The 144,179-nt window shown below is 33.0% G+C and overlaps 1 protein-coding gene across 2 annotated transcripts; it reads left to right on the top strand.

The window, feature by feature from the left end:
* The first annotated feature begins 20,833 nt into the window (after nt 1–20,833).
* LOC140449896 (uncharacterized) lies at nt 20,834–118,486 on the top strand. 2 transcript variants are annotated; one of them, XM_072543312.1, is made up of 5 exons: nt 20,834–21,323; nt 22,821–23,156; nt 35,565–35,810; nt 43,940–44,139; nt 118,351–118,486. In XM_072543312.1, the coding sequence occupies exons 1-5, from the start codon at nt 20,894–20,896 to the stop codon at nt 118,429–118,431; spliced, it is 1,293 nt and encodes a 430-aa protein (XP_072399413.1). In that variant the 5' UTR covers nt 20,834–20,893; the 3' UTR covers nt 118,432–118,486. The 2 variants fall into 2 exon arrangements, with proteins under 2 accessions (XP_072399413.1, XP_072399412.1); XM_072543311.1 differs by lacking the exon at nt 118,351–118,486 and adding an exon at nt 66,513–66,706.
* The last annotated feature ends 25,693 nt before the right edge of the window (nt 118,487–144,179 follow it).

The raw sequence follows: 144,179 nt of genomic DNA on the forward strand, positions 1-144,179 counted from the left end.
AGAGAAATAAAAGTGTTTCAAAGGGAATTCCGAAATTAAAAATAGACTAATGTGAGCCTTTTAAGAAAACAAACAAAAATTGACAACCAAGGTTAAAAAGAAAAGTTCTAAGAAAGAGGAAGCTTTTAGTTCATCTGAAGAAGATGAAGAATTCATTTTAGATGATTATTCTGACATGGAGTGTGACATTGGGGAAAAAGAAGCAGAATGTATGTTTTGTACTTGACTATTCTCTGAAGATACCTCTGGCGAACAATGGATTCGGTGCTCAAAGTGTTTTAAGTGGGCTCACACCGACTGCACCAATGTAGACAAAAAAGACACATACAGAGTGAGTCATGAGGAACTTTACATACTTCTACCATATGTAGACTCCCTCAGGGAGCATATCATGTGGCCACTAAAAAATGTCAACTCCTCTTCTTTATTAATTAACAGGGTGATTTGTGTAATTGACCATTTATTTCATTTTACTGTAGTGTTTATACAGCTCATTTGATTTTTTTAATTTTTGCATGATACAGTACACTACTATCAAGCATTCGACTGGTATTAGCTAAACTAAAAAATTCCAGGACTGGCTTTGGAAAAATTAATTTAGGGATTCGTATTAAATATTACACCCTGTATATATTTTTTTTAAAATGCAATAAGTGATTTTTAAACTACATAAATAGCCAATAAAAACGATATATGCGACAATGTTGTCGCACTTTTATTAAATTTTTAGTGAACGATCAAATCTTACCAAAAATAGAACAACCATAATGAAGTATCAAATTATAAGGTAATTAATTTTAACAAATGTTATAAATTTCAATCATTTTAATTGAAATGATAAACTGAGTCACTGCACAACAAAAAACAGTAACTACTAACAATAACGAAGAACAATTTAAAAAAAAAACTAAAAATATATACATAGTTATGATAAACCCATAAATTAGAACTGGAAAAGATACAATAATGGTAACAAAATAAAAATAATTCGAAATAGATTTTCGAAATGGAACCCTGCAGCCTGTACACATTTTTGTTGCCGAATTGTTAATTGACGTATTGAATTACGGATACTCTGGGGATCGTTTCTAATAGTATTACAACAATGTATAATTCTATCAATTGTTGTCGGTTATTAATATTCACTGCGTAAACTAGTTGCTTCAATCGTCCCCAAATATGGTAATCAACGGGATTGAAATCAGGGGATCTTGAAGGCCACGAAATAGGACCTGCACGTCCTATCCACCTATTGCCATAAACATTATTGAGATGTTGTCTCACTGCCAGTAAACAGTGTGGGGTGCCCCATCATGCTGAAAATACATCCCTCGGACAGCATCGTTCGCGTTGGCAAGCAAATTCGGCAAAATATTTTGTAGAAAGTTCAAATAGACCTGCCCTGTTAAAGGACCATCAAAAAAGTGAGGACCTACTAATTGGTTAATTATGACACCAATCCACACGTTAACCGAAAACCTTAACTGAGAACGACGTTCTCGAATAGCATGGGGATTTTCTTCTGCCCACACATGTGAATTTCGTGAATTATTTATCCCGTCTCTGGTAAATTGGGCTTCATCTGTAAATAGTGTCCTGTATAGCGTTGGTCGATTATTGTTAATCCATCTACAAAATTCCAACCTATCGATCTCATCTCCAGCATGTAGTCGCTGAACCATTTGAATGTGATATGGGTATAGATTATTTTTTTGTAAGACTCTACTTACTTTTGATTGAGTAACATTGAGTTCTCGACTTACTTGTCTAGTGCTTATTGTAGGGTTCATAGTAACGGCGTCCATAATGTCATCTTCCTGCGCTTCATCTACATGTCGCTCTGTTGTTCCACTAGAAAAACTGCCATTTTCTCGCAAATAATTAAAAACTGACCCAAATGTTGGGTGACTGGGAGTTCGACAATTGGGAAATCTCCTGCGATATTCTCTACTAGCAGCCCTACCATTCCCATTACAGAATCCATAAACAAATATTATGTCTGCATATTCTGTGGTCGAAAACTGATGTGGCATTTTGAACGAAAGTAACAAAAGCTCTACCAAAACTAACACAATGTACTTAACGTAGATATGACAGAAGAAATATGTATTCTTGTACACATAAATAACAATTGATAATGACAATGGGTATAAAATATCAAGAAACGTCAAACGGTCAACGCCAACCTTCATTTTAAACTTTTTTAGATTTATTTTTATTTAGTACAGTTGATGCAATGTATTATTATTTGACATAAAATTATAATCATTTACAATCAACAAAAAAATCGGTTGCCTGTAAAGTCGGTTTTACGGGCGAAGATTTTACGTGACAACGTCTTTTTCTCGGTAGAATATGTATTGATATGAATATTATTAAATTGCACAATAGGAACAAGGAATTGAATGAAAATAAGAATTGCACAAATTTTAACTATAGAAATATATTTTGTTTACTAAAACATGTAAACTTAAACTTAACTAATTTCTATTTGAGTGATTTTGTTGAGGATAGGACGATGATAGGAGAAATAGCATCGCACCAGCGGACCGATCACGGCCTCTCTCTCGTTCGGTGACTCATCGTAACAGACGTGAGCCGGCGTTACACTTTTTCATGAGTGACTCCGAGCCACAACCTAATTTAAGACGTTGTCACGTCAAAACTAACACATACAAGAGGTTTGACTTTTTAATCAATTTAATTTATTATTTATTGAAAATAATGCCCCAATACGATCTATGAGTAAAAATTTAAAATTGAAAAACAATTGATTTTATCGTAGAGATAATACAAAGTGACAGTAAAGGTGTTAATTTTCTACATATTAGATTATGTTGTAGGAACTCATTTTAATTAAAATGTTTGAAATTTATAACATTTGTTTAAATTAATACCTTATAATTTGATACTTCATTATGGTTGTTCTGTTTTTGGTAAGATTTGATCGTTCACTAAAAATTTAATAAAAGTGCGACAACATTGTCGCATATGTCGTTTTCATTGGCTATTTATGTAGTTTGAAAATCACTTATTGCATTTTAAAAAAAATTTATACAGGGTGTAATATTTTATACGAATCCCTAAATTAATTTTTCCAAAGCCAGTCCTGGAATTTTTTAGTTTAGCTAATACCAGTCGAATGCTTGATAGTAGTGTACTGTATCATGCAAAAACTAAAAAAATCAAATGAGCCGTATAAACACTACAGTAAAATGAAATAAATGGTCAATTACACAAATCACCCTGTTAATTAATAAAGAAGAGGAGTTGACATTTTTTAGTGGCCACATGATATGCTCCCTGAGGGACTCTACATATGGTAGAAGTATGTAAAGTTCCTCATGACTCACCCTGTATATTTGTGATTTCTGCCTCGATGATTAATTTTATCCCTTTATCCTAATATCCGGTATTAGGAACATTTTTTTTTTGTCAGTCTAAATTTACCGTTTTTTATAAAAATTTTAATTTTATTTTTTACTTCGTAGAAATGATTCATTTTCGTTCCATAAATGATTCTATATAGTCTATTATTTTGTTTGCTCTAAAATATTCATAAATTAATTGACATATTAAAACTAATATTATGGTTCAAAAAAAATATCCGATATTAGGGCACTTTACTCTACTACTACAAGGAGAAGAAGAAGAATTGAGATAAGAATTTAAGAATTGAACGCCGAGTATTCATGGAATAAAAATAGTTAAATGAAAGATAAAGTTAATACATGAATAACAAACTAGTGATTTTTATAACGTTACACAATTTTCTAGTCTGGTTTGCCCAACGCTAGTATACAAATCTCCTACTCATGCTTCATTTGGGCATAGTGAGGCAACACTTTTATATTTCTAGAACAATTCTACACATCTAAAGCTACAATTAATCATATTTTTTAGAATTTTTTAGTTTTAAAAACTATGTGATACCAAGATTATTACATAATACTAACAAGTTATACCGCTTAGTTCTATTACTTCTTGGTATTATGAGTATCACGAGAAGCGTAAATTCATTAAGGATAACAAATGAAATACACAATTTGTATAACAATTGAAAACCCATTCCCTACAAACAAAGAGAAAGTTCACATTGAATATCATTTTCGGAATAATGTCTGATATCTAGACAGACAATTAAAGACGTTTCAATTTGAATTTGCGTGTTTGTAGATAGTAATTCAAAAAGTGTACGTCACGAAACCCTACGTTAAATGGGTTAACATTTCATGTCCGGTTATGTCCGGTTTTGTCATTTCGTTTATAACCGCCGATATTAAGGGTGTATCATGCAAATTTCCTTTTCTGATGGATCCTACAAGGTTTTCCAAGAACGGACCTAAATCAATTACGGTGAATTAGGTTTATCTCGAGTGAGGATGAGTTGATAAAGGAAGCTCCATTTGTTGCGATCAAAAGAAGCTGACAAAATTTGCTAGTTTGAACAATTATTCAGTATTTCGAACTTCGTCTATAGCGATAGTAGAGTAGGTTTAAAAATTTTTATTTTAATTATTCAGATCTTTAAAATAAATCTAAAAAGCAATGTTAAATAGTAATAAAGTTAATAGTAAAATGGGAGAAAATGGTAGTGCGACAATGGGAATTACTGGCACAGGACCGACAAACATGGAAGGCAATAGTAAACGCGGCAAAGACTCAAGAAGTGTTGTAGCGCCATTGATGATGATGATGATGAAATAGTAATAAATATAAGTAGTAAATAACGGAAAAATTATCATTTAAATCAACTTAATACGTGTTATCAATGATACCAAAGTATTACTCTAGTTTTTTTATTAATTTGACTTCAACCACTTAGGATTATTAATTAGCATAAGAAAAATACAAAAAGTGATAAAGACATACATAGGCATATACAAAATATCAATCACATAATAAGGTATACAACATATATTTTAATTATTGATGTATTCTGTTAAAGTTTATTAAAAAAATAATTTATAGATTTTAAGAGTTCTATCAAGTCAGCTATGTATTTAGATTCTCCTAGAAGTTCTTTTAATATTTTTGGAATGTGGTGATATAGTCTTTCAACTGAGTATATTGGACATTCAATCAAAATATGCTTTACTGTCACTTTACATTCACAAACAAAACACACGGGTTCCTCTTCTCTCTTCAACAAGTATTTATGTATTGTAGAAATGTGTCCTAATCTGAGACGTGTTATTAGGACTTGATGTTGTCGCTTTGAAGGCCAGAAGTTCCATGGAAAGACAGAAGATTTTATTTCTATCAATTTAGTGGTGCTTCTATTTCATTGGTTGTGCCAAATATCGTGCAATTTTGCTTTTAAGTAAGGTTTTAAATCTAAATTCACCGTTAGATTTTCCACTGATGCGGCTGTACTGGTTACTGCGGACCTAGCGAGACTATCTGCTTTTTCGTTACCATCTACTCCAACCTGTGACGGTACCCAGAGGAACTCTACTGTCAAATTGTTTTGGTATATACGGTATAAAATTAACTTAATCTGCTGTGATGTTGGATGAGAGGTACTAGTTTCTTGTTTCCTAAAAACTAATGATCATAAAATAGAGTGCTGGTTTATTACTTTTTAAACTTAAATTTATTTTGAGTGGCCATAAACGTATTTGGAATAAAATAAAAATATTGAAACATAATGTTAGGGAATATTGATTGATATCAAAGCCGTCGAAAGGGAATATCGGACGATCTTTTGATCAAGATCGCCAACAGACGATAAACCAATTTCCGATCAGAAGGAACCGCTACTCGTCAGCAATGCTGTAACAGAAGCGGAAATCCTCGGGGCCTTACAAACCATGAAATCTCAAGCAGCCGGTCCTGATTTCATTAAGATCCGGGAGCTGCGTAAGGTACCCATTCAGAAATTGGTCCTAGTCCATAATACCATGCTTCATTTTGGTGTCACTCAAGAGGTATAAAGGGATTGCAGGACCACCTTGATACCAAAGGGTGGCGATCCAATGGAGGTAGGTAACTGGCGTCCGATAACCATTTCGTCTGCTTGGGAAAAGAACGAAGAAGAGGCCTTCGTCCATACAACATAATTTCCATCGATCTTCGAAAAGCTTTCGACACGGTGTCGCAATGATCTATTGAACGGACTATGACTCGCTTCGGGTTGGATGCAACATTTAAGCGGTATGTGGCGGACTCGTACCTGAATTGTCGTACGAGGGTCGCAGCCGGGAGCAAGTCAACGAAGTACATCAAGATGTGTAGACTCGTCAAACAGGGAGATCCCTTGTAGCCCTACCTCTTCACCATGGTGGTCGATGAGCTGATATGCAAGCTCGGCGCCTTCCAATTGCAGACGGCAGGAAGATCTCGGTGTTGGGCTACGCTACGATGATTTAACTCTGCTGTCCGAATCGGCCAAGGATGGTACCAAACAGCTCCGGATAGCCGTCGAATTCTTCAAGAAGAGGGTGATGTCGATAAACGCTGGTAAGAGTGCAGCTATTACGGTTAACGTCAACCGTGGTAATAAGCACTCTTACTGCGTGACGCGCTCTCTCGTCTCTGTCGGTAACGACAGGATTCGGCAGTTGCAACCGAGTTAGCTGGTTGAATACCTAGGCAGAAGGTATATTGCATTAGGACAGACCAGGGTGGCCTTCAGCGAGCTGCAGACATAGCTCGATCGCATTCATCGAGCGGGGCTAAAACCAGCACAAAAACTGCTGGTACTTAAAACATACTTGCTCCCGAAGTATATCGACAAGTTGCAGAGTCCAACCATCACGATAAAGACGTTGAAAGGCAGGTCCGTGCGTATAGCCGTTCGGAGGTTTCTGTCCCTCAACCGCACGTGCGTCGATGCTTTCATCCACGCTCCCACCAAAGAGGGTAATCTGGGCGTCATGGCCGTGGCCATGCACGTTCCGGTTATTATAAGAAGGAAATAGACTAAATTATGAAGCTCAGCTACTGATTCGTCGTATTTAGCCCTCAGTTTACCATATATGTCACGTCTCTGGGAGAAGATCCTTAAATGGACTAGAACATCCGCAGGCAATTCAGCATCGATCGCGCGTGAGTTGAGTCAGAAGCTTGAGGACGGCTATAGTGGAAACGGACTTCGCCAGGGCTCTTCAAACTCAGAAAGCTCAGCCTGGATAAACAATCCACCGCCTTATTGGTCGGAGAGAGATTTTGTCAAGGCAATTTAGCTGCGAGGAAATCTTCTACCAACTAGAGGTATCCCTTCAAATCCACCACATGAACGGAGGTGCCGAAAGGGATGCGAACGTCGTATCTAGAATGATACGTCGGATAAGATGCGCCGACGAATAGCTATAATCAAAATTTCCGCACTGCAATTCCTTTACTTTTACATTTCGAGGCAAGTCCTTCCTATTCTTACGAATTGTACCACATGCTAATGTATTTTCTAGTTTTAGTCTTTTGAGTAATTTTACGCTCGTAAAGAAATTATCAAAAAAAATAATTCTTTCTTGATTCCAGTACATCTTGGTTAATGACAGGACTACTATTTCTCCTAAACCATAGTTCTCGAATTTTTCGTTTATGCCTTGAAATAAGTCAAACTGTAAAATATTTTGGTCTGCAGTAGACCATATTTTCTATTCCCTTTTGATGGGCTTTTTCGGTTTATATTGTTTCAAGCTACCTCATCCTTTAAAAATGATCATAGTTTCATCCACACTAAGTTTTCTTGTACCCTGATAACATGTAGTAAATTGTTTGTTTAGAGTATCTATCATCGGTTGAATTTTAAGTGCCCTATCTTTATTGTTGTTGCCAATAGATTTGTCGTTGTCGTAGATTTGCCAATATTATCTCGAGACGATTCCTTGACATGGTTTTCGAAACAAGTGGCACATGTAAGTCTTCTGAAGTATTCCAGTACTTCACCTTGCTTCATATTCAGTATCTTATTATTCTGTACTGCATACAAATTACTTTGATAGATAATCTTCTCCATAATATCTCCGAGTGATCTAACAAAAACATATGTAGGTGTTGTGCATCCTGCGAACACTGGACTCACTGTTCCTTCTCTAAGTAGTAACTTTGAACAATTTCGATGACATCTTTTTTATACCATTTCCGGTTAGTTTCAAGAGGTTCAAATCTTTCATTTAGTTCGTCTTCAACCACAGCTTCTCCTAGTCCTGATTATTCAATCTCACCTACATCATTTTTAACTAATTCACTTTCTTCAGCTGCCGATGGACCAACATCTCTTATTTCACTATCGTCAGAATCGCTGGCTTCATTATTCACTAATTTCGACATCATCTGGTAGGTCCAGAATTTGTATTGCCAGTTCTTCTAATTCCTTTTCTGATAAAGGCCTTTTAATTTTCAGAAAATCCTTCTATTTACTTGCAATTCTAAAATAAAGTAATATAAAATAAAAACATGTTATGAATCCTGACGGGATGTGAGAGTCCCGAGGCATTGGATAGTAATATGAGATTTAATTATCATCATAACAAAATAAATGTTTTATTGGTGCTTACCCTGAAGTGTATTGCGTCTGATTCACAAATAAAATTCAGCAGAAACAATATAAATAATAATGATAAACACGTATAAATGTGCTTGCATTGAACCAACGTCCACCGGCAACAGTTACTGTTACAATAAATTCGATTACCGACAATTGTCAGCGAATACACCAGGTGAAATATTTTCTTATGTTAGACAAACGTTGTACAAAATTTGCCGTAATAAGAAAATCATAACGATTTAAAATTTTTGGACTTCAGAGTCCCGTCGGACAAAAAGGAGATATACTTCTTATCCTAATAGTGTCGCGCAGTGTATATATGTAGTCTATTTTTTAGTTAATCCTTTACGTTTATTTTAATCCCAGTAATATTTGTCTCCCGCAGTTTACGTCATCTTCAAATTTTACGAATATCGTAAACCGTAAACATTGAAATCCTTATTTGTCGACGAGTCGCCATCCCAAAATTAATCCAGTAAATTTTTGAGCGTCTTTCAATAATATTTTTATTTACTTTAGATCTAAATATGAACTAAGTTTTTAGAATAAACAGTCGGGGCTATCAAGTTGAACAGAGATGATTGAAAAATGAACCCGACGCTTTTGAAGTTAATATTTTCATTTTAATTTTGTGTCAATACTATTAGTTCTAACGAATTTTATTTTTGTCGCGTACAAAAAAATTATACTGGGCGTTTGTATATTTGTTAGCGGTATGTTTTACTTTGCCCAACAGGCCATACTAAGTTTTAATTATATTTTATTCGTTGTCGCAGTCGATACTCTATACAGTAAAAGGTCGTTAAGTTGAACTGAAATTTTACTATATCGCTGTTGGACGTGAAAAAGGGGACAAGTCAATTTTTGATGAAAACGAGATTAACTCAAATATAGGTTAAAAAAATATGTTTTAATTGTGAGTAAACGTACATTTGTATGTTAAGTTAATTGTTCCAAAAGAGGCACTTACAAAATAGTACATAACATTTAGTGTAAAAAGGGATATGTTAACATATTTCTTTTGGCACTGCCTATATCAGTATTTCTCTTAGTGAATAATGAGACAACTTGACTTGTTCCCTTAGTCACGGTTAAATTTTAATGTAACGAGCAACCAACTTACACGCATAACCTATAAATTAGTATTCAGCACATAATTGCTAAATCAAAACGACTTCTAAAAACAATAAAGAAGCAAAAGTTTATGGAATATTGTGGGAGTATTAATAGAAACGTAGACATCAGCTCTATTTGGCAAACTATAAGAAAATTTAAAAATGCATTCTCTCAACCTTCAAACAATAAACTTCCCAATGAAAAAATAAGTTATGAAATATTAACTAACCTTTCAGTAACTAATATTGAACCGGATTTTGAATTACAGACCATTGATCACTTGTCTAGTGAATTCAATCTCACGGAATTAAAAAATAGTCTATTTTTAAAGAAAAACACATCACCAGGCCTTGATAATATTACCTTTAATATGTTAAAACATTTACCTGAAATAGGACTAATATGGCTACTAAATTTATACAACAAGGTTAAAGAAGGTGAACTGATTCCCAATGAGTGGAAAACTCAGATTATTATAAGTATTCCTAAGAACAACAAAATTCAAAATTATAATTTAAGAGCAGAAAATTATAGAGCTCTGGGACTTTCATCATGTGTAGTAAAACTACTGGAATCAATGATTAAAAATAGGCTGGATTGGATCGTGGAAAATCAAAAAACATTTAGCCAATTTCAAGTAGGATTTAGAAAAGGTATGGGAGTTCACGATAATTTAAATTATTTAAATACTTATGTTCAATTGGCTTTCTCAAAAAACCAATATGTAAATGCTACTTTCTTAGATATTAAAGCAGCTTTCGATTATGTGAATATTTACATACTATACAGACTTCTTAATAATCTTCATATTCCAGTAGACATCAATAACCTTATATTTCAATTCTTAAACAATAGGACTCTATATGTTAAAAATCATTATCACGAAATGGTTGGACCATCGCATACTATACAAGGTCTAATACAAGGCTCACCTTTAAGCCCAATATTATTCAATATTTATCTTAAAAATATATACACAATAATGCCTGAAAATTGTGTACTTCTGTCATATGCAGATGATCTAATTATCTTAACAAAAGGTAGTAATTTTAACCATATAGCAAATCAGGTAAACTTTATCCTATATGAATTATCCAAATGGTTTGATACACATAATCTTAAACTATCCTCATCAAAATGCGAGACTTTGTGGTTTAAAATGAACCGTCCTATTAGTAATCCACCAGATATAAAAATTAATGACTATATAATCCCTAATGTTCTGACGAAAAAATATTTAGGTATAATATTTATGCACAATCTAAATTGGTCAGACCAAATAGATAACATGATTAATAAAGCCCAAAAGGGCATTAATATAATACGTGCTCTTTGTAGAGTATGGTGGGGATCAGACCCAAGAACACTAAAATTAATATATAATGGCTTGATACAATCACAATTAGATTATGGCGCTAGTATAATTAATAACTTCTCTCAACAAAATTTTATGAAATTAAACCGAATACAATTCCAAGCTTTGAGAACAACACATGGGATGATGAAATCTACTCCCACTAATGTCATTTTAGCAGAAAGTGCAACTATCGATCTACACCATAGATTTAAATGGATTGCCACGAAATACATAGCAAAGATTAGCACAACTCCAAATCACTCATTATTAAATATGCTTCTAGACTTAAAAAAATATCATGGTTATCAACAAGGATATTGGAAGGGAAAAAATCCAACATATTAGATTGACGCTCTAACAGAAGTTAAAAAGTTTTTACCATCAATGAACACAAGTGACATACCAGCCTGCTACTCAAATGAATATGATATCTACACTTATAATGTACCAATTATAAAAACATTAAAAAAAAAATAGTTCACATAACCTTTGGGAATATTACAATTTTGTAAATTCGTATTACTATAATTACATACAAATATTTACAGATGCTTCAAAAAAACAAAAAAATCAAAACCTTGAGGAAGCCAAAACGGGCATAGGAATACACATACCTAGTATAAATTATTCCTTTTCTGAAAAAATTCCTTCACGTATTAATATCTGTACAGCAGAAATAATAGCTATTCAAAAGGGTCTAATGATTTGTGAGGAAAAAGGTTTTGATAAAGCTATAATATTTACGGACTCAAAGAGCGCTATAGACAACATTAATAACAATATGATAACTGCAACAAAAGATTACAGAGTCTTGCAAGTTAAAAAGAAACTATACTATTTAAATAAATATGGAAAAGATATTAGATTATGTTGGATTCCTGGACATAATGATATCAAGGGAAATGAAATAGCTGACAAACTGGCAAAGATTGGGGCTGAATTAAATATTCCTGCTAAAATTCGATTAAGTAACTTGGATATCATGCCATTATTAAAAAATAAAATATGTTCTATGCATCAAAATAATTGGTTAAATTCTTTTCAATATAAAGGCAAGTGGTATAACAACATACAACATTTTTTTCCTAATAAACCATGGTTTGACACAATCCCATACATAGATAGGCGGCATATTACTACCATTATTAGAATGAGGAGTGGTCATTGCCTGACAGGAGTACATTTATATAAAATCAACATTCGCGATAACCCATACTGTGAATGTGGGCAAATGGATACACTAGAACACATATTTTGGGAATGCCCAATAAACAAAATAAAAGATTATGATATCAGGAGCTGATCAAAATTAATATTAAAACCCCAATTAACATACCAATGCTTCTATGCGAGATTAACCCTAAAATTATCAAAATTCTTATCAGATTCCTACAGATCAACCATATAAAATTATAACCTTAATAATAACCTATCCAATATTAACATTTAAACTAACGATAAGAAAATAGAAAACATAAATAAAATGTAGATTTGTAGAAAAAATGTCTATATGTCAATGATAATTGATAATAGGGCATGAGATATTCTCAGACTCACGACAGTGGCCCAAAAATTAACAAAACAAATGTACTGGCTGATTATTCAGAAGAATAAAAGTCAAAAAGAAGAAGAAGAATTCAGCACTTGTCATAGTTGTGACTATTATTGCAAAATAAAAATGTTTGTTTAAATTTAGTAATAACAATATAATAAGTGAGAATGAAAAATGTCTAGAGGAAAACAAATTCTGATTATGCTTAAATATCTGAATAATGCCGATGGTAATTTTCTATAAGTAGTTGTATAATGGATGTGACAATGGTTTACAAATGCACCAGAGAATATTCGTATGTATTCTTCAATTAAGGAAACTGTATTAGAAAATTAGAATTGGACACTTGGAAGGGATTATACCAATGCAGAAAAACTTTCGTTATGGTAAGTAATAAATAATTATACTGAAAGTAGGTACAAGTAGTATAAAGTATGAAAGAAATTATATGAACAAAAACAAAATGTGTATCCAGTGTCAGTTTTTTTTTGCTTGCTAATAACAATTTTATTTTTGTTTCATTGTAAAGCACCATGCCAGAGATGAGTCTCAGATGTGCTACGCTAGTGCTGCATCACTTCCAGATCAAATTAGGGATCTATTAGATTTCTTATCAGATGATAGTATTGCAGATCCAAATTTTGTCCTTGCGCAGTATGAAAAATATGATAGCTTTGCCAAGGACAGCGATATACTAGAAAAAAAAAAGAGAAGAGCCTTATCAGAAGGAGATATAAATAATACTTCAGTAGACCAATATAACTTAGATGGGAAAGTCCGCGAGAAAGTTAAAAAACGCACTAACATGTGCTGATGCTTCTATTTTCTATAGAAGCAAGAGTGTCTTTTTGGTTGTCACCAAAAGGAAACCAAATAAAGCCGTCACTAAAATTTAAACTCATTGTACAATTAGATCAATGGACTTTATTGCTTTCTAGTTAGTTGTGTTTTTTATTAAGATATTTGCTCTGTATGTTAAATACCTTTACAGTTTCTATAACATCCGAAAGACTACAAGTTGTTTTGTAAGTATAGTAATCTAATATTGTTTACTTATGAACTCTTTCATTATATTTGTGGTAAACTGAAGAAGCTTTTGAAATTGAAAAAAAAAAAAAAATAAAATCGTATTCATTACAATTAAACCAATAAAGTAGATGACGTCTCTTTTCTTTTGCCAACATAAATGACCGATTCAGAGCCTTTGCATTCACTTGTTGAGATACATGAAAGCCCGGTGTAGTGATAATCGACGCAGTTCAACTCAGAAGACTGATGAGTTTAATATTATTGTTTATAATAATACTAATCTTAGTTTTAGCTTAAATTATCCTAACCGCGGAAACCTATCAGAATATTATCAGATAACGTCCACCAAAAAACTAAAAACTATCTTTAAGAGACGAGTACCAGATTTACTACTGGTTTTGCCCACTCTTAACATTTTAAAATTTTTACACCTTTATGACTTCCCTTTATTTAAAAGATAAGAATTATGACCGTAACTTCTGAGAATATAAAACATCAGATTGTTTTTTCTTCCACTGCCTTCATTTATTTCACTAACTAAACCCCTTTTTGAACACATTAGTTATTAGTGAGTATAATTGCTGCTGGGACTAATTCGTCATTCAGTTTTTCAAATTTTCAGCTTCAGAATTAAGCTAAGGATTAAGTTTTATTCGTTCTTGACAACTATTACAATCAAATCTATGATTTCTTTTTTTATTTTTAAATCCATAATCTTTCTAATATAATAGTATTTAAATTTACATAAACAAAAAAGCAAACTTTGTTCTAAACAATTTAGAGCGTTTACTTTACTACTAGAAATCCATCGAATTTATGCTTGCCCGTTTTTCCTTTAAATACACATGCCCCTCCATCATCCATTAAATAGAATGACGTGGTAGCTTTGAAACTTTATAGAAGGGTTGGCTAATTGAATTTGTGTCACACCACGATTTAATTACAAAATAAAAAACCTAACCTTATTACAGACAATTTTCCTATATTCACCCTTAGTAATTTTTTTTATAATACTTCTGGTACCACAATAAATAAAATAAAAAATATTATTTTATTTATTTCTTAAAATTTGATAAATTGAAACCAAACAGTAAAAATTTATTTTCTTAATATGATTCTAAAATTATGTACTATTTATGTTAAATTATGTACTATTTTGAATGAGAAATAGCCATAATTTTGTCGAAAATACTTTATTTTATTCTTTCGATTTCCACTTCGGATTCTGAGAACAATTTTCGCGTTGAAAATCTAAGCGTCAAAATAAAAGTCGTTCATTATCGTTCTCTTTGCCTTTATCCCTATTTAATTTAATAACAAATAATTCAATTTATTAATATATATATATATATATATATATATATATATATATATATATATATATATATATATTTACTAAATACTATTTTCTTTCGATTGCTTATGTTATAATTTACATTTTTAATTTCCCGCTTAATTTTAAGTTGGTAATACAGTTGGCAGTACTAAAAATTCACTAACAGTATTCTGTTAGACGTTATTTTCAAAGTTGTTTTTTGTATTTTCTCCAAAGTATTTAAACAATAATTATCCACTCACTTTCTCTTTCTGCTCGTGAAATGTGACTGAAATCAAGCCTGCAACGACGACTATTTTAACATGTCGTCCTTCTTTTTGTTTTTAACTTTTAACGTTTTTAGTAATTTTTAAGTGTTTTTTAACAGTAACATTTTTAAGTTTAGTTGCAACCTCAGTTTTATCATGTTATTTAACGTTGTTGTTTATGCTACGAATCTTACATTCGGGTAAGTTTTTTATAGTTTTTTACAGCCTTTTTGGCACCATTCAGTTTGTTACAACATAGTAATTTTCTTTGTAGACCTTGATAAAGGTGGCAAAAAACCACCGAAAGCTTGGATTCAGAATAAATAGTACGCCTTAGCAAAGCTCTATTTTTTATTGACTACCACACCCAAAAAGAAAAAAGTATTTACATATATATATATATATATATATATATATATATATGTATAATATGCTACTCTAATATTGTTAATATAAATAACTTTTTGCTAAATCTTAAAACATTGTATCTAACAATCAGAACATCTATTATCATTCACTACCTTTTATACCATCATTAATACCTAAATTAATACAAACACTAAAGGTTATTGACAATATAAAAATAGCAACAAAGAACATCAAAACTATTTCATCTTTATATTCCAAAACTAAATATCCTATAGACAAATTTGAAAAAACGAATTTAGTATACAGCATTAGTTGTACTCAGTGTGAGGCTGAATATGTTGGTGAGACCGGAAGAAATATTTCAAATCGCATTATTTCTCACAAAAGTGATTGCAGAATTAAAAAACCATCTTGTGCTTTGGCAGAGCATGTAATCGATAAAGACCATATTATGGATTTTGATAACATTAAAATTTTATGTAGTGAAAGTAATAAATTCAAAAGGACTTTTTTGGGAATGGTTTGTATTAGCAAAAGTGATAATAATTTAAACAAAAGATCAGAAATTCAAAATCTAAGCAAAATTTTGATTTAATTTTCCATATATCTGTTACATTTTTTCAGACATCTGTCAATGGTGAATAAATCTTCTCCTTTTTTGTTACTAAACAAAAAAGAATTTACAAAATTTTATTTTTGGCAATATAATTGTCAAAAATAAAAAATTTAAGTTGGCATTTATGACATTGAGGCTTATTTGTAATTGATTACTATTTTAACTTATTTATAAATTCAATTGTTTTTGTATTTTAAATATTTCAAAATTATACTAAAAATTTCAGAGAAGCATTTATTAGATTAGGACATTTTTATATTAATTATTTTTAAGATGTATTAGCAGCAATTTTTATTTACTAAACTAATTTTATTTGGTGAGTTAACAAAAATTGTTTTTTCTTTCTAGTTCAAGTTTGTAAGATATTTTGTCTTTTTTAGCAGCTCTTGATAATAATTGTAAACACAATTGAAAGCTCGAGATAAAAAATAGTTAACCAATAGCCCTTTTATTGACTCCAACCCATCCAAAACAGTTATATATATATATATATATATATATATATATATATATATATATATATGTATATATATATATATATATATATATATATATATATATATATATATATATATATATATATATACAAAATCCCAGATTTGGTAGATTTTGCTGTAACAAAAGGGATAGCTGACATCCATAGTGCAATAGAGTCAAACTTCGATGTAACATTAGATCACAGCACAATAATAATAACTTTAAGTACACTCATAATATGGAGAAAACCACCACCCAAACTCACAACTAAAGAAACAAACTGTAATGTTTTCCAAAATTCTGTAAATACAAAGATTAGACTAGATATTAGGAATAAAGATACCCAAGATATAGAGAAAGCAGTAGACTATATAACAACAGTGTTACAAACAACAGGATGGGAAGCAACCCACAGTGCCAAAGAAGTTTGCAAGAAAACCATAATATCCCCCTACATATAAGAGAACTTCTAGCAGAAAAAAGAAGAGCTCGACACATCTAACAAAACTACGAGAAATCCACTAAATAAAACGTACCTTAACAGGAAAAAGTCATAGACTAAATATTAATGAAAATTACATGAAGAAAAAACGAATCTTTCCAGTTGTATGTTTTGAACCTCTCACATGAAGACCACTCTATATGGAAAGCTAAAAAAAATTTAAACGACAGACAATAACAAATTCACCTTTAAGAAAAACAGATATCACCTGAGCCCTCACAAATGCAGAAAAAACAACAGTATTTGCAGAGCATCTTGCAACTGTATTCTCAGCACTAGATACTTATAACCATGAAGATGATGATATAAGAATGTAGCTCAAAACTCCATGTCAACTATATCTTCCTCTGACAACATCTACTCCAACAGAGATTCGACAACAAACAAAAATGCTAAATCCTAAAAAAGCTCCTGGATATGATTTGAATCACTTATTTCGAAAAGGGCATCAGTCCCGTTTTTTCAATATGGCGTTTATGATGATAATGGGTTCTTACTATGTAGACGCATGTACTGTATGAGACAGACATCAGTCCAGCTAATATTGTAGACGTCAGAGAGTATTGAAGTATTTGCTTAGTATGAAAAGGTTGTCAGTCCGTGACTTTTGTCCTTTTCAAAACGAACTGTCAGTAATTTTTAAAACAGCTGGCTTTTTTATTTTACTTCTTGATTGTTTCTGTTACTGGGTATGGTTATTTGCAGTTTTGGTGTTAACGTTGATTGTTACAGACGTATTCAAACATTAAAATGAGTGGTAGTGACACCAATTCCAATATTATCGATAATAAAAAACGTAAAGGGGTGAAACATCCTGAAAAATACAAACATAACATTATTAAAAAAGCCAGACTTTCTGGGTCATCATATGTGAGTTTTAAAGGAACAATAATTGCTGAAACACAGACTGGAGACAACTATAGGTAAGTTTAGTGAATTCATTTTGTTTAATATTGTTCTGAAACTATTTCCTTGTGGCATCTTATGTAATTTACTATTTTATTTAAAAGAGGAAATCAATAGAAATAAACTAGCGACGTATAGTTTAAAATGTTTTAAAATGTATAATGTATGTCTGAGTTTTCAATATGAACGAATTAGATTAAATTAAAATAGAAGATTTTTTTACCAAGCAACAAAATCAAAATTTATTTTATTTATTAATGTTTTGTATTTTGATAGCGATTTCAGAAGTGGAAGTCGAAACTTCAAAAATAAATTAATTTCACAAATTGTGGCTTTATTTCCAAATAAAATAGTAAATTTAATTTTTAATATGAAATTTTTAATATAAAAGTATAACAAAATGGGCTGTTCATTAATGGGATGCAGTATGTACCAATAGTGATGAAATTTGGCTTGTTGCACTTAGCTGGACTTTCAAAACCTCTCATGTAAATTTGGACGATTTTTTGGCTACAAATGTAACAGCTCCTAAATGCTTTCGGACAGTTATGTCAAAGAACCGATTCTATATACTCCTTCGTGCACTACGCTTTGACGATATCCAGTCCAGAGTAGAACGACGAAAGCATGACAAACTTGCACCCATTAGAAAAGTTTTCGACGAGTTTTTGGAAAAGTGCATGGCTTGCTATACAGTTGGAATGTATTGCTGCATTGACGAGATGCTTAAAGATTTTCGGAGAAAATGTCGCTTTCGTCAATATATACCCAGCAAGTCGGCAAAAGATGGAATAAAAATGTTCGCACTTGTTGATTCACGAACTTTTTATACAGCAAAGTTGAAAATATATGCTGGAAAATAACCAGAAGGCCCCTTTAGGATATATAATAGTCCTAGCAGTGTGGTTAAACGTATGATAGAACCAATTGCTCATACTGGACGAAACATTACTTACGATAACTAGTTTACGTCCATTCCACTGGCTACTGACTTGCTACATAATTACAGGATAACTCTAGTAGGAACCCTGAGAAAGAATAAACCACAAATTCCTTCTCTTTTTGTAGCTACAAAAGGAAGACCACTAAACAGCAGCATTTTCGGTTATATTAAAGACTCTCCTTTACTATCAGACGTTCCCAAAAACAACAAAAATGTTCTGATGTTATCTACGTTTCATAATGATGACCCAGATGATGAAAAAACGGGTGAAAATTATAACATCTGGACCAGATGAAATGTAATTACTCCGTTTCTCGAATAAGATGCCGATGGTCACTTACAGTCTTTTTTTCATCGATAAATATTGCAGGAATAAATCGTCAGGTAATTTATTATAGCAATACTAATACTACTTAAATTAGACGCCATATATATCTAAGTGAATTTAGTACAGATCTCATCAGACCCCACCTGATAAGTCGTGCATCAATAAAAACATTGCCTATATTATTACGAATTCAAATAAGACGCCGTGCAGGTCTTCCTTATGAAGAAAAATTCTTCCTTATTTGTGGTAAAAATTGAAATATGTCAAATATGCCACAATAAATGTTATGAGAGTGAATAAAGGGTTTACATTTATTTTATGTTGTACAATTTTTCTATAGCATTTTTCATATAAAAATGCTTGCACGTCATTCAAGCTTTACGACGTCAGAACCCCACAGCGTTGCCAAAACATCAGAATAGTTAGTAAGTGAGGAATTTTAAAATGTCAACCTTTTGTCAAACTATTATATTAACAGTAAATACACTTAGTTTTAAGACTACTGCAACACACTAAAATACATAAAAAACATTTTAATACTAAATTATATAATCTACATTTTATACTTACCTCTTTTAGGGCTTTAATAGTAAAAACGTCCCGCCATTATTTCTTGTTCAAAATAATATATCTTATATGAAAGCTTTTCAGCTTTCTACATACTATTTATTTGGTTTTGCATAGCACAATCACAATACACAACAATAATTAGTTTTTAAAGCTATTAATCTAAATTTAATATGTATTTATAAATACAACTTATTAATATATATTATATTTTGATCAAATTGTGTAAGAAATCAAAACATAAACAAAATTCTTACTCTAAAAAAGTGGCAACACTTTATACACTTTTGCCACACACTGAACTGTCAATAAAATTTGAAGTATTGCCATATCAGTTGCGTACAATTGTCTTATATATTTAATTAAAATTATTATTTTGTAGAATATTAGACTTAAAGAGTTATTTCATAAAATTTATATTATTAATAATAACAAATGTTGTTGGTTATTTAATCAATATAATTCTAAAATTTCCAATATAATGATGATTACATTTTTCTGATTATTACACCATGTTGACGCCTATGAAAGATCGGGCAGTTCCGTATGGGTTTCGTATTATTAGCTGTGTTAGGAAAATTTGAACTCTAAGGTTGATGTTCTGGAAATTTTAAATACAAGTGACGTCACTTGTATAAATCGTGACGTGCAAGTGTTTTACTTTGAAAAATGGTATATATTATGTATTATTTCATTAATAAAAAGTACATACATTCATGTTATTTATCACTAATAAAATTAAAGAACCAGCAACCGACTAAGTTTTGTTAATTATTGAATATCCTAATAAAATATAATTAAATGAGAAGAAAATGGCGACTGGCAACAATCGCTTCATTTCCTGATACGCGAACAATCACGGGTTAATCCAAATCTTAATAAAATACCAATAAAAACTCAACAAGTGAAAAATGTAGATATACTTCAAACATGTGAAACATAAATAAAACGTCAACATTGAAGTTATAAGTATATTTCATTGGTATTGTCATTTCTAATGCATTTAAAAATTATATTTATTATTTCTAAAAATGTTTGTATCTATCATAAACGATGATATTCTTCAAGGTGGTTAAAGTTCTTACATTAATTACTTTCTTTTGTGATGTTTACTCCCAAAATATCTATTGCAGAGAACGCGAGAGACTCGTCTCGACAAATGCGGCTGATTTATTTCAATTAGTAGACGCAACTCTTGGATCAAATGTAACGTTAAAATGTGCATTTTGTGACGAAGTTGACGATGGACAAGCAAAAAATTGGTTCAAATCTGATAAAGTAGGAACAAAAGCTAAAGAGCTCACTCCAGGAATGGAAAACGAAAGAGAACTAAATAGAGTTGCAGTAAATACAGATCATAGTTTAAATATATTCAATGTTTCTTTACTTGATAGAGGAGTATATTATTGCCGAAACTTAGAAATGAAGGAAATTAATATGGGGACTAATTATTATATCGATATTATAGATACATTCACTGGAGGTAAATTTTTGATGTATTTTATTATAGATAACACAGTCCAACAAAAAAATTGTCTTGCTGCCGAAAACAAATCAACTCTGTTCAATCAATCAATTCATCTGTGCCGATTCCAAAAATACAAACCTTTTCTTTGTATGAGCTCTAGCTTTCGAGATATAACATAATCATCAAATACTTAAATATTCTTACATTTCTAATATTTTAACACTATAATTGCAATATGTTTATAACTAAACTTAACAAATTCTTAGACAAATGCATACTAATGACTTCTAATTAAAGTGTACTTATTGGAAATGCCCATAACTTGAAATTAACGCTAATTACTTCGTAACTATTTTCTGATAAGTAAATAGTATTTTCTCTGAAATGGCCTTAATAAATTCATATAAAGTCCACTGCATTCCATTGTAAAATTTAGTTTGAACTTGAGTTTGTTGCAATAGTTTGTTTTCGACAACTGAAAACCATGACTTCGACAAGTAGGCGTTGTTGTGTGAATAACCCGGACGTTTTTTGCTACATATGTGACGAGTACATTGTAAAGGAAATTATAAAACCAGTTTGTGATTTTGATCCAGATCAAGATAAATCCTGGGCTCCACATATAACATGTAAAACTTGTCTTGAAGTCTTGCGACAGTAGACGAAAGGATATCGAAAATTTGTGTTCCAATGATACGGAGTGAATCAAAAAATCATTTTGACGATTGCTATTTCTGTTTTGTAAATATAAAGGGCATTAATCCTAACAATCGACATCCTTGGATAAATCCTAACCTGGATTCAGCAATAATACCAATTCCACATTAGCTTGAGCAGACACCCATTCCAATATATCCATACGCCTTTCGTAAAGTGTTTTCCATTATCCCAACAATAATGATATCATCAGCATAGGCAAAGATTTGCACTGATTTATGATATATTGAACCAGTGTTTGTGATTTGTGACATACGTATTACTTTTTCCAGAACCAGATTGAACAGTATATAGGAGAAAGGTTCTCCCTGGCGCACCCCTTTATTTGTTTTAAAAGGTTTAGACAGTTCCCCCTAAATTCGTACTCTATATTCAACCTTATCAAGGGTTAGTTTTGTTAAATTTACCAACTGATTTGGTATTCCGAGCTCTTTCATTGCTTTGAACATCTCTCTTCTATTCACAGAGTCGTAGGCTACTTTGTAGTCTATAAATATGTGATCAGTATTAATGTCATATTTCAATGTTTTTTCTAAAATTTGTTTTAGGGTTGCGATATTTAAATTGGTGCCTAGATATGTATATTGCTCGACTCTTTCGATATTCTGTTGGTTGATTGTAAGTTGAGCGTTTAGTATTGGTTTTTTACTAATTGTCATAAATTTGGTTTTCTTTATGTTGAGAGCTAGTCCGTATCTGTTGCTGACTTCTGTTATGCGATTTGTTAATATCTGTAAGTCATTCAGATTATCGGCAAAATATCCGATTGAATATACAAATATCTATCTGTTTCAGAAATAGAAACAGGCAACCTGTCTGATTGGAAAATATATTATGAAGAATTCGTATCACCTATCAATAAACTTTTGTTAGAATCTGAAGGATACGATTTTGTCCACGCCAGACAAAACTTACAGCTCTCTATGGAGCTGTATACTTATTGGGAACCTTTTAGTAAATGTTTGTGTGATCGACCTGGTGGTAGAAGACAAAAGAAAAAGCGAGGATTATGTAGAATTAAGTTAAGACACAATGGAACGTATAATAATGTTAACGATCCTGATATATCCTATCTTTTAAAAGGTCATGAAATATCTTGTAGATCGCTTAGATTTGAACAAATCTTTCCAGGTGAGGAATTATATATATATATATATATATATATATATATATATATATATGTATATATATTTATATATATATATATATATATATATATATATATATATATATTTATATATATATATATATATATATATATATATATAAACAATAACGTGATATATTTCACTTAATGCCATTTGTTTATTTAATAGTAGGAAAGCTGTTAATGTTAATTGTAGAAACATGGTTGTAGCATGAATTTTTTCCTTTGAATATTTAAATATACACAACGCAAAAGTCTAGGGATATTTTTATAAATAGACGTATTTTGTTTATCTGTAATCAACTTAAAAAAAGTAATACAAAGTTTGTAATTTAAAGTGTTGTTTAATATGTCAAAAACCATAAATTGCAAAAAAAACAGGAAATTGGAGCAAAAAAAAAATATATTGCAAATCACCCATGTTTTACATACCACCATAAAATGTCAAAAATACGAAATATAAACTTAAAATAACGAATGGCCACCACGTTGGTTTATCACAGCTCTACACCTACTGTTCATGCTCCGAATCACATTGTTAATGTCTGCTTGAGGTAGTTGTGTCCATTGATCTCTCAGAAGCTGTTTTAATTGAAACTCATTGTAGATATTGCCCATATGTGGAGTAATTTTTCGTTGGAGCATGTCCCATACATGCTCAATGGGATTCAAGTCCAGTGATTGTGCTGGCCACGGCAATACATCAATACCCTCGTTATCCAACCAGTTTGTTACAATATAGGCAAAATGTGGTCGAGCGTTATCATGCATAAAGTAAACATTTTCTCCAACAGCAGCAGCAAACAGGCGCATAACAGGTTCAAGAATAGTGTCCAAATATTGCTGACTTTTTCCCCATTTCCGGGTCGTCTCCAAACTCTTGTCCGACGAGAATCTGGTTGAAATCTATATCTAGACTCATCACTAAACAAAACTGTGGCCCAGTCATTGACAGTTCAATTCTGAAACTCTTGACACCAGGTTAATCTTGCAGCGCGATTGCCTCTAGATAGGGGTGGACATCTCAGTGGTCGCCGACTAAAAAGATTGGCTTCAGGGAGACGATTCCTCACAATACTGCTGCTAATTTTTACATTATATGCAAGCTGTAATTCATTAACCAGCTCGGGTGGTGTGATTGTTGACTGCCTTCTGGCATTTAAAATTAAATATCAGTCTTGAGCGACGGTCTTAGAGCGACCACGTCCTGGATGTTGCTCGGCTGGACTCCCAGTGTCTCTAAACCGACGCCACAAACGACTTACGACGCTTTGGGAGACACCCAGCTGGTCAGCAACTTGAGTTTGTCGCATACCAGCTTGAAGGAGGCCCACGGCTCTATTCATCTCGTTCAACGTTAAATGTTGTCGTTGCATGGTAAAAGGACAATATCTTTAACTCACCTATTAATCAAGAATGGTATAAAGTGACTAAAATTAAAAATAAACAAAACATAAAAATATCGATTTTTTTGGACCTTATAAAAAACATTTAAAACACGTATTGCTATCAGTTTTACAATTGTTTTTTTGATAAGAGGTGAGTGTCTGTATCAACAATTATAGTACAAGCAAATTTATATGGCCATGAAATTTCTGTCATTGGTATTGGCAAATTATTAAAATATCCTTAGACTTTTGCGTTGTGTGTATATTTATTTGATACGACCCTGGTTTCAGAACCACAATAAGTAATAGTGAATGACAGTTCCATAACAAACGTGTTACAAATATTATAAAATGTTAATTACCAAATGTTAAGTTCAATTAATTTTCACTGGCTCAACTAATCAGTTGCCTGACTTCAATCATTTGGAGAACATCCATTTTCGAGCGGGGATCTGGATGTTCCCTTAAAAACGAAATCCTTTTACAGGTTCTGAAACCTTTAGTCCTTTTTGTATAATTTAAGAAAAGTTCCAACAAATTTCAAGAAAGTTGAAAAAGCTAATCACTCTCTAATACGACTAATCTAACTCTCTCCTAACAAATATTGGAACAGTTTGGTGCAGTTTGAAACAAGGAGCTAAGTTAACAATTAACTTAAATGACCCAGCAGAACTAATCAACAACTTGAGGATGAAGTAGACAAATTAATTACAAACATACAACAAGCAGCATTTAACAATACGAAATATATTTTAAGAAAAACAATAGGTTAAAACTACTTTCGGGAGAAATAGTTTCTAAGTAATTCGAGAGAGTTAGTGTACAGATACAGATAAACCAGGAAAATATTGCAAAAATCTAAAACGGCAAAAATAGGAACTCTTTAAACAACCTCACTGAACAGTTAAGATCAGAAATAGATAATATTAAAAATGAATCAATAAATCAATACTTAAACGATCTGACAGATAACCAAAACACTGCCTGCTAGCTATGGAAGTGTACAAAAAGAATAAGCAGACCAATTTAACAGATCTTGTCAATTCTAAAAGAAGGTATAACATGGGCACATAACGAAAAACAAAAAGCAAATCTATTATCTTACCAACAAATCAAAAGTCTAGAAAAAGAAGGGACGTTAGTAACTGATTTACAGGATACAGTAAATGAACTAGTTGATACCTATCAAAAATACTCATCCAGCTAAAATTACAGTAACAAGTTCGTAACTTACAAACAACAGAAGGAGGCAGTACCTATTACAATTTCCGACGAATTTAACCCTATCAATACACCTCTTAGTTATAAGGGGAGTTTCAAGAAGCAATTAATAACATGAAAGATACTTCCCCAGGTCCAAACGATAGGTTAATACAATTTATTAAGAAAATTTCCATAGAAGCAAAAGAGCTTCTACTCCAAATTTTTATTAATATTTGGTCACAAAAATCATTTCCAAAAATCCGGAAAAATGCCATTGTGATTTTTATTATTAAACCAAATAAAGATAAATTACAACCAGAATCATATCTTCCTATTAGTGTTGCCCAAATGCAAGAACAAGACGAGACTTAGGCAGTCTTGGTCTTGGTCTTGCGCCAATACACCTGGTCTTGGTCTTGGTCTTGGTATTGCACTCCTGGTCTTGGTCTTGGTCTTGGTCTTGCAGCAAGAGTCTTGCAAGTCTTGCAGTTACCCATTAGCCTATTGCTATTTATTAAACGTTACTTTAGATCTTAGAACAACGTAACGGAGTAAGTACATTTTAAGCTTGAATTAACATAGCCATAATAAAGACCAACCAAATTAATAAATGTCTAAACAACTGACATGCCCCACAGAAGTCAATCTGTTTCTTAATAAACGTTTGCATTTACTAAGCTTAAATGTGCTAAAACATGGTTAAAACACAAAAAAAAACAAATTAATGACATAAGCATGCCTGTATTTTAAAGAACATTATCTGCCTAGAAAGAGATTGATGGACATGATGGGCAAAAAATCCACATACATGTATCAAGGGCACAGATTTTTTAGGTGATAAAATAACAAACTATAATCCGCTTATTAAAGCAAAATAAATGTTTTTAGAAATCTTATCTCTACTTTTATATAAAAAACTAACTTGAAAAAATAAAGAATAGGTAAAAAAGCAATGACAATCAAAAGAAGTTCTTTTAAATTAAGGAGATACCTACTTAATAAATACATTAATTTACCAAAATAAAGTAGTAGGTATATGATATATGTAGTTGGTAATAAGTATATTTTTTTACATGTCCACTTTTACCAGCGGTTATTAAAATGCTTGTGATATCTCTACCGAATTTTGGTTTTTCAGGAAGAAATATTTGTAATTCCTTTTTGTGAAAAGATATTAGATGCTTCCTTAAACCTGACGTGTTTCTGTTGTTCATTTTTATTTCAACCTTTCTATGTAGGCACAATTTACACAAACCAATTAGCGATACATGAATTATTTCGAAAAACTCATCAAATTTGCTTTTAGGTCTTTTAGATCTATAACTCCAACGCTCACTATTCCGACTAGAATTATTTGAATCTTTGTCCCTCATGTCAAATTGTAAATTTGCCACTCCGGGAACAAAAAGGATTAGATGAAAAACAATTATTACATTAAACTCAAAGGAAAGCTCAATTGGGAATGAAGTCAAGTAATGTCGAAAAAGTAACTACGATACTACTAGTTACTTTATGTTCGTTACTATCCAATACCTTAATTATCTAATAACAAACCGAGAATTATATATCGTTTCTTTATTCTAAATACTTCGGTATTTTGTTACGGTAGGCGGCATTATAATTATGTTATTAATTTGTCTCGTTACTTTCGCGCTCTTTCAGCAAATTTTGTTTAACCGAATGATCTCATCGCACACTCAGCAGAAACAATAATTTATAGTCTTGCCGATAAGATTTGTTTATTTAGATTCCTTCTGACTAAATTATAATGGGAATATGATATTACTGTCGGCGTCGCAATGTTAGAAGATTATTTTTATGATTCAAAATATGAACAATTAATTTCAGAGCGAAGAAGTCGTGTGCTGGAAAAGAATGTACAAAATATTTAATTTTGTAATCTCGACCTCTGAGCACGTAGCACGTGTCAAATGTGTTTTTTTAATGAATATTTTGATTCGGTATGTATGTTTATGGTATTGTTTGTAATACGCATTAGTTCAGTTTTTCAAATTTTTATTACATTTTTTTGCGTCTCATTGAGTCTTTAAGCCTATACCCGAACTACTATACTTGCTAAAACCACATTCAGTCCTAACTGCAAGACGCAAGAGTCTCGCAGGCTTAGTCTTGTTCTTGCTTAAATCTTGCACGGTCAGTCTTGGTCTTGGTCTTGCTAAAATTAGGCGGTCTTGGTCTTGGTCTTGGTCTTGCAAAAACGCAAGAACAAGACCAAGACTGCAAGACCAAGACCGATTTTGGGCAACACTACTTCCTATATCATTAACATGTTCTTCATGTAAATTCATGGAAAAAATAGTCAACAAAAGATTAATGTGGAACCTAGAACATAATAATCAACTTACCATCAAACAAGCTGGCTTTAGACCAGGCAGATCTACAAACAACAACATTATAGATCTTCTTCTTCTTCAAGTTCCGCTCCAATCGGAGATTGGAAATCATTCTGGCAATTATAATTTTGTTGGTTACGCGCCTGAATAGTTCAATTGAACTGCATCCAAACCATTCACGGAGATTGCGTAGCCACGAGATTTTACGTCTTCCTACGCTTCTTCTGCCTTTGATTTTTCCCTGCATTATATTCCTTAGTAGTTCGTGTTTTTCACCTCTCATGATGTGCCCCAAGTATTCCAATTTCCTGATTTTTATAGAATTTAAAACTTCGCATTGTTTTCCTAGTTGTTCGAGAACTTGTTTGTTTCTTTTGCGATCCATCCATGATATTTTCAAAATACGTCGGTAACACCACATTTCGAATGCTTCTAGGTTTTTAATGTTGGATTTTTTAAGTGTCCAAGCTTCAACCCCATACAAAAGGGTAGAGAAAATATAACATCGAAGCATTTTTATTCGGAGCGATATATTGATATCGCGATTACAAAAAAGTTTTCTCATTCTATTAAAAGTTGACCGTGCAATTTCAATGCGGCATCTTATTTCTTTTGTCTGATCAGTATCTTCTGTGATCCATGCTCCAAGGTATTTGTACGAAGATATTTGTTCAATTTCTGTATTATTTACTACTAGCTTAATTTTGATGTTTTGTGCTTTTGTAAATACCATGAACTTGGTTTTCTTCAAATTTATTTTTAGTCCATAATCGTTGCAATATATATTTAGTTGTTCAGCAAGGTGTTGCAGTTCTTCTAGTGTTCCTGCCAGAAGGACGCTGTCGTCAGCATATCTTATGTTATTAAGTGGCTCACCGTTTATTATAAGGCCCTCACTGACCTCGGAAGCGCTAATTCTGAGATGGCTTCACTGTATAAATTGAATAACAAGGGTGATAAAATACACCGTTGGCGGACCCCACGGCGAATCTGGATATCCTCGGTCAGTTCATTTTCAACTTTCACTTTTGCTGTTTGGTTCCAATAGAGGTTACATATGATTCTAATGTCTCTACTGTCTATGTTTTTATTTAATAAAATTTCTTTAAGCCGATTATGCTGCACTCTGTCAAATGCCTTCTCAAAATCAATGAAACAGGCATATACTTCCTGATTTATATCTAAACATCTCTGCGAAAGAACACTTACTGCAAACAGGGCATCTCGTGTTCCCAGTCCTTTCCTAAATCCCATTTGTGTATTACTTATGCCTTCATCTAATTTCTTATGTATTATATTGTGAATTACTTTTAAAAACAATTTCAAGACATGACTCATTAAGGCTATGGTGCGATGTTTATTGCACTCCTTTGCATTGGCTTTTTTGCCAAGATTATAGATATAGAAAACGCTATTCACGAAGCTTTTAAAATAATCAAAAATGTATGGCAATTTACTTTGACATAACTAAAGCATTTGATACTGTATGGAAACACCGTTTATTGAATATTCTAAAAAATGGGATATCAAAGAAATATTTTGGCCTACAATCTCACTGCTTCCAAAGTAGAATGATTTTTTTTAAATCCAAATTGTATATGTGACATTTTATTGTTTTTTCTAACCATCTTTGGAGAAGTTTTATTATTCTTTCGAGTGTTTTTGTTATGCAGGAGCTTAATGAAATACCTCTATAAGATTTTGCCAAATCAGGATATTGATTTGTTTTAACCCTATCGCTCATGGCGTCTACAATTGTACACACAATTTTCAAGTATCTGGTCTACCCACAATTGGTTTCGTTTTACAGTTATGTGATATCTTACACATCCACAGACATTCTGTAATAACTATTGCCTAGTTTAAAGTGATTTCTACCATAAGGAAGCATCAATTGATAAGAGCTGTTTATATGGTGGTTACTGCATTACACGTTCTATCCAGGTAAGCTCTCGTATTTCCATAAATATATCAAAAATTATTCATCATCCAGTCAATTTTATATTTTTATTTGAAGTACAAATATTATATTATTAGATGTATATAAATATGTTCGTCATATATTTCTTGGAGTGACTATAGGTCTCTAAAGTATGGTGTCTTCAATTGTAGACAATTGTATAAAAGGAAAGTTTTATTTTTTTTTTAATATTTTATTAGTTTTAGCAAATTATGTCTAAGAGGACATTTTTAATGGAAAATAAGCTTCTTGAAGAGCTAGAAGAGGGCCTTTCTCATATAGAAGGCCATGAGTGTAGCGATGAAGAAGAAGATATTATAATGAAAAGAGGAATTGGAGTTCCTTTGCCTGATAATATGGAGGATATATTTAAACAAGCAGACGAGTTTCGTGATGTTATCGAGGAAAGCATTATGGATGATGAACATGCGACTCCAAATTCTGTAGAGTTTAAAGATATTTATCGAAATATGGATATATCCCAAAGAAACGAGATCATATGGATGCAAGACGTCAAATTCCAAACCAGAAGTTCGTTTTTGGAGGAACAATCAGTTCATAACCTTTCGCTTGAGAATGAAATATATCCAATAGACTATTTCATGAAATATTTTATAGAAAACATAATTATTGGTTGAAGTTTCCACGTCTAAGTATGAACTAGAGTAAATCATTGAAGGTGACAATATTTCACGAAAAAGTATCCATAAATAGAATCTACAAACTTCGAACCAATCTACATTGTGTTATCAATTTGGAGGATCTAAATAAGAACGACAAGCTGTGTAAAGTGAGACCAGTCTTCAATTCAGTACTAAATAGATGCAAGAAGCTAGAAGTAGAGAACTATGCTTGCGTGGATGAACAAATGGTTCCTTTCAATGGCCAATTAAATATAAAACAGTATATAAAAAATTAACCGCATCCATGGGGCTTAAATTATTACTACTTTGTAAACTATCAAAGAAAAACAATGAAAATAATTCCTATAACAGCTGAAAAATTTGGCCAAGGAGCCGCAGTAGTGTTACGTCTTACCGAAAATTGAGCGCCACGAAGACACACATTATTTTGTGATAATTATTTCGCTTCTTACAATTTAATCGAGGTCCTGAATCAAAAATCTATTTATATAACGGGCATTATCAGACTAAACAGACTTTTTAAACCTGTTACCAACGAATATGAATTCCGAAAGAAGCAGCGGGGATTTTCTGAGGAAGTAATATCAAATACTGGAGTTGTTTTGGTAAACTGGCTGGATAATAAGCCAGTAGCATTGGTTTTAAACTATGTAGGAATAGGAGACCAAGACAAAGTAAAACGTTGGGATAAAACTGCAAAATAACGAATTGAAGTGAACCGACCTCACGACCTCATAAAGTGAAGGAATACAATACTAAAATGGGCGGAGTCGACAAAGCTGACGTCCTATATCATTATACCGAACAAAAATTTTCTCCAAAAAATGGACACTGAGAATAATATTTCATGAGGTGGATATGGCAATTGTAAATTCTTGGTTATAGTACAGAAAATATTTGTGACGGGTAGCTCTTTATTTGTCGGCATGTTATTAATTTTCGGGTCTTTTAGCACTTCCTCAATTTTGCTCGGGCGCCAGTTTGTCTTCTAAAGCTTCGTATTCTTGGGCTAAATCTTGTAATTCGGTTAAGTTTTCGAAATCCCGGCGGCGAGCATAAAGCTTATATTCTGGTAACAAATTTTTGTATATCCTTTCGAGTTCTTGGTTTCTGGAAAAAGATCCTTCTCGTCTGATGTTTGAATCTCCGTGATATATCTATCCACTGGTTCGTTGTGTCTCTGTTTTTTGTTTCGGATTTGCTCCTCTAGTTGTAGCAAATATCTTCTGGGATAGAAAGCTTTTTTCTATCTTCCAATTTTTGTTATTGTTTCGGTACCATAACAATGCGTGGTCTCCTAACAATTCTGGTAATGCTCTTAGTAGATCTTGTTTAACGATCTCGTAGGCCCAGCTTAATTCGTCTATCCTCTCTAAGAATTCTATTGCATCCGAATGTTTCTTGTCGAAGTGTATGTTCCACTTTTGTACTTGATTTAGCAATTCTGATTGCCCCATTTGTTTCGGTATTGTTAATTCCTATAATTGTCTTCAGATGACCGAAATTTCCTGGGTCAGTGTGTCGGATTCTGCTCCCTGGAAGTTTTTTCTTTTGGGATTGTTCCTGTCGCTTCCTCGCGATCTTTAAAATAGGTTCTGAGTCGTAGTCTCAATTCGTCGACGGTTCCCTTGGGATCTAAGCCGCATTTTTCGGCTTCGCGCTGCAATTCCTATTTGCAAAGGCGATTTGTCCACGTACCTGTTTGACGTACCTGTTACTGAGCCTGTGTCTTTATCTGATAGTTTGTTGACTTTTATAAAGTAAATGCAAAATCTGTACGAGTTATCCTTTTTCCTAACTAGTACAATCGGTGAACTCCAGCCACTTGTGGAGGGTTCGATTGTTCCTTCTTTTAACATCTTGTCCACTTCTTGATTGATGATCTGTAGCATTGCATGATTGTGCCGGCTATAAGGCTGTCTGACTGGATCGCACCTTTTCTTCAACTTTATTTCGTGTTTTATCAAGTTGGTGGGTCCTGTTATGTTCTCAAACTCCCTTAGTTCTTTTATTAGGAATCTGTCTAACTCCGTATTTTGAGTGGAGTCTTTTAAAGTGTTACATGTCTCTTCTTGATGTTGTATGTATTGTTTGGTCGTATCGAATATAAGTTCGATAGAATGGTTCCTGAGGAATTCCACTCCTAGTAAGGCGTCTTCCGTCAAGCGTCTTCCGTCAACCCTGGCATTACTATGAATGTTTGTCGGGTTTGTAACTTATCGATCTCCCAACAAAAAAATAACTAGACTTATAACACTTCAGAATGGAGAGAAGGGATGTGCTCATCAAGCAGGGCAATAATATTTCTAGGAAGAAAGTGGGAAGGCCTTCAAAAGATGACGTCCCTGTTCAACTGAGTCGAAACAGAATTGAAATAAAGCCTCTTGAAGCGGTACAATTAGACAACATAAACCATATGCCTGAGTAGACTGGGGTGTCCCTGCCTGGACGCTGCAATAATGTAGGCTGCAAAGGCAAGTCTAGATCTTCTTCTTCTTCAAGTGTCATCTCTGCGGTGGATGTCAGCAATCATCATAGCTATTCGGACTTTTGAGACGGCTGCTCTGACAAGTTCATTTGATGTACATCCGTACCACTCTCTCAGGTTGCGCAGCCATGACATTCTACGCCTCCTTATGCTTCTCTTTCCTTGGATCTTTCCCTGCATAATCAGTTGGAGCAAGCTGTATTTCTCTCTACGTGTAATATGTCCGAGATATTCCAATTTTCTTGTTTTAATTGTATTTAAAATTTCTATTTCTTCATTCATCCTTCTCAGAACCTCTTTGTTTGTGACGTGTTCTGTCCACGATATTTTCAGAATTCTTCTATACACCTACAGCTCGAATGATTCCAGTTTTTCCATTGATGTCGCATTCAAGGTCCAAGGTTCTATTCCATAAAACAAAGTCGAAAAATATCCTCTTAGTATATCCTCTTAAATATCCTCCTCGCCAACCTAACTCTTAGTTCCAATTTCAAGTCCCTTGTACATAGTACTCTTCTCATTTTGTTGAAATTTGCTCTAGCGTTTTCTATTCTGATTTTGATCTCCTGAATGTAATCATTTGTGGAGTTAATCATTATTCCCAGATATTCATATTTGTCCACTTGTTCGACGTTGGTTCCGTTTATTAGAAGATTCTCGTTATTTCTTTGAGTTTTCGATATTCTCATAAATTTCGTCTTCTTGACGTTCATTGTTAGACCGTACTCTTTTCCATACTCCGCTATTCTGGTCACCAGTCTCAGAAGATCTTCAATATTTTCGGCTAAGATCACAGTGTCGTCCGCATATCTAATGTTGTTAATGAGAACTCCATTTACCTTTATTCCAGTTGTTTCACTCTTAATAGCGTTTTTCAGGATCTCTTTGGAGTAGGCATTAAAAAGAATTGGCGACAATATGTATCCCTGTCTCACTCCACGTCTAATTTCAATTTCTTCTGACAGCTTTTCGTTAACACGTACTTTTGCTCGCTGTTTATAGTATAAATTTGATATGATCCTAAGGTCGTTGTAGTCAATCTTCTTTGATTTTGGGGTATTCATTAATTGTTTATGTCGTACTTTATCGAATGCTTTATTAGAGTCAATAAAACATGCGTATATATCTTGATTGACGTCCAGGCATCTTTGTATCAGTATATTAAGTGAAAAAAGAGCTTCACGCATTTCTTGGCCTTTGCGAAAACCAAATTGTGTATCATTAACGCCTATGTCTAGTTTGTGATATATTCGGTTATGGATGACTTTTAGTAGTAACTTTAGCACATGAGACATCAAGCTAATGGTGCGGTATCGCTGCATTCTGCGTTTTTCTTTTTGGGGAAACAAATAAAAATCGACGTTAACCACTCTTTGGGTAATACGCCTGAACTATAAATTTGGTTCAAGAATGTCACTAAAACATCAATGTGCTTCTCATCTAGAATTTTTAGGATTTCTATAGGAAGCAGGTCAGGTCCAGGGCTTTTCCCACTCTTCATTGTTTTTAATGCGTGTAATGCGTGTAATGTAAGTCTAGATGTACTTGCACTAAATGTAGGGTGCATTTGTGCCTTCAAAAAGATTGCAATTGTTTGTAAATTTCCATGAAAAATATATACTTTTATTGTATTTTACATACTTAAATTTTGTTTAAATTTTTAATGTATTTTAATTTTTCAATAAATAGTATAATTTATTTCATTGTGTACCAATGTCTACAATTGTAGACATTATTTTTTTCATATACCTAAGGAAGCAAATTTTGAAAAAACCATGCGAGTGTGTTACTTATGATAATTTTATTTTAAAAATTATTTTTAAAATTATTGTGTAAAGAAAAACTCGTGAGTGAAATGGTTAAGTAAAGGAATCACGCGATACTCTGTTCTATCTAACTATCTGGAATATATTCTGATTGCCATATTTGATTTAAAAAATGAACACTTATATCCATTCATTATTCAGAAATTTCAGTGTCTATTGGGATATCATCTAGTTAAAATGATTTTTAAATTTTTAGTTAAATTCACAGTCATCTATCGTATCTTGTAAATGTGAAGTGGATATCGTTAAATAATGGCATAGTTGTTTATTCTTTCATTTAATTAAATACTACCATAATTTATTTTGTTTTTGTAAATCATAATTTTCCGAACGCCATATTTCATTCATTGCTTGTCAAATATTCCTTCGGCTACTTAATTGATCTTGATCCGTGACCTAAATAATTTTCGTATCGCCCCCTTAACATCCAATAAACAGAAAAAACGAGATACCTAACGCCTCTTAAGATATACTTCTGGGAGATAAACCACCCCACGTCATTGATTAAATTCTCCATTTTGGCTTTCAGACATAAGTAATCGAACGAGAGTTATACCCGATTTTATTCAAGTGGAAATGTGCGTGGAAACATGCACTCTTGATGATAATGGAGAGAATAAGGGGTGGAAAGTAGGTAAAACGAAGGGATTTAAATACAGGAAAACATTTGTCTTGATGGAAAAATCACATTTGACTTTGGTTTGTCCCGAATCAACTCTGGATAATATTGTGGTGTGGAAGAAACGCGGGAAGTCTTTAAAGCCAGGAGATGCAAGTGAGTATAGTGTTAAAACTTTATTCACTAAATTACTTTAAATAAAATCGCCATTACAAGAAAGTAGATAATAGCTTGTCTGATTGATAAAATTTGTCTGTACCGAGATTAATAATTGTAAAGTTATTATGCAGATAAAGAATATTTTACTAAGACGTCTTTTGATTCAAATGAAAAATAATAATACTGCTTATTAGTATGAGATCCCGCTGCAAAATCGCTACGTTTATAACGTAGTGAATGAAACTCACATTTTTACATACATTTAAGAATAGGAGAATACACTAATAACAGGTTGCCAGTAAAAAAGTGGCTGCAAATAGTTTTAGTTCAATTAATAGCAATTAATTTTTGTACAAAAATTTCGTTCATTTATTTTTTAAATGAAATATGTTACTCATGTTTTTTAAATCAAGTTGTAACGATTTATTTTGCCTACCACACGGGGTAGAAAATTGGGGGAAGAAACTACTGGGGGTAGAGAAGGGCAAGCAAAATAAACGCTACTTGTGCGAACGGCACTCAGGGGGTTGCTGGAGAGCTGGGTTCGTGGATAAGTAAAAGACAGGGTATAGGATTGGGGTAACTACCAGAAAAATGAAATAAAGGGTCATAAATCTCTTGGGACAAACAGAATGAAAATAAACCGGAAACACCTCAAGAAATTTAATATAAGGCGCCACTTGAGGTGACTAATTATACCTATTACAACCAGCTAGTTGTAACTGGAGATATAATTATCAAACATAAAAAACCATATCTTTTCCAAATGGAAACTCAAAAAAAAGGGTTTGTTAAAAACGAATAAACAAAATGTTAAGAAACAAAATTTAACATTTATTTTTGTGTCACCACAAACAGTTGCAAAATATAGAGAACACAAGAATGCTCAAAAAAGACAATACAAAATTACAATGACAATAGCTGCAAAATACAAAAATACAAAAAAAAACTTACATGTGTCATCTGTTTACAATTTCCAGGAGTTGGAGATACTACAAAAACTTACTGATGATACTCACGTATAAACTGTGGTAAATATAAAAATTTTTACAAATAAAAAAAATTTTCTTTTTAATCAATGAAAGCAATTATTAATTTATCAAAAAAAATGTCTGTCTTTACTATAGAAATTAAACACAAAATGTTACCTTTAATTCACATAAAATTTTGGACTGAAACTTCTGAGGATTAAACGGGATACTGGACATTACTAATATTTCTGGGAACTATCTGGACACGATTGAAGAAAAACTGGATCTATTTGAGGTTAAAAGTTGAAACTGGCATATTCAAATACAAAACTGCTCCAGGAACAGAACAGGAACAAAACGAGGTTGAAGTGGGGCACTTATACACATCTTGTAAACGGGAACCATCTTATTTACTTTTCAGATGTTCACACAAATCTTCATAACATCGAAACAAGTGGTTACTCTTCTAAATCTGACATATTACGTAAGAGTAAAATTCCACTTACTTTAAACAAATTGACTGACCTCTGTAACTACACATTGAACTGCTACATACTAAAAAACTTCACTAATTCCGATAAAAAAACAATAAGGAAAAACCATTACGAACTAGATGAAAATTCGGACCAACACCGAAACCACTGCCTCTAACAGCGGCTCCACTGAGAGTGACGAAATTATCTTAAAAAATTGATGGCATAAACTAGAATAAGCAAAATGCTAAAATAAACAAAACACAACGAAAATTAAGACGTTAGATTAATTTGAAAACGCAATATCGGGCGGTTTGAACAAAGAAATATCGAAGAATTTGCGCCTGTGACATAAATAAACAACAAAATGATTTATTATCGACGGCGGCGACCTATAAAGAACGAAAGATTATAAATTGAAGGATACGAACTAAGAAATATTGAAAAAAATTCTTCGTTATTATAATGCATATATAAGGGGATTTCAATTAACACATATACGAGGGGATTCCAATAAATTTCAAATGCTACAAAGTTGGTGCTACTTTTTTTTAATATGATGGTATAAGGTTACCTGAGAAAAAATGGTATCAAATTAGGGTTGTCAGCTGTTAAAAACGCGAGGTATCAAAGATAAAGAATAGATCTAGCGCACGACGCTACTGTTTTGACAAAGATTACAAAATAAAAAAATCAAAAAATCAGTTATTTGAATTTTTCGTACAAATTTTGAGGCTATGTAAAAAAATGTTAATACCATAGATATATAATACAAATATACTGAGCGTTACAACACAAGTGCGACAGAAAAAATGAACGCAAAGCAGTCCCTACATATCTTTCTAATAGACCGGGTTTATCGACCACGTGACCTTCCCATTGGTCATTTAGCTGACGTGGTCGATAAACTCGACCATTAGAAAGAGATTCAGGGACTAATTTTCTTCGCTGCACTGGGAGAACGGTCCTGTAATGCAGCACTCATGCCCCGGATTACACGAGGCTAGTTTGTCAAGCTAGGATAGCAAGCTGGCGCTTTTAAACTAGCAAGCTAGTATTACTAGCTTCATGTATACACAACTAGCTTCGCGTGTAGGCTAGTAAGCTAATAAGAAAGACAGAAAGTCAGTGACAAAGAAGAGGTTTTTAGTTGGACGCCGACCATCTCGGAGTGGCGACAGGACAAAGTGCCAAAGATGTTACTCCCTCGGGAATCTCGTCCTATCACAACTTCGTTATGGTATTAGGAACTCAACACTACCTATGTGAGTCACAGGTGTCTGTATGCAGATGTTCTTTCTTCTCGTTAAAAATGTAAAAAAATCTCTTAAGCTAGGATAGTTTAATAGCATAGAGTTCTATTTTGCTAAGCTACTTGCGTCCCCTTCTATTGGTTTTACTATCCTGGTTTGTGTACCACCCTCATCTGGCCGGCAAAGCTAGTGTTTTCGAACGGCATATGCGTAGTGGCGACCTGTTTTATTATTTCAAAAAGATAACCACGTGCTTCTAAAACTAATATGCCAAAATTAAGTGCCGAGATTAATTTAAAGTTGGTGCAAATGTATCGTGAGAAAGAATGTCTGTGAAACGCCACTATTCCATCTTATAAAGAGTCTATTCTTGATTCAGCACTACAAAAAATAATTGGCAAATTGTTTGAACTCGGCATAGAAATGCCTATCAAAGACATAAAAATGACAGGAACTGTCAAAAATTGAAAAATCAACCTGTCTTGAGCAGGTTCTAAGGACGAATATAAGCCAAAATTAAACTGGTTCGATGAAATGCACAGTTTTATTAAATTTGTACCAATGAAAAGGAAAACAATGGTAAGTAAGGTTGGATTATTTATTTATTTATAGTAAAGAAAATGAGTGTCAACACAAAGGGAAATTTTGAAAAGCAGCGTATTGTTTCTGGAGCGCGCATATAAACAGTCAAGAAATATTAAAGTAAAAAATAAACAGTAATTATTCGAAGAATAATTACTCCCTTGTTGACATAAGCCCTCAAGCTCTGCAGTTTCTGTTCTCCAAGAGCCATGAAAGGTGTTTCCTGCATCAATGTCTTCCCGGACATCACTGCTGATTAAATAATTTCGTTTTTTTTCCTCAACTATTTATGTAAAGCGCATGCTGCCAATACAATTTTGTTGACTGTTTCTACATTGGTTGCAATTGGTTTTTGGAATACACGAAATCAGCTTACCAATATACCAAATGCTTTTCCACTATTTGTCTCGCTCTAGATAGTCGGTAGTTGTAAACTTTTTGTTCCAATGTTAAATTGTCACCAGGGTAAGGTTTCATAATATAGGTTTTTAATGGAAATGCACCATCCGCAACAATTACTCCACTCTCTGGTAAAAGATTATTCTCCAGTTTATTATATATGGAGCAATTTTTAAATACACTTCCATCTGATTATATTCCACAAGCCCCAACATCAACATAACGAAAGCAGTAGTCATCATTTACTAACGCCATAAGAACAATACTAAACACTTTTTTATAATTGAAGTACGTACTTCCACTATTATCATGAATATGTTTTCCATCAATGGCACCATAGCATAAAGAAAAGTTCCATCTCTTTCTAAATCCATTTTCTATTTCCGCCCATTCTTTGGCATTATTTGATATCTAAAAAAAATAATATACTTATTTATTAAAATTATTACTAAAGTGTTTCTTTTTTTTGTTGTTTTATGACAGTCAAGAATCAGCAATAGATGAAGAGCAAGATAACAGCCGAGTGAGCCAAGCCAACATTGAAAATAGCAAAGGAAATCATATTTCAAATTCTGAAAATTGTTCATTACGACCATCTACATCTGCGACAGATAATAAACCACAATGCAAGGAGTCTGTCGCCAAGGTAACCAATCACGACAAAGATTATTACTTTGGCCGGCCAACCACAGAGCATGTTATTAACTGCGCTGTCATTGGCCTCTCGACGGAAGATTGCTGCAAATGCTCAAACACGATGTGTATAAAAGAGCAACACATCTTCCGATCGGGATCCAGTCGTCTTACACTACTAGTCCCGTTAGACCTTGTTGGCTCGGTGTGCTACCACGCTACTTTGAGTTTTATTATTTAACCAATATCCTGCTATCGTCGAAACCCAAGAATAGTTATCACAATTTAGAAGTTAAATTATCAAGAGTACGAGATAGATAGACATTGGTCTCAGAACTATTTCAAATTGTGTCGAACTGACCACAGCGTTATTTGGGCCTGTCACGGTAAAGAGCAAATAAAAGCCCCGACGGGGACTTGTGATTGCTTTTCCGATCAGGTCAAGCTCCAATAACACTTCGTCTCCAGAAACCTTATGCAAATAGTAACTACAGGAATTACTGTTAGCGAAAGGTAGCAACACGAAGCGACTGGCAGCAGGAAGACTCGACATTGCCGGCATTCTTGTGACTCTCTCGAGGAGAGGGAACGCGACTACACGAAGGGAGAAGGCCGACATCTCTGTGGAATTTGAGGTATACACTACGAATCAGAATTCTAACACAAATTAAGTCATTGTAAGAAATATTGTCTGTAAGAAAGCTCGAACTGTTAGAGAATTCTGATTGCCGGTGGCCCCTCACCTACCACAAAGGCTCGGCGGAACTTCTCGCCCGTAGAGGCCGGTGTCCAAATTTAACTCCTTGAAACGAAGATGGACTCTTGAAACTTGAGATCCTTCGAGAACGGCGGTCGTAGATCGTCCAGAAACCCCTGAAAACCAGGAAGACGCTACGGCCGTACGACAAGTCTGCGACGCCAACTGCGAGAGTTACTGGTAAATCAAACGATAAAATGTCAGCTCCAACACCGAAGAAGAGATAAATTTCAGAAGTGGCATCTTTAATTAGGAAAATAAAGTCGATTAAGAATGCTTTAAATAAAACATCTACGGGTGAGCATTCTACATTACAAGAAAATGATTACGATATTTTTGGAACTTTTGTGAATATCCAACTCAAAAAATGTTATCTACTGCATTATGGCTATATGGGACAAAATCAATGCCATATTATCTCAGTCTCGCATGGAAGATCTGAAATTAAGCTAATAGTTATCAAGGACAAAATCCAATCGACGAGATTAATTTAGATTTTTTACGCCAGGACAATGAGAATCCTATTGCTATCCTACAATGCATAATTTTTTATTATCTTATTTGTAATTTTGTGATTAATACAAATATAAAGTTATTAGTAGTACTAAGCTTTATATTTTCTTTCAATGCCTTAAAGATTTCTTCACATACCTCTGGTATGACATTAGATATGGAACACCTTGAAAGGTGTTCCATATCTAAATATGCCTCTCTGTTTTTGGATGAATTAACAGAAGCTTTATTGGAAAAACGCGTTAACAAAACGTTTGGCAAACAAACGAAAATTAAGTACAGGGAAACATTTTCCAAAACGATTGCAAATTACTTCTATAGTGTAGAAATAGATACGGAGGTGGATCAGCTTATAAAGAAAAGACGTTATTGAACTATTTGAAACTGTAGCATTTCTAATTACCTTGTATATGTTAAAACACCGAAAAATATTCTCAATATTTTTGCGTCGCTGAGTTTGATAATATAAACATTTTTAGTCTTGTTTACAAAACACAGATTGGTATTTCGCACTTAATCTTGATTCCGCTTAATATTGAGCGTGAAATAAATATACACTTGTTGGTGAGAAAGTAGTTAGATTAAACAATCTGAGATTTGCCGACGACACCGTTCTGATCGCAGAAACACTTGAAGAGCTACAGACATTGGTGAATAAGATAGCAGACTGCAGCGAAGAATATGGACTATCTTTGAACATAAAGAAAACTAAATTTATGGTAATATCGAAATCAACACAAAATGTTCAAAATTTATATTTACACAATGAAATTATCGATCGAGTTAGCAAATACAAATATTTAGGCACTTTTATAAATGAAGACAACGATAGCTCAGCAGAAATCAAAATAAGAATAGAAAAAGCCAGATCCATATTCACTAAAATGAAGAGAGTGTTCTGCGGAAGAGATTTGAGCCTTGAAATGAAACTTCGCCTGATGAGATGTTACGTACTTTCTGTGCTGTTCTACGGAATGGAGTCATGGACGTTGAAAAAGATTGATACCAAAAAATTAGAGGCATTTGAACTGTGGATGTATCGCAGAATCCTGAGAATATCATGGACCGAGAGAGTCACAAATGTCGAGGTCTTGAGAAGAATGAATAAAGAAAAGGAAGTCATATTTACGATCAAAAAACGAAAACTGCAATACTTGGGACACATTACAAGAGGCGAAAGATATGAACTGCTTCGAATAATTATGCAAGGGAAAATAGTTATTCACCGATTTGTTCTGCTGTGTCCTATGTGAGAAGTTTGTAAAGTAGCGTTACAACAATTTGAGAGGACCGCATGGTTTTAAACAAGAATTGAGCGGCCGAGTTTTGAAAAGTGCAATTTGTTGTCATACAGGATAATCCGAAGCCCAAATCAGTGTCCTACATCCCCAGGACTTGTCCATTTTGTGTTCCGTGGTCGTTCCAGACCATTTGCAGTTTGTGTGGGACCGTGTTTTGATTTAATTCCAATCCCAAAAGAGAAAGAAAAGCCTTTCTTTCTATCCAGCAAGAGGATTCTTTTAAACGGCGTCCAATTCAAATAGTTTAGAAATCTTCTTGTGTTTTGTTGCCCAGGAAATCTCTGTAAGTATTTTTTGATGTCTTACTTTGTAGTTTTCCTTTCCAGTCCCTTAAATAAAGATACTTACCTACGACCCCAGCTCTCCAATCAAAACAAGAGTGGCCATTCACAAACATTTCGGTTTGTTTGCTTACCCTATCTCTATCCCAGTAATTTACCAGTCCCTCTTTCAACCCCCTATACCGAAACAATTATACATTGTTACAAGTGGTACCCATTGTGGTAGGCAAATTAAATCGTTACAAAATGAATCAAATACCTCAGAAAGAATGGATCGATTATCTCACTAAACTAAACAAGGTAGAAGCCACGAAGGAATTGTTGAACACACTAGAAATAATAATAAATGAGATCATCGAAATCAAACTACAGGACATACAATCTTTTTTCTAAAAATTTAATGACAAACTAGCACCATCATACTCAGATTTAAGAAGAGAGATAAGCAATTATAGAAGAATAAACTTCTGCGTGAATTTCAGGTGAATTTTTGAATAAATTGTAGGTTCATTTTGTTATTATTATGTTACTTTTTTATGCTTTGGCATCTTTTCTGTAAAATGCAAAGTGTATACATACTCACAATTACCTAAGTCATTTTCCATGCTGGAAAAACTTTTCTGTCAATGTTTAACAAGTTTTTCTAACACTGATTATTCCAAAATGATTAGAATGACGATAAAACTACCGAATACATGTGAAATAACGATCCGTTCATACTATACCCGTATAGAAAATATTTTCCTTATATATTATCAACGACCTTTGTTTTCTTGCTGTTAAAGGTATTTTTTGAACAAAATTTAACATATTTTATGACTGATGGCGCGGCGTCAATATTCCAATTTCGCTAAATAATAACGGCCCATTTTTCACCTGTACCCTTCCTCCTACGATCAGAGAGCAAGCCAATCATTTCGTAGAAGCTTTTGGTAATAACATTAATACAAAGTTATATTTCAGGTTATTCCCATATGTATGTGGATTCTTTCAATATACTTTATCTAGTAAATGTGACAAATGAAGAAGAAGGAAACTATACTTGCCAAGTAGATGATATACAAATGCAAAGGATTATTGTTTTTATTGTAGGAAAATCCAAATTTCTTTCAGGAGAACTCACGAGACATATGGGGTATTTGGGATTTATTCTTCTATTGACAGTAAGTAATAGGTTAAAATATAATTCAATCTTTTCAGTGGTTATCGTTAGTGGGAAAATAGCTTCCCAGATGAAGGAGGTAAGAAATGATTTCTTATGGCCAAAGTTGTGTTTTTTATCGAGTTATTTGCATTTTATTACGTCAAGAAAATGCTCTAAATATGAAACATGTGCTTGATATTACTACGCTTGTTAACAGCATTTGTTTGCGAGCACTCAATCATAGACAATTTCGAGAGTTTTTCACTTATTAATAATTGAAAAGGGCTGATATGTTTTTGTATACACTTACGACAAATGAAAGAATGAAAAAGAAAAATATTTTTGAAGCGTGTAAAAAGTTTGTTAAGTGGTTAAAATTCCTAGCTGAACGCTTTCGGGGGCTAAAAATCCATTCTGAGCTGTCCTACAATTAACACACATTAAAATATTTGTCTATGGCAAGGGTGTGAGAATTCAACCTTTTGGATGGAGTTGAAGCGACAGACAGAATGAATATAATCCAATGAATGATTTTTCAAAAACTGACACTTGACATGTGTCATGCATAGAAAATTAAGATTATTATTAATTAAAATGAGAAATGTATCAATTTCTCTAAACTGTTTTTATACTGTCTAAAATTAAGTTACGTAAATCTTGGTTTAAATAGCATCGTAAGAATTATCATCATCAGTGGTACTACAGCCCTAGTTGAACCTCGACCTTCCACAGTCTATTTTGCCGGGTGGTTTCGGTTCATCCAGCAGTTGTCAGTTTGTTGCACCGATCTTCCTCGTGTCCTTGTCCACACCATCCCTCCATCTCAGTCTTCGTCTACCACTACTCCAATTTCCTACTGGTGCCGTTAACAGGGTTCGTACATATTTCGGGCCCATATTTCAGCACTGGTAGGATGAGTATTCTATATACAGGGGTCAGCATAAATCAGGCAAATAATTTGCAATAATAGCAAAAATGCAGCGTCAAAATGAATTTATTCAAAGAAATTACAAAAGGGATTAAAAAAAAGGTTACTGTAAGTGTTCAAATTGATGCCCATATTAATCAATATATTCACTGCAACATTTCGCAATGGAGAGGCAAGTCTGGCGAAGTACGTCAAACTTTTCAAATTATTCTTCAATTTCACTTTGGAAGTCGGGAAGGAAGCGTGTTCCTCTTGTAAAAACGCGGGCCTTGAGAAGTCTCCACAACAATAAATCACAAGGAGTCAGGTCACACGACCGTGCGGGTCACTTAACGATTCCTTGTCTAGCTATCCATTCTCCAAAATAGATATTAAGGTACTCCCGCACACATGCCGCATAGTGCGGCGAAGCTCGATTCTGCATGAAATAACGGATTTTCTCGAGTTTTGGATCGTTGTCCATTTGCCGTAATCATCGTAATTTGCACGAAAATCGTCGAGCATTTCCAGATAATTTTGGTCCGTCACGTTACTCTCAAAAAATACGGACCCACGAGACCTCCCGCATGGATACCTGACCACACACACACACCCCAGGCAGGTTTTATTCCTTTTCAATGAAGTCGTGAGAATTCACCACAGCTTGAAGGTTGCTTCATCCGACCACAAAACGCTGGAACGCTGAAACTACGGATCATGCTGACTGCGAGGTACCACTCGCAAAATTATAATCTGCGATCAAAATTATCCTCGTGAAATGCGTAGAGGAGGCGCGAACGGTGGAAAGTAAACTCGATAGTGCATGGGTTTCAGCATTCGTCGTAAAGAACGATCAGATATTTGATAGCTGCACCACAGTTTAATGCTCATTATACTGTGGTCGCACTGCAGATTTATTTGTGCTTGGTTTTTTCCCTTTTTAATTGGTAAGATAAACTCTGTTACTTGTTTAATAAGTGAAAACAAAACAGTTCTATCTATTATGCCAAAATGTGCGATGAAGGTTTGCATAAGCATAGGCAGTTCTTTTGTCAAACTAACCTAAAATGTATATAAAAAAAAAGAAGATGCATGGGCACCATAGTGATAAGTTTAGATTGAAAGAAAAAAGAAAAGCAAATTCATAAAATGTCGTCAAATGTTAAGTAATTCTATTAATTTTATCGTAGCATGCTCCCAAGGGTAAGACTGTTAAGATACAACTTCATTGTATAATGTATCTAGTTTTTTTTTTCATTTTTAGTATGTTTTGATACAGAGTTAAATAAACTAAGGTTAAGAAACCTTAACAAACCTTAAAGAGTTTCAGTTAATGGCCAGTATTTGACAACAAACACAAAATATCCATATGTATAAATCACCACAGGGGATCGTGGTGGCCACTCTATTACTCCTCATCTACCAATCGATCTGCCAGGAAATCTATCATTTAACCACTGTCTAACTGGAATAAATTAATATGGTGGAACTCCATCTTGTTGAAAGTGAATTAGATCTTCTTACCAGCCGCATTAATTTGATTTTCCAAAGTAGTTGTTATTAACGGGTCTATTATAACTATACTATAGTTATAATATATATATATATATATATATATATATATATATATATATATATATATATATATATATATATATATATATATATATTATAACTATAGTATTTTTCATATAAAAATGCGTGCACGTCATTCAAGATTTACGACGTCAGAACCCCACAGCGTTGCCAAAACATCAGAATAGTTAGTAAGTGAGGAATTTTTAAAATGTCAGCTATTTGTCAAACTATTATATGTATAACAGTAAATACACTTAATTTTAAGACTAATGCAACACAATAAAATACATAAGAAAACATTTTAATACAAAATTATATATTCCAAATTTTAAACTTACCTCTATTTAGAGCATTAATAGTAAACGTCCCGCCATTATTTCTTGTTCAAAATAATCTATCTCAGAGTTTCCCAAACTTATCTAAACCGCGACCCGTTTTTGCTAAAAAATTTGTTCGCGACCCCTCAATTTCCCCCCACTCATTTATTCAATATTAATTGACAGAAATAGCGTGCTTAATTTACAATTATCTGATGGTTTCTCAAATTTAATTTTACTTTACTGTTTAAGTTTAAATCAAAAACAATTATTTTATTTTAATACAATTATTTTAACGATTGCGATCTGTCCCACTAGTAATTAGTAGTAGGTACTTCTGCCAGAATAGCATTTACAATAAAAATAAATAATAAGAAGTCGACTGCACATTGTACACCGCGACATATTAGGTTGTGTCTACATCGCAAAACTCTTCCATGATAATCGCGAAAGATGGCACTCTGGAACGTTCTCGTAGCCTCGTTTTGGCTATATACAGGGTGGTCCTTAAGTAATTGTACAAAAAGAAACAGTAGATTCTACACTTTAAAATATTACGATATAAGCTAAATTGCTTTAATAAAATGTTGATATTAAGAAAGATACAGGGTGTTAAAGTGCAAATTAAAAATTTTATTTTTGGCTATAACTTTCATGTTTGTAAACATTTATGCATAAAAATTTACAACTGGGTACTTTTAAATATGAGAAATTATAATTTGATGCACACTTTGATGTAGCGGATAGAGGGCGCCACATATGCCACATATGTGGCATAAATTTGCACTTAACTTTTTTGCTCTTTGAGTGAACTGTATTTGTGATACAAAATATTAAAGATACATTATTTCAACAAAAAAAAGGTATACCTGTTAATAACTTTTAAACTCAATAGTTTTCGAGATAATCGCATTTTACAAATCAGCTGCATATTTCTGAGTTAAGGCAATTACCCCAGGCAACGAAGGAAAAATAGACAAAAACATTAATAAATCTAAATTTTGGTATAAAATACCAATAACTAAAGTTAATAGTTAACGAAATATTAAATAAAATAAATATATCAGCAGGATAATTAATAATAGGATATGACAAAAAACAGAATAATAGGATTTTACATCAAACATTTTATATTTTATGTTAAATTAAAGTCGTAATCAAAACATTTTGTTTACAAACCAAATTAAGAAATAGTTAAACTAAATTACTAAACTTTTTGTTAAAGTAAGTGTTCGATATGTCTACCATTTTCATTAATTCATTTGTCAATATATTCCATAAAAATCATCTCATATTAAATAGCATCATTGGTTCTAAAGAAACTGTTGCAGTATTTATTTCTTCCCATATTTGGTTGCAAATGTTTATGGCATTCTTATAGACACGTTGTTTTAATACGCCCCATACACCAAAATCAAGCGGATTAAATTCTGGGCTACGTGGTGGCTATAATGTATAATGGACGAATCTATATCCAAATCTTATAGTATATTATGTCGCAAAGGTTAAATAATGTATTAAACTGTGATGTATCTCATTCATTGGTTACTTATATACACTCATATAAGCTTACGAGTAACTATAATTACATATCGAACAAATGGACTATTATGATAATGATGATAATATTATGAACTAACGAACTAATATTATGCTGAACTAAATTGCCTGTTTGTTTACTATATTTATAACAATATCGGTTATTAGGCCAACGATGATGTTTTTGTAAAAATGCTGAGTCTTTAAGGTAAGATTTGTAGCAAAAGTATTATGAAACAAGACACGTGTGTTATTTCATACCTGTGCTTTAGTTTCCATTTGTCATAATAAAAATGGGTAAACAACAATTTACGTAATGAATAATAAGTATTATTTTGTGTTTTTTTATAAATTAAATAATTATATCAATATCTCACCACATTGCCAAGGAATATGACTGCCACGTCCAATCCAACGTTCAGAAAATGTATATTTAACTATGTTCTCAGCGCCTTCTCTCTAGAATGTGGTGGTGTACCATCTTACATAAACCATATATTTTGGTTTTTCAGCATTTTACAATAGGGAAAAAGTAATACAACGCCAGTAGGTATAGAAATTTAAGAAGCGATAGAAAAGGGAAATTGTATACATGATGACGGCCAGCGTCTGAATACGGACACGGCACCTAAAGAAGAAGATGAAGAATATTTTCTCCAATAAGACATTTAGCAGCCATAACAAAAATTTTGTAATGTTACATTATCATCTTTGAGTTGTTTTAATAAGAATAAACTATGAATTATGCTCATCTACAGGTATTGAGTGCTTTACCGCACAAATATCACAACTAAGAATTATGAGGCAGCTGACTTATAAAATGCGATTATCTCGAAAACGGTTAAATTTTGAGGTTACTAACAAGTATACCTTTTCTTTGTAAAAATAATGTATGTTTAATATTTTTTAACACAAATAGAGGTAACTTTAAGAGCAAAAAAGTTAAGCGCAAGTCTATGCCACACCTATGGCATATGTGGCGCCATCTATCAGTAACATTAATTTATGTATAAAATTATAATTTATCCTACTTAAAAGCGTCCAATTATAAATTTTTGTCCAAAAATATTTACAAACGTAAAATTTATAGCGAAAAATAGAATTTTAAATTTCCACTTTAACACCCTGTATCTTTCTTAATATCAACATTTTATTAAAGCAAGTTGGCTTAAATCGTAATATTTTAAAGTGCATCTATGGTTTCTGTTTGTACAATTACTTTAGGACCACCCTGTATAAGCGCCGATGCGCAACGAAACCTCAGTTCGAATCCAAACAGCCTATGGTGGCGAACGCGGTGTTGAGTAATGAGTAAATATTTTACGACTTACGTATTCATGTTTACGTATTTACGTCTACGATAAATTATAAATTATGGATAAGTTTTTAAAAAGAAGTGCAGAACCATCTACGTCTGAAAGTGGCAGTAGCAGCAATAAAAAGAAAAATAGATTCTACATTGATGAATATCTTAAATATGGTTTTACCGTTATTTGCAATAAACCACAATGTGTTATTTGTGGACAAGTCTTGTCAAAAGAAAGCATAAAGCCATCAAAGTTACTTCGACATTTAAATAGCAAACATCCAGATAAAAAAGACAAGCCCGTAGAATGCTTTGAAAGAAAGCTGAACGTCCTTCACAAACAGCAAGACAGTTTTCCCTTGGCAACCACTACTAATGAAAAAGCATTATTAGCTAGTTATAAAGTTGCTTATCGTGTTGCCAAAACTAGTAATCCGCACACAATTGCTGAAAATCTGATTTTTTCAGCAGCTGTTGAAATGGTACATATAATGTGTGGGGAAAGAGAGGCTGCAAAATTAAATACAATACCTCTGTCAAATAATACTATCCAAAGAAGAATTAGTGATATGGCAGAAGATATTCAAGCGCAAGTTGTGGAAAATCTTAATAAATGCACGTACTTCTCTCTTCAAATGGACGAATCTACAGATATATCTAACTGTACCCAATTCATTACGTTTGTAAGATATGATACAAATAATGGCATTCAAGAAGATATTTTATTTTGTTCCCCATTGGAGACCAATACCACTGGAAAATGTTTACTTGACACTTTTGTGAAACGTACAAGTAAATATGATATTGACTGGGGTAAATGTATTGCTATATGCACAGATGGCGCTAAAGCTATGACAGGACATAAATCTGGTCTTATCGTCAAATTACAAGAAATAATGCCTAATGCTAAATGGAGACATTGTTTTTTACATCGAGAAGCTCTTGCGTCCAAAGCTTTACCTCCTGAAATGGACTGTGTTATGAAAACCATCATTAAAGTTGTAAATTCCATTAAAGGAAAAGCTTTGCAGACCCGTATTTTTAGAAAAATTTGCGAAGACATGGGTGCTTTATTTGAAAATCTTCTCTATCACATCGAAGTAAGGTGGCTTTCAAGGGGCAACGCCTTAAAAAGAGTATTTCACTTAAGAGCAGAGCTTTTAATGTATTTGAAAGATGAGAAGTCCCCATATGAAAATCAATTTTCCGATCCTATTTGGCTTCTGAAACTAGGTTTCCTTGCTGATGTTTTCGAGCAATAAAATATTTTGAACAGTAATTTACAAGGTCGCGACATTAATATAATTACAGCCACAGATAAAATTAAGGCGTTTCTAAGAAAAATCGATTTATGGTCGACCTCACTTGGCAAAAAACAACTCGATTCATTCCAGTGCCTTCGGGAAATTATGGAAAATGTATCCAATTACAGTGCTACAAATTTTGAACAAGTTTTTGCTGACATGCATGTTACTTTGCTCAATTTAAAACAACAGCTCTGTGATTATTTCCCCGAAGAAATTCAAAACAGTTACGACAGTTGCAGATGGATACTAAATCCGTTTTTAGCCGATTCCTTTCAGCATGTTGAAATACCAATAAACATAAAAGAAAAACTTATTGAAATATCAAGTGATGGAATGTTGAAGCTCCAATTTTTTTCCCAGAACTCGGACCAATTTTGGACCGAAAAGATGCAGGAATACCCCCGGTTGGCGAGTGAAGCTGTAAAATGTTTGGTTCCATTTGTAAAATCATATTTGTGTGAGTTAAGTTTCTCGTCTATGACTGCCATTAAAACAAGAGTTAGAAATCGTCTCGTACTTGAAAATGATATAATTGTGTGTGTCTCAAATACACAGCCTAGATTTGAAAGATTAGTTTCACAGAAACAGGCGCATAGCTCTCATTAAGATTATAATATTTGACTTTGTTTTAATCTTTTATTTTTACGGACTTTAATATTTAGTTTTATATTTCGTCTGATAATTAATTGTTAATTTCTATTTACGGCGTTGTTAAAATAAAAATACATGATCTAACAAAGTGGTGCTTTTGTCTTATTTTGGAAATGTTCGGCGACCCCTCTAGTACCTCATGGCGACCCCCCATCATGTGAAACACTGATCTATCTTATATGAAAGCTTATCAGCTTTCTACAGACTATTTAGTTGTTTTGGCATAGCACAATCACAATACACAACAATAATTAGTTTTTAAAGCTATTAATCTAAATTTAATATGTATTTATAAATACAATTTATTAATATATAATATATTATGATCAAATTGTGTAAGAAATCAAAACATAAACAAAATTCTTACTCGAAAAAAGCGGCAATACTTTAAATAATTTTGCCACACTCTTAACTGTCAAAAAATTATTCCCATATCAGTTGCGTACAATTGTCTAATATATTTAATTAAAATAATTATTTTGTGGAATATTAGACTTATGGGTTATTTCATAAAATTTATATTATTAATAATAACAAATGTTTTTGGTTATTTAATTAATAAAATTCTAAAATTCCCAATATAATGATGATTACATTTTTCTGATTATTATACCATGTTGACGCCTATGAAAGATCGAGCAGTTCCGTATGGGTTTCGTATTATTAGCTGTGTTAGGAAAATTTAAACTCTAAGGTTGACGTTCTGGAAATTTTAAATATAAGTGACGTCAATTTATATCAGTTGTGACGTGCACGCATTTTTATATGAAAAATACTAAAGATATAATGAATTGTCGAAAAGTATCCTTAACTTAAATTCTGCTGCTACTTTGTTTTCCACTAGCAAACTTATAAATATTTAAACGACAGGCGATATAAATCACTTTACCCGTATTTTACGAACCAATCCTTTTAGAAAACTGATTGAAATAAAGGGAATCTTGGGAAAGTAAACATTTCTTACAAATACTGACATCAGCGTGATCCCAGGGGACTTGAATAAATTACTGCTAAAGAATACTTATGTACATAAACGATTTAAGATTAAAACTTTAAAATTTAGTATATGTATAGGTACATAACTATATATATATATATATATATATATATATATATATATATATATATATATATATATATATATATATATATATATATATATATATATATATATATATATGAAAAAATCTAGGGACATTCTTAGAAATCATTTATTATAATTTATTATAACAATTTATTAAAAAAAATAAGGTTAAAAAATATGGCCGTAATAAAAAAAATAAAATTAATACAAATTATGGCGTCCACCCTGGTTTATTAAGGCTCTACATCTGTCGTTCATAGACAAAATAAGATTGTCGATATCCTGTTGTGGTACGTTTGTCCAATCTTCTATCCGACGCTCTCGAAAACAAAATGGCGTGTATATGTTACCCATATGTGGAGTAATTCTTCGTTAAAGTATGTTACATATATGCTCGACGGGATTCAGTTCGGGGATTCTGCTGGCCAAGGCAACACATCAATACCTTCGTTAGCAAGCCAGTCAGTCACTAGGCGTGCAACGTGTCGAAGAGGACCACCTATAGCGGTACCACCTATGTATGTGTTAAACTTGCTGGACATGTCTTAATCGTTCTACATTTCCAGATCGTCTCCACACTCTTACTCGACGAGAATCTGGATAAAATCCAAAACTAGATTCGTCGGAGAATAAAACTGTAGCCCAATCATTTGCATCCCAATTTTGATATTCTTGACACCACTTTAACCTTGCAGCGAGATTGTCTCTGAAGAAAGGTGGACATCTAAATAATCTTTAACTGTGGCTTCATGAAGACGATTTCGTAGAGTATCACTGCCTTTGCTCACCTGGTGTGCTCACTGCAAGTTGCTAACTAATTCAGGTACTGTAATTGTTGGTTGGCCTCTAGTGGTTAACACTAAAAATCGGTCTTGAGCTGCAGTTGTAGAGCGCTCTTGGATGGCGTTTGGCTGGTCCAATATCACAAAACGTCGTTACAATCGACTTGTAACACTTAGGGAGACTCTCATGTGCTCAGCTACATTAGTTTGCCACCTGCCACTTTGAAGAAGGTCCACAGCCGTATTCATCTCATCCAAAGTTGAGTGAAGTCGTTTTATGATAAAAAACAATATTTTCAATCCACTAAAATAAGAACTTTATTATAGCACGGACAAAATCGAAACTACTCGAATATTTACGGCAGTATAAAAACTATAGTGTTTTCCTCCCCTGTTAAAAATTTTGTCAAATATTCGTTATTACTTTTGCCGGTTCATATATATATATATATATATATATATATATATATATATATATATATATATATATATATATATATATATATATATATATATATACGAAGTAACAAGAAGTCCAGAGACCTCTCTCTGATAGTAAATTAGATGAACCGCAAATTCAAAGCCTCTTACTAGAGACTTTTAAAGACGCTAGAAGTCCTTTTACTTCAAAATGCATCTACGATTCACCTTTGAAAATTACTATCTTTTTCGCTCTTTACGTACGTAGAGAAAGACGTTTAAATGAAAGTAAAAGATTGCATTTCATTTCAATCGGAACTCCACCATTGCTCTACACGTGTTTCGAGTTATTCAACTCATCATCAGGAGCACTTGTGGAAGTTCAACTGAAATGAAATGCAGTCTAGTATTTGGTTATTATAACCAAAATAACAGCCAGGTACGCTAGCAGCGACATCTATACGAAGTAACAAGAAGTCCAGAGACCTCTCTCTGATAGTAAATTATAATATATAAATATATATTTATATATATATATATATATATATATATATATATATATATATATAATATATATATATATATAAAATATATATATATATATATATATAATATATATATATATATAAAATATATATATATATATATATATATATATATATACAGGGTGTCCCTGAAAATAATGCGTTCCTTAACGATATGTGCAGATTGCAGCATTTAAAACAAAATGTCTTATAACATTTTTTTATGAAGTTAACCGTTTTCAAAAAAAAAATTAATTTTAATCCATTTGATTATTGTTCGCAGAAAAGGAAATACAGCCGGCAACGTTGCGTTCCTTGTTATTCTTCGTTAATTACTGTAAATCAGCTATCATGAATCATCGACCGTTAGGCATAATATGTATTGATACTGATAACAGTGATAGAGAAAAAGCATGTATTTGTTTTTATTAAATATTTAATAATTAAAGTTTGAATACTGTTTTTACCTACATGGAAAATTATTATTACAATAAATGTTCGAAATGGCCACCATTTGCACAGATACACGCGTTTATTCGACGAATCCAATTATTCTTAATATTATAAGTATGTAAATTATGTCTGATTATTTCAGCAAAATCAAAAATTCGTTGTCGCAATTGAGCTTCTGTTTTAATTTCATCCTGGTTGTCGTATACTAATGATTTTAGATGTCCCCAAAAATAAAAGTCCATAACATTGCATTCTGGTGTTCTGGGTGGCCACAGAACGTGTTCATTTCTACCAATCCAACGACGAGGAAAAGTGATGTCGAGGAAATCTTTAATATGTCTCGTAAAATGTGCTAGAGCCCCGTCATGAAGAAATCACATTTCAGAGCGTATTTGTAACGGAACGTCTTCAAGAAGTATCGGTAGAACATGCTGCAAAAAATTTAAATAGGATTCTCCATTCAATCTTCTGGGAAGTTCATACGGTCCAATCAGACGATTACCAATAATCCCAGCCCATAAATTTATACTAAATTGTTTTTGAAAATTTGTCCTACGTATAGCATGCTGGTTTTCATCACTCCACACGTGACAATTGTGAAAATTAAACACACCATTTCTCGTAAAACAAGCTTCATTTGCACACAACACTTTGCACGGAAATTCGGGTTCTCTGGCGATTTTGTTTTGAAACCATCTACAAAATCTTAATCTTCGAGATAAATCGCCTTGGTGTAAATCTTGCACTCGTTGGTAATGGTAAGGATGTCCAGTTGTTCCGTAAATGTCTTGTGAACAATGTTTTTTGAAATGCCAACCATTCTAGCCACAGATCGAGTACCTACTCTTGGATTATTACTGACTATATCCAAAATCACATCTTCTGCATTTAGTCTACGGTTACTTCGTGTTCTACCGCTAGTTTTTTTAGGTATCACACAACCCGTCTCTAATAACCTTTGGGACACGTTCACAAAACTTCGGGCATTAGGATGTCGTCGTTCGGGATAGCGTTCAACGTAAAGTCTAACAGCCCTATTACTGTCACAGTGGGCTTCACCGTACTTAATTAACATATCGTGATACTCGCGAATCGAAAACATGACAATACTATTTATTCTTGAGCTACGGGTAATTACAACTGTTTACAAATAATGTACCTTTTCTGTATCAAAATAAATTAAACTATCGCATTCTGCCCATACCTTTTGGAGCGCAACGTTGCCGGATGTATTTGCTTTTCTGTGGACACTAATCAAATTTATTAAATTTAATATATATTTTTTTTAAAACGATTGACTTTATAAAAAAATGTTATAAGACTTTTTTGTTTTATATGCTACACTCAGCCCATACCTTTAAGAAACGCACTATTTTCCGGGACACCCTGTATATAAATGTATATGTAACAAGAATGGATAAGAGAAGTAATGACGAAATAAAGCAAAGAACATCAATAGAAACAGACATACTAACATATATAGAACAAAAAAGACTAAAGTGGTATGGACATGTAAGAAGAACTCGCGACAGCAGATGGATAAAGAGTATAACCGAATGGAGCCCCATAGGAAGGAGGAAAAAAGGACGACCCCAAAAATCCTGGAGGAACGAAGTTTAAGGTCGCCATGAGTAAGAGAGGCCTAAACGATGGAGAATGGGACAACAGAGTGAGATGGAAACGGTTGAGCGAGGGAAGGCAGTGAATACTGTAGAATCCCTGAATATATATATATATATATATATATATATATATATATATATATATATATATATATATATATATATATAAGAATAAGATACAAAGATGGAAACATCACTACGAATAGAACTGAAATCCACGAGGTTGTAGAAACCTTTTCAGACGCTATAACACTTCGCTAAAATAGAATTGGGTAGAGCACTTCTCCAGATTATCTGACAACCGATGGACAAAACATGTTGTCCAGTGAAGGTCAAGGCAATAAGCACTACGGAGCAGAGACCGCCCACTAACCAGATGAACTGACTACCTGAAGCTTTATAATAAAATAGTAGTAATTAATTCATCTGGATGCATAATTGGTTACGTTGGAGAGGTTGATTAATTCATTCCAATTACACAATGTGAAACGTAAAAATATGACTAACATTATTTAAGAATTTTAATATATTAGGAATAACATATGTATGATACTCAGTCAAGTGACAATCATATTATTCATGTTGGTAACAAGATGGCATGACAGGAGGTGACAGGGGACAGATTATTAGATTAGACAAGGTTGTTAGGTTAGGTTACTGGCATTTAAAGTTAATATACTTGTTGCTTACACAATTACTCAATATAGTATTTGTTTTATTTATTACACCTTCCATCAGGCTTATACATGGTGTCATCTGTGATAATCCTTCCGTGGTGAAAACATTTCTTGTTGGGATATGTACACAACTGTAACCTTGTAACACGTGAGTATCATTTTTTGGTATCATCATGGAATCCACGTTTAAGCCACCTGAATCTCTAGTATTAGATGGGAATATATCTGAAAACTGGCGCAAATTTAGCCAAAAGTTTGATCTATTTATGATAGCTACGAACCTAATCTCCAAACCAGAAAGTATAAAGATGGCAGTTTTCTTAAGTCTAGTGGGCGACAAGGCATTAGACCTGTAAAACGCCTTCACATTTGACGAAAATGAAGACAGAACAGTAACTTGCGTAAAATTTGACTCGTTTGTTACATAACTACGGAAAGCCAATAAAACAACAGAGTCTAGCCAACAAGACCAGATGATCAGAGATAGAATAATAATGGGCATACACAACAAAACAACACAAGAAAAACTGCTCAGAGAATCAGAGTTAACGTTAATGAAAGCAGTTGACATATGTCGAGCGATAGAAATAAGTAAAGACCAGTCTAAAATGTTACAAAATGAGTTATTAATAAATGCAGTTCAAAGAAGACAACCAAGATGTGATCGTCTGTGTACTAGATGTGGATATAATCATTTGAGAGACAATCGATGACCTGCTTGGGGTAAAACATATGCTAAGTGTCAAGGTCATAACCATTTTGCAAAAGTTTGTAGAGAAGACCATAAACCTAGTGGGAGCAATGTGAGAAGGAAACCGGAAATTCCAAGAAAGGCGATGAAAGAGCAGAAGAAGAAAGTGCATCAAGTAACAGAAGCTAGTGTAAGTGATGTGCACAGTTCAGAAAGTGAGAGTGAAAGTAGTGAGTATCAGTATTTTGTCAGGTCAGTAAACTCTAAATGTAAACACGAGGTTGGACAAGATATGTGGTTGATATTTATGTTAACAATAAGCCTGTGTCTTTTAAATTAGATACTGGAGCTGAGGTAAGCACATTGCCTTTAAGTATTCTCAAAGAAATAGCCCCAACAGCACATATCCGTAAATCTAATATATCATTAGTATCGTATGGGGATTCAAAGTTCAAAATTAAAACTGTAGGTAGAGTTACATTAACTTGTGTTATCAAAAATGATAAAAAAGATATATCTTTTTTAGTTGTAGATAAGTACAAAACATCAGGTTCCTTTGCTGGGATTTAAGGAATGTCTAGAATTAAATTTAGTCAAACGGGTAGATTCATTAGTAAGTTCTAAATTTAACAATTTAAATGATCTAGTAACAAAATATTCACATGTGTTTGAAAGTCTAGGAAAATTTCCAACAAAACACCATATAACCTTGAGAGAAGGTACTAAACCTCGAATAAGCACCATAAGACGGGTTCCACGTGCTTTACGAAAACATTTAAAAAATAAACTGCGTGATCTTGAAGCGCAAGGAGTCATAACAAAGGTAGATAAACCAACAGAATGTCTTGATCCAAAAGAACTTAATGGGGCCATCAAGAAAGAACACTTTCAAATTCCTTCTGTTGATGAAATTGTAACTCTACTTGGTAGATGACAGTTTTTCACCGTTTTAGACATGAAGGATGGTTATTGTCAAGTGGAGCTGGATGATGAAAGTGCAGATTTAATGATTTTCGGCACACCATTTAGTAGGTATCAATTTAATAGACTGGCTTTCGGTATCTGCTCAGCCTCAGAAGTATTCCAGAAAAAGAATTTTGAAATATTTGGAGATCTTGAAGGCGTAGGCCTTTACTTTAATGATTTAATTGTCACTGCTGCCTCAGAAGCAGAACATGACAGGAACTTAAAAAGGGATCTTGACTGTACTATCAAATACAACATAAAGTTCAATAAGTCCAAGGTACAGTTCCAACAAAGCAATGTTAAATACATGGGTCAGATATTTTCAAAGGATGGTGTGAAAACAAGTGATAAATATATCAAAGCAATCTTAGACATGCCCACACCAGAGTGCAAACAAGATGTTGCAAGATTTTTAGAAATGGTAAAATATGTAGCCAAGTTTGTATCAAGCCTATCAAAAATATCTGCCTCGTTAAGAAACTTAACAAGATTGGATGTATATTGGCAGTGGTCAAGTGAGCATCAAGATTCACTGGATCAACTAAAGCATCTGTTGACTAACTCGCCAATATTGGCAGTATTTGACCCAAAGAAACCAACAGAAATTGGAACAGATGCATCAAAAGATGGATTGGGGACATGTGTGTTGCAAGAAGGCAGACCTGTGGCCTTTGCACCAAGGAGCCTTACAAAAACTGAGCAGCAGTATGCTGAAATTAAAAAAGAAACTCTAGCTATTTTATTTGCTGTAAAGAGGTTTCACTACGTTGTCTATGGAGCTTGTGTAAAAGTCCACAGTGATCACAAACCACTGGAATCAATTTTTAAAAAAGATTTACAGTCGATTTCACTAAGAATCCTGAGAATGAGATTTAAATTATTAGATTATGATTTATTTGTGTCGTACAAACCAGAAAAAAGCATGTACATATCTGGCATACTATCAAGGGCATTTCTAAAAAATAACAAAAGATCTGTTGATACGGGGATAGAGTTTGCCGTTCATTCAATTGTCAATGATTTACCGCTATCTGCGGAACAAAAAAATCAGTTTCGACAAGAGATAATAGCAGACCCCCAACTACAAGTGGTTTTTGACTTTATCATCAGTGGCTGGCCAGAGCAAAAATATAAATTTCCAGAAAATGACACTTTGCCAAACTAAAGGGGAATCTATTTATAACTAATGACCTTTTTCTAGACAATAAATTAGTTCTTCCTTTTTCATTAAGAAAAGAAGTTCTAAGATTACTTCATGAGGGACATTTAGGCATAGAAAAAACAAAAGCACTAGCACGCCAAATTTATTATTGGCCTGGTATGGCGATGGATATTGAAACATACATAAGGGCATGTAAAAGTTGTGAAAAATTTGCTAAAAAAAAACCAAAACAAACTCTATTATCATATCCACTACCTAAAAGGCCATGGGAGAGGGTTGGGTCCGACATTTTCACATATGCTGGAAAAAGTTACGTAGTTTTATTTGACTCATATTCTAACTGGTTAGAGGTCAAAAGTGCTGATTCAGTAATTGCTGAAATTAAGACAGTTTTTGCACGATTTGGATCACCTGATTTTTTTGTAACTGACAATGTACCATATAATTGCATACAATTGCAAAAAACATGTTAAGGAAAACCATAGATGAAAGAAAGTATGCAGACCTTCAGTCAGCATTAATAAATTATAGAAATTATCCATTAAAAGGTATGGGATACTCCCCACCACAAAGTCTTCAGAGCAGAAGATGTAAAACAAAAGTTCCAATTTCAGTTGATTTGTTGCATCCATGTTTGTGTGAAAATGTTGAAATGAAAATGAAAACTAAAAAAGAATTAAATAAGACAACTTTTAATAAAAATGCAACAATATTGAAGCCATTGAACAGGGACATGGATGTAACAGTCCTTGATCACCGTAATAACACCTGGAAGTCTGCAAAAACCTTGAATCAACACGAATCGCCTAGATCATACATCCTGCAAGATGACAGTGGAAACATTATCAGAAGAAACAGATCTCACATAAGATCATCAGTAAATAAACATGTTGTAGACTGTGGTGATGATCATCATCTGGGTGGCGATGGTAGTTTATTTCATGAATTGTCAGACAGTGAAGGTATTGAAACACATCAGGAACATCAAACAACAGAAGTTTTAATCCCTGATAATAATCATATACTCGAAACATCAAATCATAATAATACTTACTGTACAAGGTCAGGGAGACAAATTAAAAAACCTTGTAAGCTAAACTTATAAGGAAAAAGAAAAGGGGATATATGATACCCAGTCAAGTGACAATCATATTATTCATGTTGGTAACAAGATTGTATGACAGGATGTTACAGGGGACAGATTATTAGATTAGACAAGGTTGTTAGGTTAGGTTACTGGCATATGAAGTTAATATACTTGTTGCTTATACAATTACTCAAGATAGTATTTGTTTTATTTATTACACCTTCCATCAGGCTTATACAACATAAAGCGTGTTAGCAGTAACGAAATGTAAGCTGCACAAGACAGAAACAGATAGAAAGAGCTGAGGGAGACCTATGTTCAGCAATGGACGAGTAAAGGTTAATAATGATAATCCCGAGTAGAAACCAGTTACTCTCGATGTTAATTTGTTCTGTTAGTATTCCTGCAAACTCCAGTTAGGCGTTTTAACCGCAAAAAATAATTCTATCAGAAGTACGTACTTTCCCTAAGGTATTTCTTGAGAAACAAAATCATCCTTTAAATAAGGTAGAAACGAATACGAATAAAGTGAAAATTGTAAAACAAATAACATATTATTATTCCAGTATTAATGTTCGAAATAATTAATGAAACCCTTTTGTAATTAAAACGTAATTATACTTCTTAATTGAATTAGTATCTGCCCTGTAGAGAGTCAAATACACAATTTAAAATCAACCCTATCACTCAAGTTTGAGTCAGGGAGACGGTCTGAATAATGACTAAAATTTAGAACAGATCGAAAGCAGTTTAAAGCTGGAAATAATTCCTTCATGAATCTAATCTTGAATATACACTTATTTGTTTATCTCCGGAGCCAGAAATTTACTAGGAATTTGCAAACGTGCTGTACACAAGAAACTCATTCCTAAAACTAATGTTGACTGACAAACAAATTGTTCGCTTCACTAAAGTATTTATGTGGAACATGGTATTTTAACTGGTAGAGGAAAGGATGCAAATATGGGCTACCTATTTTGTATTTCTTTATGAAAAAAAAAATAAAAATTATATTTCAATTGCAGAGGTACGTAAGAATACCTATATTTAGTTACTTATAACCTGCCCAAAGTCCAAATTGATTAAAAAGTATATAACTGTTTTAAATGTACAAATGATGAAAAATTGTACTTTTGCGTCGTTTGAATAATGATCCTAAATATGGGCTACCCCGAAAAATGTCTCTCAAATTTGTGTGAAATGAAATAAATGCGTGACAAATATATTTTCTCTTCAAACGTCAAATAATGATGATATTACTTATCTAACTTGATCCTGTCAAAGTTTGATGTCTCCGCCGGCAGCAGTTTTTTTTTCCCATTTCTTTACGGCGGAGGGAAAAATGTTGTCATGGCAACAATATGAAACATGTCACAAAGCAACAATACAAATGTCATTAACAACAATTAAACATCATTTTTATTTATAGTAATATTAAAAGTACAATTAGTTAATGAGGCATTTTCAAAATTGAAACCGTGCAAAAATGTTCCCGACTCTTGATACGCATTGGTAATTGTTGATGATACTGATGGTCGAGAACAACTTTCAGCAATCATTCCCGATGTTGGCGAATCATGAGGGTTTAAAATTTTTGGAGCATTATCGTTCTTATCGGACTTGGGCCCCAAACGTGCTACTGCATCATTAGCCGCGGACTCAATTTCGTTTAGGTTTTCCATTTTCGCACTAAATTTGCGCTTGCGGTTGCAACAACAATAAGCTGTCTTTAATAATTGCAAACAACTGTCAAACAACTGTAACCAGGGAGACGCAAATCCCACCGACGACTTAATTATTTTAATTTCTAACATCTAGATGACTTTGATAGTTGTCACAGTTAATTTCGAGTAAAAATAGCGTATGAATTGTACTATTTATGGTTGAAAATTGCTACGTTTGAAGAAAAAATAGTATACTTTATTCGGCAAAGAAGCGAATTTTCTTGACTTGCCCTCTATTACGCGCCTCACTTCGTTCGGCGCGTCAAGAAAAGTCATGCTTCTCCGCCTCATAAAGTAATATACTATTAATATCTAAAATACAAACAATATATCAAATAACTCATAGGCAATGACGTATGTGTTTGATTTTCTCAAGTTTTCTTTTTTTTTTTATTTTATTTTTACGCACAACAGGCCGTTAAGGCCTAGGGCATTTTTTTAAAACATAATCCTAATATTAACTAATTACAATTATTTTAAACAAAACTTTAACTTAAATATGTATATACAATATTCTTAGCTACTCTGAAGGACCTGGTGTACAGGTTATATTTCTCCATTCGCTTCTATTTTGTGCTTTTCTTTTCCAGTCCCTCACCTTCACGTGTTTAAGGTCTTCCTCCACTTTACTAATCCACCTCGCTCTGGGTCTACCTCTTCTTTTGGGGCCGATTAATTTTCTGGTTATTACTAGTTTAGGCATTCTGTTTGTTGCCATTCTTTCCACATGTCCCAACCATCTGATTCTTTGTACCTTGACGAACTTAGTAATGGTAGGTTCTTTATATAAAGCCATTAATTCATTGTTGGTTCTTCTCTCCCAACCATCTTCTGTCTTCCGTCCTCCGAATATGCGTCTTAATATTTTCCTTTCCCATCTTTCCAGAGTATCTCCTTGCTTCTTATTTAATGTCCATGTCTCACCGGCATATGTTACTGTGGGTCGAATTACTGTTTTATATATTCTAAGTTTACCTTATCTAGAAACGTATTTTGAGTTCAGTAGGCCTCTTAAACTACCTAATTTTTTATTCTCTTTTTTATTCTCATTTCTCTTTTCGATTTTCATTGAAAACTACACCCAGGTATTCAAATTTGTCCACCCTTTTAAAACTATAGCTTTTACCACTTACAGACCTCACACTAAAGTCTTCTTTTTTCCCTTCTATCCCTCCCATGATCATATATTTGGTTTTGTCTTCATTTAGTTCCAATCCGAATTTCTGTGCTTCTTCGATGATTTTCTTCACAACTCTTTTTAATTCTTTCTCGGTTTTTACTAGAATCGTTAGATCGTCAGCAAATGCCAAGCACTGGTGCTCATTTTTCATGATCGTTTCTTTCACCTTCATGCTGCATTTTCTGATTACAGTTTCTAACACTAAGTTGAATAATGTAGTGGATAAAGGATCTCCCTGTCTCAAGCCTTTTGCAACCGTAAATTGATCTGATATGTGACTCTGCCAAGCAATTTCACACGTAGAGTTATTTAGTGTCATTTTAACTAGCCGGATCAGTTTCTTTGGTATACCCAAATATTCCATTGCTCGATACATTTTGACTCTACCGACTCTATCATATGCTTGTCTAAAATCCACAAACAAAACATGCAGGGGAACTTTACCTTCATAACAAGTCGTTTGTATCTCCTTTAATGAGAAGATTTGGTCTACAGTAGATCTGTTCTTTCTAAAGCCGACCTGATACTTATGTAGGATTCTTTCCGTGTAGCAATTTAGTTTATTTCTCAATATTCTTGGCATTATTTCCTTTTCCCATACTTGCACTAGAAGCTGATATATTTTTCTTTGTAGCTGTTCTCCACCAAACTTGATCATTTCTATGCATATGTCATTATTACCAGAACTTCTGTTATTTTTCATTTCTTGTATTGCTGTCACCACCTCCTCCTCTGTAGGCTGCCTTTTAACTATCGCATCTTCTCCAACCGTCCAGTTGTCTACGGCTTCGTGGTCCACCTCACTATTTAATAATTCTTCAAAATTTTTTTCCATTCCGTCATTATTTCTGCCGGACCGCTAATTAAATTTCCGTCTTTACCTTTCATATAACTACAGTGGCTTTGGTAACCTTTTCCCATGTTTTTAACTTCTTGATAGAACGACCTCACCTCTTTGTTTTTAAACTTCTCTTCTATCTTTTTTAATTTCAACTCATTGTGGTATCTCTTTTTCCTTTTACACAGAGCTTTCAATCTTCCTCGTATTATTCTATATTCTTGTTTTTTCTTTTTTTTACTAGGGGAAAAACTATTTGCAAAAGTCACACACATATTCTTCTTTTTCAGACCCAGCGCACTCGTTATGTGCCCACAAATGGCACATGAAGCACTTGATCCATATTTTACCAAGATAATCCTCTGAAAAAAGTGCTTCGCAAAACATACACGTTAAGTCAGCTGCGTCTTGTGAAGGCTGTGTAGAAGAAAACTCATTATAATGGCTCTCATCGTCTGCAGGCACATATTCCTCCTCATCCTCGCTACTAGAACCCGATTTCTTTTTTTGCTTCTTTCCCTTTTCTTTTTTCTTTGCCTTTTCCTACTTCATTTTGCTCCCCTTGTCTTTGTTAAGAGATTGAATCAAATTATTTTTGTAAGCTGAAGAGGTTATCACTAAAAACTTACTTGGCTTACGCCCACGATTGGATTTTTTTTTCTTTAATAATGGCTCACGAGAAAGATCATATGGTGTTAGCAGAGATGTTCTTGAAGACCAAGATGTGGAAGGAATTGATGGATTGGGCTTATTCTCAAATAATTTTCTTTTTACACCAAGCTCTGCACAACGTCTTCTGGAAGGCGTAGCAGACTTTGTGTAAAAGCTTGTTGTAGGAATAGCGACAAGCTGTGAACTAGTTGAAGAAATAGCATCAAGCTGTGTATTAGTTTTAGGAATAGTTTCAAGCTGTTTATTAGACCCAGATGAAAGAGTGGAAGAATAGGATAATAATTAAAATTACAGGCTTTTATATTTGTGGAAGCGATACATAAAATACCAAAAATCATTATGGCTTTAGTTGCCAGTTCTTATCGATGATTAAAAAAATTATATCACCAATAATTCATTTTTTGTCTCACTGTGTATCACCTTCCCCTAAATTCGACTAAATAAATCTAATAATATCTAATAATGAATAAAATCAGAATACTATCACTTAAAAGACAACTGTTTTGAAAATATTTGAATTAAACCGATGTTATGGCGTCATTTTTACAAAGCTCTACAACCTTTAGAAAGCACTTTTGTATAATGGGATTTAAGTCAAATCGAAATTTCAAAATTAGTAGTATTTTTTATTGAAGAGCGTGTGTGGACCCTTGTATACTGACCTTTAAGTAGTATGTCAATATTTCTTGATACTACATCGATGGCTAAAGTAATTTTGTAAATAAAAAATATTGGATTTTTATTGTCGGTATTGAAGCGTGTCTTATAAACTAGAGTGTTAAAGGATCAATCTGACAAATGGCAAACATTTTCCAGAGCACAAAGAAATGTGCAGAATCGCCGAAATGAGTTCCTATTTGTTTCTTTTTGTGTCGTGTGGCATTTTCATTTGTTTTCCTTTATAGGTGCCGTGTTATTTCGCAGGACTAGTGGTGACATGGTGGCGCAGACATACTTTCGAAACCTATGAGGATTATATGAAAGGCAAAGGGAAAATCCCCTATGAAGAAGACGACGAAATGGAAACTCTGTTGTAAATTAAATATTATATTAATCTTATTTGATAAGTATAGTTATCATTAATGTTAAAAATATAAACTTTTATAATATAGGTACCTACTTACTGGAAATTTGCGAAAAAAATATATTTGTAATAAGACCGAATGTCTTAGATGGCTTAATAATTTTGAATCGTGGTGATAGTACACTTAAGAATTAATTTCATAATTGCTGTAAACAAAGTCTTGTACGATCGAATGTTGTACTAAAACATGTACTTGATGTACATAAATTACAGCACAAATCCATATTGATATGTCTGCTTATATAGTTTTAAATCGCTAATAAGAGTGTACTTTACAATTTCCTGAACGTATCTATAGTGAAATTCACGCTGAGAATGCAGTAGGACTAAGATATGGTAATGATTTTCTTATGCAGACTAAACGCATAGGGTTGTCCGCTTCACCAGCTGTTGATTAGCTTATGAAAAGTTGGAATAGGAATGAGCAAACTGTTTCACTCTAAATCAAACCGTTTGGATGTCACAACTGTAAAAAATCTGAAAATGGCCACTTTTCAAACCTCAATAACCAAAAATAAATTGAACTTATACATAAAATATGAAGCATGAAATCTATTACCTATCAAAATGTTACCAACCATAGTTTTTCCATAATCAATCGATACAGTTCTCGGAGGTCCCACCCTGTATAGATATCAAAAAATTATTTATCGCTATAGTCTTTTTATTAAAATCCATGGCTCTTATTTGGCTACTTGAAGACAATTATTTGTAAATATATGTATTTTATAATAAATACCTATTATCTCTTTATTTTTTTCCAATTTAAAATCAAAAAAAAGGTAGTTATACTCGTAATATAGCCCTGCGGTAAAGATCTTTGGACGATTCTGTATGTGACCACTACTTTGAGCTGTGAAAGCAAATGGCGTGAAATTTAAAGCGAGCACAATCCAGTTGTAGTGGACCTTAGACTAAAAAGCTTTCGAAAAGAGAAAAAGGGACAAGAAAAGTACACAGCGCTTAACTAAAAATCTTTAAAGAAAGAAAAAGATAAGTCTTAAGATCGAGAAAGAAATATAAACGATAGCCAACTTTGACAGTACAAAAAACTTTGAAAGATGTGGAGTGATTTAAAAACAAAAAGAGGACATTGTATTCACAAAAAATTACAGGAAGAAATAATAGATAATGCAAGAAATCGTAGACCTCGTGAATGAGCACTGAAAGCACAAAACGAATTCAACTGAATACAAGAGGTTCAGTAAAGTAATTAGAAAACTTCAGAGAAGCTACAGAACTGTATGTGAACAAAATGTTAAGAAATCGAACAACTTCAGAAAAGATATTAAAAAGATACTTAACGAAAATTATTTCTACGTTGTTCAGACAAGCCCATCTAACTGCCAGTACTATGAATCAAATGACTAGTTGCAATGATTAAGCAACATCGGCGCTCCCGAGAGTAGGCCCCAGCTATATTTCCGGTATGCAATCATCCGGAGAAGATCTACCGATAATTTTAACTATTTACTATTGTTCCTGGTCGGCAGTGACACTGACTTCTGTTTCACTGCGCGGTAGCATCTACTGCCCTCCTTATCACACGTGGTGAAGGTTTGAGTAAACACATTATTTGTTGTAAACTTACATTGTTGCTATTAAGTACGTTCACTTGTAAGACACACACACATATAAATATACTACTACTACTACTTGTCGGTTCATAACGTTCTCCGCCGTTTTCCGACTTCCAATCGCCACTTAGACCGGTTGTTCCATAGATCTTCTTCTATGGCCCTCTCTCTCAGTTCTTTATTTATTCCTTCGCTCCAACTTTTTCTCGGTCTACCTCGTTTTCTCTTTCCTTCTGGTTGCCACTTTAGTATTTCTTTTGGCATTCGTTGTTCGTCCATTCTTTGTAAGTGTCCGAACCAGATAAGTTGTTTTGTTGTTAGGTCATCTGTGATTGTTCGTTTGATTCCCATTATTTCTCTAATGCGTTCGTTGGTAATCCTTTCTCTTCTAGATCTTCCTGCGGCTCTTCTCCAAAAATCCATTTCCGTCGCTTTCAGCGTTGACAGTGTTCTTTCTTTCAGTGGCCATACCTCACAGCTGTATAAAGTGTTTCTTTTTACTATAGTCTCATATATCCTCTTTTTATTTTCTTTGCTGATGGATTGGTCCCATAAAATGGTGTTTAATATTGTGATGGCTTTTCTCCCTGACGTATTTCTCTCTCTTATGGCTTTGTCTAATGTTCCATCTTGTGAAATAGTGATACCTAGGTATTTGTAGTCACAGCAGTGCTTTATCGTAGTGTTATCGTCTAATATGAGATCTTTTTGTTCTGCTCCAATGCACAGGTATTCGGTTTTCTTTTTATTTACTTCTAGACCCCATATATCATACTCTTCAATTAATTTTCGTGCCATATAGTTTAAATCGTCATAATCTTGAGCCATTATTACTTGATCGTCTGCAAAGTTAAGCGTATATACCATAGTATTGGTGAGCGGTATCCCCATTGTCCTGCATTTTTGTTTCCATCTTTTTAAAGCACTTTCGAGGTATATTTTAAATAAAGTGGGAGACAAGCAACATCCTTGCTTTAATCCTTTTGATGTTATAAATCCTGTTGTTATTTGTGTCCCCGCTTTTATCTTTATTATTGGTTGGTTGTATAGCACTTTGACGGCTTTTATTAATTCTATATTAATATTCGTGCTTTCCATTGATTGCCACAGCTTCTTCAGTGGAACGCTGTCGTAGGCTTTCCGTAGGTCGACGAACAACATATGAATCTCTTGATTCCTTGCCATCTTTTTTTCTATTATCTGGGTTAAGGAGAAAATGTGGTCAATAGTGGATCGACCCGTACGAAATCCTGCTTGTTCTTCTGCTTCATAATACAAGTATTCTCTCTCGATTCGGTTCTTTAACACCTTTCCATATATTCGACTCATAGATCCGGTTACAGCTATTCCTCGGTAATTTTCACAATTATTTTTATCACCCTTTTTATATATAGTGCTAAGGTGTGATATCTTCCATTCCGTAGGGATTTCGCTTGTGTTTATGCATTCTTGAAAAAGTTGTCGAAGACATTCGTACAATTTGTTCGTTCCGTACTTAAACAATTCTCCGGGTATATCTCCTGGTCCGGGTGCTTTGTTCCTCTTCAGCTGTTTACATACATTTTTAATTTCCTCTGTTGTTAATCTTATTGGCGAGCCAACTATTGAAATTCTATCTTGGTTTTGATTTCTACGTTCCTGAAATTCGACTCTATTCTCTACCAAAAGTCCTTTGAAATACTCTTCCCAGTCTTCAGGTTTTATGCTCTGTATTACTTCTTTATTCTTTTCTTTTCTCAATTTTTTTATCAGTTTCCAGCTTTCTGTGCTTCTGGTTCCTCCTAGATAAGTATTTATTCGTTGGCAGTTTCTTTCCCAAGACTCGTTCTTCTTCTTAGAGATTTTCCTTCGTACTTCTGCTTGTTTTTCCTTATATTTTATTTTGTCTTGTAATGATTTAGAACTTAAATATTGTTGGTATAGTTGTCTTTTACATTTTATTTCTTCCTCTATTTCGTTATCCCACCAGTATGGTTTGTTTACCTTGGGTTTTATGTAGTATCCCATTGCTTCAAATGCTGCTTCGTGTAAACAGTTTTTTATATGTTTATATAGCTGGTCGATATTCTTGGGGGCGGGAATTTGTAGCTTCTTATCCAATCTATTTTTAAATAAGTCTTGGGTACTTTCTTCAATTAGGCTTCTGATGTTGTATCTTCGTTCCTGTATCTTTTCTGTTGTGTTTATGTCTATGCGTGTTTCTCTCTGTGGTCTTCGGATTGGGAAGTGTATTTTTGAACGTAATAAATAGTGATCGCTACCGCATGTTGAGCTTCTCTGAACTCTTACATCTTGTACTCTTAGTCGGGTTTTTTGTTTTGTTACAATATAATCGATTATTGATTTTATGTTTCGTGTTTCCTGAGTCCATGTATAGCTGTGTATCAGTTTATGTGGAAAGTACCCATTTAATATTCTGAGTTGATTCTGGTTGCATAAATCTATGAATCTTTCACCATTGTTGTTCATGGTGTTGTCTCCGTATTTTCCTACTATTTCATCCGCATCTTTTCTTCCTACTCTACTGTTAATATCCCCTATTAATATTACTTCCCGCGATTGACTTATTTTCGATATTTCTTCGTGAAGCTGTTCAAAAAATGCGTCTTTTACGTTGGCTAGTGCGTCGTTATTTATTGCGTATACGCCCATGATTGTTAGTTTATTTCGAAGCTTATGTCGTCTTTGTTGTGCCGTCCTATTCCGAGGCGTGTGATTGGGTTTTTTAACATTTTTATGTTTTTTACAAGTACTGGGGAGTTAGCCCAATGCCTTAACCCCCAACCTGGAGGACCAGGGGTTTGGGTTCAGAGTCTCCCTCTCCTAGACGAATTGCGGGATCTACCGCTAACGGGTTTCGTCCACCCTTTTTAATTTTATACGAACCCTAAAATCGGGGGTCGCCACTTCCGCCATACACACCGTACTGAAGATGTTCTTCTCCGCCGTGGATACCGTTGTGGTCTTCATCCGTGACCCTGGATAAGGGACCCTAATCAGGTACTAGTTTCCCGGGTCAGGAAACTCCTGGAATCTGCGGAGGGCAGGGATTGATTCATTTTCCCTGGTAGGACTGTCCAAAGGAGTTCCTACCCGCTACCCGCATATAAATATATATATATATATATATATATATATATATATATATATATATATATATATAGTAAACTCTTAAATATTGGGGAAATCTGCAAGAAATACTCTAATGTGTATCAATTGTTTCGCCGAACGTTTTCGCCAAAGAGAATTAATTTGGCTTCTTCAGGGCTGAAAGAGAATAAATTATAATTAGCTACCATATATTATCTATTAAAACATTATTGATCTTACCGTAACTTAGAATTGTAGAGTTAGTATATTAAAAAACTTTGCTAGTAACATAGTGGTGTTTTTTGTTACTATGTGCAAAAAAAGTTTTTTATAAGAATTGAAATGTATGGTAGCTTCGAACTTGACACGTAAAGGCTTACCCAAGGTTAATCGAAAAACCCAATGCAACTACATTTAAAAGGAGGTAATTCTTTGAAATGTCGGCAATAACTAAATTTTTGATTTTAAATAGTTAAAAGTGAGGTTCTGTTTAAGCCAGAACGCAAGCGCTGACAACTTCATTATAATTGGTATGAATCTTTATGTCGTTAAGGTTCATTGGTAAAAACGAATGAATTTAAATCCCAGTAAGGGAAATATTATTTTGATTTTCTTTATTTAATTATATTATATTGTTCATGTATTATTGAATCTTATTGAGACGTATCTAAGAAAAGCAAGGGAATGTTATATATTTTTTGTTAATGAAAATTAATTATAAAGGTATGTTAGTTGTTAATGGATATATCAGTCAAGTTAGTAATCTGTGATATAGTATTGTTCTTGGTATCTGATTTAAGTAACAGGTGGTATATATCGCTTAGATTCTTGATGTCACTCTTAACATTAATGGAGAAATCGTTAAGAAAAATATAAGACATTTCAATGAACTCTCTTTTAGATTTATTGTTCTCACGGTGGAGAATTGTGGTGTTGGTATAGTCCATGAGATGACCAGTGGAATGGACATGTTTGGCTAATGCACAACGGTCAGGGTGAAGTCGAGAATCACTTTTGTGTAGTGTAATACGTGATTTTAATAATTGAGATGTTTGACCGATGTAGGAATTGTTGCAAGAGAGACATGGAATGTTGTAGACAATATTACTAAGCCTATCTATGGGAGTCTTATCTTTTATCTTAGAATAAAGATTATTAATTGTTAGGGCTGATCTACAAGCTACATTAAGTTTAATGTTGTTATTATTATTGCCAAAGCTATTTTCAACACTTTTCAGAATCCTTGTTAACCCCGGAGTGATATCTCTGAAATATGGTAATGAAAAATATTTGTTTATAGGAGTATCAGAGACTGGGTTCCCACTTAAGACATCAGGATCAGCATTGTTAGTCGCGAAGGAAGGTGAAATATCTTCGTCATGGATAGTATTAAACAAAATCTTATTAACTAATGGTGTTGGATAAGCGTTTGAAATAAAAAGTTTCTGTAGGATTTGTAGGTTTTTTGTATGAAATGAAGGATCTGACAGTTTTGTTACTCTATTTTTCATCTGTTTGATTAAGTTGACTTTGGTAGAATTATTATGGTATGAGTTGTAGTTAAGGTATCTACCAGAATGGGTCGGTTTTTGATACCAATCTATTTTGATGTTGTTGGTTTCCCTGATCATCCTTATGTCGAGAAAGGGGACGGACCAATTACCATCTTCCCTCTCTATAGTGAACTGGATGTAGGGGTCATAACCATTAAAACGTTCTGGCGTAAACAGAACCTCACTTTTAACTATTTAAAATCAAAAATTTAGTTATTGCCGACATTTCAAAGAATTACCTCCTTTTAAATGTAGTTGCATTGGGTTTTTCGATTAACCTTGGGTAAGCCTTTACGTGTCAAGTTCGAAGCTACCATACATTTCAATTCTTATAAAAAACTTTTTTTGCACATAGTAACAAAAAACACCACTATGTTACTAGCAAAGTTTTTTAATATACTAACTCTACAATTCTAAGTTACGGTAAGATCAATAATGTTTTAATAGATAATATATGGTAGCTAATTATAATTTATTCTCTTTCAGCCCTGAAGAAGCCAAATTAATTCTCTTTGGCGAAAACGTTCGGCGAAACAATTGATACACATTAGAGTATTTCTTGCAGATTTCCCCAATATTTAAGAGTTTACTATTTAACTAATCTGCAAAGATTAAATTTCTTTTCTATATATATATATATATATATATATATATATATATATATATATATATATTTATATATATATATATATATATATATATATATATATATATATATATATATATATATATATACTGGCAAAATTACCGGAACACCTTAAAAATGGGACATGTTAGATGTCTCGAATTTCCTAAACCTGTTGTCAGATTTTAGTGATTTTTTTAGTATGTTATAGTTATATTATTTAAGAATATCGATGTAATAATATTGTTGCTAGACAGGTCAATGTCATTTTATACCGGGTGTAACAATCATACTGTGTTTTTTCCTTAAAGTTCGGTTGACCCCTTTTTTGATTCATTTGCTTGAGTTTGATAATAAAAAAGTTAGGTACGTTAACAACTAGTCATGTTTTTCATTAATAAATCCTCATTTTCTGCTTAGTTTAATAAACAAGCCTAAAGTAATTTAATACACACACCGGCAAATTTAAAGGAACAAGTTATTAATGCAATATTTCTTTATATTTGTATTTTATAGACTATATCTACATAGCTTTGAATGCTCCTTGTCATAAGAAAGTCTTAAATGTCAAAATGTTAAATTAATTTGTTTATTTGTATTGTGTTTTACATTTTACAGTCGGTTTGTCTGTTGATAACGAGTACAAACTTGTATTTAATTGATAAGTTAATTTGTTTGAGTTTGTTGGATGTGATTTTTCTTTTGATTTGTTCTAATCAGTGGTGTTCTTATTGCAAAGAGTAAGTAAAAATGGGTGATTTAATACCGACTGATATTGCTAGGGCCGTAACAATGATCGAAAATGGTCGAAGGTACAGGGAAGTTGCTGGAATATTTGGTAAATCACCATCAACCATCCATCGTTGTGTAAGTCGTTGGAGACAAACCGGGGAGTATGTAAGAAGAAGGGGACAAGGTAGAAAACGTTTAACCACGGTTCTTGAGATATTTACAAGTTTTAATTTGTAATTTAACATGCCTATCGAGGCTTGTTAGTCTCGTGCAAATTTCCGATTCACTCAGGTGCAAATTTTTAAAGTCGAACGCGCGTATAGAAGTATAACTTCAAAAACCAACAACTCGGATTATGTTGTAAATTTTCATTTTAATTTAAAATTTAGCATTTTTGCGTATATTACATATATTTAATAAAATTAACGTGGGGTTTTTAAATATTTCAAAAATAAAAAGGAAATTCATATTGGGATTCGAACTCACATACACCAGCGTATGAACCAAACACGTAAAATATTTGCCAATTAGACATGACACAAACGTATTTCAAAATTGACAGTTCTCGGTCATACAGTGATTTATTGAGATTATTATTTTGAAATACAAAAGACTAAAATAATTATGAACATTTAATAAATAATACAAAACATATCACATAAATAATAATATTAATTAATATTATATTATATATATTTATATATATATATATATATATATATATATATATATAATATATATAATATATATAATATATATAATATATATAATATATATAATATTAAATATATATACAAAAGGAACATTTTTATTCTCGAGAGAGGAAGAGAAAAAATATATCTTCTGTCTCTCTCTTACTCATTATCTTGCATATGTAATGATTTCACCGATTCACTCCCGTACAAATTTCCAACGTGGAGCGCGCGTATAGAAGTATAACTTCAATTACAAGCGGTAAACAAGGTATATTGGTTACAACGTACTGCATTATAAGTTCAACAGGTTTGTAAATTTTACCGAAGTATGGCTTGCTACAATACTTAGCTTATTCCCTAATGTTTTAGGAACTGCACTACCCCCTGTCATGATCTTCACAAGAGTTAATTTTAAGCATCACATGTTAAACGGAGCACTTGCTACTACATGTTATGTGACATTTTATACAACACTTGAACAGTCCCAAAAGAAATCTAACATTACCGATCTTGTATAATCAAGAAAGCCACTTCTCCATTGACACTAAATCTAGCAAAAGACAACGGAGTTGAGATGCTCACTTTACACATGGTTCCAACAAATTATAGACATTAGATATGGCTGTTTATGCTCCATTTAAAACATACTGTACAGTGCTATAACATAAAAGGAGTAAATTGCTCTCTCTAAAAGCTCCAAGGGAAAATTAACAAAGAGTACTTCAGCTGTTGCACTATCATTATACAAAAAAGGGTGTACATATGTGAAATTATAAATATAATTTCAGTGTATGAGGACTGTATTAACAGGGCTGGTTCAGAATAATTAGGATAGGTAATAAAGGGTTATACAGGTAATAGCAAATCAAGTTTATACAAAGTCTTACCAATATTTTTGCCCCACACACTAGCGGTATTTACAGGCTTACACTCGAGGTTGTTTTTCATACGCGGAATCTGTTTTTGTACCGGTTTCTGAACACGTGTTTCGCGGTACTAACACCGAGATCACGAGATATAGCACATTTGCGTCTATACACGATTTAAAACAGTATTTGCGGCATTTTTCACGTAACTATAAGCGGGATAGAGAGAATTAGTTAGCGGCAGTCAACACTAGAGAGAACACCCCTGTGCCAACGACAGTCAACAGGGAAGAGAGAGCGTCCGTTCTCAGCGCTAGACAACAGGCAAGAGAGGTACGTCTGTACCAAGCTATAGGTAACAGGCAAGAGAGTGACTCTTCTTCTCGATAAGCAAAAGGTAAGAGAGAGTATACATCTGCCTAGGTTGCCTACGTCAACAATCAAGTCTTTCTTGTTGCTATTTTAAAACTGTCTGCTGAAAAAATTGAACAATCATTATCGAGTGACACCGGCTCTAATTCATTTGTGCCTGATCTCTCAGATGCCGAATCATTCACAGATTTTAAGTTTGGTCTTTATCAGGATTTCCTGAGGTCAATTCTTATGTGCTGGTGGAATTTCGTAATAAAAAATCAGTTTTTTATGTAGTGAAAATTATTGACGTAAACGACAACGATTCAAAGTCACATTTTTGCATCATAGTGCTAAAAGTAAAAACACATTTTTGTGTCCCACTATTGAGGAGATATCGCATATTAATAAAAGTGACGTCAAATGTGTGTTGCCACCAATTCTTAATTGCGAAGGTACAAAACGTCAGAAGTCCTTTATTTCATTTGGCGTCAAGTTCGATAATATAGACATTCGTTGAGAATTTTGACTTTAACCCGTTTTGTTGAAGTATGTATACATGTTATATGTCATTTGATATTTTGACATATACAGGGTGTTTCAAAAAAAGGTAACCCCGTCTCTAGGGTAGGTAAAAAACTTAATATACAATATAACTTTTTTAAGAGTATAATTAATAATCAAAATTTCAAGTAAACTTAAACATCATTCAATTTTACATGAAAAAGGTACTCTTGGTAAAACTCGATACTGTGTACCGTTTTCGGAATATTTTGATTTGAAAATTATGAAGTAATAATTGATGCTGGTATAAAATAGTTAGTAATTAAACAAAACTCACAAAAGAAAAGAACATAAAATAAAATTCAATTACAGTAAGTTTTCAAAATGCCCTCCGTTTTCGCGAATACACAAGTCTATTCTTTTTTCTAAAGATTCCATTAACCTTCTAAACGGTAGGGGATCAGCTATGATGTCATTAAATTGACGTTGAATTCTTTCTTCCAATTCTTGGCGTGAAGTTACCTCTGTAGCATAGACTTTTTCCTTAATATACGACCAAACTGCGTAGTCCAAAAGGTTAAAATCGCATGACCGAGGAGGCCAATGAATCGGAGCTTCTGCACCTCTACCAATCCATCGATTCGGAAAATGATTACTCAACCAATTACGACACCTTCTATAAAAGTGTGGTGGGGCTCCATCGTGCATAAAAAATAAAGATCTTCGATGGTTTAGCGTTAAATCTTCTAATATCTCGAATAAGGAATTGTTTAAAAAATCAAGATATATATCACCATTTAAATTTCCAGGTAGAATATGATAACTTATTAATTTGTTACCTAAAGTTGCTGCCCAAACATTAACTTTAAATGAGTGTTAGTAATGTGATATCCTTTTGACTCGTGGATTCTCATTACACCAGTAGTGTCCATTATGGGAGTTAAACATACCTTTTCGCTTAAAGGTGGTCTCGTCCGTAAAAAGAATGCATTTTAAAAAATTTAGATTGTGGGCTGTCCTTTGTTGCAATGTTTCACAAAAATCCACTCTAACCGGTAGATCATCTGGCAAGAGCTCTTGGACTTATCTGTAATGATAAGGATGTAATTGCTGTACTTTCAGTATCCTCCAAGTACTTGAAGAAGAAGTATTTATTTGTCTTGCTATATTCCTTACGCTAACTGTTGGATCTTGATCAAGTAAATTTAAAATATTTTCTTTATTAATTGTTCTTGTTGTTCTTGGTCTACCAGAATTTATTTTATTTGGTCTCACATTCCCAGTTTCTCGACAACGTCGTTCAACGGCTCTAAATGTTTTTTTACTTGGTAAGTTTCTTCTAGGAAACTTTTCTGCATAACGTGTCGCAGCTGCACTAGAACATCCTAAACATTGGCCTAAGGTTAATAACATGTCAGTGTATTCAACATTTGAGTACATTTTGATTTGATTTTACAAATAACAAGGTTTCAAAACTCTAATTATTGTTGATTTATCGTCATAACAATCAATAAATGTCAGATTTCCATGGCACACTTGGAGAAAATAGAGGTATACCTATTAGAACTTTATCATTACTACCAGCATCAAATATTACTTCATAATTTTCAAATCAAAATATTCCGAAAACGGTACACAGTATCGAGTTTTACCAAGAGTACCTTTTTCGTATAAAATTGAATGATGTTTAAGTTTACTTGAAATTTTGATTAATAAATATACTCTTAAAAAAGTTATATTGACTAATACTTAGTACGATCCGTGTAACTAGCGCCCTCTATGAAAATCAGATACAAAACCAAATTCATGGGATGTATCAGCTTCCAAAACATATTCGTATAAAATTTCATTAAAATATTGCCAGTAGTTTCGGCAAAATCGTAAAAAATGCGTAAAATGTTTTTTTTTAACGCCCTGTATCTTGAAAACGGATGGCGTTACAAAAATTTTTTACTAAGCAAACCCCAATTATTTTTCAGTTTTTTACCTACCCTAGAGACGGGGTTACCTTTTTTTGAAACAACCTGTATAACAAATGTTTTAAAGAATTTTAGTTGTTTTGGAATTGTCTCAAGCTAGCCCACAACTTGGGACAGGTTGAGACAAAAAAGTGTATTTAAAAATAAATTATACAAAAAAGTATAAAAAATGTCTCAATGTGGGCGACTTTCCCCTACGGTCGAAGCGTCAATTTGTACATTGCGCATGAATCAGTCGTAGCTGTTTAAATAATTCCACTATCTTTTACAAGTTCTATCTTCTTTTCTTTTGACTTTTTTTTTTTGTTACATCTCTCTTGTTAATTAAAATCTGAAACTGCTCACAATAAAAAAGACCAGATAGTTATAGCGAAGTAAATATCTGCACTGTATTCTTAAGCTTATGTAACAAAACCTAATAAAATAGTTGACAAATTCGCAATTTTATAGGTTCTTCATAATTTGAAGTGGCGAAAGAATTGGTCTTATTAGATACAGTTATTTGTATCAGAGCCACAATTTGATTCACTACGCTGGTTGTAAAAAGAGAAAAAGCCGCCAACTTCGGTGGGCTGCTAGTTGCTCAATAACCATTATCGCCTTTCAGAAATTTACCCCAAAATGTTGTATAAAAGTTTTTTCTCTAATTTTCTGGTAATTTTACGTTTGGATGCCTCCGAGTGGAAATGCCAGGTGGAGCTTTTTAACAAGAGCGTGAGGGCTATTATTTCGAGATGGGATATTGTTAGACTCTCAAAATGGTTTTATATATTATTGGTGATCTGCTTTTCAATTGTTCATTCTTGTCTGTTTATGTACTTATTTGATGGAAAACAATTCTGAATTGCATTTGTTGTTGGATTAGAATCGTTATAAATATGATTTTAAAAAGAGCAAAAACTACAGTTGGGTGGTCTTTTAGGATTCACTCACTTGTATTGTAATTATGTAATCAATACATGTTAACGTCTTTTCAACTTAAATTGTAAAATAAGAATTTATTTTCACTTTTGAAGAAAATACATTCTCAGCTTTTGAAACTAAATGATTGTATACAACTGGATGTACCTCGAGATAATGTAATAATAATAATGTCATTTTATTTTATAACACAATATTGATTTTATTATTTTATATTCTAGCTATTGCTTTATCTGCCTCAGTATAATGGCACGTAAAGAAGAAGACCTCCGCGTCGAAGGTTGGCAATTATCACTGCTATTCTAACTTTTGACAATACAGCCCGAAAGAGTTCAGTTGAGCTACATCCAAACCATTCTCTGAGGTTTCTCAGCCAGGACATTCTTCTTCTACCTATGCTGAGCTTTCCTTGAATCTTTACCTGCGTTATTAGTTTTAGGAATTCATATCTGTCACCACGTGTTATATGACCCAGATATTGTAGTTTTCTTATTTTGATGGAATCCAGTATCTCCCTGCTGTTCTCTATTCTTCTTAGTACTTCTTCATTGGTTATTCTGTCTGTCCAGGAGATTCTCAGCATTCTTCGATATGTCCACATTTCAAATGCTTCCAATTTATTGAGACATTGCTTATTTAAAGTCCATGTCTCCACATCATACAAAAGAACAGAAAATACATAACACTTAAGTACTCGTTTTCTAAGATTTAGGCTGAGGTCTCTACAACATAATATTTGTTTCATATTATTGAATGTACTTCTAGCCTTTTCTATTCTAACTCTAATTTCTTTGGTATAATCGTTTGTTTCATTAATGTTTGCCCCTAAATAGTGATAATTCTGAACTCGTTAAATAGTAATAATGTTGATAGAAGCGATTCTTTAGGTAATATACCTATTCTGTATATGATATTAAATAATTCGATAATAACATGTATATTGCAGTCGTCAATAAGTTGCAATATTTCTGTCGATGTTTCGTCTGGTCCTACTGCTTTTCCAGTTTTTAATTCTTTCATTGTGTGTTTTACTTCACTTTCTGTTATTTCTGGTCCGTCTCTTCAACAAAATATTCGTTATCTATTTTGTCTCGTTTGTCGTTAAACATCTGTTCTATACAGTTTGCCCATACCATCAATTTGTTTTCTATATCCATTACTGTGTCTCCCTTTTCATCAACTAGTCTATTTTGTTTGTATTCTGGTCTTCTAGTTAATTCTTTTATTTTCCTGTGTAAATTAAAGCTGTCATGTTTATTTTGTAGCATTTCTATTTCATCACATTTTTAATTACTATTTAAATGGGAATAAGCCACAATTAAAGGTTAAAATACGTTTATTGACATTTCAATTTCCACTTCGGAAATCGTTCTCAAAATACAAACATTAGTAAATTAAACAAATTTTGTTTTTTGTTACTTAGTGAAAAATTCTTCTAATAATTTAATTTTATCTGACTCATCTATATTGACAATTCAGACATACCTTATACATTTTAAAGTAGACGACTTTAAAATGATATTACCAATATTGTTGAGTTGCGTTCCTGGGACGACTTTACTTATAAGATAGTTCATTCGATTACATGAAATCAACTTTAACTTGAGAATATCCGTCAGAAAAGATCATAACATGTAATTCGTCTTTAAAAAGACAAATACATGCCATGATGACAGTAAAATTCTCCTGTTAGTGATTCCATAGTAAATTATGAGGGAAAAACCAGGAAAAAACCTCATAATACTATCCCGACATGGTAAGTATTTGGTCGTGCATTTAGTTTACCTTCAATAAACACCAAATTCCGATTTTATATGTTTGTTATTTAAAAAACATAAATGATGTATTCTCTATATGTTACTGACTTACCAATACTGGTATTTTCCTTTTAATAACTTCCTCTTTCAATATGGGTAACCAGATCCTACTACATTCTGCCGAGGAATTCGCGACACAATTGGTCTCATTTAGCATAATTAGAGCCGCTTCTTTGATTTTTCTCTTTTTACCATCCGTTTCTTTTAGGATTATATTTAAATCATTCCATTGAATCCTATGTTCATTATCCCATGCGTGTTTACATATTTGAGATCTATCAAATTCTCTATTTTTAATATAGGATTGATGTTCACTTATTCTAACATTTAATGGTCTTGATGTTTCACCTAAATAAAACTGATTGCATTCACAAGGTATTTTATAAATGCAATTCTCTGTCATTTCTTGTTCATTGTTAGGTTTGGTTTTGGACAAAATAGATCTCAAAGTGTTTGTTGTTTTAAATGTTGTTGAAATGTTGAATTTATTTCCTATCCTTTTAAGCTTTTCCGATAATCCTTTTATGTATGGTATTGTTATTTTCCTCGTATTATTCCTTGCATATGCTGTAGGATCTCGTTCTAAGTTGTTTTGTTCTATTCGATCGATTGTTGAAAATTCCTTATTTATAAACGATAAAGGATAATCATTTTTTAATAAAACAGATGTTAACAAATGTTTTTCCTCCAAGAACGAATTTTCGTTAGAACAAGTAATTTTGGCTCCATCGTATAAGGATTTAATAATTCCCTTTTTAATATTAAATTGTGATTTGATTTGAAATTTAAATATCTGTTGGTGTGTGTTGGTTTTCTATACACCTGAGTTTCGTATCCAGTATCGTTCTTAGAGATTAAAACATCCAGAAAAGGTAATGTGTTATTATATTCCTTTTCCATATTAAATGTTATTGTCTCTTCTTTTATTTAGGTGAAACATCAAGACCATTAAATGTTAGAATAAGTGAACATCAATCCTATATTAAAAATAGAGAATTTGATAGATCTCAAATATGTAAACACGCATGGGATAATGAACATAGGGTTCAATGGAATGATTCAAATATAGTCCTAAAAGAAACGGATGGTAAAAAGAGAAAAATCAAAGAAGCGGCTCTAATTATGCTAAATGAGACCAATTGTGTCGCGAATTCCTCGGCAGAATGTAGTAGGATCTGGTTACCCATTATGAAAGAGGAAGTTATTAAAAGGAAAATACCAGTATTGGTTAGGCAGTAACATATAGAGAATACATCATTTATGTTTTTTAAATAACATACATATAAAATCGGAATTTGGTGTTTATTGAAGGTAAACTAAATGCACGATCAAATACTTACCATGTCGGGATAGTATTATGAGGTTTTTTCCTGGTTTTTCCCTCATAATTTACTATGGAATCGCTAACAGGAGAATTTTACTGTCATCATGGCATGTATTTGTCTTTTTAAAGACGAATTACATGTTATGATCTTTTCTGACGGATATTCTCAAGTTAAAGTTGATTTCATGTAATCGAATGAACTATCTTATAAGTAAAGTCGTCCCAGGAACGCAACTCAACAATATTGGCAATATCATTTTAAAGTCGTCTACTTTAAAATGTATAAGGTATGTCTGAATTGTCAATATAGATGAGTCAAATAAAATTAAATTATTAGAAGAATTTTTCACTAAGTAACAAAAAACAAAATTTGTTTAATTTACTAATGTTTGTATTTTGAGAACGATTTCCGAAGTGGAAATTGAAACGTCAATAAACGTATTTTAACCTTTAATTGTGGCTTATTCCCATTTAAATAGTAATTAATTTAAAATGCCACAAGAAAATAGCTTCAGAACAACATCACATTTTTCTTTTAACCAATTTTCTTTTGCTATTCGAATTTGTCGCCTTATTTCGTTTTGTGTTAGCTGGTACAATGATTTATTTTTGTCCTTATTTACTCTTCTTTTGTTCATCAAGTTTAGTATTTCCTCCCTCATCCAATCTTTTTTCTTTTCTTTGGTTTTGCCTAGATACGTTTTTGAAGGTTCTATTAAGTCAGCCTTTATTTTTTCCCAGTTTTTGTTGATGTTTTCTTTATTGCATTCCTCTTCAATCTGTACGGTGTTTAGACGTCTATTTATTTTTTCTTTGATATTTTCTCTGATTTCTGGATCTCTTAGTGCATTATATCAGTTTTTTCTTTTTTTGCTGACTTCTCTATGCTTTTTATTTTTATTTGTCATATGTGCTACTAAGAGATTATGGTTAGATGCTATATCTGCTCCAGGTTGTGTTTTGACTGCAGTAATACTATTCCGATATCTTTCTTTGATCATTATGTAATCTATTTGATTTCTCATTAGCTAATGTTCGTTATCTCTTGGCGATTTCCACGTGTACAAACGTCTATTAGGTAATTCAAAGAACGTGTTTGTAACAATCATATTATTATCTTGGCAGAATTGTATCAACCTATCTCCTCTTTTATTTCTATTACCTAAGCCAAAATTTTCCACTACGTTGCTTGTGCTACCCTTTCCAATTTTGGTGTTCAGGTCACCCATTATTCTTGGTCTCCAATATCCATGATCAGTACACGTCTGATTACTCTGTCTTCTCATTTCGTGATGATTCGACTAGGGATACCTTACGATCTTTTTTACAGTGGTTTCCCGTTGCCTTCTGTATTCTTATGCCGTTGGCTAATGTCTTAGCTCATCCGCCTTTAGGGCCAGTTTCCCAACCCTAGGACAAAGGAGTGCCCTGCCACTTACCAGCTCATCCGCAAGGAGCCGTTGGCCAATAAATGGGGGGATTGCTTATACCGGCAATCTCTCGGATGTCAGAGCCTCGTTTGTTATCTGGCAGGATGCACCGAGGAGTCAGGATCAACACCATTACACGAGCAAGTGAGGTTGACATTTGGATCGGAGAGGCTATACGTTGCGCATCACTATCCCTTACATCCCCCTGTATTATTAGTTAGAGTTAATTTGTATAAAATGAGGAGCAAAAATTCAAATGAAATTTTAAATATTATTGTTTAAGTGGCTAATAATGAATATACAAATATATTAGTTGGCCTGCTGTACAATTATTTTGTAAATAACATTATAATATTGTACTTACTGATTATTTAAATTTATAAATCATCCTCATCGTCATTAAATTCACTACCGCTATCATTATGTAAATCTATAATCACTGGATTAATTTCAATAATTCTAGTTTCCCGGATCCACCACTCCTATATTAATTTTTCATTATTTATTTACAGTTTTGGCTCATATTTCTGGAGTTACAGTTTTAAGAGCTTCTTGCCACATTTCTCTAACTACATCGTCACTGTATCCACTACATCCAACGTGATTATCATAATACGTTTTACATATAGCCCAAATGTGTATGATGGGATTAAATTGGCAGTGATACGGCGGTAACCGTAGTACTTGGTGTCCATAACTTGATACAATCTGGTCAACTATATAAAATGTTGGTTTTTCATTACATTTCGAAATTTCCAGTAAATCTGATTTGCAGGGGTATTCCGGAAAATTGATATTATTTTTAACTAACTAATTTTTTATGCTCGGTACGTTCCATGACTGTTTTGTTTTTTTTTTCTCCAAAATCTCCGAATGGTAAGGTGCATTATTTAAAACTATAACTGACGGCTTACTCAGACTAGGTAACAGTTTCTCCTCAAGCCATTTAACAAACATATCTGCATTTATGTTTTCATGTTAATCAGCAGATTTTGATTTTGAAGAAAAAAAGCGTTTTCTATAAAGCCTTCTTTCCCTCCTGCATGAAGAATGATGTGTCTTTTGCCTTCGCTATCTGTGTGTTTTATTGATTTTATGCTGTCGTCTTGCCAAATTCTTTTAATTCCACCCATTGCAAATATCCATGTCTCATCTAAGTATACGAATGTTGCGTTTTCAGATTTAAGTCTAGTGTATGCTCTCAAAAATTTAATTCTTTTGTGAACCACACTACTCCTTTCGTATAAAAGTAAACTATTATTTTCTTTTTTGAATTTAAATCCTAAATCACTCAACATTTTCCAAAGGCTAGTCCTCTTAATTTCAAAAACTTTTTTTTCTCTTATTTTGTCCAATAAAGTATCTAAATTAACAAGTTGATTTTTTTTGCGCATTCGATACAAAATATTGTGAATTTCAAATTGTTCTCCATCAGGTAAGTCAATGCTCCTAGAATGTTTACGAGTTCTTTTCTTGTCTTCGTGATACTCAGTCACAGTAAGATCCCCTTGAGAATCTCTGAAACTCTTCATTACAGTTTTTAGCTTACTTTCATTTATCCCCAGTGTGTCACAAACGCGTTAATTTATACATAATGTTGACTGTAATGGTCCACCATTGTCTCTTTTCATGGTAAAGTATTTATACACATTCGCAATTAATTCATCAATATCCAAGTTACGTCTAGGTATGATGGTCACTTGAAACTACACGTTTGAATTACAATATAGTAATTTTAGATCAATATGACAGAAACATTTTAACTGTTGTGCTTGAGAGATAAAATATAATATTAGATCCTTTGTAAGCACATTACTCAAGTTAGCCTAATGATCATTAGGAATGCCGATTGTAATTTAATTAAGTTTGATAAAAAGTTTAGAAATGGTTGGAAACCGTACATAAACAAATTAAAATGTTTCCCACAATTATTTTTTGAAAATAAAAAGTTAAATATAAACTCATGGATACAAATATCGAATATTTTAAAATTTTTTAATCCATTTTTTGTAGTCACTGTTATTTCAAAATAATTTTAGATTACTGATTTTACTCATATAGTAGGCTGATGTACTCAATTGGTTTGAAATATTTTGACGTTTATTTTGACGTTTATTCAGCGTTTAGTGTCATTCGTACATTTTATCATAAAAAACCTTTTTCACGTAAATGAAAAACCATAGTAATTCGTTACTATTTAAATGGGAATAAGCCACAATGAAAGGTTAAAATACGTTTATTGACGTTTCAATTTCCACTTCGGAAATCGTTCTCAAAATACAAACATTAGTAAATTTTATTTGAGAACGATTTCCGAAGTGGAAATTGAAACGTCAATAAACGTATTTTAACCTTTAATTGTGGTTTATTCCCATTTAAATAGTAATTAATTTAAAATGCCACAAGAAAATAGCTTCAGAACATAGCAATTCGGTTATTTTTAGTTTAATCTATTAAGTTTAATTAAATATTGTTTTGATTCAAGTAAGTTTAAAACAAATATGCCACCAATTCGACACTGCGATAAAGCCCAAGCAGCACAGATTGTAATTTTGTACGAGGAAACGTATTTGCGTCCGTGCGTGCGATATTTTTTTGTTTACAAAATATCGCACGTTTGTTTTTTTAAACAAAAAAATATAGCACAGAGTCTTAGGAGTAGTCAATCTACAGTTTCAAATATTTTAAAAAGGTACCATGAGACAGGCAATTTTGTACGAAGGCCTGGTCAAGGACGCCCAAGGTGCACAACCGCAATTGATGAAAATTTTTTGGTTCTTAATTCTACAAGAAATCGCTCATTGACATCAATGCACCTCAGAAATGGGCTAATAAATGCCAGACAAGTTAATGTGAGTTCAAAAACAGTTGGACGAAGATTAAAAGAAGCAAACTTAACGCCAAGATGCCCTGCAAAAGTTCCACGTCTTCTCCAAAATTATAAAGCTCGTCGTTTAGAATTTGCAAGAAGACATATTCATTGGAATATCGACAACCGGAAAAATGTTCTTTTCACTGATGACACCATAATAATATTATATAAGCCAGATGGTCGAAACCACGTCTACAGAAGAGTTGGAGAACGATTCGCCATCTGCAATCTTGCCCAGACCGTTAGTTTTGGAGGTAGTGGCATAATGCTTTGGGGAGGTATTAGTTGGAAGGGAAGCACCGAACTTGTGGAAGTGATTGGATGGATGACTGGTGATGCTTTCGTTCAAAATATCTTGCAAGATCATGTTTTGCCATACGTTAGTTACATAAGATTTGACAGATTCCTGTTAATGCACTATAATGCTAGACCGCATACCGCTGCCATGGTAAGTAATTATCTTGATGAGATCCAAATCCGAAGATTGGATTGGCCACCATTTAGTCCGGATTTAAATCCAATAGAGCACATATGTGGGATAAGCTAAAAAGCCACATACGATAAACAAATCCTGTTCCAAATACGATAGAGCAGCTTCAGCTTACTGCACAGGATAATTGGAATGCAATTTCACAAGGATATGCCCAAAATTTACTTGCAAGCATGCCGAGAAGGATGCAAGCAGTAATACGAGCTAGAGGGGATAATACTCGTTACTTGTTTCAATTAAAACGACTTGTTTAAGCAATTTAAGTTAGCATTTAAATTTAGTATAAAAAAACCTCATTTATTTAGCATTAAGCAATTTTTTTTTCGCAATTTTCTCCACATAAAAACCTAAAATTGTTGATAATGTTGATTAAACATTGTTAAAATAAACTCTTTTTCATAATAAACAACTTGATTGACCAGAATTTATTTTTAAAAAAGAAAAATCAGAAAATTACAAAATATTCGATATTTTTTTCCATGAGTGTATTTACCAAAACCATAACTTTAAGCTGTAATCGCAGACGTCTCAAAAACGGTACACTCTAACAGACATAATGGTCAATCTAATCACCACTATTTAAATGGACAAAATGTTCTAGTTTACTCCGAAGTATTTTTTAACAAAAATTAAAAGTGATATTTTAGTACCTACTTTATTTATCTACTTTGAATATAAATTATCCTTAGCACGGTAGAAATTGTTTCAAAAAAAAATTATAAAACAAGTAGGTGAAAGAAATTTACGTTATACAGTGGAACCTCGATTATCCGTCTGTGTATTAACCGTCACCTCTGTTAACCGTCAAGGTCCACACATAAGTTATATTGACTATTGAGCATTGCGATAAGCCAAAGGAAATTCGTTGAAATGTACACGTGCAGTTATGCCAGCACCGCATTTTTTATGTAAATAGTTTTTGTTCTTATTCAGGGCTCTGGATTAAATTTTAATTTAAATAGGTAATGATAAATGATACCGTGCTTTTAGAGTTCTATTTTTAGAATCGCAAGCCGAAAATAAAAACTTACAGCACAATAATTATTACAGTCAATATCTGTATGTCACCATAATTCAGTTTGATTCAAATTCGGACAGTGATTGTGTCACTTAGTCGTTTGATCAATTAAGTTCTGAAAAATGGAGCCTTTCACATCTGGAGCATCAAAAAGAAAACGTTTGTTTTGTCAAGTGAAACAAAAATAGAAATTGTTGCAGAACTAAAGAAAGGTGTTTCTGCTGTCGCATTGAGCAAAAGTATGATGTTCCGAGAACAACAATCAATGATTTAAAGAAAAATGCTGAAGGAATTGAAAAGTATGCTTCGCAAATGGAATCGTTGGATGGCCGGGTGAAACATCGTAAGACAATGAAAAAGGCCACAAATGAATCACTCGATACAGCTCTGTATTTGTGGTTCATTCAAAAAGAAGCGAAGGTGTTCCTTTGTCTAGACCAATTGTTGCCGAAAAAGCGTTGTTTTTCAACATGAAATTGAATGGTGATCCTTCATTCAAATGAAGCAGCGGTTGGTTGGAAAAGTTCAAAAATCGCCACGGTATACTGGAACTTAAAATCGAAGGTGACAAATTGGGCGCAGCTCAGAAGTATTGAAGTCGTTGACGAATATAAAAGAAAGTTTCAAGCTATGATCGATGAATATGGTTTGACACGCGACCAATTGTTCAATGCGGATGAAACTGGTTTAAACTACAAAGAATTGACGACGAAAACACTCGCTGCACTGTCTGAAAAATATGCACCCGGATTTAAAACGCAAAAGCAACGAGTCACAGCAATGATGTGTTTAAATGTAAGTGGTAACCATCGCCTTCCTTTATTATTGATTGGTACAGCAAAAAGAACACGTGGTTTCAAGAGCATAAATATGAACGCACTTTTCGTTAACTACTACGCACAACATAATGCATGGATGTCCCAGGAAATACTCGCTAACTGGTTCAAACAGGTATATACTGCAAACCAAAATTTGTTTATCTATTTTTCTAACGTCTTGTTTTTAAGGTTTTTTTACCGGACGTTCGACAATACTTGCAAGCAAAAAATTTGCCACCAAAGGCGATTCTCATTTTGGACAATGGATCAATCGGTCATTGAAACATTCAAAAGAAGATACAGAAAAAAATGTATTCAAAACCTAGTTATGGAAGAGGAATATTCTTTGCCAGAATACTGGAAAGCATACAATTGAAAACACGCAATCGACAATGCTGTGGATGCTGGGCTGATGTTTCGGAAGTAACGCTGAAAAGAGCGTAGAATAAATTAGGTGACAGCTGAGCGTGATGCGGTAACAAATGAAGTTATGGCTGAATCAACTGTTTTGTTTTCGTTGCCTAAAGATGACATAAACGAATGGTTAATTTGTGATGAGGACGCAAACGGCTATCGATTGCTGACAGATAATGAAATCTTTGAAATGACAACAAAGGCGGACGAAACTGATTCAGAAGCTGACACATACTTTGACGGTGGCGATGTTGATGATGCTATTGCAACTGGCAAAGATTTGCCGTTGCAAAATGTGAAGTAACAATAAAACAAACAAAGATTTCGGAATATTTTAAATCAAATTGCTTAGACTGTACTAACATAAATCCCTCTTATATTGCCAATAAAACCCACAAATAAAATTTGAGAGTTATGCTATGAATTTTTAGTTTTTTTTAGTGTTCTGTTAACCGTCTTTTCGATTATCCGTCATACCCTTGGTCCGGTGCCCTGATGGATAATCGAGGTTCCACTGCATAACATTATGCAAGAATACTATTTAAAAAAAAATGTACCAAAATATGCAAAACTATGAACAAGTTAATGATACATGAAGTGTTAAACATTATAGAGAACACCAGTGCAGTTTACCGTGCCTTTTACTACAACGAAATGTTTTCTGCGAATTCCGTTAATCGTTTAGAGGTGTAAGTTGGTTAAATGTACTGTAGTTTTTCTGTTTGAAGAATAAATAAATTATTAAGAAACTGTTAAAAATATTATTAGTAAAACACGAATTACAATCTTAAACAAACCCTGAGAAACTTCTGCACATTCTCATGAATTATATCCCGTTTTACAGAATTCTTTTTTATAGAATAGTTAGTCAATCCATTATACACAGGATGTTCCAACAAAGAACTACTACTACAAGTTCAGTTTAATACACACCACCCAATGTTATTGCCTTTGCCGATTTCTATAGCATACTCGAAACGACAGTCACACAAAATTTTACAAATTCAACTTTAAAGGAATTTCAGAAGTGAACTCTTACGATTCTTACCTGTTCCCATTCAATGACGACAAATAAAGAATCCACTAATATATTTTAAATGCCTTTCTGACCGTTTCTACAATAGGTTCCGACTGTTACTATTAAAATACATGCACAAAAACTGAATGAAAATCAAAAATTTTCATGAATGAACGCTAAGCTTTGTACACAGGTGTTAAGGCTTTTGTTGTGTAGTTACAATTGGCTATTATTTGTGACTTTTGGAGTAACTAATAGTTGAAGGACCACTTGACTTTACATGTGTATTTGAATAATAGATAACTTGCAACAATATATTAGATAGATCTTGAGCAAAAATAGATCTTTTGAGATATAGTAAATAATTGAAGTATTCCTATTCGGACGGTGAAATTTTGTGCAAAAACCTTCAGTGAGTATCTGATCTAACTTTAAACAATTTAATTTCCATTTAGTATTTAAGGACCACAGGAAAATAACTTGATAAGTCACATTTTTGGTTTTGTTCAGAACATTTTTCAAGTTTAAAACTCTGTTATTATGTTAAAATGTAATTATCACAATTAATAAAAAAAAAAAAAAGATAAAAATTTGCTATATTTGTTGTTGGTTTACGTTTTATATTCTCCTCCTCAATATTTATTTCTTCATTTATTGCCACCTCTGGCGTTGGTGGTTCATTATCGTTAACTTTAGCAAATAGGGATCGAAGGTAGAAAGTCTGACCATGTTTCCTTCTGAATGTGTTTCGTTCTTATTAGTTCGTTCATCTCTTTTCTTTGCCCACTGATCATTCTCCATATTTCTTTTTGTGTTCCGTAGAAATCGTGTTCTATCTGTTTTAAGAATCTCTGCCAGTGTTCCCTTTTTATTTCTCTAACTAAAGTATTCGTTTCAATTCTGTTTTGTTTATAATTGTTGAAATTAGACTTGAGAGTTAGGCTCGCAAGGTGATATATTTTTTCGACTCTGCTTTACGGGATAGAAGCATGGACACTTAACTTGCCGACTACTAAAAAGTTGGAAGTATTTGAACTGTGGGTGTATAGAAGAATCCTGAAGATATCATGAACCAAGCATGTAACAAACAACGAAGTCATGAGAAGAATCAACAAAAGAATGGTAATATTGGAAACCATCAAGACACAAAAGTTACAATTCTGGGACATGTTATGTATAATGAAAGATACAACATACAATTAACTATACAAGGGAAAATCCAGGGCAAGAGAAGTGTAGGAAGGAGAAGAATCTCACGGTTGCGTAACTTGAAGGAATGCTACGGATGCACATCAATCGAACTATTCAGAGCTGCAGCATCAAAGATCAGAATAGCCATGATAATTGCCAACCTCCGTCGCGGAGATAGCACGTAAAGAAGAAGAAGAAGCTCTTTGTAAACAAGTACTTGATATGTAAACCTTAAATCCTTGTCGAACTAAACCCCTAGGTTTTTAATCTTTTTGCTAAAAATTAAATTTTCGTTTCCTAAGATAATTCGATTGACATAATTCTCTAAAAACATTTTCCTATGGAAATTCCTTCCAAATATGATACCCTGAGTTTTGGATGTATTCAATTTTAAACAATGAACATGAAACATGATTTATTGCATTTACCCCTTGTTCACACTCATTTGGATAAAATGACATATAGAGTTGGGTATCGTCTGCGTAATAATGCTGTGAACAGGACAAAAACACAGTAAGAAATTGTGGTATTTCCTGCGGATTAAAAATAACATGATTAATTAATACTGTTAAGAGCTCGTGTACACTCCAAAAATTCTTTAGCCAGAAGTTTTGAACTCCGTCCGGTCCAGGAGATTCCCATTTATGAAGCTTTTTGATAATGTTCGAGACTTCGTCAACGGTGAAAGGTTCACAGGGAATATTACTGTAGTGTTGACAGTTGTTCATGAATTTCTTCTTAGCTTGGGTAGGATTTATTTGCATTTTCTACAGTAAAATTAAGTTTCCTATAGAAAGCCTTCTTTGCTTACTCAAAAAGCATATTGTCACATTTCCGGTTGTTACTAACTTTGTATCTCCTCAGGCGGCCTAAGTAAACAGATAGTTTTTGTTTTAATGTGTCCAGGCATTGTTAGATAACAAAATCCTGAAAAGGGTGGAACACTTTAGATATCTGGGTAGCTGGATTGACTGCAGGGTTGAAAGTGACGAGGAAATTTCGACCAGAATAGAACTCGCACGGAAAAATTTTATTAACTGGCGTTCTGTATTATGCAGTAGAAGTCTGTCGTTGACCACACGTCTAAGAGTATTGAAGTGCTATGTCTGGTCTACTTTGTTCTATGGATGTGAAACCTGGACAACAAAAATAAAAAATCTCAACAAATTAGAGGCGTTTGAGTTATGGTGTTACCGTCGCATGCTCAGAATCCCGTGGACAGCGCACATATCTAACGAACGCGTGCACAAAGAGCGAGAATTGATCAACATGATCATCAAAATGAGAAAGGTCCAATACTTCGGTCATATAATAAGAGGACCTAAATATCGCTTACTTCGGTTAATCATTCAGGGCAAAATCGAAGGAAAACGTTGGGTCTGGCTGCGTAACATTAGACAATGGACAGGTCGAACGGTCGAGGAACTGTTTCATCTAGCTGCCGACCGAGAATCATTTCATCAGCTTGTCAATATGACGATAGCCAACGCTTGAATACAAGCACGGCACACAAAGAAGAAGGCATTGTTAAGGTGTGTTGTTTTCTGGATCATGTCGTGAGTGTCTTGGAGTGTTAAACAATATTTCTTCACCTCTCTTGATGATCTTTCTACTTCTTACTCCTCTTATATTTATTATTATTATTGTTATTATTATATATCTCTTCAAATATATCTTATGTAACTGAATTTTTTGAAATAATAAAACTTAAAATCAAATTCTCAAAAATTAAGTATACTTTTTAAATAATCAAAAGAAGAATTTTTAAAAGTAGAAAATATAGACAAAGAAATAAAACTCATCCGATAAAATATTAATTCGTTTCATTTCGTTTAGTATCAAAGCGATAATTAAACGTTTTCCCCAAAAGTTTGTCAAACAGCTTTAAATAAAATTCCTCGACAGAAAGTCTTAAAACAAAGATTTTGATTCTGTAATTTCACAAAAATTTTATGCTTAACCTTCAAATTCTTTCTTGTTCTCGGGAATCCACGTTGAACAGTTTTAATCGGATTTTTGAGCTCTTTCATCAAGTAAAAAAACTTTTATATATAATTATGTGCTACCTTTCTTTGTACTTTTTCAACCTTTGAAGTTCTTTGATGTCTTGCGGTATAGGCTTTTTGGTTATAAATTAATTTGAAATAAAATAAAAGTTAACATTTTGTTACCTAGTCGTTTGTACAATGGCAAAGGTTTACATACAGTGTGTTAGTTGATCCCAAATTTAGTCTGGAATAAGTTTTATAAAAAAGGGGACAAAAGTTACTGTGATAATTACCGAAGAATTGCTATAACAAATACTATACTAAATAAAATCTACGACAAGTTACAGTAGGTGATCAAATTATTACGATCAGTCATAAAATTTTAAGTTGTTTACATTTGTTCGAAAGTTTTATAGTAAAGTCATACGCTCCTACACAATTAAGATATGCCCATATGTTTTGTCACTAATAACTTTACTTTTTTGACGTTGACAGCTCGAGAACTGTCATTTGTGACAAATTATGTCACAACATTGGAAGTTAGAATTGAATTTGTCTGTTTTTATTTTTTTTTAATATTAATATCGTTTTATCTATGTAATATGTTTAAATTATGTATTAGTGGTAATTGTGAGTGAAAAAAAAAAACTGATTAATTTTAAGGACATTTTCAAAAAATATCGATTTTATCATATATCGATAAAATCATAAAGGGTAAGGCTAAAGACTTCTCTAAAACTAAAATAGTGGAAATAAATACATTTTTATCGAATACAAAGCTTTCCCAACGTCAGATAGCTCAATAGTGCCAAGTAGCGTAAGCAACACCCAAAGACGAGAGAAAAATTAGGGATATCTTCGTAAACAACAGAAAGAAACGACGAAAAATCCTCACAGAACTAATTCATGAAGCTGAGATGGCAGTTTCTGACATGACAGACCGCAGAAGGTTTCAAATCATGTCGCCTGACCAAAAACAAAGTTGACCACCAGAAACATGAAAAAGAGACTGAAATGGGCCAAAGAACACTAAAATTGGACCATGGAGAATTTAATGAGGTAAATTACATTGCTATTAAAATTTAAATCGGTATAACAACTGTTTCTCATTCTAAAAAAATATCTTATATTTTGAAGTTATACTTCTATACGCACGGTCGGCGTTGGAAATTTGCATGAGAGTGAATCTGTGAAACCATTACATATGTAAGATAATGAGTAAGAGAGAGACAGAAGATATATTTTCTCTCTCTTCCTCTCTCGAGAATAAAAATGTTCCTTTTGTATTTAATATTATATATTATATATATATATATATATATATATATATATATATATATATATATATATATATATATATATATATATATATATATATATATATATATATAATATTGTATATATATTATATAATATTATATATAATTTAATATGTATTAATATTATTATTTATGTGATATGTTTTGTATTATTTAAAATTAAATGTTTATAATTATTTTAGGCTTTTGCATTTCAAAATAATCACTGTTTTACCGAGAACTGTCAATTTTGAAATCCGTTAATGTCATGTCTAATTGGCAAATCCTTTACGTGTTTGGTTCATACTCTGGTGGTTGTGAGTTCGAATCCCAATTATGAATTTCCTTTTTTATTTTTGAAATATTTAAAAACCTTACGTTAATCTTATTAAATATATGTAATATACGCAAAAAAACATAAATTTTAAAATAAAATGAAAATTTACAACATAATCCGAGTTGTTGGTTTTTTATTTTTATCTTCGTAAAGTAAGTTATGTATATTGGCAGTTTTAAATACTTATGAATATTACATTTTAATTTATATTGTATTATTATATTGAATTATGTTGCAGTGTATTTATTGTATTGTAATTTTTATATTAATAACAAAATAAACAATGAATTTTACTGCAGAGGATGTGTAAAATTTTTTTTTTGCATTCAACTCCTTTTATACATATATAAAAATAAAAATATATATTTTCATTAAAATATTGATACAATCCTTCATTTACTATACTCCTATTACAGGTCAAATGTTTATATACAGCAAACGATGCACCATATACCTATATAACTAATTCTTTTTCTCTTTCTGCTCTCTCTTATCTATAGCATTACATATGTAATGATTGTGCAGATTGACTCCTATATAAATTTTTAACGGCGAACGTGTGTATAGAAGTATAACTTCTACCGGCAGTCCCACTGGACTGCCACACCCGTTTTTTTTTTATTCGCAGGTATGTTTCTCCGATGAGTCTACAGTGGAGATATTCATGAACAAGTCGACCTTCGTTCGAAGACAGGTGGGTAAAAAATATCACAACGATTGTATAGTGAAGCGAGTAAACTTTACTTTAATCGCTTTTCTTAAGGAGCGTAAAGAAGACTACTCAACATTAGAAGAACCCGCATGGTTAAGGGATTTTGGATTCTTGACCGATGTCACAGGAAAGCTGAATGAACTAAATTTGCAGCTTCAGGGTAAAGAAAAAAGTATTTTTCAAAGGATTTCCGAAGTAAAGTCATTCATTGCGAAACTTGAACTATAGAAGAAAAATCTACTGGAAGGAAATTTAAAAAATTTTCGTCGTTTAAAAGAAGTAATCGAAAAAGAAGTGGTAAACGTTCAACCTTACACAGGAGAGGGGCATATAGAAATGTTGACCAGACTGAGGCATGAATTCGATACCCGATTTAGTGACTTCAACAAAATTGAAGCGATTGCTCAGTTTGTATCTTATCCGTACATGTCCCTCGATGCAGAAAGCTTATCTCAAACCATCGAATAGCATTTCAGCGAAAGCAGACCAGAGACTGAATTAGAAATAGTCACACTCCAGAATGATTTGTACTTTGAAAAATTAAAGGCAAATATCGAATACAATTTTAATAATCAAATCTTGCCCAAGTACTTTCGCTTTCTACAACATCATCAGGGGCATCTGAAATAAGCCAAGAAACGTTTTTTTAAATGAAGAAAAATTGATTAACCTCGATAAAAAACTCGAAGTTAATGGATGATAAAAGTTCTTTGTGATTAACGTTTTAGACTTACTTCGTCAAATTTGGGCTATTCAGCAAGCGCAGAATGTAATTAACATAAAATTAAACATAATTTGTACATAAAACTACACTAAAACAAGGACAAACAGTTTAAAATTATTTAAAAATTATTTTACGCTACATTCTTGTCGGCAAAATGAGAGAAAATGGTATTTAACGGAAATTTTAAGGTGACATGTGACATATGACAGCTTTGATGGGCAGTCACAATCATGGATATGTGATCTGCACATATTAAAATTCTATATAAGTAAGCTGGCATTGACCAAAGGTCCAACTAACACTACTATAGAAAATCAGGTTATGAAATATGACATAGAATATTTTAATTTAACTAGATTGCATAATCCAGGTCTCACACTTACACCTGTCTGTAATAATAAGGTTGTTAGTTTGAGAGCAAATGAAGTGGACATAAAGTGTAAATGAAAGAAATATACTAAACAATCTATTAGAGAGTGGGTGGTTGACTACAATAAAATGGTCTACCAGGCACTATCAATACTGTAAAAAAGAGAAGAAATCTGACTATGAAATTGTAATACTAAAAATTAAAACAAAATTGAAAGCAGTGTATAAATGCGGTATAATTCAATTAGTTCAGTTAAACCCCCAGTCAATGGGAGAACTATAAAACTAATATGTAAAAGCGTTACTAAAGACCAACTGACCAACAGTGGGAGATGTTGCAATATACAACTGTGGAGTTTGTATATCTAAATTGCGCAGAGGTTTGACGAAGAAAGTCTAAAACGTTAATCACAAAAAACTTTTATCATCCATTAACTTCGAGTTTTTTATCGAAGTTAATTTCAATTCAGTCAATTTCAGTCAACTTTTCTTCATTTAAAAAACGTTTCTTGGCTTATTTCAGATGCCCCTGATAATGCTGTAGAAAGCGAAAGTAATTGGGCAAAATTTGATTATTAAAATACCGAATCCTAGTCAATGTAGCTTTGAAAATTAGTGCCCTGTTTTGTTTCACCTATCTTTGTGAATCAACGCTTTTAAACATGAAGTTCATTAAAAACAAATAAAGAAGCCGACTAACGGATGAACATTTGGACTCGTGTATTAGACTAGGAATAACAAACTACCAACCGGATGTTAAAAAACTAACAGACATGATGGACTGTCAATACTCCCATTAAAACAAAATACGTATGTATTTTTTTTTTCACCATGTTTAATTTTTACTTCCTGTTCTCTTAAGTGTACGTCTATTATAAAGGTTTTTAAAACAAGGTAGATCTTTGATGTTTGGGATTTTTTAGTAGCTCTTTCCTGTAGTGTGGTTGCCGACCCTTGGAGTAAAGTATCCTCTCAAGATCATGGTATGGTCTGTCATCAATAGCAAGGGCTCAGGGATGCTGTACATTGTGAAGGAAATGATAAACCAACATCAGTATATTGAAGTTCTGGAAAAAAGCTTATGCACAAATTAAAGACTGGTTTGGCGAATCGGAGTATTTTATCTTTATGCACGATTCAGTACCGTGCCATAAGGCAAATCAGTAACATCGTACCTGGAACAAAACAAAATTAAAGTACTAAAGTGGCCAGGTAATCCCCCAGACCTCAACCCGATCGAAAATTTATGGGAGCTCATGAAGAGGGGGATTGCCCAAGAAATTGTCGCAAATAAGTACCAGTTAATTCAGAGACTCATTGCCACCTCTCACAGAGGCGATAAAATAAAAAGAAGACTGCCTGAAAAATATTCAAAACATGCCAAGAAGGATCAAAGCCGTCATGGAAGCTGAATGAGGTCACACGAAATATTAAAAAAAATGTTATTTAAGGTCAAACAAAAAAATATTTCAAAATTTTGTAAAATTACGTGTTCCTGATCTATTATTATATTATACTCATATCGTTATATGCTTATATGCAGTTTTATTCTTTATGAAACATCAAAATATTAAATCAATAAAATCAAAATATGTATAAAGTTTTTTGCGGTGATCATAATAATTTGATTACCCTCTGAATAAAAAACAATTGAAAATTAATATATAGAAACCAAGGCAGAATAATAAACCCGACTTAGAGCGGAACGATCAACAATTAACCATTTGTTTACACTGATACAAATAATAATCAAGAAATCCATATAGCATCTGTATACTTAAAAAAAGTACGATTAATCTAAGCTGTAGAGGCAAAAATGAATGATTTTAAAATTAATTAGTGAATTTTTGAACCAGCACAGTGTTTTTTAATTATTTTTATTTTTGTTGTTTCAAATCAATATCTTAAGGTAAAATGAGCAGAATATTTAATAAAATTACATACAAAAAGCTTTCATTTGAGCTGTGCTACATTAATTGTGACCCAATAGTTTTTGCGAAAGTCCAAAAATGTGAATTTTTGGCTATTTTTAATTTTTTAAATACCTTTTTTTAAATTTTTTTTAATGCAAAAACCATTATATTGTATCTAGCCCAGTCTGGTTATACAAAAATCATCGATTTCACGGCAAAATGTTTCGCAGATATCTGAAGCTTTTAAGACATAGGTGGGGGTTACTAGATGACGAATAGATAAAAAGATACTCTTATTTTTACCTTGCGTTTTTTTTAAACAATAATTTATGGTCAGAATTTAATTTTTTATCTATAAGTTTTTTCCCTTATAATTTAAATAAACAATATGTATACCATTTTTTTATATCAAGAATATCTTTATTTTCCCGTTTTTTCAATTAAAATTAATAAATAATTTACGGAGATATTTGCAAAAAAGCAGTTTTTTTGCACTAACTTATAAATTTAATTAATTTTTTATTAACAAAACAAAATGTTATTAATACATTTCAACTTTGAGGAATTACCGTCCTTTAAATTTGTGCGAAATTTCCCCCCGATCGGTCAAATAGTTTAAAAGTTATTCAATTTGTTTATCCCTGGGACTAATTGTTTAAACCATTAAACTTGCCTTATGAATGATGCTAGACACATTTAACAAATTTCTTAGGATTCTTTAAGACTTATACTATCTCAGAAGTTAAATGAATATTGAGTTTTCATCGAAATTATTTACAAAATAAACGTTTGAAAAAGGGGTATGTTTTTTACTTATAAACAATTGTAATAACTTCTATATTTTTCAAGCTACAGACTTATACGTACAAACATTAGATAGCTGGTAAAAAAACTCACATTTAACAAAAAAAATAAACCTTCTATGAATAATAGGAACGAAGTTAGCGACAATTTTTTTGTTAATTATAGCTCCATTGTTTATAAACATTAAGAAGTAAAATTTGCACAAATTTTGAATGAAAATCCAAACTTCATATTGAATTTTATAGCTATAAAATTCATCCAATTTTTCGAAACTTAAAATCTTTCGAAACGAAATTACTTTCGAAAGATCGACATAGGAAAGTGGAGGGGAAACTGTTTTAGCTCCTCGCTGCAAAATTGAATATTATGGTTACGGATTTATCATTCAAAAGCTTCAACAGTTCTGTAGGAATTTCATCAGGTCCATTTGCTTTTTCATTTTTAGCGTTTCTTATTGCGTATTCTACTTCTTCTTTCAATATGTCTGGCCCAGTTGCATTGATTATCTGAGTTAAGTTGTTTCTATCGTCTTCAAATAATTCATTCAGGTATTCTGTCCATCTTTTTATTTTATTCTCTAGATCTACCATAAGATTTTAATCTTTGTCTACCTATAATAAAGTTTACCTATTTGGCATTTCTTTATGCTTCCTGTTATCTCTTTTACTTTTTTGTGCATATTGAACGCATCGTACTTTTTCTCATAGGTTTGCATTTCTTCACATTGTTCTTTAATCCACTTCTCTTTGGCTTCTTTTATTTTCTTTTTTATGTGTTTATTTATTTGTTTGTATTTGTCTGGGTAATTCTTCATCTTTCTTCTTTGTTCCATCAAGTCTAGTATATCTTGTGTCATCCACCCCTTATTCTTTGTTGTTGTTTTTGTAAGATGTTTCTTTCCTGCTGTTTGTATAGCTGTATTTATGTACTTTAATTTTTGGTTAACGTTGTTTGTATCGTTAATTTGTTGCTGGTAAAACGGAGGTTTTCATTTATTTCTTCTCCTGTTTCTTGTCGTATATTTTTCTTTCTAAGTTTATTTAAATCTAGTGCCTTTCTGTGTGGTCTTCTAATCTTTTTTGGTCTCGCCTCTATCACAGTAACTACCGGGTTATGATCTGAGACTAAATCAGCTCCTGGGTACGTCTTAGTACATTTAACGGCATTATGATACCTCCTTGCTATCATAATGTAGTCTATTTGATTTCTCACTATTTTTTCTTTGGTATGTTGTGGAGATGTCCATGTATATAACCGTCGAGGAGGTAATTTGAAAAAGGTATTTGTTATTACGAAGTCTTCACTTTGGCAAAATTGAATCAATCGATCTCCTCTGTCATTTCTGTTTCCAAGTCCATATTTTCCTACTTGTTCTCCTACCTTACCTTGACCCACCTTAGCATTAAGATCGTCCATTAATATGTTAATGTATGGAAAGACTGACTTAATAAGTGAAGACAAACAACCTGCAACAAAAAGGTTCAGACCTGACAGTGAAGTCGAATAAATGAACCAAATTTTAACTTTTAAACCAATGTATGTAAAGAAAATAAAAAAAAGTAAAGTTCAATAAACATTGCAAAATTTAATAAGGCAAGTGATGAAAAAATCGACTTAATTTATCAAAGCACTTAAGGCAGATTAGATTAATATTGTATATCATATTTGTACGAAAAATAGAATAAAAATCAATATTGTTAATTATAAAAATACAAACAATTATAATTAATATAAGGAATATAATAATATAATGTGTGAAAAATTACCTGAAATTTAATTTATAAAATATATAAGTATTTTTATATCAATGATATAAAATGAAAAAACATATGTTGAGTTTCCGGGATTTTCCTAGAATTATGGGGGGTGAAAATTATGTCATCATTATTAATACTGCGACAGACTATTCGAGCAAATTAAAAAAAAGTAAGTATTTAGGGTGAATTTCAAATGGACTCAATTTTTCCGAGTTTTCCCATATTTTCCGGCCAGTGAAAACTATGTAGTTATTCATATTTCGACGAGCTACCCCAGAATAAAAAAAAGAGGCTTGCAGCTGCAAAGAAAGCCAAGATAATGTAAATTTTTCCTACGTGTTGCAATTTGTAGTTCCGATGCCGAAAAAAAAACGGAGCTGAAACAGATATCCTCTCCACTTTCCTATGTCGATCTTTCGAAAGTACCGTCGTTTCGAAAAATTAGATAAATTTTATAGCTATAAGTTTCAATATTATAAAGTTTAGATTTTCATTCAAAATTTGTGCAAATTTTACTTCTTAATGTTTATAAACAATGGAGATATGATTTTTAAAAAAATTGTCACTAACTTCGTTCCTATTGGTCATAGAAGGTTTTTTAATGTGAGCTTTTTTACCAGCTATCCAATGGTTGTACGTACAAGTCTGTAGCTTGAAAAATATAGAAATTATTACAATTGTTTATAAGTAAAAAACATACCCCTTTTTCAAACGTTTATTTTGTAAATCATTTCGATGAAAACTCAATATGCATTTAACTTCTGAGATAGTCTAAGTCTTAAAGAATCCTATGAAATTTGCTGAATGTGTCTAGCATCATGCATAGGGCAAGCTCAATAGTTTAAATAATTAGCCTCAGGTATAAACAAATTAAATAACTTATAAAATACTTGACTGATCGGGGGGAAATTTCGCACAAATCTAAAAGATGGTAATTCCTTGATGTTTAAATGTATTAATACCATTTTATTTTGTTAATAAAAAAATTAATAAAATTTATAAATTAGTGCAAAAAAACTGCTTTTTTGAAAATATCTCTGTAAATTATTTATCAATTTTAATTAAAATAACGGTAAAATAAAGATATTCTTGAAATAAAAAAATGACATAAATATTGTTTATTTAAAATATAAGGGAACAAATTTATAGACAAAAAATCAAATTGTGACCATAAATTATTGCTTAAAAAAACGCAAGGTAAAACTAGGAGTATCTTTTCATCTATTCATCATCTAGTATCCCCCACCTATGTCTTAAAAGCTTCAGATATCTGCGAAACATTTTTCCACCTTTTTTTTAACCAGACTGGGCTAATCTCTTTTAATTACAAACCGAATGAGACTTTTTAAGATCTGGTCGGTCAATTCCTTTTTTGGATACGTTTAGTTGTTTATAAAAATTCTTAAATTTTTATAAATTTTACAGGACTAGAACTTTTTTTCTAAAAAACCTAACTTTATACGGATTGTCTTGTTAGTCGATTATATTTTTATGTCTTCTTCTTCTTCATTCTTGTATGTAGGATGTAAAGCCTGTTTCTTCTTCAATATTAGCCTCCTAAATTGTTTAAATTATCGCACCATCTTTTTTTTTTGGTTTGCCAATACTTCTTCGTCCATTTGATGACTTATCTCGTGCTATTCGTACTATCCTATCCTCTGCCATTCTACTAATGTGTTCGTTACACTCCTGTTTTAGTTTTGTCACCCATCCATTTATGTTTTCTATATTGCATGCTCTTCTTATGATTTTTCTTCTCTCCCTATCCAACAGAGTTTTTTCTGATATTCGTTTTACAAGTTTTAACTCTTTCTTTTGTGTCTAATAACAAATGCTGTCGATTATGCTTAGTACATAAACATATTTATCACGAACAAACTTCACTAATAATCTATACACACAGTAGTAAGTACAGATACTTAATTACTGATACTATACCTATTTTACTAATATTTTACCTATTAATTTTAATTCCCTCAACATCAACCGTACCTGATCGGTCAGGTAGAAATTTAAAACGTGTTTATCTATTAAAAATGGCAATAATACTACGAATCCTTTAACGACGGAAAAGCCAAGATGATATATTTTGAGACCAGCTATACCGTTTGTTTTAAAATAATTAATTCAAAAATTGTTATTGGAATATCAATGAGTACCAAGGGCGGAAAAAATAGCAAGTCATAATATCATTTACCAACCGGCAAAATCAAGCAGATAACTAAAGTGCCAATATATCTGCTACAGGGAAATGCTATGTATGAGAACCGAATTTTCGTTTTAAACCGCCACGTGCCGATGACGAGCTCTGTTGACCAGAGCCAATAATTCAATTTTTTCTAAAAGAATTAATTGGTTATTGAAAGTTGGAAGGCAATCGCATACATTTACGGCCTCAAAAACGTGTTTGTTTGGTCACGCTATAATTTGAAACGAATTTGGTTATTTTGATGTCTTCCGGTTGATGTGTTATTAATTTCCTTTCGATATGAAAAGAAATTAATGTGTAATGTGGAAATAGTCTTTGGCCAAATCGGTGAATATTGTAAATTCTGTTATAAATTACTTAAAACCTACTTAAAATGTAACAATTATAAGTATTACAAATAAACTGATAAAGAAATCGATGTTTCAACTTGCACAATCAAATTAAAATATAGTTAAAAGGGCCAAAAGTAATCCACAAAACAAGGCTTAAATTAATGTGTGAGGAAAGGTTTATTCTCCGTCCTTACTTTCATATCGCACCTTGAAAACCATATGGCAATATCTGCAATTTTTTCGTAAAATGACCTTTTAATGCAGTCTAATAGAAAAAAAAATCTATTTTTTAATGCTAGCAGCAACTGCAACGAATTTTAAATTCGGCACCAGAAAGATACGTCCTTATGGCTTTTGTAAAAAATCTATTCATCTTTTTATACCATCAGGCAATATCTGCAGTTGTTGCTCTATGGTTCTAAAATAGGAACAAAAACTCAGATCTATCTGGCAATATCAGCAGTTAATGCCAAATGGTTTTTCAAGCCTGGCAAAAATGTAACATTGCCTGTAACTAAAAAATCGTTTTTAATTTAGTTAAACGTAACATCCCGTAGTAGTAGCGTGCCTAGTACTTCACGAGTACTTTCAGCACATGAATTCGACATCCCCTATGAGAAGGTAACTACTTGTAATAATTTTTGTCCATTTATTCCACTGAGGAGCACGGGCGTCTCTCATTCAATTACGTGAGGAGATGGAGTTTACACGTATTCTTTTTGTATTTTTTCTTGCAGTATGATTCAGTGGAAACGAAGAACATTACGGTTGATTTAATCACTACTATACTTGAGGAGACGAGAGGAAATGAGGGCACCAACACGGTTATTAAATCATACAACATTTGTGATCAAAATGAAATATCTGTTTATAACGATCCAAGTAATATTCAACCGTCATCAAAATCGAGTGATAAAGAGGAAATATGCTTATCTGAGTCATTATTTGGAGAACTCAGTGACGACGATCGTACCTGGCACCCTCAAACCAAATCGAATTCACCTTCGGATGACAACACAGATGAGGAAATTTTTCCAAGACTGAATAGTGTTACTGATTCTAATACTCTTAAAAATAAAGGTGTTGTGGAGATAAGATCTAAAAAGAAAAGTAGAAAGAAGAAATGTCAACCGGAGGAATGGGGCAATAATAAAAGAAAGAAATTACGCAATTCAGGAATAGATTATGTTAATGTAAAAAAATGTGACCCTTGCTCGTAAAATGAAAGCAAGATGTACTGAGGGAAAATGCAAATTTGAATGCAAAAATGTAACTGATGAACAAAGAACTCAATTATTTAAAAATTATCGGGCATTAGGAGACTTATATCTTTAGTGAAATTTTATAGGAAGATCAATGGAAAAACTAATATGAAATATAGAAGAGTAAATCCAGACAGTAATCGTGAAGCGCTCTATGCCTATTTCTTCGAAGTGGAAGGCAAGAAACAGAGTGTGTAAGCACAATTTTATTGCAACACTGGGAATAAGCGACAAGACTATAACAAATATACAACGTCGTACTGTAGATGGGTTTATCCCAAAAAACAAGCGAATAAGACAAGTAGAAATTACAAGAATGGAAAAAGAATCGACGAAGTCGTGAAAAAAAACATAATGAGTTACATCGAATCCATCCTAGAGTGGAATCTCACTAATTAAGAAAACAAACTACCAGAGAATGCGTCAGTGGTGACAAAACTCTGGCTGATATTCATCGTGATTATATAACAATTTGCGAAGAAAAAGGTTCGGTGTTCGGAATTACGCTACGTTTAGGACCATATTTAACACGGAATTTAATATAAGTTTCTTTAAGCCCAAAAAAGATCTCTGCTCACTTTGTGAAAGTTACAAAAATTCATTATATAAAACTACATTAGAAGCAGCCTATAATATTCACCGTCAAGAAGTGGAACTTAGTAGAAAATAAAAAGAAAATGTTTTAAAATCTGCACAATCCAATACCTGCATTACTGCTTGTTTTGACTTACAAGCCGTATTACCGGCACGTTCAGGCGATGTCTCCTTTTTAATTGCAAAAGAAGATCATCAACATTTAATTTCACAATTTTTGACCTGACCACAAATGCAGGATACAGCTACCTTTGGTTCGAGGGAATTGCTAATCATGGTCCAAACGAAATAGCCTCATGCCTGTTACAATTTCTGAGCCAGAGAACAGAAAATAATATTATATTCAGATAACTGCAGTGGGCAAAATAAGAATAAGTATATTGTCTGTCTTTATTTCTATGCAGTACAGAAATTGAACATACCTAAAATTGCCCACAAATCTTTGATAACAGGTCACTCCCAAAATGAGGGAGAAAACATGCATTCTTTGATTGAGAAACAAAAAATTAAAAGGAGGACCAATTTATGTGCCTGCGCAATGGGTCACAGTAGTTCAAACAGCGAAAAAAACAGGTAAACCTTACAAAATTAATGTAATGTCTACATCAGATATATTGGACTTTAAAAAATTATGTAAGGAAATAGGGAACAATTTTAATATTGACGAAAAAGGAAATCGGGTCGTCTGGAATGAGATTAAGATAATCAAGGTGGAGAAGACACTTGAAAATAATTTTCAGGTTAAGACAAGCTACAATGATACAGAGTTCAGAACCATTAATATAAGGCGAAGACAACGAGAGTTGATGGCTAATATGGAACTAAGTAAAGCATATTCACATCCACCAGGAATATCCCATCTAAAAACACAAGATCTGCTCTCACTGTGTAAGGCTAATGTTATTCAAGAGCACTACCATAGATTTTATGAAGATTTGCATGTGAACAATGGAACAGTAGAAACCGAACAAACAGAATACAATATGCATGATTTTGATTAAGTGTTAAAACCAAAAAATTGTAATAAATAAGTACAATCTTAAATAAAAAAACTTTAATTTGATATGAATTTTTACATCATCATTTTCCAAAATTGATATATATTTTAAAACCATATGGCCGTATGTGCTAAAATACCTATTTCCTAAAATAAATTTCACATACTCCTTAGTGCATATAAAAATATGCAAAGTTAAAGACAATTATGCTAAATACCAGGTATGTAGTTTAATTTTTGGAATAATAGTAAATAATAATAACTTTAAAAAAAATTGAAACGCTCATAACTCAACATTATGATTTTTGCAGTTATTGCCCTATGGTTTTCAAGGTGCGATATTTCGTTTAAACAGTGGTTGACATAAGTTGACTTGTATAAAGGTGGTGTTGACCTAAAGCTAAAATTGAGTCGGAATTGCGAACAGAAATGTTCATAAATCTTATTTTGGATTCTACGATTTGTTTGGCCTATATAGGATCGGGGTCAGTCTGCACAAGAAATTTCATTAACTCCGTGTTGTTCATTTGGAATATTTTGATCGATTAATCGGACAAGAAATGAAAGTTTTTGTGAGGAGGAGGGGGGGGGGGTAAATATTGTTTTTATTCCTCTTGTGAGGTGACACCTTTGATGTAGGGAAGAAAAGTTTTCGTATGATGAAGATTCGAGTCTTTGGGTTGAGATTGAGTGAGAGATTGATGTCTGTGGATGCTCCTATTGATGTGATTTTCGCGGTAACAATTTTCGATGACGTCTTATTTTAAAGTAGAGAGCTCAGCGGATCTACTTGCATCATGACAAAAGCATATTGATCTGGAGACAAGGGTATTAATAACTGAATTAATTTGTGAAGGTGGATGAAGAGAGTTGGCATGCAAGTAACGGTTGGTATGGATGGGTTTTCAATAAACAGAGTGAAGAAAATCTTGAGATTTGTTTTTTGAAAACGTATATCATTCAGATGGGTTTAAAAAGAGACCAAAGCATCCCTGCCATGGCGCCAAATGATGAATGTATCGTCAACATATCGTAGCCAACATGTGGATTTGAGCATTGATGTGGATAGTGCTCGGGTCTCCAAGTCTTCCATAAAGATATTAAAAATTACTGGAGATAATGAGGAGCCCATTTATTTGTCTATAGAATTAATTTTGGAAGATGAAATAAGTGTTGGACATACAATGTTTAATGAGAGATAAGTGGTCTTGCTGGATACTGTATTTAGTTTTCAGAATGTTCAGAGTTTCGTCTATTGGAATGTTTGTAAAGAATAAAATCTGACGGTGAGACAGGATATTGTCAATGTTCATAAAATTTTCTCCAGATCTACCTCAAATAAAAAAAGAGCAAAATTGGTCCATATTTAACGAAGATTTGATGAGTTTTTAGGAGCACCGCGGATTTGAAGTGCGCCGGGCAGACAGGAGAACCACTCAAAACCGAGCTGATTCGGCTACTTAAAAAAACAGTTAATTTTACTCATGTTTTTTTACTATAAATATCTGTTTTTTAAAAATAAAAATTATATCTTCATAAAATATCGGTTATTTTGGTTAGTTCTTTTTCTACTTTTACTTTTATTGTGTTGTTTTAATAGATATTTTCGATCTTTTTGATTATTCCTAGAGGTATCTCTCTTGCGTACAGTAAGTGGATAACGCTATTTAATTTGACCTGGTCAAATGCCTTCTTAAGGTCCACGAAACATAGATATGCCGATTTGTTGTATTCTAATGATTTCTCTTGCACTTGCCTCATCATAAATATAGCGTCGGTGCATGATCTTCCCGACCTAAAAGTTTGTTCTTCTTCTGCTAGTGTTATAATTTTATTCAGTTTATTTGTTCCCACTTTGGTTATTTTAGTGTTGTGTTTCATAAATTAATTCCTCTGTAATTTTCCAGGTCCGATTTGTCTCTCTTTTTGAAAAGAGGTATCAGGATGGTTGATCTCCATTCTTGAGGAATTCTGTTTTGTTTCATTATTTTTTGGATTAGTGTTAATAGTTGTTTGGTCAGATCTGGTCCTGCGTACTTTAGGAGTTCGTTGGGTATCCTCTCCTGGTGATTTTTTAATTTCCTTAATGCTTCCTTTACCTTTTCCTCCTCAATATTTATTTCTTCGTTTGTCGTCACCTCTGGTGTTGGTGGTTCATTATAATCACCTTTAGCAAATACGGATCGAAAGAAGTCTACCCATGTTTCCTACTGAATGTCTTTCGTTTTTATTAGTTCGTTCTTTTTGTGTTCCGTAAGTCGTGTTCCACCTGTTTTGAGAAGCTCTGCCGGTGTACCCGTTTTATTTGTCTAACTAAAATATTCGTTTCATTTCTGATTCGGTTATAGTGGTTATATGCCTTTTGTGTTTGTTGTGTTCTGTATTGTAAAAAGGCTTTCTTCTTTTCTTCACATTTTGTCTTCAATTCCTCTCTAAACCATGGTGTTTTCTTTTTTGATTTGTTAGTGTTCGTTACTTTCCTCTCTCCAAGTAATTCTGTTGCTTTTTTAATTATGTTATTTTTTAATTTTTCCCAGCTTTCCTCGATGTTATCGTTTTCTAATATTTCATTCCCCGCAATCTTCTCTGATATTCTTTTTCTGTATGAATATTCCGTGGATTCCGTATTTAGTCCTTCGACTTTGATTTTTGTTTGTGTTGGCACCGCTTTCTTAGCGCTCTTTGCTAATAAAGTTAAATTGAAGTTACAAAAAGAAGAAGCAAATATAGATATAAGTCGTGCCACCCTCCATAAAGTCATTTTTAAAATGGGTTTTAATTATCGTAAGATATACAAAAAAACAATAGTAATGGAATCACACAGTCTGCGCACTTGGAAAACTGAGTATCTCTCTGAAATTAGGAGGTATAGGCTAGAAAACAAATCATCATATATCTGGATGAAACATGGTTTGATACTCATGATACAGTATGCAAAGAATGGATCCATTCCAGTAAAAACTGCCAGTCGAAAGCACCTTCGAATAAAGGAAAACTTATAACAATAATTCACGCAGGTTCGAAAGACGGGTGGGTTCCAAACTGTTTGCTCTTTTCTCCGAAGAATATTAAATACTCTAGTTTAGACTACCATGAAGATACCAGTGCAGAACTTTTTGAAAATTGGTTTTAAAATTCTCTTTTGAAAAATATTCCTTAAGCCACTTGTGGAAAATTCTCCACTGTTATATATTGCAGTATAAAACTGTTGCAAATTACTACTTTTATGTTATCTTCATTTATTAGTTTCAGCAACTCAGTCGATGTATCATCTGCACTTCAAACTTTACTAATTTTAGGATTTTGTAGCATGTTCTACCTCTAATTTTATAATTTTTGGACCGTCAGTACAATTTTGGTAGAATTCAGTATTATTATTTTTGCCGTCGTTAACCAACTCTAATATATACAGTTGCCTTTCTCTTCTTATTTCGTTCTCATTAACCCTGCTGTCCTGTTCGGGTCTATTTATTCGGGATTCAAAAAAAATTTATTTTTTACTTTATAAATTATAAAGCGGCGTAACGTTTTGGTGTTTCGTGACTTTATTACCTAATATGAGGTCTTTATATTGCATAAGAGATAAAAAATCAACTTCCTGATTTTTTTGATAAAAATTAAATTGTTACTTATAGTACGTTCGGATCAATATGACGCACGTATTTGAACCGTTAAAAATTACCTGTGTACGTATGTTTAGTTGGCAATATTTTATATATTTTTTAACAGTTTGTCAGTCAGGTACGTCTATAAATAGAAACAAGTTTCTGCAAGTTAGAACTTGTAAGAAATGTGTAGTGTAGCTGGACGATGTCATTTAGAAGGGCATGTCACGAAGAAGGAAGTGGAGGTGATAGACAAGTGGTAGGCTGGTAGGAGACTGATATGCCAAGCGCATTCATTTACATTTCAAATTTCAGTCTATGTTTGCATGTTGAGAATGTCGCATCGAAGAACGCTAACCAAAGATGAGCTTCGCGAGCTCGCGAACGTGTCAGAGAGTGATGAGTGCATATCAGAAACAGAAAACAATACAAGTAGTGAGACTGAGGAAGAAAGTAGTGATGATTCTGCTGTTCCATTCTACGTACAACATCCTGTAGAACCTTCTGTAACAGTTCTTTCAAAAGACGGTAATATCCAGTATCCTCTCGATTTTCCTTATCAACGCTGTCGTTTTTCCACGGCCAATGTTATAAATAATGCTCCAGGAGTTACAAGGTACGCATGTGCACGAATTTTCGATATCAAAAATTCATTTGACACGCTCTTTTCTGACATAGTTGCAAACCAAATTATAAATATGACCAACAGGCAAGGACAGCGTGTTTTTGCAAATAACTGGAAAGACTTGGATAAAATTGATTTTCAAGCATAAATTGGTCTTTTATTGTTAGCTGAAGTTTTTAAGTCTTATGGCGAATCAACTAAAAGTTTGTGGAATAAAGAAAGGGGTCGTAGTGTATTTCGAGCAACAATGTCCCTGGAAGTATTTACAAAAATTTCACAAGTAATGCGTTTTGAGAACAAGACTACTAGACAGGCTAGGAGATGTACTAATAAACTTGCTGCAATACGTGAAATTTGGGAAAAATGGGTAGAAAATCTACCAAAATTTTTTAACCCTGTTGAAAATGTTACCGTCGACGAGCAGTTAGTTGCCTTCAGAGGCCGCTGCCACTTCAAATAGTACATTCCAAGCAAACCAGCGAAATATGGCATAAAAATTTGTGCTTTATGTGACAGTAAAAGTTCGTATGCTCTAAAATTGCAGATCTCTACAGGAAAGGAAGCAGGTGTCGCGCCGGAACGGAATCAGGGAATGCGTATGGTGTGCGTGGGTAGTAATATGAAAGGCCACAATATAACTTATATGATAACTTTTTTACATCATACAATTCAGGCAACTTCTTCTAAAAAATAAATACAATGCTATGGACTATAAGAAAAAATAAGCCAGAGCTTCCAGCACAAATTGCGAATAAAGAAGTTCATAGTTCGTCTTTTTATTTGACGCAAGATACCACTGTTGTTAACTATATTCCTAAGAAGAATAAAAATGTTATTCTTATGAGTACTTTGTATCATGGTAAGGTTATTAGTGACAGAAATGACAAAAAGCCCCAAAGTATTTTAGATTACAATTCCAGTAAGGGAGCAGTGGATACTCTAGATTAGCTTGTTGGTACATATACATATAACAGGAAGACAAATCGTTGGCCTATGATTGTTTTTTATACTATGCTGGACATTTCTGCCTATAACGCGTTCGTTTTATGGACATCAATATATCCCCAATGGAACACCAACAAACTTACAAAACGGCGAATTTTTCTTGAGGAATTGGGAAAAACACTGGTGAAACCACTTATCCTTTCCAGGAAAAATTTATTAAGAACAAAGATTCACAAGAACTGGTAAAAAGAACAAGAACAGAAGCGAGTAGAGAAGATGGAAATTCTAGTGAACCATCTATGGACAATCCAACTCCGCCTGCTAAACGAGTACGCTGTCAATTTTGCTCTAAAAACGATAACAAGACTGATATTTTATGTTGTATATGTCACAAACATATTTGTAAAACTCATTCTTTTCATTACTGTTCCAGGTGTAAACTAAATTAACTTTTGTAGGTATTTATTCTTAGGCTTTTCTGGGAAAGAAAAAAATGCCTTTTATTTTTGTTGATAAGGTTTAATTTACATTAGCAACATATTTTTTGTTTAATTAACTATAATTGTTTGTTAATAAAGTTTTGTTTAGCCCCATTAGCTTGTTTTATTTCGATTTAAACCATAGTTGGGTCATATTGACACGAACAGTACATTTGCACAGTTGACTCGAACAGAACAGTAGGTTTAACAATGATTTTGTTATTAAATCCGTAAAATAGTTTCGAAACACAATTCAGATTTCTTCTTTAATCTGAGCCTTCTAAAAATTGCAAGGCAAAGCAGACGTTGATAAAGATGTTAATAGAGACATGGGGAATCTAAAATTGCATTCCACGACATGTCTCTTCAACTAAGAAGAAATCCTTAGCGAATTGGTTTCTTGTACTCATACAGAGTAGATTTTGTTATTATTGTCAACTAGTACTTACAGAGGGAACTCATTTCTTAAATATATTGCATATTTCTTTTATTTGTTTGTGTAAATTAAATATGCCTTTCCTTTACGCCCGTTCGAAGTTAACAAAAGTCTGTGACAAATGGATTATATCTAATACCAAACCTTTTTCACAAAACAACAATTTTTAGTGAACAAAAAGTGCTTCAATCATCCTTTAATCAATATATTAAATTAAGATTATTTTTTATATATTTTTTTTTTTTGTAAATTATAGATCCATTATTCCAAATCAATAACGAATTCAGTTATAATAATCTATCTCGACACTAAACACCTCACATAAAAGTAGGATCAAAGGGATTTTACGCGTTCACTCTTTCAGTTTCCGAATTTGGGGATTTACTAACAATGACCTAGGATCATATGTCCTTTTCGATCACAATTTCTGTAAATATTGTTCTTTTGTAATGGGATTATGTACCATTATATCCGAGCCACTGTTATACTAATTCCATAATGCGTTATCCGACCATTCCATTTACAGATTTAGCAGCTTGTTACAATTAAATTTTTAAATCTTTTAGTATGGTAATTAAATGGTATATAACATCCTATATAAGGTACATATTGTTCTGAAGCTATTTTCTTGTGGAACCTTAATGCAATTTACTATTTTTGTTAGAAATAAGCCACAAGTTTACTTTAAAATAATTTTATTTAACTTCTCGATTTCCACTTTGAAATGCTTTTAAAAAATTTATTTGATTTGGACTGCGCAATTTAATTTGTCAGGATAGAGTAACACTTGTAGCAGATATTAAACTAAGTTTAAAACAAATTCAGCAACAACAACCAAAAACCAATATACTTAACTTTGACGATATAAACATAAAACATGACATTAAAAAAGAATTTAACAATAGAATAAAAAACATCGGAGAACAACTAGAAGATCCAGAAGAACTATTAACAAAATCTCCACAAACAGTGATTATAGAAAAAACTTCATCAAGAAAAATAAATGGATGACAGACGACATCTTAAAATTAATGGAACAACGTCGACTGATACAATCTAGTGAAACAGAATATAGACACCTGCAGAGAAGAATAAAAAAGGAGATCAAATTAGCCTAAGAAAAATGGATGAGAGAAAGGTGCGACGAAAGGGAGGATGTAATATCTAAACACTTTTAATTTAATGTGCACAAAAAACTAAAAGAAATGAGTAACATATTTAAAAAACGAGTTCCCTCTGTGCTCGTTGGCAATAATAACAAAATTATTGTAAATGAGCACGAAATAAGAAAAGAATGGCAGGTGTATATATCAGAGTTGTTTGAAGATGACAGGAATAATATTGTCGAATTCTACCAAAACTGTACTGACGGGCCAGAAATTATGAAATGCGAGGTAGAACACGCTATAAATAATCTAAAATTAGAACAGCTTTTGGTCCAGATGATACACCAACTGAGTTGCTGAAACTAATAGAGGATGATAACATAAAAGTAGTAGTAATACTATTTAATTCAATATATAACACCGGAGTGATTCCCACAGATTGGCTCAAATCCATCTTTGTCGCAATACCTAAAAAACATAATGAGAGAAAATGCTTATAATATAGATTAATTAGCTTATTGAGCCGCACTCTTAAAATTTTCCTAAGAATACTTCACAACAGAATTAGACTCAAATGCGAAGAAGATCTCGAAGATACCCAATTTGTTTTTAGAAATACTATGGGAATCAGGGAGGCACTTTCTGCGCTTAACATCCTATTACAAAAATGCCGTGACCAAAGAAAAGATGTATTTTCATGTTTCGTGGACTTCGAAAAGGCATTCGATAAAGTACAGCATGTAAAATTAATGCAAATACTGAAAAATATCGGAGTAGATGACAAGAATATTCGTTTGATTAAAAATTTGTACTGGAATCAAACTGCTATCATAAAAATTGGAGATAACTACACCGATGAAATCTCCATACAACGAGGAGCCAGATAATGTTGCATTTTGTCGCCAATATTGTTCAATCAATGTTGTTTACTCAGACCAGTTATTTAAAAAGGCACTTGAGAAACAACCATATGGAATAAAAATCAACGGGGAACTACTTAATGTGATTAGATATGTAGACGATACAGTAATTCTGTCAGATAATATTGAAGGTATCCAAATTCTGCTTGATCGTATTCACGAGGTAGGAGAGGAAATGGGCATTAAAATAAACTCAAAACCAAATTTTTAGTGTTTAGTCGTGACCCACATCCCGATGCAAAGCTTCAATTAAACGGAGTCCAGGTTGAGAAAGTTGACATATCTGTCCACAAAATGACATATTTGGGAACTGTGATAACGGACCAACTAGATGCAGACAGAAATAAAACTTAGAATAACAATGATTAAAACTACTTTTATGAAAATGAAGTCATCTCTTTGCAATAATCATCTCAATTTAGAACTAAGACAAAGAATGGTTAAGTGTTATGTTTGGTCCGTACTTTTGCATAGTGCAGAAGTGTGGGCGCTAAAAGTATCGATCATGAACAAAATTGAAGCATTGGAAATGTGGGTTTATAGACGAATGCCGAAGATACCTTGGACAGTAGGGAAAACTAATGAAGAAGTACTAAGGAGTATCAACAAAGATAGAAACTGCTAAAGACTGTTAAAGTCGATATAAAATATTACAACTGATCATTAAAGGCAAAATAGAGGGCCGTAGAGGTATAGGAAGAAAACAAGTTTCTTGGTTAAATACCGTTCGTGAATGGATTCAGATATTAAATGCAGGACAATTATTTCATATTACAGAAAATCGATAAGCCTTCGCAATGGTGATCGCTAACGTCAGACAATTCTGATTTTCACGCGAAGAAGAAGAAGAGTAATATTGATATGTCTAATTGATTTGTTTATACGTGTAGAAATTTTCCAATGTATTTTAACAATATATTTAATTGTATTTTAAACAAACAATGAGTTTTATTTATTTCCTCCTGCTCCTGTTATTATTGTACACTATGGTTATACAGAAGGGTTAGTAGACCCATGATAACCTATGACTCAGTGACGTAATGGACAAAGACGCAGCAAGTGGGAGCAATAAGGCTGCTAGGTAATACACAAAGGCTAGTATGCTTGTGCATTACGGGGGCCATAAAAACAACTCCTACTGCATCGTTGGAAGTCCTGTTGAATCTACCACCACTTCATATCTTTATACAGGGCAAAGCCAGATCAGTGATGCACATATTAATTCATAGTCAGCGACATATAAGCCAGATGCATGGTACTGACAACAGAAAGCTAATCGAGGAGCTAAAAGCCGATATTGTGATGGGGAAACCTATCGATGCAACAGCTACGAGATATAGCTTTAACAATAAGTTCACAATTAAGATACCAAGCAGAGAAGACTGGAATAAAGGTGTACCCATACAAGCTGCTGCTACCTGGTACACCGATGGTTCAAAAACATCATAGGGTGTGGGAGCCGGCATAGTAGGGACAAATCAAGGGATACATTTCCCGGTAAGTCTATCTAAGGATGTGAGAGTTTTCCAGGCGGAAATAACTGCAATCCATCACTGCGTGGAAAAAATAGAAAGGAGGAAAAGAACATTCTCTTCAGTTGCCATATTCACAGAGAGTCAGGCAGCGTTTAAGGCACTCAATTCTGTAGAGGTCAATTCTAAGCTAGTATGCGATTGCGTGTGTGCCCTAAATAAACTAGGAGACCGTAGCAAGGTTGCCGTAGCCTGGGTACCGGGGCACGAGGGTCATAAGGGCAATAAAAAAGCAGATAAAATGGCCAAACAAGGCTCATCAATGCCATTCATTGGACCGGAATCTTTCTGCGGCGTTGCAAAATCAGTAGAAATAGTGCAAACACTCCTGACTATGGAGCTGCAGGAAAGCGGAGTCATAATTCACGTAAAGGCAGAAAGGTTCTATTGTAAGTAGAATTATACTAACCAAATTTAAACGTTCTACCTTCGACGTTGCATACTACAGTGCGTTTCGCATAGAAGTGGGGACTAAACCAAATTTCGTCTACTGTGCCGTGGTCAGGAGTGTTTGCACTATCTTCTAACAAGAACGGCTACAAGGAACTGGGTAGCTCACAAATCTCTGGAATGGTGGAATTCACCAGGACAAAGACAGGCGAAACAGCTTATTACAGAACATTTGAGAAAATTTACGGCAGACCTAATAAGCAAAGACAAGAAAACAGTCAAAGCCATAGTAGGTCTTCTAACAGGGCACTGTAAACTGAATAGGAACTTAAAGCTGAATGTATTATCAGATGATGACCTGTGCAGATTCTGTCACCTCGAACAAGAAACAGCAGAGCACATTTTATGTCAGTGTGACAGTCTGGCAAATGTGCGGTTCTTTGCATTAGGAGAAGAAAATCCACCGGCAAATAGCTACATGGAAGGTACAGTCTCGAAGCTACTAGCTCTATAAAAAGGGTCAGGCTAGAGAATGTTATCTAGGACTAGAGGACCACAATAGATCTGAAAAGGTCGCAGTGGAATAGGCCTAAAGGCCATCTCTCTTAATCTAATCTAATCTAATCTACTGTACACTAGACAAAGACAATATTATTTCTGAACTAAAATAAGAACCCTGTGATATAATAAAAAAAATCTAATATATTTTAAAATCATAGTATATGTATAAATATATATGTATATATATATATATATATATATATATACATATATATTATATAGTATAATTTTATGATAATTACGTGTACCCTGTATACTTGTAACAGCTATATTATTTATAGATCCGTCGCTAAAAACTATTTGGTGGATACGATCTTTTCTTTTAATTAAAAAATTTGGTCTTAGTATTGTTCTGTTCAATACCCATAGTTTTTGAACAACCTGCTTTTTGTTATATATGTAGTTTAAAATCCCTATATGGTTTATGATAAAATTTATGAAACGCTGTGTTAAATCACAATTATGGTTTTTCTCTTCAGGTGAGAAGAATGGAGTCGAGCTCTTCTACATACAGTATAAGATATTTTACAATTCCATTTGAACTATATAAAAGGTGTTAAATTATTTAAAAATCACAAAATCTAATAAGTGGAAATGTGAAGAAATGGTAGGTAAAACAGCTTTTAACAGCAAACAGCAAAAAGTAACTGCCTGAGTATTACATGGGAGTACGTAACAAAATTTAAAAATCAGCAACTTTACGATAACAAGTTCTACGTATCATAAGGCAACCATAGAACTTTGTAAATCTAAAATATATGCATGCAATCCTCTAAAATTAATTGAAAATCATTGGTGTATGTTATGAAAATATGAAAAGAGTGCAACATAGTGCTATGTTAAACATACAACTTTGTTTTTCGCAAAATTTTAGTGAACTTACCAAACTCAGAATAACACGGTCCTATGTAGTATATAGAAATTGCTTATTACAAGCTTAGTAGCAGTGAAAAAAAGGATGTTTATTTTAAGCACAACTGAAATATAAGTATTTCACAGCGAAGAAGAACAGGAAAAATTGCCCAAAAACTCAAAAAAAAACTAAAATCTTTAAATTCTTCTTTATTTTGACTAATAACAAAATGCAGGTTTGCAAACAGTTTTACTGCGGAACATTAGGTATAAGTCAACAACCTATATACACTGTTTACAAAAATTCTACAGAAACGAACACAATTCGTCAAAGTGTTCAGGGAAAGCATAGAAAAAAGTTACATCAGAATGTTTCATTTAATAAACCTTCAAAAGATCTATGTGACCTCTGTGCTGAAATAGACTGCCTGAAGAAAGAAAACACCCTTAATGAAGAAAAAAAAAGGAATATAAAAAACACTTAATGAGAGAAGAGAAAAAGACGGATATTGAAAATGGTAACGCAGTACTGTGTTTTGACTTACAAAATGTATTGACATATCTAAAAGGAGAAAAGGAGACGTCAAAAATATCTTTTATAAAAGTAAGCTAAATGTGTATAACATGACAGCGCACCTTTCCATAAACCGGACTGTTTATTGCGCGATTTGGTCAGAGGCAATGCATGGTTGGCCTGGGAATGATATTGCCAGTGCTGTATACAAAATCCTGAAAAGGGTTGTAGAAGACAATCCGTTATTGGAGGATTTGACTTTGTGGAGCGATAGTTGTGTTCCGCAAAATCGCAGTAGATTTATGAGTTTTGCTATCGCACATATTTTAAAAACTAATACGAACTTAAAGAAAATTCAAATGAAATTTTCAGTACAAATTTTCATACAAGAGGTTGATTCAGTTCAGTTCAGTGCAATTGAACGCAGTTTGAGAAAATCTGAATACTTTTCTCAGTGGCGGATCCAGAAATTTTTGTTAGGGGGGGTCATGGATCTTGAGAGTGATTTTAATACAGGATTTAGATTTTGAATAAGGATTTAGATTTTTGCACCTTTAAGATTGATATGATTTGTGCCTCATGTAAGGGAACCATTTTCTCAATAATTATTTTAAGCGATATATTAAACCAATGAGAACTTATTAAAACCCAAATACCCTACGGGTGCAAAGAAGTGTACAACATTAAGGGGTCTTAAACTTAAACAAAAAATAATAAAACATAATGACGGTATTAGATTTTTGTTTTGATACAGGGCAGCGACAGCCGCTTATACGTATTTCGACCTCTTTAGGTCTCCTCAGAGCGGTATAGCCACTACTCTGAACCAAAACAAAAATCTTTCCCGTCCTAGACAATGGTTATCGAAATAACTATATACGGACGTTACTACCCCATCTAAAAACAAAAATTCGGTTTCGCCAGGTAGAAATCGTTTGATTTCTCTTTTTGTTTGCCGTTGAAGCCTTTGAAATGTGTTTTTCGAAGAATGCTGAAGATTTCGTGGACAGAGCACGTGACCTATAACGAGGTGCTGAGAAGAATGAGGACTGAGAGAGAACTTCTAAATATTGTAAACAACAGAAAAACGAGTTATCTAGGATATATTTACAGAGAAAAAAAATATAACTTTCTACGACTCATACTGGAAGAGAAAGTAGAAGAAAAAAGAGGTCCAGGAAGAAAAAAAAATACTCCTGGCTGAAGAATGTAAGAGACTGGACAGGCATGGACACACATTCGATATTAAGAACAGCTCAAGATAGAGATCAATTTGCTGTAGTTATAGCCACCCTTCCGTAATGAAGAAGAAACCTTAAGAATAAGTGTAAACAGCATTTTATTTAAATTAATTTATTCAACAAAAAACATAATATAATTAAGAAATAGTTATTTCTATAATTAGGCATATTAGGCTATAAGTGAGTGAAATATTTTTTTACTCGGTATTGAAATTTTTCTCACGAATTGTCAGCAACAGCCGGCAACGAGGGGTAAATAAAAGTTCAGTGATTAAAAATACTATAAGAATAAGATAAGTAAATATTATATAATTTTATAAAAGGAAAGACAGTTAAGATTTGATTTCACGTATAGTGCGTCTGTGTATATGCTTATACGTATTTCACCCTAAAAGGGATCTTCGGAGCGGCTATTCGCAAACGCTCTGAATGTGAAAACAATATTTCCTGTTATAGTAGAAGCAACACTAAAATGGGTTCGATCTGGACGCAATAGCGACATCTGATAAATAAATCCGTAAACTAATTTTCGAAACCAAATTCAGATTTCTGCTTTAGAAGGCACAGATTACATAACGTATCAGACAGAGCTAATGCAACAACAATACTCACTTTGATATTTAATATAGATAAATTATAAAATGTAGCACACAGTCTCAACAATTATAATAAATATTCAAATTACAAACAACCAATTCGTAGATAAAACTGAAGATAAGAAATACCTAATACAAAATAAAAAGGTGCTGTCATGTACATTGAATGAGCAATAATGTGTGGGCGGTAATTCTATCTCATCGATAATCGAACGATTATCTGGCACTCAAATGACGAATTGACAAAATTTGAAAATCAGGTAACTCTGAATTCGTGGGACTCTTAGTCGAGGTATTACTGTATTTAGAATTGTTGATTTTTTTAAAGAGCAATTTAAAAAGGCTTGCGTATAATTCTACACTTACCCCTAGAATAAATGAGTCTGAATAATTTCAACTCTTGACTTCTTGCTTATAGGGTTGATGGGTTTTAAATTATTTTTTTTTTGGAATTATTTGATAGATATTTAATTTTGTTTTGGGGGTGGTCATGACCCCCGTGACCCCCCTTGCATCCGCCACTGACTTTTCTTCACTTTCGTTATTAAGAGTCCTTTTGAAAGTAAACACAAGAAAGACTTACACCATACTTCATATGAAAGAGCCAGATTTTCTGGATTTTTCAACCTATTCATCAAAACTGAATTATACTGCAGTTTCATTTTCAAAGGTGGTTTCTATACAATTTACTACAGATTTTTATGACATCGGTTTCCGAACCACTTTTAACGAAAGTGAATACAAAATCATCAGTTTAAGACAACGTAATGCGAGAAGACATACTGCTGAAAATGACGAAATACCCATATCAATAAACAAAAATGATATTAAAGTCACCTTGGCATAAAACAAGGTGGAAGCTCTGAAGTCTATGTACAAGTGGATGCCAGATGTAGACAGAAACTTTTATGTTTACATGTTTTTCAACATGTCTCAACATAAGACTATCAAGATAAAAGTCTATAAACAATAGACTTTCATCTATTATGTTTAAAACAAAAGAAAATATACTTTCTTGTATACCAAATCTAATGGACAAAATATTCAGTCATTTTTCTCAGTTTCTACTACATTTTGTATCATACAACCTTGTAATTCTTAGGCAGCGAAGTGTCATATTTGGGTTAAGCACCCTAAAAACATAACAATAAGGTATTTTAATTAAGAGAGTTTTTTCATCATTGGTCTGTGTTATCGTTTATATCGTGTTATTAATTCCATTATTACAGTTCATGTAAATAATTTGTAGAGGTACCAATAACGTTTAAAATCATATTTTTAATTAGCAATAAAAAACACATCAAACGTGTTCCCGTCTTTTGATTTATCGTTGACAAACCTACTGTCCTTAACGTGAATACAATCCTTCTAATTATTAAATAAATTTGAATAAAAAATTGCATTGTGTTTTTGTACATACAGACGATTTATTTAAGGCATAGATTCGATACGCAGAGTCATTATATGGAATATTTGCATAACAATCCACAACTGCAGAGGTAGATGACTAAGGGATTGATGCTACATTGTGTGTTTTATACGACGATTATAAAAGTTAAGTATGTGTATTTTTAATTTCGTTCGTAAAGGGTTATGATGAAAAATTTATTTACAATGCGGTAGCAATTTTTCTGCCAGAGACACATTTATATAACAAATAACGAAAAATATAACCTGACGTTTTTTTTTTTAATAAAAATCTATAAAATGTTTGTTGTAGACAATATCGTCATATTCGACCAATGAGCAACTTTAATGTAAATGTGTGAATGTAAAGAAATTTCAAAAGTTTTTCTTAATCAAGAGCTTACTTTAGGGATCTCTTATCTAAACTAACAAAAGAATGCACTACTATAATATTCACACACTACTATGCTCCACTTTTAAACTAACTAATTCAAAATCTTTATTCTTTTTAGTCTTCTGCTTGGTCCAGTACTATCAAAGTCGTTGTTTCTACCATCATATTAATAAATACTACATAATAAACAATAATTTTCGCTCCCAGATCCTACTACATTTTATTGCTCATCACGTACCAAGAATCGTCGATACTTACTAATATTTTTTTGGTGCTATTCATTATACAGCATGTAGGCATTCATGGTCAATGTTAAATGCACACGAATCCCTCTTTTACTCTTATGATTGTTATGCTATAATTATAAGAAAAGAATATTAGGGAAGAGTGCTGTTAATAAAATATTAGAAAACGACAACATCGAGGAAAGCTGGGAAAAACTTAAAAATAACATAACTAACGCAGCAACAGAATCACTTGGAGAGAGGAAAGAACACCAGAGGTGACGGCAAACTAATAGATATAAAGATTGAGGAGGAAGAGGTGAAGGGAGCATTAAGGAAATTAAAAAGCAGAAAATCACCAGAAGAGGACAGAATAGCGAACGAACTCCTACAGTACGGAGGACCAGATCTGACCAAACAACTATTAAAACTAATCCAAAAAATAATAGAACAAAACAGAATTCCTCAAGAATGGAGATCAAGCATCCTAATACCTCTCTTCAAAAAGGAAGACAAATAGGACCCAGAAAATTACAGAGAAATTGATTTATTAAACACTAAAATTAACAAACCAAAGTAATAACAAATAAACTGAATGAAATTATAACACTAGCAGAAAAACAACAAGGTTTTAGGTAGGAAAGATCCTGCATCTACGCTATATTTATAATAAGGTAAGTGCAAGAAAAATCATTAGAATACATCAAAACGGCATATCTATGTTTCGTCGACCTTAAGAAGGCATTTGATCGGGTCAAATTAAAGGACGTTATCCACTTATTGACCACGAGAGAGATACCTCTAGGAATAATCAAAACGATCGAATGGCAGATAATAGAACAAGTGATGGAGTTTAAATATCCAAGCATCACATTATCTAGCTACGGAAAGCTCGAAACAGAAGTGGAAGATCCAGTGAATAGAGCAAACAGAGCCGCAGTTTGCCTGAATAAAACAATATGGAAATATAAAAATATCGGGAAAGAAAGAAAAGCTAGAATTTATAAAACAATTATCAGAGCACTAATGACATACGCGACAGAAACACGACCTGACACAAAGAGAACAAAAAGGATGTTAGAAACAGTAGACATAACAAGCCTATAAAAAAAACAGATATACGACGTAGATGCAAGGTGGAGAACATCACAAACTGGGTAAGAAATAGAAGAGTAGAATGGAACGATCATATAAGCCGAATGACAACAAATAGAGAACAACGAATAGACAACAAAGACAATCAGTAAGAAGACCACGAAAACGATGGAACAAGAAGATTATTATGCTAATATCAGGTATGTTGCACCAGTTTAACATGTATTTGCTATATCATTTTATATTCAGTATTTTCCATATTTAAATAAACATTTTAAATTTTTAAATAAAATAAATTTAAATAAATAAACGTTTATTCTTAATTTCTTTAGAAGAGGGAACAAAGAAAGGAGGCATCTTAGAATGAATGTTTAAAGACATCGGTTGTCAAAATTTGGGAGCAGGAAACTTTTGAAAACGTTAATTTAATTAATGACAAAGAAAAAGTGTGAATGAAAGTGATTGTTCTACAGGAGTCCTAGATAGATTGAAGATAGCTGACCCGAGATACACTGTAAGTTATTTGCTTTCCTTTTTGATGTGGCTGGCTTTATGATCCTGTATTTGGTTTGAAGGAGACAAACGATTGTGATTTTCAGTCCGATATATTTCTAACAATCTTTGGAAGAAAAATTGTTTTTTAATCTTAGACTAGATATTGACTGTTTTTATAGGGAAGTTGGTTTTATGTTAAATGGAACTATTCGTATTAAATTACTTGATTCTTCGATTTTGTTACAAAGTCAGTTTTCCGTGAAATAAAAAGGATACATTTTTTTGACAAAAAAACAAAGAAATCGTTAAATACTAATAGTTTATTGTGGACGTTTGAAAATTTATTATATTTATACAAGCTATACGCTCCCGAAGAAGTTGAAGCTGTTTTCACCTAAAGATCCTTTTTGTGTGGAGGATCATCCCATTCTTGGTTTGGTTTTACAGTTTCTGGTGTGACTTCGTTGTTTGCACTACTTTTCTACATTCTTTTCTCTCTTTGATTGTCCTTTCTATATTTCTAATTTCTTATCTTCTTTCACTTGTCTTCATTTCAGTTTAGGTCTGCCTCTGGTTTTTTTACCTGGTGGTATCCATTCTGTTATAACTCTTAACGGATTGCTCTACTCTCTTCTCATTATGTGTCTATATCATTTAATTCGTTGCGCTTTTATTGCTCTAACTATGTTCTCTTAACCCATCCATTCTTGTATTTCGAGATTCATCCATTGTCTTGCATCCTCTTCGTTTTCCCTCTTTGGTCCCAGAATTTTTCTGGTAATCTTCCTTTCAAAAACTTTCAATTGGTTTTCTTATCTTGCTGTTTATGTAAATGTTTCTGCAGCATATATTACTATTGGTCTTATGGTCTCTTTCTAGATTTTCATTTTTGTGTTTTTGCTTATCTTTTTATCTCTAAACATTTTTTTTGTATTGTATTGGATTGTACTGTATTGTAATTATACATTCTCATAATTTTATTTGGTATATTACTAATATTTATTATTGCATCGACCGTTAAGCCGAGAACTTTTTTGCCAGATTTTTGTCTTTATTGTTATAGACCATTTGGGTTCATTAGACTTGGCGCCACCACTTAAGTAACTCAAGTGACTGTTGTTTTATTTTCGTTTCTTGGAATTTATTTTACAAGTGGTGAGTAATTTTGCTGATATTATGTATTCTATTATATAAACGTGTATTATTTTTTATTTTGCTTAGTCAAATTTATTGTTTTTAGCACAATGAGTTATGAAAAGGAGCAAAGTCGTCTACTTCAATTGCTTGAGAAAGTAGAAATTAACACAGAACAATATTTTGATGATATTTAATCAGAGGATGAAGTAGATGGCATAGAAGAACATCTTTCAGATGTTCAAAGTTTCACGGATTGCTACTTGTATAGGCAAAGATGGAGCAGTCTGGAAAAAACACTGCCCAGTCCAACTTTAGGAACTCGCCAATTTAATTTAAGTCTTTTACTTACCGGGTGTAAAAGCATATAGAAAGAATGCCAAATCCATAATTGATTATTGGTATTTGTTTTTATCCGAAGATATTTTAAATATTGTTGTTGAAAGTACGAACAAATATATAGATCAAATGAAAGAGATGTATAACAGATTCTGTTCTGCTAAAAAGCTTGATGTAATCGAAATAAGAGCTTTACTAGGATTGCTATATTTAGCTGGGTGTTTGAAAAGTAATCGGATAAGTACAGAAGAGTTGTGGGAGCGAAATGGCAGCAGGGTTGAAATGTTTTGGTTAACCATGTCGCAGCAACGTTTTTTTATTTTTGTTAAGACATCTTATAATTAATGATTTAGAAACTCCAGACGAAAGAAAATTGTCTGGTAAGCTAGCGCCTATAAGACAACTGTTTACAAGTTTTGTAAAAAATTGCAAAAATGCCTACACAATTAGCGAGTATGGCAATATGGATGAAAAACTTGAGGCATTTCGGGGAAGATGCGGTTTTAAACAGTATATTTTTTCCAAACCGAAAAAATATGGATTAAAAATCTTTGCCTTAGTTGATGCAAAAACTGCAAAAAAAATACATTTTATTGTTTAAATGATATTCATAAAGAAGTAAAGCTAGATAATCCACTAGTATTGTTTTGATTTTCTAATTAATAAATTATTGAATTTTGGGTCTGTCAGACTTGGCGCCACTACTGGTGTTCCGATATGGGGCGCCACCAGTGCAGGGTTAATGTCTAGGAAAATTATATGTGTTTCTCTGTCGTACTCGTAAGTTTTCTCTATCACTTGTTTTGGCATATGTATAGCGTCTATCGTGGACCTTCCTTTTCTAAAACCGTACTGGTATTCCCCTATGCTTTGTTCTCTATATATTGTTATATATTCTGTCTCTAATTATACCAGTCATTACTTTATATTTTACAATCAGTAAATTATTTGCTGGGTACTTTTGAAAATTTATTATTATTACTAAAGCTCGGATTATAGGCAAAATGCCTTTTTTGCCTATTTTGCCTATTATAATTGTTTTTTGCACTTGTTGCCTTTTTTCGTAAATTCCACCTATTTGTGCCTTTTTTTAAAATTTCACTGTACTACCCATGATATTATTCTATTATTAAACCATTCTATAATAAAATTTTGGGTCAATAATAAAATATCAATGGTTTGTTGATATAACAGATTTCTAGGAAAATGTACCTGATCGAGACTTGGGGGTTGACTATTTGGAAATCGCTAAGCTTTATTAGTTTATTATCAGTTGTACAGTCGGTTACTGTATCAGAGTTTAGTCACAAATTGCTATATCCTAGTTTAGTTTTGTTGCGTATACCGAAAAGCAAAGAACACGTTTTAAAACGTTTTAGACATTTGTGTGAAAAGATGACATCTAAATTAAGGCTATGGATCACACCTTATTCGGAACTTTCTCTAGAAGGAGATGGAGCATTTTGTAAACCATGCGGCAAATCGGTAAGTTTTATTTTTTCTCTTTTTTCTCATCCCACAACATAACTAAATTCTAAAGCGGTAAAAAGTACTTTATTGACCAGCATTGTGGAACCCCACTTCATAAACGTAATTTGGAAAAATTAAATTCCTCTAAGTTAGCCCAAATATCTCTGCGGGATAGTTTAAGCAGTTCAAAAAAAAAGGAGGAAGACGCATTTAAATTTAATTAATGCCAGATGATGATTGCATCCAACATTCCTCTATATAAAGTTAATAACGCTAGTTTTAAATGCTTTTTCGAAAAATATCTTAATAAATCCTTACCGGACGAGAGTACATTGAGAAAACATACTGTGGAAAAATGTTATGTGGAATGTATTTCAAAAATTAAGCGGGAGTTAGAGGGAAATTTTTTGTATATTATCGTGGATGAAACGACAGATGTATGCGGCAGGTATATAGCTAATTTAATGATTGGAATTTTGAACGAAAACTTTGCGAGAAAACCTTATTTAGTTGCCGTTAAAGAATTGAAAAAAAAAACAAACAATTTAACAATAAGTCGATTTATACAAGATAGTTTAACAAACTTCTTTTTACCCAACGCTATACCAGTGAATAAAATAGTTTTAATGCTTTCAGATGCTGCGGCATATATGTTAAAAGCTGCTGTTAATTTAAAGATTTTTTGTCCTAATTTAATTCATTGCACTTGTGTAGCCCACGGGGTAAATAGAATTGCTAAAGAAATAAGAAATCTGTTTCCGTTGGTAAATAATTTTATAAATTTTATGAAAAAAGTTTTTGTAAAGGCTCCGTTGAGGGTGCAACAATATAAAGAAAGACTTCCCGGTGTCCCTTTGCCACCTAAACCAATAATTACAAGGTGCGGGACCTGGCTCGAAGCAGTTTGTTTTTTTACTTTGAACACTGCAATGAAATAGAATTAGTTATATCAGAATTTGATGATGATATTTCCGAAGCCATTCGAGAAGCAAAAAAATATTAAAAAATCCCAAATTGAAACAGGAACTCGCTTATATCAATGACAATTGTAAATTAATAGTTACCACAATTACCTTATTAGAAAAACAAGAGATAAATTTATGTGAGTCAGTAAAATTAATGGATAATTTAAAGACGAAAATTAAATCGGCACCTGGAAGTAACGGTCAATTAATTAAAAAAAAATGAAATATGTTTTCGACAAGAATGAAGGTTTTTCGTTTTTATCTAATGTTGCTAAAGTTTTGAATGGGACATTTTCCGAGGAATTTCAAATTATGCCAGATTTATTATCCGCTCTGAAATATGCTCCAATTACATCTGTCGATGTCGAATGTTCGTTTTCAATGTACAAATTAATTTTAAGTGATCGAAGACATAGTTTTAAGACCGAAAATATTAAAAAACATTTAGTTGTTTCTATGAATGATAAAATTTTAAGTGGTTACAATGTTTAATTATTAATTTACAGTTATTTAGTTACTAGTTTATTTATACTAATGTTATGATTATGATGTGTAAATAAATATACCTGCCTTAAGTTAATATTACGTTAATTCACTTTGTACAATAAATAATAAGTTATATTCCTTTATTGCCTATATTTTGCCTAAATGTTAATATTCCTGCCTTTTTTAATAAAAATCTTAGCCTATATAGGCGCCTTTTTTTTCAATTTTTGTTGCCTATAAATCCGAGCTTTAATTATTACTATTAGTTAAAGGGTAGTTAGTAATACTGTCATTAAGTAGTTTTTTGTTCTGATCAGATAATGATTAGGAATACATTTTTTTTTGTATTTGACAAAGCATTATGTTATTTAGTGTAAATTTTTGCTTCGGGTCTGTTCCATATTTCATATTTTTTTTATATTTCAGTACATTGGTTTTGATATTCAGGTTTTTTATTTCCAATTATCTTCTATGAATCTAATTTATAAATAAAATGTATTAATTGTTTTTTTATTGTTGTTTTTATAAGTGAATTAGATGAATTATCTCCAAAATTTTTATTTTTTCTGCAATACATCAATTATTGCTGCTTAACGTGTTTTCGTCTATTATCCAAATAGTTTAAAAGGGAGAAGCCGACAAAACTATGTCGCAACGGCGATAAAGGCTTTAAGACTAATCCTATCGATTACATCGTTTGAGGCCTCTTAAAAAATCCGTCTGAATAAACTCCTAAGTACCTGTCATTCAACAATTACTTCCAAGTGAAGTGTCGCTAATACAAACAAAAAGGAAAAGACATTGAAAAGGTCTCAGTAACATTACGCTCAAGCTCCAAGTTCTCTCATTCATAAAATTAGTTATTTGTTTGGAAATATGCAGTCATCAATTATAATCAATCAGTTGTATGTCAACGGTGCTTTGTATCATAAACAGGTATAATATAATCATTGTGTGTAAGGACTCTTTGACATTTTACGCGAAATAATTATGAATAATAAACGACAATGTCTTACCGAGGGGTAAAAGTGGGACGACGTGTTTTTTATTGTCAAGATTTTAGAATACATTTAAATTTACGTTGACGATTGTTAAAGATTGAAGATCATAGCATTATGTTTTAATAGTGAATAACTTACGAGACATATGTTTAAATCAATAATCTAACTGACTTCATCGAAGAAACGGATTACACTAAATAGTACAAAGTGTTTTAGAGTAGAGTAGAGTAAATTTTTATTTGCATAAATTTTTTAACAAAATTGAGCAAATAACGTTACAATATTTATTGCAGATTAAAAAAAATACATATTTACATCACAGATTAAAATATATTAACATTTTTATTACATTAACAATTAAATATGCTGATCAGGAAGAAGGATAGGCCAGGCACTCCGGGACAATGGGCTCAATGTTAACTAGGTGTTGAAAAACCATTCTTTTAAAAGCTCCATAATGTGTTTCCTGTTAAATGTCAGATGGTAGACTATTGTAAAATCTAACACACGCATACAAAGGACTTCTCTCTGTTATAGACAATCTGTGAAGTAGGAAATTCAAATTAAGACTTCTTGTAATTCATGATTGGGAAGCAGGTGATAAAACAAAGTAAAATTTTTAAAATGGTACCATAAATGGTATCATAAATGTCCTCACATGGGCTGCCTTTGGTAGATTGAATAAAATTTTCAAGTCTATTATCCCAGTTTGTTTAAAAGAAAGGTTTTTAACCAGTGCGTTTTACCGGTTCTTGCATATGGTGCAGAAAAACTGACTTTGATAAAAAGAACAATAGATAAAATAAGAGTTACACAACGCGCTATGGAAAGATCAATATTAGGTATAACCATTAGAGATAAAGTACCAAACCTAGAAATAAGAAGAAGAACAGGAGTCACAGATGCAGTGGCCATGGCTAACTGGGCTTGGCCGGATATGTTGCCAGATTAACGGATGATAGATGGACCAGAAAGATTCTGGAATGGCGACCAAGGTAAGAGGCATATCAAAGCAGAGGACGACCACCTACTAGATGGACGGATGATATCAAGCACATCACCACAAACTGGATGCAAGAAGCTCAAGATATAAATAGGTGGAAAATTTTACGGGAGGCCTACGTTCAGCAGTGGACATCATAAAATTTATATATATAAATTGAAATATTGATAAATATTTAAATTTAAATTTAAAAAAAAACGGTTGATAAAGCTGCACATGATGATGATGATGATATATATATATATATATATATATATATATATATATATATATATATATATATATATATATATATATATATATGGCTGAAAAAGTAAGTATAATGAGTGATTTGAACCGGACTTTGCAAGATTCTCCCGCCTTTAGTCCTAAGATCACCCGGATTGCCTTTTTGTGAACTGCAAAGACAGTTGAGATATCTACTGCAGCACCCTAGACGAATACTCCATATCGCATAACAGAAAAATTCGCTGGTCTAGATATCTCTTAACACTCGTAATGAGTAGCAGGCTCTATTCAGTTTTTTTGTTGTATTTTGTATTTATTCCCCCCAATTCAAGTTCTGGTCAATATAAAGACCAAGAAATTTAACTAATCTAGCAGGTTCCGTGTTTTGTGATAGAAAATTGATTGTATCTGGGAATTTTTCTCGTGACTGGCTGATTTTAAAGTAAACAAAAACTGTCTTATCAGTATTAAGCAACAACCGATTTCCACTGATCCACTGTTCAGCTTTGCTTAGAGGCTCTGCCACTGTGAGGAGTGTTTCTAATGTTTTTCCCAGAAAAACACATTTGAGTCATCAGCGAAATTTACAAGGTTTGAGGAACTACTAACCACCGCATTTGGAAGGTCGTTTATGTAGACCAAAAAGATAAAAGGCCCCAAGACACAAGAAAACTTTGTGTGACCCATCTGTAATTTTGTAATTTTTTGTAATTTTGTAATTTGTAATTTTGTAATAATATGATCTAGGCTATCGAAAGTCTTAGATAGGTCCAAAAAAGCACCTAGTGTTTTCATCTTTGCCTCTAGTTTTTATAAAATTTTTGATACAAAATCATAGGTAGCTGTCTCAACAGATCTCCCTGCCAAAAAAAACATGCTGCGAACTACTAAATAAGTTGTTTGTCGTAAGTAGTAAAAAAGTTTTGTAGTCATCACGTAAAAACTTTTGCGTGATGAAAGAACTTATAAATCAAATGGGTACAATGATAAATCTAAACCTAATTTGAAATTGCTGAAAAGAAACGCCAACGGTCTATGCAAGCACGCGCAAGAAATCCGTCATTTTATATAAAACAATAATTTAGACGGGAGTTCGGTTCTGCATCGATAACTATAATGTTGTACTCAATGTGGGCTCCGAATATTTTTAACATTAACAGAGTTTAATGTAAGTTATAAATTGTGAATTTTAGTGATATATTGGAATAAACTGTAAGTGTATAAACTCGTTACATAATATCCAGTTAAATTAGCATTAAAATCAGCAAATTTCAATTATTTGTTATTGTTGTCAATAAACAAATCCAGTTTTACCAGCAAATAACCGCTTTTAGTAAAGACCGACCTACCTGTTTTAGCAGGTGTACAGAGTCGGACTTACTTTTCATAAACGTTTATTGAAATGAATTCAAACATGGAATCACACAACAGTTCTTCAATACAAGGCCATCAAAATCAAATAAACACATCACAGTTATACTCTTCGGCAGCGTCGAGAGTGCAATTTCCTTTAAAGTCCCAAGCAATTATCTTTAGTGCCTTAGAAAACACCAAACTTCAAGACTACCTTCTCCCACTTGGAAATATAATTCAACCGAAAAATATAATCTTCTCTTCTAGATTATCTAATAATCGCATATGTATGTATTTATCCAATAAACAAATAGTGGACGATTTTATGAATAATCATGGTCAAATAGAAATACAAGGTGAAATTGTCAGAGCAAGAAGGTTAGTTACACCAGCAGAACGACTTGTGCTCTCCGGCGTATGTCCTTCAATACCGCACGATTTGCTAATCAATGAGTTACAAAAAATCGGCATAGTTCCTGTCTCCCCTATGACCTGCCTCAAAATAAGTGCTTCTATGCCTGAATACAATCACATCCTTAGTTTTCGAAGACAAATCTATATCAGTCCTTACAATCTAACACTACCAGAGTCATTTACTCTTGTTTTTGACAACACGACATATAGAATATTCATTTCTCAAGACAGTTTAGTTTGCTTTAGATGCAAGAAGCCAGGACACATCGCTTCACAGTGCTCCGAACCACTAGCTCAACTAAACCCCAACCAAAACAATGAAGCATCGGTATCCAGCGCAACAAATATATCCTTGCAAGCATCCAATGACACAAACCCTTCCCAGTGTGAACAAATGTCTATTTCTAATATCCCGGAGACACCGAACAAAGTAGATGCATCAAATAAGGACAGTCACATAATTAATCAACCAAAAAGAAACTTTGATGAGATTATTTCACCTGAAGCAGATCCATCTTGAAAAGAATGTAACATTTTTTCACCACCTAAAGTCCAAGCAAAATCTAAAAAAGCTAAAATTAGTTCAGCAAGCACTTCTGAATGCTCATTTTCTCTCTTACTTGACCCTGCTAAAAACTTCATATAAAATCAACCTCTACCTTTCCCTCTAAACGTTGATCAACTTAACATGCTCCTAATGAATATTACGGGGTCAACAGATCCAATAACCACAATTAAAGAATATACCACAGATCTACCAGCTTTGTCCCATATGCTCAGTCAAGTTTATCCCCATTTAAAGGAAAGATCCATAAAACGTAAATTCACGTCCATAAGGAAAAAAATCCATAATTATATTAACAGTGAGACATCGGAAGCGGAAAGTGACACATCTCAGTTAAGCCAACATTAAATTCAAGTCTCTACTTCAGTGGAATATTGATGGTTTTTTCCATCGCCTTGCTATGTTCCATCATCTAATTGGTGAACAATCTCCTGATGTAATATGCCTACAGGAAACTAATCTGAATCCCTCAAAAAAATATAACTCCAACCAATATGACTGTTTTCGCAAAGACAGGATAACAAATAATAATTTTTCTTCAGGCGGTGTAGCCACATTAGTAAAAAAAATCACTATCGGCGAAAGAATTTCCAGAGGCTACAAATCTGGAAGTTGTAGTCGTGGAAATACAATCATCAAACAGGTATTTTATTTGCAACGTTTACTTACCCTCCAGTCGTCAAGTAACGTACAACGATTTAAAGGAGTTATTCAATCAAATACCATCCTCTCGCATGATCGTGGGAGATTTTAATAGCCATAATATTATTTGGGGCTCCTCTTATTCAGATGCTAGAGGAAAAATTGTCGAAAATATAATTTCAGATTTTCAATTGAATTTTCTTAATGACGGATCTCTAACCAGATTTAACATAAATACCGGAAATTCTTCAGCAATTGATCTAAGTCTTTGTGACCCTGCACTCACACCTCGATTATTTTGGGAAGTTTTACAATACACTTATGGGAGCGACCACCATCCCATAGTAATAAAAAACTCTATGGCTCTGACCCATGACGTTTTCATACCCAGATGGAAAACTGAAACTGCTGATTGGTTGAAATTCGAAAATTATATCGACAACTCAATGCCTAACTGTAAAATGGATGAAAGCATTGATGAATCCTTACACAATTTGAATAGCATTATCATAAGCAGTGCTGAGCAATTCGTTGGAAAATCAAAAAAGACAAAGAATAATCAGATTCCTGTACCTTGGTGGAACTCAGAATGTGGAGCAGCTATTAGAGCAAGTAAAACTGCATTTAATAAATATAAAAGACATAAAACACCTGAAAATAAAACCATGTTCAAATCACTTAAAGCTAAGACACAACTTATTATAAAACAAGCTAAGAAGGCTTCCTGGTCCAAGTATGTTTCAGAAATAAACACCTCAACTCCTGTCAGCGAAGTATGGAAAAAAATAAGAAAAATTTCTGGTTTGAAATACACGCCAATGATTTCTAAATTAAAAGTTGACAATAGGATTTCAACTTCTCCTCAAGAAATAGCTAATACCCTAGCTGAATCTTTTAGAGAAATGTCTTCAAACAGTAACTACAATGATACATTTCTTGAAAGGAAAATAATAATAGAAAATACTGATCTTTTTGCAAATGACAATTTAAATGATCCATTAGATCTACCTTTCACTTTTGAAGAACTGGAAAATGCTTTATCCGAATTAAAAAATACTAGCCCGCGCCCAGACGATATCCCGGCAATATTTCTAAAACATCTTCCTTACTCAGCAAAATTATTTATTCTTCAACTTTTTAACTTAATTTGGCAAAATAATAAATTTCCATCAATTTGGTCTAAAGCTATTATATTACCTTTTTTAAAACCTCAAAAATCAATCCTAAAACCTGACTCATACAGACCAATCAGCTTAACATGTTCTATGAGCAAATTGATGGAAAAAATGGTAAATCTTAGATTAACGTGGACATTAGAATTATCAAATCGTTTAGTTCCGGAACAAAACGGTTTCAGACAAAATCGTTCGGGCATTGACAATATTCTTGATCTAGAATCTGACATTCATGAAGCGCTAGCAACCAAACAACATTGTATTGCAATATTTTTCGACTTAAAAAGGGCATTCAATACTTGTTGGAAATTCAATATTCTGAAAGAACTACATTCATGGAATATTCGTGGAAATTGCCTGAAATTTATTAAAAACTTTTTACAGAACCGGTCTTTTTGCGTAAGAGTACATAATACTTACTCAGAGGAGAATACTGAAGAAAATGGAACACCCCAAGGATCAGTCCTAAGCCTTACTTTATTCTTAGTGGCAATAAATAATATTATTAACAACCTTACTAAACCTCTAAAGGCTCGACTTTTCGCAGATGACCTTGTTGTCTATATCAAAGGAAATAACACCGAATCAATGACAAACGCTTTGCAGTGTTTTCTAAACCAATTAGAACAATGGTCTCTAACGACCGGATTCAAATTTTCAGTAACAAAAACATCAGGTATACTCTTCTCCAAAAAGGTTTCATCAATGCCCCCTACATTAAAATTATACAACACTATGCTACCATTTAAACCAACGGCAAAGTTCTTAGGTATGTGGTTTGATCAAAAACTTACTTGGCAAGAACATATAAAACAAACAGTTTTAACATGTCATAAAAGACTGAATCTAATGAAAACATTGGCAAACCGAAATTGGGGATCAGATCAGGAAACTCTGTTGAGAATATATAAAACACTAATTAGATCTAAATTAGATTATGGATCAATTGCATATGCATCTGCTTCAAAAACACAACTTAAAAAACTTGACAGCATACACAACGCTGGTATTAGAATTGCACTCGGAGCCTTCCGGACAACTCCCTCCGAAAGCATACTGAGCGAAGCCGGCGAGCCACCTCTAAATTACCGAAGAATATACTTAGCTCTAGCGCATGCTACATCTATAGCCTCAAATATAAAAAAACCCCTCTACTTTAATACTTTTAATAACAAATATATTAATTATTACAATAATAAGCCCCGTGCCCCCAAACCTTATTACGAGAGAATCCGATTATATAGCCCCAGACTGAACATTCAATTCCCAAAAGTATTTCAAACAAATACCAATAACTATCTACCTTGGACTATCGAACAGCCCAAAGTCATTACAACGTTAAGTATATATAATAAACATGAAACTAGTCCTATTATTTTTAAAGTTAAACTAAATTCAATCCTAGATCAACAATACAATGAGTGGATTAAAATTTATACAGATGCATCCAAAGGTGAACTTGGCGTTGGAGTAGCAGTGGTAACAACAAATGAAACTTTTCAATTTAAACTTCCTCTAAATTCCAGCATCTATACTGCAGAACTATTTGGTTTGCTCAAAGCCATCAAGCAAGTAAATCTTAAAAACATCCCTTGTTGTCTAGTTCTTTCTGACTCTCTCAGCGCAGTCAAAGCTATGCAAAATGTATACCCTAAACACCCCATTGAGAAAATTATCAGGGCCGAATTAATGAAAGCTCAAGAAAATTTCAGGAGAGTCCACTTCCTATGGATACCATCTCATATAGGCATAGAAGGGAATGAAGAAGCAGATACTAGTGCGCGTAACGCTATCACCAGTGACGTATCAGAAACAGAGTGTCGGAGTATCGCAGGCGATCTAAAAGTTTATTTCAAAAATAAGGTGTTAAGTGCGTGGAATCGGGAGTGGAATGACTCTAGTTCGAAACTCAGAACCATCAAAAGTGATATTTTTTCATGGAAGTCCACAGCCAAAAGTAGAAGATGCCAAACTATTATTACACGTCTACGACTTGGACACTGTAGGTATACTCATGCCTATCTCTTCTCAAATAGTGAACCTCCAAAATGCGAAACCTGCAATACAGTAGACAGTATAAAGCACTTCTTGATAGACTGTCCTAAATATGTAAATCAAAGACAGTCTTACAATTTGCCAAATAACCTGAAAGCACTCCTCAACAAAAGTTTAGTTCCGAACAATTTATTAGGTTACTTAAAATCTATAAATATGTTACACAAAATTTAACTTAATTAATTGTTACATATGTTCAATTGTTCACAAATTGTAATTAATTGTTACAATGATTGATTGTTATAAATGTTAATTTAATATTATTACAAATGTTACAGGAATGTCGCTAATAACCTTCGGGTGGATGCGACTTTGTTTCTTTAAATAAAAAAAAAAAAAATAATTTAGACATAATGCTTGTAAGTGAAACACATTGTACAAATAAAAGATGGTCCACAGAATAGTAAAAAAATCTCCTACGTACTGGAAAATAAATCTTAACTCTAAGCAGCCTTCCTAGACGTCAATTAAGCTCTCGATAAGGTTTGGCATGAAGAAGATAAAGAAGATACCTACTAGACACATACTAAATAAATACTTGATAAATGCAACACGATGAATACACTCAGCTTATTTTATTGCGTACTATGCTTTTTCAGACGACATCGCAATACTAGTCATGGACATAAATAAAATAGAAACTTGGCTAAAAAAATAGCGAATTAGAGTAAATGAGACCAAGTCAACACATGAAAAACTTCACAATGAAATAAGGTGAATGCCCCCCAGTCACACTCAATGGCAAGCAATTAAGTAAGGCAAACGACACAAAATACTAAGGTATCCAGTATCCATCTTCATAAAGGACTAACCTGGCAGAAGCACATCTTTACCAAAAGAAATCAACTGAGCATTAAATTACGACATATGTACTGGTTGATGGTTAAAACTTCAAATTAACATAGGAAAACAAACTTTTTAAATACAAGGCGATCCTCAAGTCCATATGGATATATGGTATTTAGCTATGAGGCACCTCTAGTAATTCTAATGTCTATAATAAGCAGGTCTATCGTAAATGCTCCATGGTATGTTACATCCTCTTCTATAGAAAAAGATCTGGAAGTGCCTTTGGTTAAAAAAGTTGTAACAAGTTACAGTGCCAAATATGGTGAACAGATAAAAGTGCATCCCAATGTACTCGAGAAGGTTATTTGGTGAAAATAATGAAGTGCGTAGGTCATTCACAGGTCAAACAGATCTTGAATAAATCATTGGAACATGACATTGATATTCACAACGTGTTTGTAGATTTCAAATACGCATACGACTTATTCAAAAGGAACAAACTCTACAATATATTGGCTGAATTGGCAATACCACACAAGCTAATTATGTAGACTCATTAAAGCCACATTGGATGAAACTCAGGCATGTGTACGAATACAAAACCACCGAACAGACTTTTTCAAAATTTAGATCGGCTTGCTCCAACTTTGTTTAACTTGGCACTGGATTATGCGGTTAGGCAAATGCAAACTGGACGAGGAAACCTACTGACCAAACGAACAATTCAACTTTCCGCTTATTCCGATGATATTAATATTATGAGTAGAACATTAACAGGAGCACAGGAAACATACGCAGAGTAAAAAACGCAAACAAAAAGGCTAGGTATGCAAATTAACACAGAAAAAACAAAAACAATGATGCAGAGGAGAATAAATATGGTCCCACAAAACATTATACATGAAGATGACATTGAAACGGTTGGAAAGTTTACATACCTGGGAGTAGAAATATATGCCGACGGATCAGAAGATGGAGAAATACGAAAGAGAATAACGTAGGCAAACAGAGCTTATTTTGCCCTATCCCGTATATATTTCGGTCTAAAAATGTCCACCGAAATACAAAGATGATAATCTATGAAACATTAATTCGACTAATAGCATGCTATGGCAGTGAAGCATGGGTCCTGAAAGAAACATCCAAAAGCAAACTCGATATATTCGAAAGGAAAATACTGAGAAGAATACTATGACCTGTAAGGGAAAACGGAATCTTCAGAAGTCGATACAACAACGAGCTTTATTAACTTTATAAGGAAGCACCACTGTCAGACTTCATTAGAATACAAAGATTGCAATGGGCCGGATATGTGATAAGAATGGGAGAGGATAGGCTACCAAAAAAGCACTAGATGCTAGAATGTAGGGAAAGAGAATGGTTGGAAAGCCAAGAAAGCGCTGGGAAGACACGGTAAAGAGCGACGCACAAGCCCTTTTAGGAGTCCGTGTATGAAGAAGATCAGCCACAGACAAGCAAGGGTGAAGGCAAAAAATAAAGGAGGCCAAGGCTCAATTTGGCCTGTAGTGCCGTAGAAGAAGAACATTTACAGTTGCTAAATAAAGAAAAGGAACTCTTCACTGGAAGAGGCTCCTACAGGCTATGTAAACAAGCAAATTACTTATTATTCTTTATTTTTTATTATATTTTAATTTGAGTTAATAAAACAAGATTTATAATAGAATTGTTGTGACTGGCCGAGTGGCGGTAGCCCATGCCAAAAAAAAACTAAAAGCGATAAGATATGTAACGATGTGTTCCATCATTTTTTTTTACGATGAATGTAACTGTTTTATATAATCTGATTGTTCTCTGAAAAATGATTCCCATATCTAATTAAATTATTAACTGCACAACTACAACATTATAATATGCGGTTAAAATCATCAGTCCCTTTGAAACTTTTTATCTATTCACATATTCGTAGAGTACAATAGGAACACAATCAAATATCAGTTGAAGTACCCGACAACATTTGAAATGTTATTATAACGGATATCTTTTTAAAATAATTGCTGGCTAGGGGATGCCAACCCTTTGAGTCAGTGCCCCATTGGTTGGGTCACAACAAAAGCCCTTTAATCATCACTTAGGGGTGGGACTAAACTAAATAGGATAATAGAAGGCTTTAAACATAATGCTAACAAGATCGAAAAAAATATAATGCAATTTGTCTATTTAAGGACAGTCATTGCAATAAATGGATACATATCTACTATTCTGCCTTCTTTTATACAAAGGCTTTTAAATGTCGGTCTACATGTTTTCATCTGGCATCTTGCATTTTATTAATTGTATTATTAGGAATGAACCACATATTAAAAATTACGTAAATTTGACATTTACTAATAAACCATCTTGTTTTGTTATGTTGAAAAAAATATATATTAATTTCATTTATTATATAACTGTATTTGTCTCGAATATAAACTCACGAAGAAATTCATGAACTTATTCATCAATTTCTGTGTCAATAAATTCGTGAATATTTTTTTTATTTACAATTAAGGCGCATCAACCTATGTGGTTATTAGCGCCGCTCGGTATTACAATTTTTTTACATTTTTGGATACTTAATATACTATGTCACTGACACAGGAACAATGTTATTACATTACATTACAAGAATATACAGTAACATTACAATTAATAAAGAAATACATTAAATATTGGTACAATTATTAAATGCCAATACATAAAAAAGGCAGAAAGGATACATGTAGCAACTACAGGGGAATCTCACTAATCGGTACTACATATAAGATATTAGCTTCAGTTGTACTAAAACGATTACTGCCATATACGGAGGAAATTATTGGCGATTACCAATGCGGCTTTAGGCCTGGAAGATCAACAATCGACCAAATATTTACTATCAGACAAATGCTAGAAAAGTATTGGGAATATAATAAAGAAGTACACCAGATCTTCATAGATTTCAAACAAGCATATGATTCAATAGATCGCTTAAAACTGTGGAGTGCAATGATGGAGTTAGGCGTACCAAAGAAGCTGACCATGATTGCGCGAATGTGTGTCAACAATTCCTTTGCACAAATTAGAATAGGAGACAAAACTTCAAAGGCTTTCGGCATAAGCACCGGACTCAGACAGGGAGACCCGCTGTCCCCATTACTATTTAACCTAGCATTGGAATATGCAATGCGAAAGATCTATACCAGAGTCAAACCAGACATAACTGCCAGAGGAGCAAAGATTATTCTCGCATTTGCAGATGATGTAGATGCAGTAGCACAGACAACACTGGAAGTTAAGGATATAGTATCGAACTTTGAAGAAGCAACACTAAGCGTAGGCCTGAAAATAAACGAAGAAAAAACTAAATACATGGTCGTATCAAAAAAGGAACGACAGCGAATAAGACAAAACATTACCATAAACGATCATAACTTTGAGGTAGTCAAAGAATTCAAATACCTAGGAGCAACAATTACCAGTGAAAACACAGGAGAACGGGAGGTTGAAATACGAATACTGGCGGGGAATAAATCATTCTTTGCCATTCAACATCTAATGAGGTCAAAGCTTCTCTCAAGGCGTGCCAAAATCCAAATGTACAAAACCATAATACGACCAGCAGTGACATATGGAAGTGAAATATGGACATTGAGAAAGAAATAAATCAATAAGCTATTAGTATGGGAACGCAAAATCCTGCGAATTATATATGGTCCTTGCAGGGACAGCGTGACAAATGAATGGAGAAGCAGATACAACAATGAAATAGAGACTCTCTTCGGGAAAGGAAACATCGTAAGATACATAAAAGCCAATAGATTAAGATGGGCAGGCCACGTGGTACGGAGTGATGACGACAGACTGATTAGCAATGTGTTTTGGGAAAGACCAGATGGTAGAAGATCGACAGGAAGACCAAGAAAAAGGTGGAAAGACGCAGTCAGGGAAGACCTGGAGAAGATGGAAGTAAGACCATGGGAAATAATAGCACAGGATCGGAATCAATGGAAGGCAATAGTAAACGCGGCAAAAACTCACGAAGAGTTGTAAAAGCCAATGATGATAATGATGATGACAATTATTAATTATCAAATTCTAAACTACGTTTCTTCTTCTAAATATCCTGGTAAATTTTGGTTTCATAGAGGAAATTAGTAAGGTTTTGGAATTGATCTGGCGAACTGAGAATATTTTGTAGGTTTTGACTCAAAAGATTATTTTTTCTTTCGTTGTTAAAGTGGGGACAGTCTACGAGAATATGTTTAACAGATAGTATATTACCACAGTGTGTGCATGTAGGTGGATCTTGGGAAGTCATTAAATGTTTATGAGTTAGTCTTGTATGGCTAATTCTAAGTCAGCGAATTACGATTTTGTTTTTTCGTGTCATGGAAGGAAACTCAAGCTTTTTAACGCTGGGATGGATGTCACGAAGCTTGGACGGGATTTTATTCCAGTGATCCAGTGATGAAGTTGTATGTTTTCAGTCTCCATATTAGAAGACGAGGCTTGTTTTGCAAAGAGGTCGGCTAGTTCGTTACCTGGGATTCCTACATGAGAGGGAATCCAGATCATGGTTGTGGATACTCCCATTGAGATTAAACTATCGAAAGAGTTTTGCATAGCTTGAACCAAAGGATGTACCGTGTACATACTTTTGAGAGAATAGATAGACGCTAAAGAGTCTGTTCATATTGCTACTTTTTTATATTTTGGAGATAGTAAGTTTGTAGCTTGGAGAATAGAGAATAATTCAGCATTATGTATGCAGCAGAAGAGCGAAAGATTACAAGATATGATTAAATCTGTGTTTGAAGTTACAGCACATCCAACAGCTATGGGGCTCTTAGAAGCATCTGTGTATAAAATTTGGTCAAATCTGTTGTTAGCAATTAATTCTTTAAAGGTTTGCCTTAGAATTTGTGGATTTGTCTGATGCTTATTATAATTAGTTAACGAGAGATTCAAATCTGCTATCAATTTATTCGAGGGAGGTTTAGGTGATATTAATATTGGTGATATAATGGTGATAGGTGATATTAATAGTGAGAGAGTTGTGACTGAAAGATCGATATTATTCAGATGTGGTGAGAGATACTGTGGCATAGACTGAAGTTTAATAGGAGAAGGGGAGTTTAAAAGCTTATTACTTAATAATTTATAAGCTGGGTTTTCGGTATTAGCTGAGATTCGAGACGAATATTTTAAAAGGAGTTGCCGGCGACGTAGCCAGAGGGGAAGTTCGTTAGCTTCTCTGTATAAACTCTCTGCGGGGCTCGACCTGAAGGCTCCAAGGCATATTCGGAGTGCAGTGTTGTGTACAGAATTAAGAAGTTTTAAATCTGATAGGCTAGCTGGCATATAAATGAAACTGCAGTAGTCTATTTTAGAACGAATAAGACATCTATAAATCTGAAGCAAGGAGTCTTCGTCTGCACCCCAATGACGATTAGACAGAGTTTTTAATAAGTTAAGATTTGTCATGCACTTAGTTTTGAGATCTTTTAAATGACATTTTCAAGTAAGTTTTAAGAATTATAGTACTGGCTGTCCTGTGAGAAAACTTAATGATTTTTGTCTTTTCAACAGAAAAGTTAAATCCACTTACTGAAGTCCATTCCAGCAATTGGTCAGTAGCATTCTGAAGTAGTTTGCAAGTGGCAACAGTGTCTTTGCCTCGGCAGAAAATTATTAAATCATCTGCGTAGAGTGCACACTTTACCGGAAGCTCAATTTTATTACATATATCGTTTAAAACAAGAATAAAGAGTGTAGGACTCAATACCGACCCTTGGGGAACGCCATCAGTTTGTTTGAAAGTCCTAGAGATTTTGCCATTTTCTCTTACGTTAAAGGTTCTATTTGTTAGAAATTGATTAATAAATGAAGATA

Source organism: Diabrotica undecimpunctata, chromosome 9 (assembly GCF_040954645.1).
Source record: "Diabrotica undecimpunctata isolate CICGRU chromosome 9, icDiaUnde3, whole genome shotgun sequence".
NCBI classification, from domain to species: Eukaryota; Metazoa; Arthropoda; class Insecta; order Coleoptera; family Chrysomelidae; genus Diabrotica; species Diabrotica undecimpunctata.

Bases quoted from the DNA above. Each gene is read 5' to 3' on its own strand.
- LOC140449896 (XM_072543311.1), top strand. From the start codon at position 20,894: ATGATATTCTTCAAGGTGGTTAAAGTTCTTACATTAATTACTTTCTTT. The intron at 21,324-22,820 runs GTAAATTTTTGA...TATCTGTTTCAG, and splicing joins TATAGATACATTCACTGGAG to AAATAGAAACAGGCAACCTG. The intron at 44,140-66,512 runs GTAAGTAATAGG...TTTCCTTTATAG, and splicing joins GATTTATTCTTCTATTGACA to GTGCCGTGTTATTTCGCAGG.